At 41.4% G+C, this 144,179-nt stretch overlaps 4 protein-coding genes across 11 annotated transcripts; 1 reads left to right on the forward strand and 3 right to left on the reverse strand.

Annotated features, from left to right (window-relative positions):
* Positions 1 to 6,923: 6,923 nt before the first annotated feature.
* On the reverse strand, positions 6,924 to 73,770 carry eps15l1a (epidermal growth factor receptor pathway substrate 15-like 1a). Of its 6 annotated transcripts, none has more exons than XM_078259504.1 (27): positions 73,723 to 73,770; positions 72,768 to 72,809; positions 72,508 to 72,597; positions 66,319 to 66,366; positions 65,061 to 65,156; positions 64,733 to 64,801; positions 64,192 to 64,317; positions 63,835 to 63,894; positions 61,256 to 61,498; positions 56,711 to 56,868; positions 51,660 to 51,816; positions 50,046 to 50,108; positions 49,730 to 49,750; positions 47,304 to 47,389; positions 41,744 to 41,816; positions 41,108 to 41,269; positions 39,670 to 39,867; positions 36,755 to 36,919; positions 32,678 to 32,783; positions 32,220 to 32,270; positions 28,405 to 28,541; positions 28,002 to 28,065; positions 25,293 to 25,438; positions 24,332 to 24,425; positions 16,011 to 16,172; positions 12,880 to 12,896; positions 6,924 to 9,332 (listed from the first exon to the last, which is right to left on the reverse strand). In XM_078259504.1, the coding sequence occupies exons 1-27, from the start codon at positions 73,747 to 73,749 to the stop codon at positions 9,186 to 9,188; spliced, it is 2,808 nt and encodes a 935-aa protein (XP_078115630.1). In that variant the 5' UTR covers positions 73,750 to 73,770; the 3' UTR covers positions 6,924 to 9,185. The 6 variants fall into 6 exon arrangements, with proteins under 6 accessions (XP_078115630.1, XP_078115629.1, XP_078115632.1 ...); XM_078259503.1 differs by having other exon boundaries at positions 36,740 to 36,919; XM_078259506.1 differs by having other exon boundaries at positions 15,964 to 16,172; positions 36,740 to 36,919.
* LOC144522989 (ribosyldihydronicotinamide dehydrogenase [quinone]-like) lies at positions 53,295 to 55,813 on the forward strand. The gene is made up of 6 exons (XM_078258231.1): positions 53,295 to 53,298; positions 53,436 to 53,603; positions 53,693 to 53,823; positions 54,655 to 54,768; positions 54,852 to 54,953; positions 55,438 to 55,813. Exons 1-6 carry the CDS (start codon positions 53,295 to 53,297, stop codon positions 55,732 to 55,734), a joined length of 816 nt encoding a protein of 271 aa, XP_078114357.1. The 3' UTR covers positions 55,735 to 55,813.
* Positions 73,771 to 74,286: 516 nt separating the features above from the next.
* rad23ab (RAD23 homolog A, nucleotide excision repair protein b) lies at positions 74,287 to 94,799 on the reverse strand. 3 transcript variants are annotated; one of them, XM_078259515.1, is made up of 10 exons: positions 94,531 to 94,799; positions 92,749 to 92,830; positions 90,902 to 90,981; positions 88,474 to 88,946; positions 85,933 to 85,979; positions 82,655 to 82,782; positions 82,433 to 82,550; positions 82,041 to 82,252; positions 79,844 to 79,990; positions 74,287 to 77,179 (listed from the first exon to the last, which is right to left on the reverse strand). In XM_078259515.1, the coding sequence occupies exons 1-10, from the start codon at positions 94,597 to 94,599 to the stop codon at positions 77,066 to 77,068; spliced, it is 1,470 nt and encodes a 489-aa protein (XP_078115641.1). In that variant the 5' UTR covers positions 94,600 to 94,799; the 3' UTR covers positions 74,287 to 77,065. The 3 variants fall into 3 exon arrangements, with proteins under 3 accessions (XP_078115641.1, XP_078115642.1, XP_078115640.1); XM_078259516.1 differs by having other exon boundaries at positions 82,071 to 82,255; positions 94,531 to 94,798; XM_078259514.1 differs by having other exon boundaries at positions 82,041 to 82,255; positions 94,531 to 94,798.
* A 2,517-nt stretch (positions 94,800 to 97,316) lies between these two features.
* LOC144523728 (calreticulin-like) lies at positions 97,317 to 106,343 on the reverse strand. The gene is made up of 9 exons (XM_078259517.1): positions 106,142 to 106,343; positions 105,061 to 105,162; positions 102,972 to 103,175; positions 102,676 to 102,770; positions 101,497 to 101,706; positions 100,604 to 100,717; positions 100,356 to 100,499; positions 99,525 to 99,617; positions 97,317 to 98,274 (listed from the first exon to the last, which is right to left on the reverse strand). The coding sequence occupies exons 1-9, from the start codon at positions 106,233 to 106,235 to the stop codon at positions 98,041 to 98,043; spliced, it is 1,290 nt and encodes a 429-aa protein (XP_078115643.1). The 5' UTR covers positions 106,236 to 106,343; the 3' UTR covers positions 97,317 to 98,040.
* Positions 106,344 to 144,179: the final 37,836 nt, after the last annotated feature.

Consider the following 144,179-nt stretch of genomic DNA (forward strand, 5'->3'; position numbering starts at 1 on the left):
CGCGCCATACCAAACCGGGAGCGTGAAGGCAAAGCACTGCTACTTGGGCGGAGTGATTATTACTCCAACTCTGAAGGAACTCCAGGCAAACTCTCTGCTCCTCACCACGGGGCTTCTCAGGTGCTGCGAGCAAATCACTCCGCCGAAGTAGCAATGCTTCCCCTTCTGAGAATATAGTTCCCAGTATGTATACGGTTAGAAGATGGCTGTGTCTCATGTGACCTTGTTATTTGTACACGCTGTGACTATACAAATCACAACATGTAAATAGGAAAATGTTGGTGTTATTTTGTCACTTAGCGGTAGGCTAGTTGGAGCCGGTTACCTCCAGGATCTAGGCTAACGGTGGGTGCGTCAGACAGAGTTACGACACGCACGGAGATGAGAAGGGTATGTATGGACTCATCTAATTCTGGGGGATACGGTGAATAAGCTAAAGTCCCAATAAGTCGGCGTGTTCCTTTCAACGAGGAGGAACAACTTCCGGTTCAGCTGTGGACTGAGGAGTCGAGGAGCTATCAAATAAGGGCCATGAGATGCAGCCTGTTACTCAGAGGGACATTATCATACTCGCTCTGCTGACTGGCTTTTACTTCATGTTCCACTAGCTCGCTCTGAACTTGAAAAAAACTGCTTTTAGTTTCAGTGCACCCGACTCCTGGACCAAATTATAGCCCTTCCCTTAAAATCAACTCATGGATAATTTAGAAATCTGGTTTAAACCTGTAAACGTCTACTTGTAACTGCTTTACATAATTGTGTTTTCTTTTGCATCCTTATTATACTAATTTATTTATCAAATCTTTTTTTCCAATTCTGAATGTTTTATTTTCTTTCTATATTTCGTATGATTGTACTTTCTGCATTGTTGTTCTGTATTTGTCTTTGTATTCTGACTCGATGACATTGAAAATGAGGGTCGCCCCTCAATGATCTCTCGAGGATAAAAAGGTTGAATGAATGTTCACTGTTACTACCCAAAGTCTGAAAACAGTTGTGCAACGTCTTCCGTGGCTCTGTAGGAGCTTTGTCAAGTCTGAGAAAAAAACCCTGTTGATGTCATAGTGATGTCATCTGGGTTATCTCATTTTGGGCTTGAAAACGACACGAAAACTTGTGGTTTGGAGTATGACCCACACTAGGTGCCACAAGTACAAATATTTCGGCACCTGCTGCTTCAATTTTGACTCTTTTTTTTTTTTTTAATCAGCTTTTGGAGACTCTCAACTCAACTTTATGAAAGTGTAATATTACATTACGGAAGTCAGGGTTTTCCCCGCCATTGTTATGTTTAGGTGCAGCACCCGAGGCGTTTTGGGCAGCAAAAGCCGAATGACCGAAACTAAAAGACTTCTCAGAGCTAATGATTGTAGTTGGACTTTTAATTGAAAAATGTTACATTTTCTTGAGGAAGGAAGCCTAAACCCCCACCAAATACATGCACCTAAGTCTTCCAAAAAGCTAGGGAAAACACTGGAAATACTCAACTGAAAATCTTTCATGTCTCTTTTAGAGTTCCTCTACTGGTCCAACAGGCTTTGACTTGTCACCTGTAACAAATCGAGCAGCACTCCATTCTCATTCAACTGACATGTTTATTGTAGTAAACAGTACAGACCATGTGGAGAGGATCACTGTTCTCTCAGCGATTAGTGTAACTGTAAGCAATCGTCCAAATGGTTCCTAATCAAGTTTACTTTTTCTTCTTCATCTTCACTTTTTATAGGACAAATATGACAGACATGTTACTATACAGACTGTATACACATCGTATGCATCTTCAAACACATAAAGACAGCTCAGAGTATTTTGCCTACGTGGGAGGAAGGGCAGTTGAAGGCAGAATCCAAGAAGCTTCAGAGAAGAAAAGGAGAAAGTGAATGGAGAATGAAAAGTCCAGAATCACGTTTGGGCTGCTTACTATTAAGCATCAGTATGTCATTGAGACAAAGGCTTTATACCAAAATGAAACATCCACCATTTTGAGAGAAATTAAATGCACATGAAAACTGAGAAAGAAGTTGTACATTTTTTTACAATGTTTTTCAGCTGTCATCCTATTAACATAGTTAATGTTTTAACTGCTAACATTGCTGATCATTCAAACGTATTGAGTAATGAACATTGCGTTACCATTTGCGTTCCCTCAAAATAGACCAAAAAGCATTTTGGAATGAAAGGTTTGTAGATTCTGTCAGAATGCAAGCAAAGCATGAACTTCCTCTACAAAGTCGGGACAGAGGAGTGGGTGGTTGCTGGTGCATAAATAATTATATTAAAAACATACGCTACATAACATATCAAAAAAACATCCGACTGGTTTCACAGGTTACACAAAACAACAATAAAAAATAAACATTATCTATTGCACAATGGAGGTATCAGATGACAGTTTAAATGACAATGGAATTCACCGCTCTAAGCAGTACACTGCAGACGGGCTGAGGTCAGAGGGAGGTGGACAGAAACACGTGAAGAACAGATGGAGGGTCACAGGTCACAGTCGGCTGGGTATCAAGTACCAATTTGCCGGGGTACCGACTGAAATGTGTTTATAGCAGCGAGTTTGGAAAACCGGCCAAAGTACCATAGATTTGCATCAAATATCTGGTCCGATTTGTAATATTGTAACTTACTCTTTGAGCACACAGAACCCAATTTCCTTTCACAAATTTTTAGTCTATATCCACAACGTTCCACTTCCGGCGCAAATTCCGCCGGATGTCTTTCATTTCGGCTGGATGTCCGTCACCTTCCTCTTTCTTTGCGTTGGCGTTCTAAACTCCGGTGGATTTCTGAGGACTATGGTTAACTGCTCCTCAGATCTCTGCAGGGTAAATGCAGACAGCTAGCTAGACTATCTGTCCAATCTGAGTTTTCTGTTGCACGACTAAAACAATATTTGAACGTACACATGTTCCACCAAACAGTTCTTCCCGACGCTATCCTCCGCAGCGCTGTGGAGGAAGGTCTGGCAATGTGAGACTACTCATTTTAGACTAATTTACAATAGTTTATATATAGTGAACATTTTAGAACTTGTTTTGGTATCTGTACCGAGACTCGTGTATCGTATCGCCACTAGAATCAAAAAGGTCCAAATGATACCCAGCACTCTCTCAGTTCTCAGTGAGTGTGAGTGATGAGCACAGCTTTCATTCTTGACCATTGAAACAGTAGTTTTACAAAAACTTTTTTCCCCTGAGCTTTCAAACATGAGATGTGGTTGAAAGCTCTTGAAAAAAGTGCACCTTGAGCTTTTTTTTTTGTCAATGTTTTCTAATATTCAACTATTTGTGTTGCTTGTGGGAACTACTCCGGGCAGCATTTGACATGACGACATTTTAAATGAAGCCCTCTCTGCTTCCTGGGTGTTGCCACTTGTAATGTGTGAAAATATTGTTTTCAAAAATATTGACCACAAAATGTCACAGCTGTACTCTGGGGCCCATCTCCTATAAATGACACAGTAGTTAACAGAAGAGTTACCCAATGCCCCCAAAGCAGAAGGTACTATTGCACCCTGTGAGAGTCAGATCTTTTCTACATGAGTTCTGTTCACACGTATCACAAAGGGTTTGCTTTCAAAATGCCGCTGAGCCATCTGGCTGTGACTAAAAGACCACAGACACATTTTGAGTACTTTTCTTTGCTCCACTAGTCTTAGTCTTTTTTCTTTTTGCAACGGAAGGTGCATGTCACATTGTTGTGAACAAGTTGGTGGTGCTTTAAAAACTTAAAATTGCTTTGTTAGCAATGAGATTCCATATCAAACTAAACAGTTGGCAACAAGCTGACTTGTTAGCTGGCAGCACGCTACGTAATGTCACAATACATTTTCTACGTTACAGTGCTCAGCTGTCTAAAGATATAACTGAGCCTTTTTCATTGTATTTTTAATTAACTATACATGTGTGACCTTTTTTATGTGCGAGGTTCTTTTTTAAGATGTACGTCTTCAGAAGGAACCATAAACAGGATAGGGGAGCTGGAAATAGAGAGACTAATGCCACGTTTCATCAAATGGGGCGGCTCTGCTCGACTCGACTCACTTTCCTGGTACCAGTTACTATTTCTTTTCATTTTCCACTGCAGATAGTACGTCCTCAGTACTCTCTCAGTGTAGGCGGGATTCTCAGTAGAGTGCGGATCCGAGCCCGACACAGTTAAAATCCAATTTTTTTTCTCATACTAATGACACATGTAAGTTTGTTTGTGTGGAAAGCCCGCTTTTATTAAGCAACTGTAGGAAGGCATTCGGAAATGTCAACAGATGAGCGCATCAGCGCACACGGGGCGACAAGGGCACGTTAATAAGCTGTTTTAAATTTAAAATGAGCCGAACATCATTTCTAAATATCTGTCCGAACCCGGCCCGGCTCGTCGGGTACTGTCGGGTATCCATCCTCTAATTCTCAGCTTATCATTATAGTGTCGCCGCGTGAAACTGCCGTTCTAGTATCGTCTTAGCTCACTTGGAAGCTCAGCCGAGGTAGTACTAAAAAAAGTATATCAGACACTATCCACAACTATCCACAACTTATGCTAATGGCAAAACCAACAAAAACATTGAGCCATACCATAGTTGGAAATGCGGCATAAAATGTTGATTTGGTCTTGGAACCCCAGTCCCCAGTTATACTTTTGGTGGTACTTAACATAAGCTAAAATACCTCGTTAGGAAAGCAGTGTTGGCATTCCTCATCAAAACTAATGGCAAATAGTTGACAACAAGCTACTTGTTAGCTGATAGCTAACAGCGCCCTTTGGTTCCAATGAGTAATGAAAACAGGTGTAATGACGTTCTTCATATCGTAACATTTTCACCACAGTGTGCCGGGAGCAAGGCAAATGCTCAAAATGCCAATATGACTTGTATGGCTCAGAAGCAAATGGAAGCTCATAGGCGTGTACAGCTTAGAGAAGCTCACTATGTACCAGGGACAGTGCTGCCCTACAGGTACACAGTTTGTAACAGCTACAGTAAAGTAAATATGCATGATATGTAAACAAAAGAAGAAATGGCAAGGAAGAGGCGGTTCACATTTCTATCTGGCAGAATCAGTGGCTGCACATGAACTTTAACATCAGCATTTCTGTCCAATATGACCCAACACCAAGACGTTTACACACTATCTTAGTAGTTACAAAATAATAATTATTATCACAATGTGCTTGTCCAATTATTGGATTAAAAATGATTGTGTTTGTCCTGGAGTTTAATCCCAAGATAAGGCTTGTTAGCATTTTACAGAGACCTAGCCTTGAGGACCATCATATGACAGAATCTAAACAGTTCTGTTAATTAGGCATTCATAGAATTTGTTAGGGGAAAAATGTGGAAAATATAAAACTCTCACTAATATCACGCGATCTATTTAGCAACATTTAAGGCTAAATGCAACAAAATAGGCAGGTGTAAAATAAGAAAAAACCGCAAAGGAAAGAGGTGACAACCATTGAAGTCAATACAGTGTAAAATCAATCACCATTCTGCGTCATGAAATCCTGCGGATAAGGCCGTGTTCAGACTGCCTGCGTTGGCCGTCCAACGGTGTGGCATAAACGCAGGTCTTTCCATTCATTTTGAATGGGGGTAGTGTGTTTAGGCTGCGGCGGGGGTTGCCCCAGGGGTGACACGCAAAAAAAAAGCAGTGGGCCTGCAGCGAAAAGTTGTGACCGACTCAAATTTTGGAGAAACGTAACCCCACGTCACGCTGCGGTGGCCAATCATGTAACCAGAGATCAGACTTGTCTTGAGCGTTTTGAGCTATGGTTTGAGGCGGTGTGAGAGTCCCGTACAGGAAACAGGAAACATCACTGCCTCTATAGCTGCCACAGGAAACTTTTAAAACACGAGGGTAAAAGGGTAAAAAAACGAAACACAAGCACTGAATCGCTGAATGTTTCTTGCAACAACAAAGCATGCGCTATGTCTCGCTCGTCTCTTTTCTTTCTCTCTCTCTCCTGTGAAATAAAGCTGCCTTCAAGTGCGGTCGAAAACGTCGAAATCAATAAACGATCTGACGGAAAACAGTAATTGTGAAATATAAAGTCTACGTGTGCTTTGTTGTGGGGTTTAAGAACATAACAGGATGTCGCACAAATGGGCCGTTTCATTGACATCCCCATTGACATCGTTTCGTCACACCTGCCTTTCCACCTTAGAAGCTGGTAAGAGGAGTTTGTATTTTCAAAATTCTTCCTTTCTTCCTAACAAATTTAATAAACGCCAGACTTATTGAAATGTTTGCGTTCCATCAGAGGACAACCAGCACTGTACAATGTATGACGGTCCTGAGACCAAAGTGGTTAGTGGTTAGTGCTAGTGGTTACTGGTCTCAATAATGAACACTGAGGCTAAGTTCACACTTGGCGTCTTTTTGGACGAGAAAAAGTTGACTGAGGCACCTTTGTAGTAAAAAAAAAAAGAAAAAAAAGCTGGCTTTTGGTTCCAAAAAGCTGGCTTTTGGTTCCAAAAAGCAGCCGACAGTGTCTTTCGTTGCTATAACAACAGCTACTGCTACAGTATCCTAGAGCGCTATGTGGACAGTGCTAATGTTAGATAAACAAAGTGGTGGAGCGAGCTAGAGAAAGAACAGAGAGCGAGAGCGGTGCTAACGTTTGATAAAACAAAGCGGTGGAGCGAGTTAGAGAAAGAACAGAGAGAGAGAGCGCGGCGCTAACGTTAGATAAAACAAAGTGGTGGAGGGAGCTAGAGAAAGAACAGAGAGAGAGAGCGGTGCTAATGTTAGATAAAACAAAGCGAGTTCCCTGTACAGGGAGCACCCGGTCATATAATACAAATCACTGTGCTCCGACTCAATTTTTTTTTTTTGTTACAGAAACGAAGGGTCTGGCAAAAAAAGCGCTTGACGTAGGGCGTTTTTCAACTTCAAAAAGACACTCCAAAATGCAGAAAAAAAGTCAGGACTTTTTTTAAAACACGGTTTACTCCACAGGATTATAATGTAAAATAGACGCTAGCAGCTTCAAAAAAGGCACCAAGTGTGAAAATTGCCTTACAATGTCAACAAGCTATGCTTTCACTAAGACAAGTGTAAGACTTCTTTCTTCCACTCATTACAAAGTTAAGGTAATGAAAAATGAGAAAGTCCATATATCATCCCTTAAAGTAACATTTAGGAGAACACATATGCTCCAAGCAGAATCCCACTGCAGGACATGCACGTGACAAAACACTGACTGAAGCATATGATTGGTCATGGACACACGAATACAGACTCGCATATATAAAAACACAACATGATATCTGAAACTACAACAGAGGGACTCTGAGTGAAACAGAAAAGTCTTCAGAAAATAAGTTCTGCTTTGAAGTCCACATGAAATCAAACCCCAGAATCGACTTCAGTCTGTCTCACTCAAACATCAGCCACCATTTCAAGTAAAAGGGACAACTCATCGAGAAATGAGGTGAGTGGTTAAGCCCACGTTGAAACTAAGACTATAGCATTTTTTTTTTAATATTTCCAATTCCCAGCCTTGCACCTGTTTGCAGCCAGTTCCAAACCTTTTCCAAACACTAATAGCGCAACTATGTTCTTTTAAAACTAAAACATGTCAAGACAATACAATAGCAACCAGCTTGTGAAAACTGTGTTAAAATCCTCATTCTTTAAAAAGAAAAACAAGGTCAAATATTGAAAAATGAATTCCCTCATCTTGCCTTTTCATTTGTTGAATGTGGTGTGACATCACAGCATCTGGATCAGAGTACAGCTGTCGAGAGGAGGCATAGTTAGCTCTGGGTATCTATGTACACAGGAGAGAGGGAGAGAGAGTACTGCAGGGCATCACAATACAATCTCACACTCAGGGACAAAGAAAATATATCTGTACAATTTGTTGCTGTTACTTAAAGGATATGTTGACATGAGAGGCTGTTATTTTCACTGTCAGGTCACATTAGAGGGAAACAGTGTAATGGATCTTTATCGGTTTGTTTTTTTGTTCAACGCAGTGGAAGAGCAGTTGCTTTTCCTTCTCTCCCATAATGTGACAAGAGTGAAATATATTTGACTTATGTTGGTTAAAAATTGTCTTTTTTCACACAGGAGGAGCCAGAGAAGGGGAGTGCCTCTCTTTCAAACCTGAAAGAGAAAAACGTGCTAAACTCAGGGCCAGATTAACCCGCTAAGGGTACTCAGGGCAAAAAGCAGGCCCCACTTCACAGCAACGTCTCTACTCCCGTGGCAGACCCTTGTGTGGTATCAAATTAAAAGGAAAACTAATATTTGAAGAAATATCTCTATAACTCAACCGGAGTCGGATGAGAAGCAAAGAAGAAAAGAAAAAAGAAAACTGAGAAAAGAGAGAAAATTGTAAATTGAAAATTCTCAATCCTGAGGACCGTCAAATCCAGTCTTCTCTATACGCCTCTCTATAAACTCAATACTTACGTAACACCTCATTCTGCATTTTCTTACTCGCAAAACAACTCAACACTTAACACTTACACAGTTTATACCTTCAGTAGCTCAGTGATATATCCACGTCACCCCTGTAGATCAGGAAAAAGAAATCCCTTTTAAGAAATACCTTGGCAGTTTGAATTGTAGTGTCATTGTTCTTCACAGCTGCTTGTTGCTACTGATAGCAACAGTTTAGTTAGCATGCCATTCCGCCACATTGTGAGTGAAGCTGGAGAACAAACACAACACGCTGAAATTCAAACTGTTGAGGTGTTCTGTCAGCTAGTCTGCTGAGCCCAGTGAATGGATCACATCACTGTCCAGCCACTATAGTGCATATACACAGTGCATCCGTTTGTTTCCATCAGGCCCCTCTTGCCTCTTCCTCCTCCTCTCCTTTTTCATCCTTCAGTCCTCTGTCTCTTCACGTCAACAGGAGACTTATACAGTAATGAGTTCTCGGCTTCCCTCAGCTTTGTTGTCCTGTTTTTTTAATTTAAATGCAGGGTTAGCGGAGAGACTTGCCTAGAAGTTCTTTCTGTTCCATTCGTTGAGTCATTGCATGTAATTAGTGGAGGTGCAGGACCTGTGTGTGTGTGTGTGTGTGTGTGTGTGTGTGTGTGTGTGTGTGTGTATGAGTTTGTATGAACACTTGAGAATAAGTCCAGTAATGTGCCATGTGTCTGAATATTAGGTGTCAGTCATGTTTTGTCTGCATGTTAGCCCGTCAACGCGTCAGGGGGTTCCAGGTCACGCGTTGGACATCTCGGCCTTGCTGAGGGCGATGGCGAGCTCCAAGTCTTCCTGCTCCTGCTGCCTTAGCCTCTTCAGACGTTCTCGCTCTGCTCGCTCACTCTCTCGCTTCGCCCACTCCAACTGCTGAGCCTCATTCCCAAACTACAGACAGACAGAGAGAGAGAGAGAGAGCGAGAGCTAAAGTGATGCCTTTTTAGATTTTTAAAGATATTTCCATGGTGCCGCCAAATTATTGTTTCGATGGTTTAGAAAAAAAAAATAAGATATGTCTTAAAATATACATTAACATGAATCCTACATATTATTAGTAAAGATATTTTTTTTTATGTACACAACATTGATAATGGGCTGACTGGCCTACAGCTAAGGTAGCCATAAGGTAGCCATCCACAGACACAGATAAGCTTAAGGGCCATTTTACAGTCGCCGCAGCCGAGCTGGCGCGCACCAGGATTTTGAGTGCGCAAGCATAGGGCGCGCACCACTCTATTTTTTTCAGCGGCGCGACAAAGCGGAAACAGGAGGCATGGATGAGTTCGGGGACAACCGGATGCCAGGACTCTCAGAGTGACTGCAAGTCTCTCTTGTAAACTTACTGGGTTAAGATGAGTTCTTTTATGGTGAATGAAAGGCTTGATCTGACAAAGTAGGTCATCGAATCAAATCGAAGCATTGACGGCAATGCTGCTGCCAGTTCTGCAGTTGTTTACCTTTTTCTTCTTCTTCTAGTCCGTAGAAATAGCAAAGTCGGTAGCCTTTCCTCATTAGCACCACCTCTGTTCAGGAGAAGACTGCAACTAGTGTCGCGACCACCACGCACGAGTATAAATAAACTTAGCACAAAAAGTAAGGAAATTTGTTTTTGGTAGATTATTTCTCTGTGGTAACAATGCTTTTTGGCAATAAATCTTATACCGTTGGAAAGCCTGTTTAGTTCCCTTTCAAATGGTGACCCACTTGTAAGGAACATGTATTTGTGGGATGAGCCCATGAAAAATGAGCAAAATCTTCTCTTCCATTGCCAAACAGGTTATTTTGCTGTTTCTATTGACACTTGTTTTGAGCTTCTGGTACCCCCAGGTGCTGCCAATCAGATGCCTGCAACCAGTGGCAATCCCATATCTCCACAGTCTGGGACCGAACTCTATCCTCCAAGATGACAACGCTCGCCCCCACAGGGCGGGGTTTATCAGAGACTACCTCCAGAATGTGGGAGTGGAGAGGATGGAATGGCCTGCCAGCAGTCCTGACCTCAACCCCATTGAACACTTGTGGGATCAGCTTGGGCGTGCTGTTCGTGCCAGAATGACCAACACAACCACGTTGGCTGACTTGCGACAAATGCTGGTTGAAGAATGGGATGCCATCCCACAGCAGTGTGTGACCAGGCTGGTGACCAGCATGAGGAGGAGGTGCCAGGCTGTTGTGGCTGTGTATGGTTCTTCCACACGCTACTGAGGCTCCTGTTTGTGAAATGAATCAATTGTTAAATTGCCAATATGTCTTGTTTCTTCAAACTTCAATCATCCAATCCACCAAACACCAAACGAGTCCATGGCAGAATAAGCTGTTTGGCATTGGCAGAGAAGATTTGGCAAATTTAATAAGGGCAGCACTGCTGCTCATCCCACAAATGCATGCTCCTTACAAATGGGGCACCATTTGAAAGAGAACTAAACAGGCTTTCCAATGGTATAAGATTTATTGCCAAAAAGCATTGTTACCACAGAGAAATAATAAAAAGTAATCTACCAAACACAAATTTCCTTACTTTTTGTGCTAAGTTTAGTTACGGCGCTCCCATGATGTCACATTTGCGTGCGACAGGTCGGCTGCGCAGAGTATACCGCACGTTTAAGGATTTACTGTGCCACATTTTAACATTAAAACTAGGGCTGTCAATCGATTAAAAAATGTAATCTTAAAAATTACATACTCTGTGATTAATTAATCAAAATTAATCGCATACATAATTAACGGTGCCTGAACCGATACTTTTTAAGAAAGTAAAAAAAGAAAAGAAAAAAAAGGGTACTAAACAACAGTCGGTGGCATTAAAGAACGGCTTGTTTATTGCTAAGGCCATAAGGTCAAAATGAAATGATTTAATAATAATGTATGACAATAACAATAACTAATTTCAGTAGTAAATTGCTGTTGAACCATCAGATGGGAAAAGGACATTTACAATAACTTCAAATGCACCACGAGGCTGTAGTTTACCAGTTTCATTGAACGCACCGTCTGTGTGGTTTTTCCGACGGCAGCTGCAGATTCTTACATCCCGGTGTTGAATCCTCTACAGTAAAACACAGTCAAACTTTACACCGTTTAGCGTTAGCTGTCAGCATTGTAACCGTGTTTAATCCAGCTACTAGCTAGCGGTAGGCTAACGTTAGCTGCTGTCGAGTATAGTGTTAACTAGCGTCATGTGCAGCGGTGTTTGTGTTTCAGAGCATCAGAGAGAAGTGCAGACATATCAGTGGCACCAGATTTCGGTAGCCAGGGTTGGCAGGAAGAAGATTTTTACAAGTAAATGTTCCAATTAATGATCCAGGCAGCACATTCTCGTCTCCCTCCTTCATTTTACAGTCCAATGGTGGCTAGAACGGCTCCGGGTCAAACGTCAATATGGAATGGATTAATCTGCGTTATTTTTTTAACGCGTTATTTGTTCTCAGATTAATTAATCGAAATGAACGCGTTATTTTGACAGCCCTAATTAAAACATGATGTATAAGTATATGAATATGCCAAAAGCTTAGTGTTATATGCACCATGAAAAGGTATGTGTAAAGGCTTTAGGCCGCCCTACGTGTTATTGTAGGTCCAGTTTAAATGCATTGTACATTTTGCAGGTTTCAAATTTAAGACTTTTTAACACCTGTTAAAGACCTTTATGAATCAAATTTAAGACCTATATCACGACATTAAAGTACAATGAAATGCAGAGTCACAAAAGTACTTGCAAAGTAAATAAATGTATTCAAATTGAATTAAAGCGACACGGAGAACTAATAATCCGTGTCGCTGTAAATAAATGTATTCAAATTGAATTAAAGCGACACGGAGAAATAATAATCTATACATATACAGCAAATTATATTTGGACTATGGAAAGAAAGAACTACAACGCCACAGCATTAAAACGTATGGAAATTAAGACCTGTTTAAAATTATTTAAGACCTAGAACACAATACTTCAGCGAATTTAAGACTTTTTAAGGCCTACAATTTTGATTGTGAAATTTTAGACTTTTTAAGACCCCGCGGAAACCCTGTTTATACAATATATGTAGTAGGGGGTCCCTGCTCCGTCTCTCTTTCAGCTAAGGGGTCCTTGGCCTAAAAAATGTTGGGGGCCCCTGCTCTAACGTATTATCTGGTGTGTTTTACCGGAAGTTAGAGCAACTAGAGGGGTTAAAGATTGTATGACGCCATTGACAGGCGCCCAAATGACACGCTCTGGGCCCCTGATTACAATTACAGATTTCTCTGGGTTTGAACATAGTCGGAAACATTTGGGATAATGTTAGTACACAACTAAAAAATATATAACATAGGTACAATCCTTTCTTTCTTTTTTTACCAAAACAAATGCTTCGACATACATCTGAAATGCACTGCCTTATGGTCACTCATTAATTGACATCATTTTATGTGCATTTCATTGTGTTCAATCTCTTACCTTGGCTTTGTCAGGTCCTGTCAGAGAGGTGGATTACAGAAGAGAGATATTATAAACCAGAAATCCCTGAACCAGGAGAGTTTACACCATGGCACACAGACTGTGAAGGGATACCTGCAGTTTCTGTTCAGGCCTCTTGTTCACACCATTTGTGTTTAGCTACTTTTATTGAGAGCTTCAATCATGAATTCTTACAATGCTAACAAGCTACTGAAGTTAACACTTGTTGCCAATAAGTGTTACAGATGGGACAATGGACTGTGGTGAAAGAACTGTCAGTGAATCCCTTCACGCAGTGACAAATAGCACTGGGAGCTAAAGGAAAGAGCAGGTAAACATGCAATGTGACATGCAGAGAGTGAGTGACAAAAGATGGGTCTGAGTGATGATATCAGACTGCAGGTGGGAATCTCTAAGCACTTCACGATTGGCTGCGCCGCTGTATGCATATAGGGGGGAGCACTGAAAGTGTGCCTGTAGCAGCATCCTTGGAGTAAATCAACACGCACTTCATCATGTTCTGAATCACTTCACAAATAAATTATACATTTGGTTGCTCATGCTCAGCCATCCTCACCAAAACTTGACAAGTGCTTCAAACGAATGGCCTTTGAATGGCTGTTGAACTGTTGGCTGTTGAACATCTGTTTTAAATGATGTGCTTATTCATTTTTCATAAATAATGATTTCATTTATAGTGAAGCAGTCAGTTTGCATCTGAGGTCCAATTAAAAAAACTGATGGTGAAGCAGAGTCCTGCGCCGCTGTCAGGTTGAGAATAAAGATGTGAGAGGACGCTTGAGAGTGGTGAGAAGACGCAAAACTACAGTAACATAATAATATATAACCTGCATAACAAAAACAGACAGCTACGGAAGAGGATTAGGGCCACATGTAAAAAGAATAATTTGAGTTCTAAATTCAAAGTCAGAATTCTGACTTTAAACTCACACATGTGGCCCTAATCCTCTTCCGTAGACAGCAGAGTATAAGCACTAAGCAACTACCAACAACAAATGGCGAACATAGTAGCACACACACAGCAAGGGCATGCAGGGCAGACAGACTCAAGAGCTGAGAGTTGATTAGTGATACTGCTGCGTCTCATGTCAGAAGGATAAATCGGACTCATAGTTGAACTGAGTAGCACCCGTCAGCCAGAAGCAATGTTCCCTGCTTAGAAAACAGTGAGTATGTACCAAATAACTTACATCTGCCTGACTGAAATCAGTTTTTTTTTTTTTTGTCATTCCCTGAGGGATTGGTGCGAGTTCCTCATCGTTGTTTGCCTATGGGTTACAGCAGGTTTGTGTTTGTTTCCATTTGTGTACTCTCAGAGACTCTACTAGTCCAGACTGACGCTTATGCCAACAGTCTGGGGAAACCCTGACAAACTTATGATATTCTTCGCGCCAAAATAAAAAATTGCGGCTTAAATACCAAACGGCAATTTCTAAAGTGGGTTCAAATGTTGTGTCACAGCGGTGAATTTTAGATCTAGTTTTCCCCTCATTACCAATCATAGTATCTCTTTGTCGGTTGCGGTTAAAAGGAGCTAAACTTGGATACAGTTTTAATGGATTTATTCTTTTGGCCTGTGAAGCACGTTGTGACTCTGTCTGTGATAAGTGCTATATAAATAAACGTACTTTATAGACTACATCAATAGTTGTCCTATAAATACCCTTCACTTCTTTTGGCTGACCTTTAGATATGTCAGTGTTCTAATAACAATGGGTAGTGCTGTGCAATTAGAGAAAGTTTGGGTCTCAAAGTAACTGGGACGACAAGACTCTAGGAACGTGCACAGTTCAGTTTGTGTACGGATTAAAGCTCTTAGCTTATCTGCTGCTGGTGCAGCGTGTGGCTGTGACCCATTTCCCCACAGGGACATTAAACTATATTTGTCTCCAACGTGTTAATAAGTGCGCTTGTGAGGTGAGGTTGTTTGTTATTTTTTTTTTTTTGTCATCTAAGCTTGAATTGGTTTTTTTTTTTTTTTCTTTAACCTTATGACGCATTTCCACTGCATGGTGCGGCACGCCACGGCTTAACTCGACTTGCTTGTAATTGTTCTTTTTTTGGGGTTTTCCATTTGCAAAAGTGTTGGATGGTACCTGCTACATTTTTTTGGTACCACCTCGGCCGAGGTTCTAGCTGAGCCCTATTGTCACATATGATTTGATAAATTTGGCATTGAACTAGGCAAAACGTGAATTTGCATTTTTGTTTGTTTTAGCAATGTTTTTATTCTTTTTTCAGTAATACAATATTACGAATTGGCATTTGTTACCTGTGAGTTTACTGGTGGTGTTTGCAATCACCTTGTATCTACAAAAGGGGAAACTGTGTGCTGAGGGCTATACCGCAAAGAAGGCTGTTTGTGCCGCTACTCGTGGGTTGCTACCCAGCTCTATTTTAACATACTAACAATTTTGATATGTAATAGCCATCTACATAAAAGCTTTTTAACTTTTTGAAAGAAGAGTGCCTTGGATCTTTTTTCTTTTTTGAACGTTTGTGTTCCCTTCCAAAAAGCACCTTCATTATTTGTTTGAACTTCTTTTAATGAATTTTCTGGTTGTCTTATTCTCAGCATATAAGAAAATATTCACAAGTTTAATCAATATTGATAATGAAAACAATTGTGAGTTGCTAATCTGAAAAATGACACCTGATAATGGGCTTTTGCCTTCGCACAACTGGTATTAATAAGCATTCTCCTTATCGCACTTCTGCCCCATAAACTGTCGTACTTGACAACAAACTAGCCTTTTTCACTAATCCAGATAAGCTATCAGATACAGATCGTGTTTTAATAGCAACTGGAAATGAGGTCACTGTACTCAGTAATCAGATTCAAGCCCCCAAAACATGTTAGGACCATACCTTGTTCTAAGGCATATAGTAACGACTGAGATGCTGACTCTGCTACATCCTGTGAGTACTTTCAGCACTCATCAGTCTTTGTAGCATGCTAAAGTCGCTATGACTTAAATCTAGTGACTGTGCTGGTGTCTGTGCAGAGCTGTGTGGCCTGGTCTAGACACTGGCAATTAAACAGTATCACCCATCTCAACTTACAGAACTGAAGTCTGCAAAACCCGAGGTAGAGTCTTTAGAGGCTTTACTTGATGCTGAGGATGGGGCAAAAGGGTCTTTGCCGCTAAACGGGTCTCCCAGGCCTTTTTTACTCTGAAACGGGTCGATGGCTTCGCCGCCAAATGGCTGGAAGGGGTCACATGGTTTGGAAGGGTCAGCTGTGCCAGACATGCTCACTGGTGTACTCTTACCTAGAGAGATAGAAGACAGAGGTAACCATCATCACGGGGACGAGAGTTTTCATATCATAGGGAAGTTTCTCTATTTTTTCCACCATGCCAACAAATGCTTGCAGACTAAAACATGGCATGGACAACCTGTTCAAGTTGCAGTTTACTTGACTTTCCGTTGTCCGGTAATAAAAAACAATGTTGAGGACCGAAAATTCTGATCGTCTGTTAAAATAGGCTACAGTGATTTTCATATCTTTCGTTCTATTAAAAGAAGAAACAATCATGTTTTATTCAGGAAAGTATTATAGGCTACTGTAGTTCAAGTTGCAGCAGGCAGCATTACTGTTAAGCCAGTTTGTTTGCTTAAACTGTAGTTTGTATTGTTTTATTTCCTCTGCCAAGCAAATGGAAAATAGGCCTAATTTAATTCAGATTGGCACTTTAAAATGTTATGTGCATTGATTTAATTGTTTTGGCCTCTCTGCCTGTAGCAAGTAGCCTACATTTAAATACAACTAGTATGAATCAGCATGCCTTGGTGATATTATCCTGTATATAGCCTGCCTATCAATTGTATTTAAACGCAATAAACACAGAAAATATTTGACCGGAATTATTCCCATTTGACCGGTAAAATTCCACCTTACAGGTCACATGACCGGCACCAAAAAAAATCTAAAATCCTATGCATCGTAATTTTATTTTGCGATGGATTCTTTTCCCTAGAATCAATATTTTTTACTAACTGTTTATATGTTACGGCCGACAGCGACTACATCATATCCGTTTCCAGCAAAACAGAGCGAAAGTAGAAATTGCAATTTTGCTTTGTGGTGAGAAACACATGCTGAGAGAAGCATAAAAAAACAAAAATAAACACATATCACAGGCTTCAGGTCTCAAGTATCTCCAGAGGAGGATGTAAAGCATGTATTCGCTGATAGATGAGAGATACCATGACTCATCACTGCAGCTTGTATGAGTAATTCTCACCTTAGTGAACTTTGTTGATAACACAATATCTGATTTGATCCATTCTGGATTAAAAACACACAAACACTATATTTTCTAGTTCTCACAGCTCTGCCCACGCCCTGCTTCACCTCCAGTGTCACCTCAAAGATAGCTACCAGCTTTTGAAAGCCGCACTCAAGTTTCACCTCCACTCAAGTTTCACCTCCACTCAAGTTTCACCTCCACTCAAGTTTTACCTCCACTCGGGCACACCAAAGAAATTTCATTTTGAGTGCCAACACGAATCTTTTAAAAGTGATGTTATGTTATTACTATTATTATTATTATGTGCAGTGCTACATCCTCTGCTAGTATAGGAACAAAAACAAAAAAAAAACCCGCAAAAGACAACAGCCAGAGGACCAAAACCATAAGTGACACCCCATAACCCATGGAACCATTCTCAACGGTTTCCTGGTAAAACGCTTGGTTATGGTTTCTGCCCACATTACCAACCGTTCACCAATTTACCAACTAGACAATTCCACTGATGTTCATGTTCAGAGACCACACCCATTCACATAGTCGACATATACTTATCAATGCTAATATATATTTTACTCCCACATAAGTTGTCAAAGTCAGGATTTATGCATATAAAACTAGGGCTGCAATTAATGATTCATTTTGCTCTCTGTTGATTGATTGTTTTCTTGATTACTTGGTTAATGGTTTGGTCTATAAAATATAAAAAAAAAAAAGTGATAAATGAACATGGCAATTTCCCATACCCAAAAGTGACATCTTGTTTTGTTTGACCAACAGTTAAAAACCCCAACCATATTCAGTTTACAATTATACAAAACATGAAAAGCAGCACAAAGCGATTCAGATCTATATAAAAATGTTTTTGGATCTGTTCTGTGTCAAGAAGGGGGGAAAAATAAGCAATTTTAAGATTATTCTTGAGCTTGGGGATTCATACTTTATGGGTAAGAAATAACCTCAACTGAAGGTGCAGCTTTATCTTGACTTGAAATTAATTTGTCATATTTGAAGATATCTTGCAATGCATTTCAGATGTGCTATCCCTGAATACCAAATAGTTCTGCATTTTCCTGAAAATAACAAAAAGAAAATAATTGTATTATATAATATAAAATGTAAAGACTTTTGTGCTGTAGAACCACAGGTGGATCCACATATGAACAAAAATAGCAACAGTAATCCTAGTAATGGCAGTTTCTGTTATTAATAGGGAGCTAAAGCTGAGCCTGGCAGAGGATCGTGGGAACATTAAAGAGTACATCATGTTGCTTGTATAGGTGTTAAACCACAGGACCAGTCAAACCGTTGACAGACAACATTCACATACGTATTTAGCTGCATTACCAAGATAACTTGGCTGATCGGGGTGAGCAGTTCATTTCACACTCCGCGCTGATCAAAACTGCATGCCTGGCAATCAGTTTTTTCCTCTTTCAGTAAACTGCACACATACACACAAACATACTTGAGAAACCACAATCATGAGCTCCACCCAAGTAAAAATAATCCACATTACTGGCATCTAATTTGAATGACACAGGATTGCACATGCAGTATTTAATCAACTAAAAACAATAAAGCAATGTGCCCTCAATTAAGCCAGTTTACTTGTAGCACTGTCACTGCAGCCGTGACCCATTCACATGTGCAGTAGGTGATGAGAGAAAGTGACGGAGCATGCATATGTATGTGAGAGTGTGTGTGAAGGAGAGTAAGATAGAAAAACATAAAGAAAATAATGGAATATATGAAGAAGAAGATCGTTACATTGGTTAAAATGCTGGCATTCACCCACTGCACACAGCCTGCAGCCTGACCTTCTCTGAACCACTCACCCTTGAAAACACACACACACACACACACACACACACACACACACACACACACACACACACACACACACACACACACACACACATAAAGGGAAGAGAGAGGAAGCAAGTTAGGGTGTGTCAGCAAACAACAGGCCGAGCAAACCACACATCATCGCACTTACAACCTCACCCTCACATGCCTACACACAAACATCAGAGCAGCAGCTTGTGAACAATTATAAAATCAAATCTATAGAAAAAATGTTGATAGCATTAAAATGAATTTAACAGTGTTAACAGTGGAGATAAACCTGACTGACAGCTGCTGGAGTCTGACTGTTTTTGTTGAACAAATGAAAAGACTGGTATCAAAGCTGTAACAGACTCTTCTCTAGTTCCATTTTATAACCACTGAGTCAGCAGTAGTGTAAGTAATTGCAGCAAGTGTGGCCACAGTTTAGGCTGAAATACAGAAAAGAGGATTTTGGGTTATCGTGGTTCACACGCGCTTTCACACCTATAGTTCGGTGCGATTCAGAGGTGAAGTTGCAACATAGTTCCATTCTTCATTTGGCTCGGTTTGCGTTCACATTGCACGTTACACTGTAACAACGCACCAAACACTGTGAACAAATGTCATTCGGTTGAAACTTGCTGACACTTCTAGTCGCTGAAATAATGGAGCAACACCAAATTCATGACGTCTTGGGTTTTCTGCTTTAGTGTTTCTAATATTTTTGAAGGAGGCGAACAATAGGAGCAGCTGACAGAACGCGAGTGAAGGAGAGGGCGGCCCCGAGTAGAGAGAGATGATGATGTGTTGTCACAGATGACGAGCGATGTATGGCCATAATTATGAATCTGAAAGTTATCAATCTTTAAATCATACATAAGTCTGTAAGTTGTGTGCAAGGTTGAAATTGCAGGTTAGTAAATGCACTGTTCCTTGATTCACTTCCCATATTTGGGTCGGACTGCATTCTCACCTAAACTGAGACCCCCGTTTTCAAGTGGACCAGAGTTGTTGGTTGTTCACATCAGAGTTCAAATGAGTTTTCACACCATTCCAAACAAACCGGACTATCCGACGAAACGCTCCAGGGTTTGAAAGCAACCTATGAGCACCAAGTCTCATAGCAACAGTGTTGTGCTGTACCCAAAACATATTTTGCTAAACAAATCCTTTCTGATCATGAAATCCATTCATAAAGACATTTTGGAAATGATCACAAATTGAAGCATTAAATCCAACATTTGCCTTATACTGCATCTTTTAATTATCTATTACCATTCATGTCCATGTCATTAATGTGGGCCAGCAGTTGGACAGCTGGAGCCATACAAAGACACTAAAGCTCATGTGTTATGAGCACTGAAGAGGGAAGTGAGAGAACATTTCTTCAGCTGTGTCCAAATTCTATACTAATCTAATTTCAGGTTGTATTGTGTTCACACTAGATTTTTGAGTGTGCTGTTGATGTACCCTACGTCCCACAATGCAATGTGCTAAGGAAATGGAGGTGCTGCTCATAGTACACAAATGATGGACAGCATCTTTCATTGTAATGAAAAAGCTGCCATGTTTGGATACATCATCCAGTAATAAATATATCAATGTTGTGCACACCTCTATTATCTCAAATGTGTCATGTATCTTTGTTGCTGTCACTCAAACAAACACTAGTGGAGAAGGGAGAGACAATATCTGGTATCAATGGGACCAGTCCAACAACCAACTAAGAGCTATAGCACACCAGAAAACCACATGGTCAGTTTGAGTGATAACCCAGCAGATTTGATGTTTTTGTGTTTTCTGGGACTGCAAATTGTTTAATTTCCTGTACATTCAGGTTAACTTCATTTGATATTTGTCACCACTTAACATCAGGTCAAAATGTTCAGCAGAGACCTCTGTATATAGCTGCACATTAGTCAATGCTGGGAAGTTCTATTTATATAGCACATTTAATCTCATTGTGTTTCACATTAAAATGCATACAGCAATAAGAAGCATGTGTAGAGCATTTTAAAGAAAAATGAAATACAAAAAATGCACCCACACAAAAAGCCCTGCCTCAGCCAACAGACACAAACCACAAATACACACACACACACACACACACACACACACACACACACACACACACACACACACACACACACACACACACACACACACACACACACACACACACACACACACAGTAATACACCACCTTGCAGACACAGAAGCTTATTTCAGGCCTTATGTGAAATGTATTTGCTGTGTTTTCCACCAGTTTCTTCATGAATCTAAACTAACCTTCCAACCTTCTCTCTGAGTAGATTAACAGAATAAAACCTGTGTATATGGCAATGGCAGTGTTGGCTACTATGGTTGAAGAAACAGACAAGTAGAATTACTGCCGTGTGGATTTTTGCTTCTGCCAGCCAGTTAAGTTGAAGTTGAAGCCTATGGCAATTTGGCCTTTGCCATCTTGGTTTTTAGAAACCGGAAGTGACTATTTTTAGACAAGAGGGTGGAGCTGGGGAGGATGATGCTACCAAGCCAGCTTTGTTTGTGGTTGCAATGGTGCTGTGCTAAGCTAAATGCTAAAGAGGAAAGTTGCCAATTTTCAACACTTCTGAAGTGAGTCATCCCACTAAGTTTTACTGGCAAGTAAATGCGGACCTCCTGTTACTGGTGTCATTCATCTGCATGTATGGCACATTACACCGAAAATTCGTCAAACTTTACCTAAAGTTACCAACTACTGCTAGCGCTAGCTAGCGAGGGTTGGTTGGCAAGGTGCTACTAAACTCTTAACAAGACATTTTTAGGAGACCAACATGTTCCAATTAACTTTGATGAAGTAAAACCAGTCCAAACAGTGAGAGGGTCAAAGTTTAAGCCTCTGTCCTGATTGACAGGTCCGCGTGTAGCCACGCCCCTAAAGCATCCCCTGCTTTATCGTCAACTTTACAATAAATGGGACCATAGTTTACTAAATGAACATCATGCTGAATTGAAGAAGACTCGGAACTAGCAATTGAGACCATCAACTCATTATTAAAATGTTTACTAAAGGTAATAAATCAAGTGAGAGGTAGGGTCATTTTCATGCAATCCGGCTTTTTCTTGCAACCAGTGGAGTCGCCCCCTGCTGGAAATTAGATAGAATGCAGGTTAAAAGCACTTCTGCTTTGGCTTCACTTTTCAGACCCAGAAGCTTTGTCTAGAGCTCTAACAATTTAAAATTTTACTGTACAATTAATTGTCTTAGAAAAAATTGCGATTAACAATATAACTGTCTCTGTCAGTCTCTTTCAAATTTAAAAATATTTATGTATTACTTTTTCAAACGAAAAAGTTTTGAATGAATCCCAGGATACATCTTTTGTTATATATCACTGTTACGTGACCCAGATAATATAATAACTACTATAAAAACTAATACACAGCCTATGACGTAAATCACGCCTCTTTATTATCATAAAAACATTTTTTTTTTTTTTTTAAATGAACATAAAACTGGATTACCATCAACGGTCATAGCCCTTGGGACCTTAGCTAATGTTAGCAATTAACTGCGGCTGAAACGGCTGATTATGTAAAAAGAAAATTGCGATTAGACAATTATGTAATAATTGTTACAGGCCTAGTTACGTCCATTATCTTCAGAGTCTATGGTCCAGACTCTCATAATATATGTAGTGAAGAGTTTGAAGGAATTTAATAAAAGGTAATGAGTGTATTTTTTGGCGAAAAATGGATGCTTCACACACATCTTCAACCCGGCAGCACAGAAGATCTCTACAATCACCACAGTTTCAAGATTTGTGTCACCAATTCAGAATCCAACCAACTGTCTCCCCTTCTGTTGCTGAGTTATGGTGTTGAATAATGGCCAGAAAAGTGTTTTGCAAAACATTACGATGTCACAGTGAAGTTGACCTTTTGGATATAAAATGTCATTGCGTCATAATTTTATACTATATGGACATTTGTGTGAAATGTCATAATTAGAGTATAAATTCTTGAGTTAGTGCCAAAAATGTGTTTAGAACTTGAGTTCTACGGTGGACATTTGTGCCAAATTTGAAGTGTTCCTGAGATTTCTTTCTTTTTTTTTTCATTTCATGTTTATTTGAATAGGGACAGATGCTTAGACATAGACATGTGTGCAACAAATCTCTAATGTAGTGAAATGGAACAGTGAAAATGGAAATCTTTAAGTCAAAATTAAGATTTTGGAATGTTACAAACTGCAACACAAAACTTTGTTTAAATGCTTCAAGCAATTATTCAATAAATAAGAAACTTTCAACATAATACCCAGTAACAGAGAGTCAGATAGCGTTGTGGGCGGGACATTAAGTCAGACTCAGTGGTGAGTGAAACTGAAGCAGACAGGGACAGACACAGAGCTGTAGACGAGCCTAGGTAGACCACTTTTTAATTCATTAACTTTATCGGTTACCAGGCAAATAAAACGCTGAAAAAAAATGAATTGATGTAAAATCCGGTTCTGTATCAAATGTGCTATTGTCAATATTACAGGATATAAAAGCTTCAATGACATGCTACAGTGCACATCAGTCCTTGCCACTGCTCGGTATATTTGAATTAAAAAAAATAACACACGAGTACATTGTGTGTGATGGCAAACACAAGGAGGCTTTGATCTTCTCTGTACCCACAATGACATTCTTTCCTGTTGACAGATCGAGCAGAGTTTAAGACTGTGCTTTCTACGTTAGAGAAAAAAAAAGCTTTTCTCTGGTTACAGGAAATGTGTACATTTCAACACTGCTTACAACTATACACTACATAAAAGTTGCCATTCAAAAAGTCTGAATATCTTATTCTATTCTTTTATTCTATGGAGAATTTCCTTTTATATATATATATATATATATATATATATATATATATATATATATATTACAATGTCCCAATAGAATACATTTTTTCCCGTAATTCCTTTATTCATTATTTGTGTTTTTTCTGCTCATAGTCCATGAACACATACACACATCTCCTTACTCTACGTTCTTCAGCGTGCACGTAAAAACCCATCAGGGTGGTGATTATGGGCATGGCGGTGATGTGGCATCACACACGTAGTTTCACTTTCTGTCTTAACCTTTGTTTTAAGCTAAATCCATAGACAGTAAAATACAAAAGTCAAAGTCAAACACCTCGTTATTTAACAAATGTCCAACTATTATTTTGTAAGCATCCAATGACTGAAGCTGTGATAAGGTTCAGATAGTGTCCCTATTACTAAGGTGCTACAGGCTACAAAGGTACTTCTAAACAGCTGCTGTTGCTTCCCTCCCCCCCCAAAAAAAAAAAAGCCTCTGTAGTGTGACACTCACCACTGGGGGGTTTGGGCCTTGGGGGAACACTTTTCTTCGGTGGCAGAGCTGGCATGTCGTTCTTCCTGCTGAATGGGTCGTCCACAAACACCGCCTGCAAAGAGTGAGAGGAGGAATATGTGGATATGTTTGTAAAAGTTCTGATACTGAAGAAATGATGGCACCAGGAAAAAGTTCAATTTATCAGTAAAAAATAAAAACTAATGAAAACAATAATAATGACTAAATTGGACCAAACACGAGATATTCTTTATTTAATTTTGTGCCAATATGGCATTTTATAGTATACATTTTAAGACGTTTTTAAAGAGCATATGCATGCAATGGAAGACCTTGCTATGACTATCCAGGGGTTTCCCTACCATTATTAGGCTAAGGTGCAGCACCCAAGCTGTTTTGGATACCACCTAAGCCAATGAATGTTAAATCAATGCGTGCATCAAATGTAACTAAATGACCTTTCGCAGATCTAATGATTGTAGTTGGAGCCCAATGAACTTCTTAAGCAAGTTTTGTCTTTAAGGTTTTTGGATGCTATTTGATATCTGCTCTAGCTTTCCCAACATTTGAGACACAGATTTGGTAATAATAATGGTCCAAAATAATGTGAAATTGCAAATGCAGTTTTATTTTTTTTTAGGCCTTTATTGTGCAGGACAGCTGAGGATGCGAAATGGGAGAGTGAGAGGGGAAATGACATGCAGCAAAGGGTCACAGGTCGGAGTTGAATCTGCGACCGCTGTGACAAGGAATGAGCCTTTGAACATGTGGTGCTCCCACTACCAGGTGAGCTATCCAGGAGCCCCTTGCATATGCTTTTTAATGAAAAACGTCACATATTCTTGAGGGAGGACCCTTAATCCCCCCACCAAATGCATGCACCTATGTGATCCGCAAACCTAAGGACAACACTGCTATCTACCCAAAGAGTATTTTCAGGATAAGTTTTGGCCTCTGGTACCTTATCGTAGTCTGGCAGCCAGCCAGCTCTGCCTTCAAAAGGGTCTCTGGGCTTCGACATGAGGCTGAAGTCTGCAAACCCAGCCGAGCTGTTACTGCTGCTGTTGAACGAACTGCTGCCAAACGGGTCCAACGTGCCAAACAGGTCTGAAAAAAGCAGTCACAATTCATTTATGGACATTCACATTCATGTCACTGATTGACATTCACAATCAGTGACCATAATTACTAGCTTACTTAAAATGTTACTACGGCCCGTTTGATGCCATAGCTGAACAAATACATGGAGGAGCAAAAATCGGACACACCTTACAAATGCAATGCAATCCAATGCAGCAAGACCACAAACTACAACATGGATGGCCATAGAGTGTAGTCAACTGACACAGTGTCGGCGTCTACTGAATTTCTAATTTGCACTTCTCCCACATTTTTTTAATCTCTAAATGTTATGTAATAAAAAGGAGGCTATTGTGAAGTTAACTGGCTTAAATCTTAAGTATTTAGTATGTAGAGGTTAATGGGTCACAGGGATCGGTCCTAGGCTCGTAAAGGAAGTAAAGGAATGTCAAAATTGATCATAAACTTTAACTATATTTTGGTTCACCTGCAGTAGGATTGTGATAAAAGCCAACACCATTGGAATCCACTGAACTCAATCAACATTTATCTGGTCAGTCAATAGATTTGTCTATTGACTGAATAGTCAGAATTTTTAGCCACACTGACAACGTGGCTCTAGACATGATGATTTTGGTCAGTCGGTCCACCATTTTGGTTGACTGAAATATCTCAACAGCTACTTGGTGGATTGCCAATAAAATGTTGTAGAGACAGTAGCCTCTACACAAAGGGTTCCGCAATGCTGGCGAGAAGAAGATCCGTCATTACGCCGGCTTTGCTTTTTAACACTGCACCGAACAACGCTGCCACACGTGTGATTTTAGATAGCATAAGCAAAAGAGGCGGGACATGTAACAACACAACAGCGTTGGCGTCGTGTGTTGTGTGTGTGTGTACGTGTGTGCCGTCTCTCCCTTTTACACATATTGATTTGGCTATGTTACAACCCCTGCTGCTGGCTTAATGACAGAACAACTCTGTCCTCCTGTTCCGTGTTTCGTACCTTTTATACAGAACACGAGGCAGAATAACGGCACAGTATTCCCGACTTGAACAGGCTGTTTGAAAAGGGCAATTAATGGTTCCCAGTCAATGAATCCTACTGACTTTTGTGATCTCCTGACGTTTATTCCTGTGACACCATGAGGTTCCGATACGTGGCTATGAATGAAATTCACAGCCACAAATCAATTATTGGATGGATTGCCATGAAATCTGGTACACCTCAGAAAGCAAATGTTGCATGGCAACACGCTAAACTAAGATGCTGAACATAGTAAACATTAAACCTGCTAAACCTCAGCATGCTAACATTGTCATAGTGAGCATGCTAGCATCTGATGTTAACATTTAGCTCTTTCTTTAGTGTATACATTTTTTATTTATTAGTTGCAAGAAAATGTTATGTATGGCTACGACAGAACCAGGAATTGACCGTGCAACCATCTGTTACAATGGTCTTTCTAAACAGCATCAGGCCTGCTTACAGACTGTACAAACTAAGATGATGGGTTTACCATTCAAGTATACAACATTTTGATTCTTTGGTCATAAATGCCAAGCCTAAGCAGAGCCAGTGTGGATTTTTCGTAGCTGTATTTGAAGTAGCATCGACAATTTGAGTTGGGAAGTGAGTAAGCAAATGGGACACCTTTCCTCTCCAGCCATGATTTTAATAGGCAAACCAACATGGTCACCTTAGTCTGAGCAAACAGTGGCCCCAGTGTGGTGACAGGCTCAAGTTTCTCCAATCACTGAGGCATTCAAGCTGACCCACATTGTGTATGTGTTTGTATGGACTGCATTCATATCTTGGAGGAAATTGAAGAGCTTGTCTTCTGCTGAAGTGAACAAACAGCTAACTGAAAGAGCTCCAGTGCACTGACTGACAGCAGATATTAATTCTTTCAAGACTCATGCCACCACAAAAACAACCTAACCACTGCCGGAGACAGAACTGACTCCACTCTAACCTCAGATTAGGGTTGGAAAATGACTCTACTAATTTGTCTATTTTTCTAAACTGCTGTACCAAGGTATACCAAGATCACTATCCTTTTAATATCTGTGGTTGTATTAGGCCATTGTAAGTTAATCTAGTACATTAATGAGCAAGAGTATTTTATGGCAATATTGGATATTGGCGCACACAAAGACTTCCTAAGATTCCTTACATTTTTTAATTAAAAAACCTGAAATTACAGCCTTGCTGTTGTATGCCTCTGCCAACCAGACAAGTTGAAGTTTACATACATGTCTGTCCAGACTCGTAATACATGTTGTGAAGACTTTGAAGGAATAAAATAATAAAATGTATTAAGTGTAATTTTGTCATAATTAGCGTATGAGTTACAGTACGGCCAAAAAAGCGTTTTGTGAGGTAACAGTAACCTTGACCTTTGACCACCAACATCTAATCAGTTCATCTTTGAGTCCAAGTAGATGTTTTTGCCAAAATTGAAGAGATTCCATCCAGAGGGCCCTAAGACATCGCATTCACAAGAATGAATGGAAGGATAGGCCGGCATAAAAATACATGATGTCCACAGACAGTGTAGATGTGTTGGAATAAAGAATGAAATCATACCTGGTCCTTTGGGCTTTGAGTTGCTTGAGGAGAATGGGTCATTGCTTGTGAAGTGACCGGTTTGCTGCAGGAAGCATAAGAAGAGGGAATAAATTAATTGTAAATTCACTCAAGTCACAGCCAAACCTACACATCATCCCTTGACTGTTGTTGTTTTTACCATCTATATAAAATCAGATGATACTGTACTGTTTGGGTGAACTGCAGAGGACACACTACCAGAAATCTCAACAGATTCTTACAGCACTCATCCATCCAAAGGCAAATCCAAACTCAGCAGTTGTATTAGTGATTAAGTATTCCAACAATAATCAGTAATCTTAAAATCTGTGCCACTCTTGGGATTTTATATAATTATATAAATTAAAACTCCATGTTCTGGCCTTCAATCTTGAACAAGTACCTTGGAAGGTAACGTGGCACTTTTACTGAAGGGGTCCGGTGTGGAGAAGGGATCCATCTTTGTGGTCTTCTTGAAGAAATCTTCTGACGAAGCTTTGAATGGATCCGTCTCTTTGAAAGGGTCTCCTCCAAAGGGATCTGCAGCAGAAATGATGGACGACTTTAAGCTATTGAAATTCTCAATGGAGTGTATCTTAAAAGTTCCATTAACCAGACAACAGGATCAGGCATTGCGCAGAAATTTAAAGGACAGATGCCAGTTTTCAAACATGTTTCTATAGCCTTTACACATAATCAGCAGCAGTATCGCTTTTATGACGGTGTGAGCCAGCAAATCTCACAGTAGCTACATTTTAAGCGTTGGACACCCCTTGGATTTTACGCCTCAACTTTAACTTGGTTTGTCTGTGACATTTCAATTAGCAACCAATGAGATGACAGCTGTTCGTGACGCAACATAACAATGGAGACTTTGTTAATGGGGTTAATGGGCTAATGAGGACTCACCAATGAAACAGTACTTAATAATTTAAAAAACACTTAAGAAGTTAAGAGTTAAGAGGTTGTTTCAGGGTTATTTGGCACATTCACACTGATTCGATATCTTCGATTGCATGTTTGATGACCTGTAAACAGCCTAAGTGTTCCAATTAATCTGTTTTCCACACACCTCCCTGTAATATCTAGTCTAATACTTAGAACGCCTATGTTATGCAGTATTGCAATCATAACAACATGACACATTCAGTGCTCTTCTATGGTATCCAAAACAATATTGATATATAGTATATATATCATATATAGTGATAAGTGGCACCCTGTAGGTCATGAACCCAGACAAGAGTTACTGATAGTCAGTGCTTTCTCATCCTTTACATCTAGCATCAGATTTCAGTGAGGTCTGACAGAAATGCTCTCCTGGATCAAATGTTTGCAGTTAAACTGGATATTTGCATTGGATTCCAAGGAAAATCAAGATGCATGATGGGTGTTTGCACCAAATGATCGACAACAACAAAAAACTGGAGAAATGGATGCTTTCACATATAAAACAAACCCAATGCAAAAGCATCGACTGAACAAGCAATAATGGGTTGTGTAATGGTAGTTGGAGCAGTTTCACTGCTGCGTAAAAAGGGCGATATGTATCGCTGATATCCATCTACTAAGCATAGAAGTGAAACTTCATAATATTGCTGAAGAGGGAAGTGTGACACAAGTCACAGCTGCACATACGGCTGCTTCACATACAGTATGCATAGGGACATCAACACAAGGCAAGGCTGCCAACACAAGCACAGGCCACTCTTGGATGTGTATGAGTGTAATTTGAGGGGTTAAGATAGGGCTGGGCGATATAGAGAAAATCATATATCACAATATTTTTTACCAAATACCTTGATATCGATAATGCAACGATATTACTTCCACACAATATTTACACAATGAGAGTTTTGATAAATAATCATCAGTAAGGTGGATATAATGATTAAGAGGGTAAAGGCAAATAATAGAACAGCTAGAACAGTCTGGTAAGTCCAAAAAATGACTTTACTGTAGGGCTGGGCGATATGGAGAAAATCAAATATCACGATATTTTTGACCAAAGACCTCGATAACGATACCGCAACGATATTGTAGTGTTGACTATTGGTGCTTTCACAAAATATTTACACAATGAGATTTTTGATAAATAATCATCAGTAATGTGGATATAATGACTAAGTGGGTAAAGGCAAATAATAGAACAGCTAAAACAGTCTGGTAAGTTCAGAAAATGACATAACTTTACTGTAATGCAGCCTTTAAAACCAGGAAAAGACACCACCTATGCCATATTACGATATCCAAAATCGAAGACGATATCTAGTCTCATATCACGATATTGATATAATATCAATATATTGCCCAGCTCTACTTTACTGTAATGCAGCCTTCAAAACCAGGAAAAGACAACACTTAAGCCATATAATGATTACGATATCTAGTCTCCAATTACGATATCGTTAAAGGAGAATTCCGGTCAATTTTTTGCTGGCAGTAGCAAAAAACACGAAAACAATTGGTGCTGCCTACACTGTGTTATCCCCCTGCTAGCGTTAGCACCCAACAGGCTTAAACAGGGCAAGTTTTAAACATGTTTTAAGCCTCTAAACATGCTCGAAATGTCATTACAAGTGCCTACCCATGTGAAGTGATTCCTTCCAAGAGAACACAGCAAATCTGACTGCAGTAGATGTGACAGAAAGGCATAAAAGTTGTGTTAATCCAGCCAGTGCACATACCTCTGTTCCATACCTCAAGTCAACACTAGTCGATTGTCGAACTCATACAATCCAACATTCCAGTCAAATTTGCTGTGTTCCCTCGGAAGGAATCACTTCACATGGGTAGGCACTTGTAATTACATTTCGAGCATGTTTAGAGGCTAAAAACACATTTAAAACTTGCCCTGTTTAAGCCTGTTGGGTGCTAACGCTAGCAGGGGGATAACACGGTGTAGGCAGCACAGATTGTTTTAATTTTTCTTGCTACTGACAGCACTCCACATTTCCAAACAACAGAGCTACATGTTGAAATTGACCGGAATTGTCCTTTAATCGGTATATTGCCTAACTCTAGGTTAAGACGTCATTTACCAAGGAATTAATTATTATTTTTGTGTTTTTTTTTTTTTTCAGTGGACCAGAAGAGCGTAGTAGTTGACCTCAGGGGACTGTTCTGGTTCCGCCGGAAGATCCGCTGGATGTCCCTCATTTTTGGCCGGATGTCCGTCACCTTCCTCCTTCTTTGTGTTGGCGTTCTAAACTCCGGTGGATTTCTGAGGACTATGGTTAACTGCTCCTCAGATCTCTGCAGGGTAAATGCAGACAGCTAGCTAGACTATCTGTCCAATCAGAGTTTTCTGTTGCATTTTGCAGAAGCACCGCTATTGTGTCCGGCGCTTAGCACCGCCCAAGATGATTGTGATTGATTTAAAGAAATGCCAATAAACCAGAGCACGTTTTTCTCCCATCCCGGAATGCTGTGTGGAACGCGAGACTAACTTCAGGTCATCTGGGGACAGGTCTGCTTCCTTTCAGACAGAACTAAACATGGAGAAGCAACAAACTGCTGCAACTCTAAGTTCTTTTAAATCGAGGCTAAAGACCTTTCTTTTTCATGCTGCCTTTTTTAAGCAATTATTAATTTCTTACACTGCGCTGTAACTTCTATTCTTGTATTTTATACATGTTTTATTCTATTTTTGCTGTTTCTATATTCTCTTGAACAGATGTTGTGTTTTTGTTTTTAACTGCTCTTTAATGTTCTGTGTAAAGCACAGAATTGAATTACCTTGTTGCTGATATGTGCTTTACAAAGGACCTTCTCAAAAAAGAAGGGTTAAATCATAACCCATGAAAAATACAATACCATACAGGTATATTGGATTATGTGTATGAATGTATCTTATTCCCTTCACAATCGCAAAAAACTGAGCCTGCTGATTATATTTCTATAACTTTTAAAGGGCAGGAGAGAATATTGCACAGGTGCTTTATTAAGCGATATTTTAGCATATGTTTTAAGTATATTTTATATTGATATTTGGATTATGCTGCACAAGTAATTTCAAAGTCTCAGATTTAGGTGCATGCTTTGTTTAATGTTAAAGCACAAACAGTTGAATAAGTAGGGATTGAAAGAACAATAGAGTAATGATTATTTAAGACACCAAATGTTAATTTCTGAAATACTAATGTCATACACATGCATGCACTGAACTGCTGGTGTGACGCGGTCTTAAAACTGATCCCCTGTCCTCTAAGGAAATACCTGTGGATGTTGATGGCGGCTTTGCAAAAGGGTCATTTTGGAAAGGGTCACCTACAGGAGAGGAATCCAGAAGAGAGGGAGGAGAAGGAGGAAAACAAAGAGGAAGACACAGAAGACAGTCAGAGAGCAACTCAAGCTAATATCAAGCTCAATATAAGCTGCCTGGAGGACAGAAAACCAAAGATTACCAGAGCCGTAAACCAGGGGCGGGTCTGGAGGTGTGGGGGGGGGGTGATGTTTTATTTAGCAAAATTACACTGTGTTGTTCTATCCTATCCAATATTTCTTAGCAGATGTTCTAGGCTGTATTCTGATAAAAAATCCCCTGGGCCGACTGATTATTGGTCCCGTCCCGACCCGTGCAACCCCACTTAAAAAATCCTAAGAATAACTATCCTGAGGGAAAGAGGAAAAGTGATAAACACAGGGGGAAAGTGAAAGTAAAGAGGGATGATAACCTTTGAATGGGTCTGTTTTGAAGGGATCTTCAGTGTGGAAGGGGTCAGTGTGAAGTTCCTGAGGCTGGCTGTTGAACACAGATGGCTTCGCTTTGAATGGATCCTCCTGTGGTAAGAATACAAGGGAAAAAACAGTGTTACTCCATGTTGGTGGCCGATTTGCAGTGATAACACAAAGAAGAAAAATAAAAGAAAGGTTAGGTGGTATTGTCTTTGGCACACGTGTCCACAAAAAAGTTGTTTCCACACGTCTTTATTATTCTTTAGCTCTCATGTCACTTATTTGATAGCTCCTCGACTCCTCGAGTGGAGCGAGCGTCGAGGAGGGATCATCGAGGAGCTACAGGCGAGGAAACACGAGAGCAGCCTTCCCGGAAGCCGTGCAGCTGAAGGAGTAGCTAACTCTGCCCAAACAGCTGACAAATTCATGTGACGCATCAGAGGAAAGGACGTCTCATCACTCTAAAACACATTTGCTCGTTTCCCTTCTCCTCCCATGATTTCCGAGGATTTCCCATGAGGTAGGGAGGCAAGTGGAGGAGTCGAGGAGACAATTTAAGCGACATGAGAAGCACCTATAGCGTGTTACCTCGAGGTGCAACAACAACTTTTAGACAAATGCAACACATACAGTAAAGTTCCTATTGTTACAGGCAACAGACCCCGTGACAGCTCCAGATTTTTAGCCTGCCAGATATCTGAAATGTATCTGCGAGGCACCAGCGGGCCTCGTCTTTGAACACTTCTCACACACGTCAAGCACCGAGCCAACGCAGATTCGCCTCTAATCAGGGGCTTTTGTCAGGGAGCTCCAAAAACTGTCAGAAAGTGGAAAATAAGGGCTAAAGTCACGTAGTATGAACTAGGCATCAACAAACACAGACAAAACATGTCAGTAATGTTAACAGTGAACACACACCTGGCCAGATTCCCTAAGGCTTCTGTGCCTGTTTTCAGGCATTTTGCCTCAAACACGTGTGCTTTTTTAAACAGGCGCAACAGAAGTCGGTTTAGTGACTATTTGCTCCTTATTGCAAATGCACACAAAATGCCAAGATACAGTTGAAACAACACTATAATCAACTCTTAAAACAGTTTCAACAAAAGCTAGATTATAACCTAGATGGAGATAAGGTAGGATTGATTGCAGAAGTTTTGTATTAGACGGCATTAGTTTTAGCGAGGCGTATAAACCTAATGAACTGTCAACTGGGTGTAGGCCTATAACTAAGAACAGAGGAAGAAAAAAATTATTATCAATGATCACAATATCCATAATAACACTTTAAAATGAACAATGGGGTGTTGAGGTTTCTGAACTGAATTGGACCTTGACGATACAGAACGTGAACGGGAACGTATGTCCTATCACTGTTAGGAACTGCATTCTTCTTTCACGTGGAGTTTAACTGTGTGTTGATTATTGTGGAGTCACTTATGACATACAGTATGCCTTACACTCTTTCAAAACTGTCCCACACTTTTCCTGTACAATGAGATTATAAGCAACATGTCAGATCATCTCACTTTCAGTTGGACCTCTTAAAAAGGTAGTTTAGATATTGTGGCTAAACTGTCGTCTAATCTTCTGACTGCTCTTGTTTCTTGACCCACCTGACTTTATTGTACTGATGTCCTTCTGTTCCCAGATCTGAGCGGTTACTTTGGCAATTACAATAACATATGTCACAACTGGTAGAAAATATGAACACAATTGTTTTTCCCCCCCTGTATTTCCGGTTTTAAAGCTTTAGTGCGTCACGTTTTGATATTAATAAACGTTACATTCAAGCCATTGCCAAAAGAGTTGCTACAAAGCTAATTATGGCTATCAGCTCCACACAACGCTCTCTGTATTTCTCAGTATGGCTTTGTTCAGACGACTGTGGCGTCCGCTGACTTTCCCGCACAGAAACTCAAGTGACGATAATTACCTAATAATAAATTAAAAAAATGTTTTAATCCTCCGTGTCCTCCTTCGCTACTATCAACTGTGTGGAGGAGGGGTGGGGACGCGTGCGCGGCCATGGAAGGCTTGTATCATGTGGATGCGCTGACAGTTTTGTTGTCATTACTTCGAATTCCTAATGGGGGTGACAGAAACTACGCACTATAGCTTTAACCTGTATTTTATGGGTTTCAATTTGTTTAAACTTGTTTCTCTTTAAATCTTCTTATATTTTCACCGTATCTATGTATGTCTATCTTTGTGAAACACTTTTGCGCAAACTTGTTTACCTTTAAAGTGCTATGTAAATGAAATGCCTTTAATCATTTTCCACTTAGCCAGAAGTGCAGAAATCTACCCAAAGAGCTCGGGAGAGGAAAGCCTGCCCTAATTACAGCACAGACACACACCACCCCATCACCCCCCCCAGATTGAATTTCACTTTAAAAAAAACAGGAGCAATTTTCTTTTCTTTTTTGCAGTTTGCCTTTCTTTGTATGCACTCTGCTACTCTGACTCAAAGCCTGGTGAAGAGGAAGCTCGTGTCTGGACTGCACCATTCCTCTGTGTGTGCGTGCGTGTGTGCGTGCGTGCAGCCCTACGTTGTTATGGTAAATTAGAACATCTGCACTGTTGTTCATAGGAAGCCCTGAGTCCGATCCCATCGTTGATCCCAAGAGCTGTTTGCCAGGAGTGAGAGGGGACTGAGCCAAGGTAATTATGTTATTATGAGTGAAGTGCAGTCTTCAGGGAACACAACGGAGAGTCAGGGAGAAAATTAATAACCAAGGTTCGAGCAAAAGACGGTTCAAATGACAGAAATGACAGCTAAGAATTTGGCATGCTGCAGTTTGCAGACTGCTGCTGATCTCTTGTCTAGATGATAATAGGCCTGGGCAAAGGGGAGAGGGAAAGGGGATAACCAAACTACGAGTGGAATAATGGAACTCTAAAAAAGGCTGCAATTAAACGCTTGTTTTTATTTTTTGAAAGAAAAGGTTTGACAGACTACTTCTTGTATTTAAAACAATGTTAAGCTTCCGGCAGTGATGGAGTACTCAAGTCCTGGACTCAGACTTAATTCGCTACTCTCGGGACTCGTGACTCGACTTGGGGTCGCGCACCGATGACTTGGACTCGAGCATTCATGACATAGGACTTGGAAGTTGGATGACGTTTTTGACTACATTAAGGGGTAGTAGGCAATGATGGAGAAGGAGAGTAATCGAGTCCTGCACTCTGACTCAAGTCGCTATTCTTTGGGGACTTGGACTCAAACACTGGGGACTCAAGACTACTGACTCGACAGTTGGTGATTCGACTACAACGCTGGCTGCCAGTTTCAGACACCTTTGCGATGTCCGATTTTTGGGGGCTGTGTAACTTTCCGAAAACGACAATCCATCATTCATCATTCTTGTCTATTTCTGTCACTTTCACGTGTACAACTGAGTGCAACACTATGAAATGTCATCCAGGAGAGACTGTCATACTCCCATATTTAAATGATTCTCTATGGCGCCCAGCATTTTCCCCTGCCTTCATGTGTGGCTGTTTGGAAAAAAAAAACTAAAAATATTTTTCATTTCCAATCTGGTCGGATAACACTTCGTACAAACCCCTTCTTCTGTAGGAGAACCCACCACCTTAGAGCCTTTCAGGGGCCTTCCCCCGCACTGAAAGGTGCACATAGCCCACTCCTGTTGTAGGGTGGACAAAAACAGGTAATTGCGCTGACGCTGAGAACGTCTGGTGAATTTTGTAGCAATTATCTCAAAAAAGTGAAATCGATTGTTTATACTTTTTTATTTAAAGAAGGTAAAGTCCGCACAACAGCGTAATGCTACGGAAAAATACTGCAATAATGCAAATAAGGCACAAAACGTTCCTCAGGTGTGAGACAGTGCAGACTTTACCTTCTTTGAACATTCACTTTTTTTGTCCTACACCAGCAACTACATGGATGTGCACAACATCGTCTTTTTTGAACTACATACTATTTTATTTATAATAGCTGCATTCTAGCCTCTTGAAAGCACGTCAGTTAGAGGCCCTTTTGTCTAGAATTTGAACGTGTTATCAGGTAAAAGCAGAGTTCTACTCGAGATCCTGACCTGTGCTGCTCTCACCATGGCTGGGAATCCTCCGTTCTCTCTGTCACTGAAGCCCTCGCTCATATCGGCGAGGTTGGTCATACTGCCTCCGTGGGTTCCGTTCAAGGTGCTGTTGTACTGCTCAATGCTTTTAGACACTTCCTGTTGGCTGTCCTGAATCTGGGACAACTTACTGCGAGCCTGCAGGATACACACACACACACACACACACACACACACAAACAGTTCAGTGACAACAGGAAGTATGGATACTACGCTTGTATGGTCTTCTTGCTTCAGAAAGCTCTGCGTGGATGTCTCGATTTGGGCAGCTTACTTCTGAAACACCTGCTGGAGTTTTGAACGCACAAAAACAGGTGTAACACAGTGTCCAACAGCAGTGTTTACCGCATGGAAACAGAGGAGTTGCAACAACTACACTATGATCCACAGTAGATGTCCACTTAAAATAGATTTAAGAGTCAAGTGATGGTATCTAGCCATACAGATTTATTTGGTTTTATTTTAGATATATGTCTGTAGGGCTGGGCGATATGGAGAAAATCAACATATTCTTGACCAAATACATCGATGTGGACATTGCGACGATATTGTAGGGTTGACAGTTGGTGCTTTCACAAAATATTTTTTACAATGAGATTTTAAATAATCATCAATAATGTAGTAAACAGTTTCAAGTGAAAAAATACATCTTTTTTCCCCGCTACATGCTGACTATGTTTACATGCATGCACAAAAATTGTGTGATGTTAAAATCTCAATTCTTCAAAGGCTATTCCCCTCATAATGTTTCCCCAACAGATTTCCTGAGAAAATTGAGTTAGTATGTGCTTGTTATTATCAATTTAGATATCATAATTGTAAATCACGATATCTCGATATATAATTTCATTCCATTGAAAGACGATAAATATATTTGAATTATTTGAATATTGAATTATCGCCCAGCCCTATATGTCTGTCAGATTTCTTCCTCTACACTACTACAAAGGAGCCAAGTAGAACGGTGTTTCAAAGACATGAAACATTACATTAATTATTATTTATTTAATAATAAGTTTTAAAAGACAACCCACACACACTTACAAAAATGTACAATGTATAAAAGGTGAATAATATTATACTCCGTACAGAGTCTTAGTTACTCCATGGTAGGGCTGGGCGCACTTCTTTTTTTTTTTTGCAGGATGGTAGGGGAAGACTCATCCCTGATTGGCTCGCCCTGAAATTCTTACCCTAACCATAACCAATCCCACTCCTCTTGCCTAAACCTAACCCTCCTTTTGCCTAAACCTAACCAACTCAACCAGAGCAGGCAACGAGTACTAGCCATTCAGGGATGAGTTCCCTAATGAATATTCATGAGTCTTCCCCTACCATCCTGCAAAAACAAATTCCGCGGGCTGGGCAATAGAACGATATTGTGATATGAGACTAGATTGTGATGACTTGAAGTCATTGTAAATGAGGTCCGCAATGATCTCTTGAGTATAAAGGTTGTAAAAGTGATGTCATTTTTGGAACTTACCAGAATGTGCTAGCTGGTCTATTGTTTGCCTTTACCCACACAAACTCATTTCCATTCAGCTCTATTGTATTGGGGTGGAGGCAGAGATCTCAGAAACAAGTGTCTTAAAAACCTAGACAAAATCCAAAAATCCCAAACTGTCTACATGGACAGACACCATAGAGTAAAGTAATGCCAAAATACAGTATGCTTCCTTGTATTTTGGGCCAACCAATGCTTTAAATTGCCTCTAGGCAATTTCTTCTGCATCAGTCAGTGGCTTCAAATACAGAAAATAAAGCACATAGCTTTATACAGGACATTTGAAACATGAACAACTTATTTTGAACATACTATCATTTTGCCTTAATGTGGCAGTTTGGAAAATGCTGAGCATGAGTGAACAAGTGTATTTTACCGCACGAGTGATTTTAGATAAGTTCTCGCTAATAAAAGCTGTCACTGTCACATTAAATTGTAACAGACTTGAATCCAAACTGAACACAGCAGCTGTTCACTGTGACAATAGACAATATCAAGTTTTTACAGACACCTTTGACACCTAAAAGATAGATAGACACACAGACAGATTGTGGGTATCACTTTAGGGAGTTTCCTCCTAAAATAGGGACATCCTTGCATATAATATAAGATAGGATATGGATTCAGAGTGACCACATGCACTTTAGTTGTCTGAACTCCTGAACAACCCTGGGCAGCAGACCATATGTGGAATTTTTATGAATGATAAAAAGGTTTAGGGGGACTGTCATTAAAATCAACATGACTGTTCCTAGAAGCAAAAAGACTGGATATTATTACAGTTGAGCATAAGGAAATAATCAACTGCTGAGCCTCCTCAACACTCCATGTGACCTTCTGAGTAGAGCAGAGTATAAACGTCATTCATATGGCTACATTCAGGAGAATGTAATCTTATCAGGGCTCAGCATGATGCAGTGTTACCCCTACCATTGCCTTGCCCCCCCCCCTCCCAAAAGCAGTCAACAGCTGGGATGCTAAAGAGAGAGAATGGAGACTGCATCATGCATCACGTCGTGTGTGTCTAGAGTCGAGCTGTGTATGTACGCTACAGGTGGTCAAGTTGTATGTGAGAAATGAGTGACTGGTAGGAAACAGGTGACACACCACTGCAGCCAAAGTTCAATGAAAAACACACACACACACACACACACACACACACACACACAGACACACAGACACACAGACACACAGACACACAGAGCTAATTGTTGTGTTCCAGTTCCTCTAGTAGTACAGGGGTACCAAATATTGACATCAGTGATATAAAGAAGTACATTATACAGTGCAATGATGCCCCCTGTTGACACTTTTCAGACAGACAGACACGCACACGCACACGCACACACACACACACACACACACAGGCCCTGTTTCCTACCTGGTTGATCTCATCCTGCGTGGCCTTCAGAGACTTGATGATGGTCTCCAGTTGGATCTTGCCTGCAGCCAGGCTCTGCTCCAGCTGGTTCTCCTCCTGCTGCAGCCGGCCCAGGTCAGCCTTTGCCCGGCTCAGCTCCTCCTCCTGGCTTTGCAAGTCTGACTCCTGGGAGTGGATCTGACTCTGGAGACTGGAGATCTTGAGGCAGAAGAGAATGAAATTGAAACCTGTCAAGTGACAATGGCCCTTGAAATCCATTCTGCATTTCTGAAACCATATGCTGCCAACACATGATTAAAGGTCCCATCTATCTATAAATCGAGGAAACTCTGTATGTGCGTCTGTGTGTTTACCGCACGTGCAGTACAGCAGCGTGGGCGGGGAGTTGCTATATCCCTAGACGGCTGATTGCGGGGCCACAGCTCCATGTTCACGGCTGCTTTACGAGCCTCTGCAGAGCAGCGGGGGCAGGTTCAAAAAGACGACTAGCGACAAATCTAGCGACTTCTGTGAAAGAGAGAGGCCAGTATTGTCCAAAGACAGCGAGGTCTTTCTCTCTTGCGACCGCCACTATCACCTCCTGTCACTGACTGAGGAGCAGCAGCGGGGCTACAGCCGCATCATGTGGTGGGCACGTCGTGTAGAACTGCAGATAGGGTCTGTGTGCTGTGCAGGAGGGAAAGTAAGAAAGACATTCTATCGCTTCTAACTTTCTCTCTGTGTGATCATTTTACAAGTAAATGAAGCCAAACTTACGGCACAGCTGTTGTTTTTAACTGCGTTTGGTGATTTTGTCAGATGATTTCGCACAATCTACAGAGAAATGCACACAGCCCGTATTCAGAAACTGTGCCTTTAAACAAACTGTCAGGACTTCCGTACAGTTGTGAAGTCACAACTATACGACATATAGGTAGAAAGTGCCACTACTGTGTCGTTACAGTCATTTCCCGGCTGCAATGACGGTGCAGAGACTCCAAGAGTGCAGATGTGGAAGACCCGGAAAAAACGCTAACCAATCAGAGCAGACTGGGCTTTGTCGGGAGGGGGGCTTAAAGAGACAGGCGGTAAAATGGAGCATTTCAGACAAAGGTTGGAGGTATGAGAAAAATAATGTGTTTTTTGGACATTAAAGCAAGTTAAAAAAAAAATAGACGAAAATGAGCATAATATGGGACCTTTAAAGACATTTAACTTTCTTCCCTTTGGCGCCTTTTCAGTTGCCTGTTGGCAATTCTGGCATTCAGCTTAACAGTAAAACAAACCCCTACTTGAAAAGCACCAACACTTAACACATTATAAATTTAATAAATTACTTTTCATTACTAATGATTGTGTGGCCACTGTAGCAAAGCTATTGCAATGCGTCACAGGGGCGGAAACTTCTGCCTTGTTTTCAGATTCTCCCACATCCCCCAGTTCTTCCCCGCCTCCTCACCATCTGAGACTCTTCCTGGCACTTCATCCTGACTTCGTTCAGCATGTCCTCTAATTTATGTTTCTGCTGGTCCATCTCCTCCAGGCGCTCCTGGGCATCTTGTTTCTGAGCCTCTAGTTCTTGCAGGCTGGCCGTCTCTATGTCGAGGTCATTCTGCATCTCCTGAGGGAACATAAATCAAAAACAACCGATGGGTGCCAATCAAGTATCACGTGCCAAAGTCAGGTGTACGCCACATAAAAATAAAAAAAACAAGTGGTCAGATAAAACCAAGCTGTTTATCGCACTACATACACACTGCACACACTGGCCCTGTATAGAAACACTGTATATGTTTGTATATGCTGGGCAAGGAGAGACCATTATGGTTTCCATATCTCTTTGAAAATAGAAAAATGGTGATTGACTTAAGTGTAGTCTCGCATTGCAAGACCCTCCTCCACAACGCTGCGAAGGAAGGTCTGGCTAGTCCACACAGCATTCCAGGATGGGAAGGGAAACATGCTCTGGTTTATTGGCATTTCTTTAAACCAATCACAATCGTCTTGAGGGGTGCTAAGCACCGCACGGAGCCTCGGTGCCGCTGCAAAATAGCGATGAACTTATACTGCAACTAATTGATCAAGTTGCCCTCACCTGCACCTCTGCACTCTTGTGTCTGATGGCCTCCTCTGTCTCCCTGATGTCCTGCTCCAGAGTGTACTTCTCCCTGACACATACACACAAAAAAAACATATGCACACAAGGGCGCACACAAACACAAACAAACATAATTATAAGCATTGTAACAGAAACAGAATCAAATAACTACCAACCCCCTGCTGTGTACACACATCGACATGTCAGAGTAACAAGACACTGGACTGGGATTCCATCCAATCCACAATGTCAGAGACAAAATAAAAACTGACAGGAAAAGTGCAGCCGCTGGCGACTGTGTGTGTGTGTGTGTGTGTGTGTGTGTGTGTCCTTATAAAGGAAAGAGTGTGCCTTTTTAAATTATTAAACTTGAACCCGTGCGGTCAAAATCATGATGAAACCATATACAGTAGGTGTATATTTGTATACACTGTGAGTCCCACAAGGTAACAAAATACTGATTCTTTATGCTATGACAACAAGATATTATGATGTGCTCCACACATCCACACATTTATTCTGTGGGCTCAGCTTGGTGTCCCTTAAAATACACAGCATTTGATTTCTTCTGAGGGCAATCCTGTGTTATGCTGTAGAGCAGAACAATATTTGTTTTTGGTATGAGTGAGGTGAACTAAGATCCCATCCTCCCTCCATTCTGACGTGGCTGTGTGCAACTGTCACACTGTACACATTAAAGCTGAATTAAGTAGTTTTGGGGTGTCAGACAGAATCCTAGTTTCATAATGTCTGAAGTTTGTTTTGAAACAATAGTGAGGTGCCCAATGACTATTGGAACAGGTTTTGCTTGCAGTAATCACTGCTATTATTGCCATTAAAAGATGCACTTTCAATGTTAAGTGATGAGGGACAAAATCCACAGTCCTCCTTCTGTGCAAATATATATAGGGATGCACCGATTGTGAAATTCTGGGCCCATACTGATAGCCGAAGCGGATCATGTTTTTGTCGTTAATTTTGTTTTTGCTGTAATTTATTCCCCCTTTTGTGCCAGGAAAACAAAGAAGTCTTCATCAGTCCCTCCAGAAAAACGCGATTATACGATTGCATAATTCAATGCATAATCAGCCAAAGTCCGCATATTTATGCGGGGGCCGCATTTTTTCAAATACGCCGCACTTTCGCCGCATAAATTGCCGATTTCCACGCAAAATATGCGGGGCTTGCAGGATTTCATAATGCCCGCATTTTCGTTGCAAAAAAGTCACACATATATCTTAGCAGAAAGTTGAAAAATGTTGCGTTTATTTCACACAAGAGCAGCCATTTTCCCCTGTTGCCATGAAGTGACGTAATTACGCGACGTGAACATCATCGAAAAGCTGCAAACCCCGCGATGAAGCCATGATGAAACCGCAGTTTTTGCAAGTTCCCGCAATTTCATAGCGTAATCAAGGATTTTTGCCCGCAACAATCACCAAAAAACTCTGCATTTTTCTGGAAGGACTGCTTTATTATGAAAAATGATTAACTGTTCTCTATTTAAATGAGCACAAATTCAATCAATCATACAAATTTGCACAACAACCTTAAATGTAACCTTCTCATATATCCTATATAACGTTTCTTTAGAAAAAAGAACTGCTTCAAAAGCTTTTTAGCTGCTATACAACTACCTACGCAATGAGAAGAATTATTCAGTATTTACATAGCCCCACAAAGATGTTCTGTTTGTGAAAGCTAAATTAAATGTAGTTAAATGTAAAGCAATTAGAACAGTAGGGCTAGCTTTTTCATAAGGAATACAACGTTGATACAAAATTGAAACAAAACAGTGGCCACTGCCATCGGTAAATGTCATCTAATTTGCCGATAGGCCGATGGCAGTCAACGAGGCGAATATCGGCCGATGTATCATCACTACTTCACTACAAAAATACATTCCACAGTTAACCTGAAGTGAATGAGGCTCCAGCAGATTTTGTTAGACAAATCAAGAGGGTACTGTATCTTCCAAAGGTACAGTCTTTATAGTACAAATATCCCCCATTGCTTTCCATGTCGCAGTGACGGGGAAAGTAAGACAAAAAGGGAATTGTTTACCAAAAAGTCTGATACTTTGTAAGATATCTACTTGATTTTGGAATGTACAGTATGTATACAATAACGATTATAGACATTGTCCCACAACACTTAACAATAAAAATTATTTGGAACTGATCTCTTCAGTGCCAGTACGAAAAGGAGGAATGATTACAGCAAGCAACATTTGTGCCATTGTCAATACGGGCACAAGACAGACTTGGAAAATTGTAAACCTATCCTTTACCAAACTCTGCATCTTGACCTCAGACAATAAAATTAAGCAAATCTGAACATATGTGAAGCCTACTGATAAGCACTATGCAAAATAAGTAGTAGGCAGAACCACTGCTCACTCTGGGTGTCACAGTAGATTGGACAGAATTCCAGTCCATAGATGTACAGTGGCTGGTGTGTTTACCTGAGAGTATTCCACTGGGTAAAGGCAAGAGTGCTGACGCAGCATGGAGAGTAAGTGGTGAACAAACAAAAAGTTGATAAAATACACACATCATAAGAAGTGGGCGGTTGGCTGGGTGGATGGATGGATGGATGGAAGAAAGCAGCGGGATGAGGCAAAGCCAAGATGAGTAGTAAAGCTCATCCACGTTTGATAGCATGTTAATGTTTGATTTCCTTTTCAAGTGTGCATTTTATCACAAAAAATAAATAAATGGTTGGACCATAGGTATACAGGGGTATTGTGGGGGTCAGGACCCACTCTATCTGAGGGTTGTCCCCCCCTAAAAATATCATTAAAACCACGCTGTGTATATTGTACATAATATATACTTCAAATAATTGTGTAAGTAGTAAAACAATACAACTGCAAATGCATTTTAAGTTTAGAAACATTTTTAGTCCCCCTTCCCTTGCCTCACAGTGGTTTGGTCTACTGCTTGGTTTTCTCCCTTTACGTTAACGGTACGCAGAACTTAATGCTGCGTTCCAGGCAACCCATAATCCGTGTTTTCACAACCTTCTACCCGTGAAAGTGCCCTAAAACGGCAATCAAACATGTAACTTACAGTACAGACGCCGGTGATTAGCGGTGATACATAGAAATAAATAGACATAAATAGGCAACGTAAAGTAATTCCGCACATTGTAATCAAAACAATACACATACGATTGTGTACTACTACAGGTTATGTTTATTAAATGAAGCCCAAAATATGTCGCCGACTAGAAATCGCTAGTATCAGCTAGCGCTAGCTAACGCCAACGTTAGGTAGCCGCTAGCTAGAAGGGTTTGTCGTGACTTTGCCTGGAACGCGACCAAGTCGTGAGTCATGACTTGAAGTCGTAATTTACGGGCTAAAAATTGTGTCTGGAACGCAGCATAGGTTGGTTGAGGCTCGTCGAGAGAACGGGTTGCGTCAGTAAGTGGGCTGTTTTATTCACTTTAAACATCGGATGAAGTGATTATTTTACTCTAACACAGGTGATGCTGAGTCATTAATAAATTAGTCATGACAAAAAAAAAATGTAATGTATTTTTCCACGACTCCGCTATGTTAGCAGGTATAAAGTTACCTAGCTTGTTTGGTAGCTTAATGGATAGTTAATTAGCTAATATGCTATCTCCACCCACCGTGCTTTCATGCTACACACTGCTTTAAGAAAATTTGCCAAACACACTCATCTGGCGAGAGCGCTGTGCTTTTCTACGCTGTGACAAGAGTGTGCGGATAAAACATTAAGTGGTTACATTTAACTTATTTAGTGGCCAGCCAGCTGGCTAGTTAGTTAGCTTGCTTGCTAGAAGGCTCAGTACTCAGTTGCTGGAGTTCCACAACTACACATATCCTAACCAAGTACAGTGTTGTCTGTATTATATGTGTCCCCTTCAATAATTGCTCTTAAGAAATGTTATGTTTATTGCCCCCCTCATCTGTTAGATGAAATTTACGCCCATGGAGGTCACAGCAGCGTTATTCCTTTTCCCAAGTGCTTAGCCTAGTCCCACTCTACTGTGCTGTGATTGGCTAGTTCTACTGTAGTGTGCTCTATTGACGTTCTGTTTCAACATTGGACTACATCGCAATAGGGGGTGAGTCCTATTGCATCGGTAGTTGCTGCATATGTATATTTTAATGTATCGAATCATTGGCAATGCATCGAGATAGGTATCACATGGGCCTCACACCGGAGATGCACATCCTTAATGTGTTCATAAGAGGAACACCAATAGACTTAACTAACATGGAGGCCTGTGGTCGACCTTAGGATTCTTATGTTGGCATGATAAGCCACTACTAAAAGAGTACTTTAAAAAATAGGGTTAACGTAGTTAAAACAATTGTGCTGTGATAGAGTTTTTCTGAAAACAGTGACCTGTGCTTATAATATTTCAACTTGTCATCATGTTTCTACAAAAAATACACAGATGTGTGCCTGCCTTGTAGCTTCAGTTGTCAGTGTTGGTGGTCGGATGATCAATTGCTTTTTAATGTGGGGAAAACAGCTTCCTTGTTTAAAGAATATTAATTATCCTAGCCTATTTCTTTTGTAGTTTTGAAAAGACATGGCCAAAAAGATTGTGGGTGTAACACACCAGGATCATACTAGTCAAGGCATGATGCAGTCGGACTCTTATTATCACTATAGAAAGTGATAATAATGATGACAATGGATGAGAGAGGGAGCTCATGTTAGAGGTTAACTGAGATGTGAGGGCGTGTTGGCTGCCTACGTACAAGTGACAGGTTTGGCAAAACTCAAAGAGCTTTGACACAGACCATCACCAATTGCATTTGTCATCGTGAATAGTAACTAACAGTGAAACTGAAATTAAATTCAAAGTTGTATCTCTGAAATGACGAGGCAATAATTACTTGTGAAGAACATTTGCAAATGGCTACAAATGCTTGCTATTGTTGTTACTGCATTATGTTTTGGCTGAAAAAGACGTGCTACAAAATAAATGCTTTACTGAACGATATACTGGTACTAAGTGTTACTCTGATGCTTAAAATATTAAAAGTTGTGATGTAACCATCCATTCACTTTCTATGCAGCTTTGAAAATTCTGTTTAGGGATCGACCGATACTGGTTTTGAAACCGATAACCGATATTTGGAACCGATATTACATTTACAGTGAAAATGAAAATCTTTAAGTCAAAATTAAGATTTTGGAATGTTACAAACTCCAACACAAAACTTTGTTTAAATGCTTTAAGCAATTATTTAATAAATGAGAAACTTTCGACATAATACCCAGTAACAGAGAGTCAGATAGTGTTGTGGGCGGGACATTAAGTCAGACTCAGTGGTGAGTGAAAGCGAAGCAGAGGGACACACACAGAGCTGTAGCCGAGAGAAAGTAGACCACCTTTTAATTCATTAACTTTATCGGTTATCAGGCAAATAAAACGCAGATACAGAAAATCTGCAAACTGCCGAAAAACGACCCGATAATCGATCTATCCCTAATTCTGTTAAAGTGAAAGCGGTTCACGTGGTCGGTGCTTTCACGTTGTTTTGGCGGTGCCAGTAATATTGTTTGTTACCTCTGCAACTGGGCTATCTCCTGGCTGATGTCGTCCAACTCCTTGATCCCAGTAAACTCCCCCGAACCCACTGAACTTGAGCTGTCCTGTAGAGAAAGACACAGGCAGACAGAGAGAGAAGGAGAGAAATAGTGGAAGACAAAAAAAAAAAAAAAAAAACGAGGTTGGCAACGTTAACTTCATTTGTTGAAGTGAAGTGGGATTTATGAAATGGTACCACCATGGTAGACCAGGCCAAAAGGAAGGAGAGGGAGGAAAAAAAGAGGATAGGAGAGAAACCAGTGCTCAATAAGAGGAGCAGCAGCCGGGTCAATCACCAACATGTGGGGGGGGGGGGAGTGTCACCACCGCTGACAAACTGCCAAGGAGAGGAAAGATTCAGGATTTGCACAAAAAAAAAAAAAAAAAGGACTAATATTCAGCCCTCTGAGAATGTTCAAAACGTTTTCATGAAGGTGGTATTCAACAAAGTTCAAGTATACTGTCCACTAGCATTTGTTTGTGACGCTAGTCCAAGAGTGTGGAGACACTTTTTTTTTTTAAACTAAAGAAAGCCCTTAGAACTGGGGTTCTCAAACGTATTGCTCAAGGTCCACATCTGATTTTGTATTTAGGGTCAGAGGTCAGAAACAATTGGTAACGAAATACACAATAACTCTTAAGCCCCTGACACACTAACCCGACGGCTGACCGTTGGCAGAAAAGTTAGTCGGACAGATCAGTCGGCTCCACCAGAAAGTGCCTCAGAACACACCGAAGCGACGCCGACTTGAGCGTGTAATGCGTCTCCATAACAGCAGGCGGAGCTAATCTGTATTGTCGGCCAAAAAATGTAAAACGGCAGCTGATTGGAGGAACGCGTCACCGTGGGTCTGGTTTCTCCGGGAAATTCAAAGCCAAACTGTCATGGCAGCTTGTTCAGAATACGATCTCGTATTTTACTAAAATAGTTCACCGAAATGTGTTTCTCAAAACATTTTAAGCGAGAAATAGGCCGTGCAGTTGCTGAATCTGTCTTCATTTCAGATCGACAAAGGTCAGTTTAAAAAATTTTCGTCAGATTTTGAGAGGCTCTAGTCACGCTCGATCCCGCTCGTCATTTCCGGGTTAGCACTCCACCAATCAGATTGGTCATGGAGTCAGACTGCCCGCCCTCCGATGCAACATGTCAGGTCGGCCAAAATGAAGGCCGACAGTTCCTCGTACGGACGACGGCACGGAACACGCCGAACAGACTCGAGTCGCTGACCTCGCCAGACTGTCCGACGGCCGATTATCGGCTCGGTGTGTCACTGCCTTTAAGCAACATACATTCAAATTGAGTACTCGGCTTTCCTGGTCAACTTTTGTACCAGTATCCAACAGCACCTTTTTTCCAGCAGCCTACTCTCTCTCTCTGTAATAAAAAAAACAAATAATTGTTCCGTTAATAAGTCCAAACCTATTTATCCTATTTACATTATGTTATTTATGTAGAACATTTAACACACAACACAAAATAAAAACCCCTCCCTATCTACCTCTGTTCTCTCAAACCTGTCCCTACAAACCTCTTGCCTGTCAGTCTGTCCCCAGGGCAGGGTTCTTCCTGCATAGAGGAATTGGTGGCGCCCCCCACAAAAAAGGTTTTAGCCAGCCCCAAAGGAAAATCACCAGCACCAAAATGATAAGCTTTGAGAATAAAAACTCAAGAAAATGTGACGTTTTTTCAACTGAAAAACTTAACGTCCCCAATGATTTTGTGTCTCTTTGTTGGATATTGTTTGTAGTCGTGTTGTGTCTCTCTGAGGTAGTTTTGCGTCTCTTTATCACATCATTTTGTTGCATTATTATCACCATATCTGTGTCTAAAACGCTGCTAGAGAAGATAAATAAATAACATTCAAAAAGCTTAAAGACTAAACTTGCTAACAAAGTCCAACTACAATCAGTAGATCTGAGAAAAGTCTTTCAGCTACATTCATTCGGCTTAGGTGCTGCCCAAAACGAATCGGGTGATCAATAGAAAATGACGATGATGAAGATATGGGCTGTGTTCGGATTGACGTACAGTTCGGTCTGGATGCAGACCTTGGTCCGGACTTTGAGCAGCCCAGCCTTAGAAGCTATTCTTTTATTATACAGGAGTACTGTTGCACTTATCTGAAGAACACAGGATGCTCTTGATTTGATTGATTGATTGAACTTTAGGCTAATTAATACCAGAGCTATAAACAACTGCTATCATAACTAAAAGAATCCTGATTGCCAACGAACAGCGATCTTGAATCTTTTCTTGATCGGCAGACAGTTGACAGGGTGAGACAATGTCACTGCACTGTAGGAATGAAGAGAATGGTCTTGCAAATGCTTTCCAGTAATCAGCCAGAACGGCCAGCCACTGAAAGCATTTATAGGTCAATACACTGTAGGTCCATGTTACCTACCCACAACTTCAACATTATAGCCTGAGAGAGGAGGAAGAGCAGTGAAAGAGTTAATAAGAGAAACAGTGGGCAGTACATATCTTTGATATATCTGATTTACCTCTACTAAAGTTTTTCATTTACGTGAAACATGTCTATGTGGGTTATATTTTCAAGTTGTCTTCCACCAAATAAGCTAGTTTTTTTAAGATTGGGAAACTGGTATAGCTCAAGAAACAGGATGTCTAGCAGAACCATATGTACACCTTTATGCCCAAATATGCAAAGAGCAGGAGAAATATGAGAGGAGAGAAGAGAAGGAGAAGTATTGACTCACCCGTCTCATCTCGGACAGAGCAGCCATCTCTGATCCCACTGGGGTCATGTATCCTGACAAACTCTGCAGCCATGGAGAAATGTCTTAGTTTTCTGACAATGGTGATCAAAAAGAGCAACAGCTATAACTCATCCCATGTCAAAATAAAAAATGTAAACATTTTGAAAAAGTCATCATTAATAAGCAAGGGTGTATTTGCAACTGAAGCGTACAGGGTTGGGATTTTTTATTGCACTTCAGTTATATATGCTGCCTTACGTACGACACTGGAGCAGCTTTGACCGTCGGGGGCACCGGAGCCTTCAAGGGTGTTGATAGGCTCAGGGATTAAAGCAAGACAAAATATTCTCACTTAAAAAAAACTTTTCAGTGGGCGCCCTGGTAGCTCATTTGGTTGAGCACGCCCACGTGTACAAAGGCTCAGTCCTTACTGACTGTGGTGGGTGTAGTGTAGCTATCATGACCAAACAGGTAGCTGCATTTTATCATATCACTCCACATGATTAGACCGATAGGTTTGCCCAAGATGACATCCTAAAATGTCTTGTTCTGTCCACAACTCAAATATATTCAGTTCACTGTCACAGAGGAGTGAAGAAACTAGAAAATATTCACATTTAAGAAGCTGGAATCAGAGAATATTTACTGTTTTTCATAAAAGAAATGACTCAAACCGATTAATCGAAGATCAAAATAGTTGCTGATTAATCTAATAGTTGAAATTAATGTTTGCAGCTTTAGTATTTATAGAGCACTTTCATCCAAACGGCTGTACAATTTATGCAGGCACGCACACAGGCACGCACGCACGCACATACACAGACGGCAGCGTGTTACCATGCAAGGTGCAGGCCCAAGAACACTAAGGAGCTGGGGATCGAGCCACCGACCCTAAGATTACTGGATGATCCGCTCTAAGGCCTCCTGCACACTGGCTGTGTGGCGTGAGCGTGTCAGCTGCGTGGCGTGTCCGTTTTTATTTCGGCTTCCATGTTAACAGGTTAGAGCTTGCACGCTGCCTGCGTGACACGCACGTCTCAGGCACGTCTCAACTAGAAATAGGACCGACGTCTATTTTTCACACGACACGCAAGCGCGTTGGAGGCGTTCCAGGCAAAATAGAATAGGAAAAGATGTTTATATGTCATTTTGACACAAATACATTTAATAAATGACATTTTGATGTTAAAAAAGTCTCTAGGTTTTGACATGAATGCAGATATAAATGTAATTAAAAAAGAAATATATATAATTATCGATTTTCAAATATTGCACCTGTCAATACTGAACAAAATGTTCTGTAGCCTATTTTGCCGTCAATACTGCCGACGTTGTCTTTGCTGTAATCAAATCAGTCTATATTTATGTTTAACATGAAGTATACACGCTATTATTTCATTTTATCAATGGGAAACATACATGTGTACACATAAGGCTAGCAGCAGCAGCTCCGTGTCATAAGACATAGAAAACGCCACGCAACTGACACGCAACAGAAACGCCACGCTCACGCCACGCAGCCAGTGTGCAGGAAGCCTAACTGCTAATAGACAGACATACAGATATCTCCCTCAGCTCTAGTAAACATGAGGTGTTTGTGTGTGAGGGACCTACTGGTACCGGAGTGCCTCTCTCAGACGGGGGGATCATGTCGGCAGTCAGGGCCTGTGGAGGGTCCACGCCCTTGCTGACTTTCTGCTGGATGAGATACATGGCCAGGCCAAATTGCTCCCTGGTCAGCTTGCCTATCTGCCTCGTGTCTGCCAGAGCCCTGCAGGGAAGAGCAGACATTCAACACAAACACATTCAGTTCTGACCACACGGTTGAGCAGGACAGGACTACACTATAAGGGTTTGAATTTTTGATGAAAATGAGAATAATGATACAAAAATGATCATTCCCTCCAATTTCGTGAATTATATCGCAATCGCAATATCCGTCAATATAATCGTAATCAGATATTTTCTTTATATTGTGCAGCCCTACTCTTCAGGAAGGAGTCTCCACTCTCCTCACGAAATCATTTGACATTCCACAACATTTGCAAAAAAAATTGAACATACATACAGACATTTGTGGCTTAAATATGTTGCCCACCAAACCACACACCAAAAGTTTAGGAGTCAACTGTTGCTTATTCTATTTGAATAAATATCCTGGGTGAAAGCGATCAAACAAATCGGGGCCACTCTATCCTAACTTGACTTCCTACTGTATTTCACTGATTTGCTCCCGGTAACATCGCTAAAGACTGATAGTTCCTTAATAAAGAAAACACCATACCCAAGACTAGCGTTTCCCAGCGCTGTAGTAGAGAACAACATGGTTTCTCTAATGTGCACAAGCCAACATGAACAATACACAAGAACTGAGATGGAAGCAGTGAATCTAGCCATTTTGGTAAAAAAGAAAAATCATATGGCCTGGTCTAAACTGCCACTGGTTTGCAAACACATTTCCATTAAGCACTTGATAAGCTGATAGTTGTGTCAGCATGAGTGACATCTGTCATAAAATGACAGGGTGTTACATTTTTTACATTTTGAGCAAGTGATTTCAAAATGGTAAATACTTGGTTTTATTGTACAGCACTTTTCTGACACTGGTAGATCTAATGGTACCACTTTCTAATAAGACACCCTGTTTACTTCATATTTAATATTATACATATTTTATTTTGTTATTGTACTATATATGAAGGTTGTACAGATTTCTCTACACTTGTATATACATGTACATTCTTTTCATTCCTCCAAGTATATATCTTTTCAGTGGTTCTTGCATTTTGATCTTTTGTTATCTTATTTATTATTTCTACTATATTTCTTGTATTTCCTGTTTGTGTGTGTGTGAGTGAGTGAGTGAGTGAGTATGTGTGTATGTCCCTGTAACTTGCTGCTACAAAACTTGGAATGTCCCAGTTTTGGATTAAGACTGACTGTCTGTGTATCTATCTATGTACATATTTTTGCTTTTAGTGGTACATACATTCCATTTCCCACTTAATAACGCTGTCCAGGTTCAGTAAGAGATTTGAAGATATGTTGATGAGGGGCCTGAGCGATACCAGCTGAACGACTGAAGACCTTGATTGCTGATTGACAGCACCTGTGAGAGTGCTAATGAGCCAGTAGGCTGCGTGTTGAGAGTGGGGTATAAAACAGGCATCAGTAAGCAGAATTAGTTGATCTAGCAACACACCAGCTAACTGCAAAGTGCATCATTTACAATTGGCAGCTCGCTTCAGGATGGGTGAGTTTTTCTGCTGTGTTCTCGTATTTGCTGAGGGTTCTCATGGTCTGCGTCTCACCTGCTAATTTTAAGTAGCTTCTGTTGTACGTGTTTGTCTTGCAGATGTTCTGATCTGATGTGTTCTTTTTTCGGTTTAGCAGCAAAGAAAGTGTTGATCGTGTACGCCCACCAGAGCGCTGGCTCATTCAGCGCTGCAGCTAAAGATGCTGCAGTGAAAGCTTTGACCGCCCAGGATTGCACAGTAGAAGTATCTGACCTGTATGCCATGAAGTTTAAAGCCACTGCTACTGCCGAGGACATCACCGGTATGTGTGTATTTAACTATCTCCCTGTAATTCAAAAAGTTCTCTTGATTGTGGTCTTGAGAGGCTAAGCAAATGCATTGTCTCTGCAGGAGAAGTTAAAAATGCTGATCACTTCCGTTATGCGGAGGAGACTAAACTGGCATGGGAGGAAGGGAAACTGTGCGCTGACATCACGGAGGAACAACGTAAACTCACTCAGGCAGACCTCGTCATCTTTCAGGTAGAGTGAGTGATGCTAATGTGCTTGTGATAAGTGCTCTACGTAATTTAACTTTAAGCCGCAAAGATTAATGAGTTTTTGTCAACTACCAAACTTAATTGCCAACTAATTTTTCTCTGAATTTCATCTATTTTTTTCTAAAAGTGAATTCTGATTTCCAGCTTTACTGTGATGTTTTCTCGGCTCCTATGACAGTAAACTGACTCTTGAGTTGTGGACAATGTTTGAGGCTGTAATCTTGGGATTTGGAATTTTTTTTTTATAGACCAAACTAATCAGTTTTCCCTGGGTTGGTCAAAGACATGGATGCACATATTTGGTTGAGGGGTCTTAAAAAACAAAAATACTCAATTATGCAATTTGGACCATTCTCACCATATCTGTCTAAAACTTTGGGAAAGGACCACTCAAAGCTTAAACTCCAAGTAGTAAGTGCAGCGTTGTATTAAAGCTGCACTTACTACTTGGGAGTTTGCACCTTTAAGGTTGAAAGCACTTAATTGGCAGTTGCTTTAGCTAAAATGTAAGTCTTAGTTTGATGTGGGGGGGGGGGGTTTCCTTAACCCTTGTCTTCCCTTCAACCTTGAGAAAACACTTTTCCTGACTTTTTTCAGTTTGCTTTTCCCAACATTTTAAATTTCTTTTCAGCACTTATTTCTACGTCCCCATATTTTTCTGCTATAAAACAAACTTCAGGTCAATGTGACCCGACATCAACACATGGGTTAAGTTTTTGTCCCATTTAGCTTAGATGCTGCCAGAAACTGCTCGGGAAAATCCTGTTTAAGATTAATCCTTATTGCTGCCCTAACTTTAAACTCTACGCCTCAGTTCCCCATGTACTGGTTCACCGTTCCAGCTATCATGAAGGGCTGGATCGACCGTGTGCTCACACTGGGCTATGCGTACTCCCAAGAGAAGCGATACAGTCAGGGAGTTTTCAAGGTAAGGGATGAATTGAGAGGTTTATATAGCATTACTGGGCTTACGCTTTTTTCCTCTTTACATTTATTGGCTTTTCTGCACAGGACAAGAAAGCTATGCTGTCCTTCACCACTGGGTCTCCTGAGTCCATGTTCAGTGCAAATGGCATTAATGGAGACATGAATGTCACACTGTGGCCACTACAGGTACTACATCAGATTTGACTCCAAGCATTAAACTGTTCACCGACTGTTAGTCGGGATAAACTCAAGTAAACTTCTGAGAATTGCCTAACATCCTCACCTTCCACTCGGTTTTCTCTGCTGTTTTAAAATCCCTTCGCTAAGGGAAAAGACACTAGCAAGTTACACACAAACGGCAGTTTTGAAGAAATTTTGTGCAAAAAGGCAGGCTTGCTTCATTCTTTCGGGAAATGATTGTGAAGATTTACACTAACTGGGACTTGGACAACACTAGTAAAAGCAAATTGCATTCAACCATGTATCCAGATGGCTCCCTGCATGTTTCCCAAGACTATTTTGTGAGCTGCCATCACTGCATCAGAACTTGGTGACACAACAGTTCTCATTAAAAAATGAGAACCACGCCAACTTCTATCATGGAATGGATGGTGTCGCCAGACTTGCCCTGCAAGACTAACAGATGTGACTTGTGTGGGTTTTCTTGCAGAATGGCATCCTGCACTACTGTGGCTTCCAGGTTCTGGCTCCTCAGATCTTCTGGGCTCCATCTTACATTCCTCATGAGGCACGCAGCACCATGCTGGAAGGCTGGTGTCAACGACTGCAAGGCCTCCTGGGAGAGAAACCACTTTCCTTCACTCCCTTGGATTGCTTTGACGAAGAGGGTTACCAACTGAAGCCCGAGGTCTGTGAGAAACATGCCACCAAGGAGTATGGACTAACAGTGGGGATCCACCTGGGAAAGGCACTCCCACCCAACAGCCAGATGAAAGCTGGAGTCTGAAGATGGCAGTGTCTTTAAATTGCATGATTGGGAAAAATAAAGGCTGATATATTGACTTCTGAGTATTTGGTGTCGTAAAATCAAGGGCTGGGTTTTTGGGTTCTTGAACTCAGTTTTGAACAACTGGGTGGGTGTGTGGTCAGCATTTGCACAAGCTTTCAGTCCTGGTTGCAATTCACCACTGACTAAAGTCATTTAGCTTTAGTGGGGATGGACAGTAAAGTCTCTTTGGCCACTGGCAGGTGATGGATTTTCCCACCCATGGCTAAATTCACCAGCATTGGTCAGGTGTTTCTCACCCTTGTGTGGCAGAACAAGGGTATTGCCACATCTCTTGATTTCACAGTACTAAACTAGGCCAAGTTCTTAACCCTTGTCTTCCCATCAACTTTCAATGACTTTTAAATTGTAGTCCTCTCCTACACATTCAGTGCTTATTTCTACATCCCTTTTTCTGACCCATTTAAATGGGTCAATGTGACCCTGAAGTCAAAAGGGTTAAGTGAACCCTTTCAGTTTCATACTCGGGTCTCAACCCTTAAATTCCAGTAGGCTTATATACTGGGGCAGCTGTAGCTCAGGAGGTGCTTTTTTTTTTTTTTTTCTCCCCAGCTCATCCTGTCTGCATGTCCTTGAGCTAGACCCTGAACCCAAAGTGGCTCCCAAAGGCAGGCCAGCACCTTGCATGGCAGCTCTGCCACCATTGGTGGGTGAATGAGAGGCAAATTGTGAAACTGCTAAGGTAGAAAAGCACTATGTAAAAGATCCTGAAACTCAAACTCACTGATTTTTGTAAGCACAGATGATACCAGCTCTTTGACTCTTGGATTGTGGAAAGAACCCCTTGACTGACAGAAGTGCACAATCTGGAACTGATTTATTACAGGCCATTAGTTACAACTTATAAACTCAAAGTGGTGCCTAGCCAAGAAATAAAAAACTCAGGTATGAAACATGAGTGAGTCTGAGTCCCTACCATATATGGGCCAGGAGGTTCTGAGAAAGTCCAGACTGCATGAAGATGTCTTTTACTTCATGTCCGCTGACAAAACCGTCCAGATCAGCGTCGGTCTTCAGGAAGATGTCGTCATAGCGACCACGGTCTGACACTGGGACCACCCAGTTCAGTGAATGCTAAGACAGATGGAGATGCATATGTAGTAAGTTATGTAGTCTCGACCAAACCATTTACCATGTTATACGGAAGAGCAGATTAGTAGACTTTGTTTATCGGTTCAGTTTTGTAATATGTGAATCACTAAACCATATGAAACGTTTTCCATTTATTTTACCCACAATATTAACTTCCAGTTCTATCATGTCCTTTGACACCTTCCAGCAATATTGTGTCTTACCTGTCCAGGTGTGTGTGTGCGTGCGCATTAGTGCAGGGCTCTACAGTGAGTATTTAACTAAATACTGCTAAAAATAGATGTGTGAAATATAAAAATAATTTACATTGTCAAAGCAAAGATTACAACCTACTGTAATCCTTTCCCCCCCCCCCACAGTTCAGCAATGCCCCAATCGCAGTAATCTTTTCTGTTATATTATAATTAGATTTTTATTTAACATGGATACTACAATTACATTAGATGATCCAGATGCATGGCTTGAGTGTTTCAGCACACATGCTAATTTTCAAAACCTGTCCACAGGAGGCTTATAAAAAAAAATTAAAATAAAAACGGTAGCAATAATAACAATGCTAACAATAAAAGTAATAATACCAATACTTTTAATAAAAAGGGAAAAGATGTACAATAATATAAGAGCAAAAAAAAGCAATATATTCAGAATTATTTACATACTTAAGCTGTAGAGCAAAGGCAACATGATCAGACAATAATCCAGTGCTAGGCTATTCATGTGAGCCCTGTTTGCACTATGATAATGCAGCCGGTGTAGAGTGAGAGGACGGTGAACAACACTGAAAAAAGGTTAAGGTACGATAGGCTAAAAGTTAACGTTATGACGTGAAGCCCATTAATTTTTATTTTGAGGGGGAAAAAGAAAAGGAGGAGAAAGTGGAATTCGTTGAGGGGGATTTCGCAAGGTTCAACTAACGAGGCTTTGCATTCACTGAGGCAGCTAACGTTAATGTTAGCATGGCGGATAGTAACGGCAGGGGCGACTGAGAACTACGTTAGTAAGGCTACTGTGACCCTAAGCTGTCACTTCAATGTCCAATAGGGTCGAAATGTTTTAATAACTTTGTCAATATATGGGGTTTAAGGACACTAAGGCACTCAGGAGGGTAAAGTTCCTATTCTTGTTAAGCATCAGCATCCTGTAAACGACATGTGCTGTTTTGGCCAGTGTGTCCCTCATGCCTGAATGCTGAGAGACATACAGAAGTTTTGTATATATATACATACAAAAAGAAAAAATAAATATATATTTATTTATTTATTTATTTATTAGGGATGTCACGATACCAACAAAAGTACACAATACTCGATACTAAAGTCGATACCACGGTGGGCAGCGTCATATCACTCTTCTTTCTGTTATGGTGTGGAGTGGAGGGGGCAAGGAGAGCGTGATTTACAACAACGAAAACGTCAGTCTTCTGGACACCACAGCCCGTTGCTTTGAAGCCTGGCATCACCACGCAGCCAGCGTACGGTACCGTCTTTCATGAGTTCACCCGGAACTCCCAGACAGCAAGCATGTTTAGTTACGTCCGTTTCTCTCTGCCGTTGTCGTTTTTCACAAAGAACCGGGCTGGTTAAAGTTAACTGATGTTATAGAGGTCAGTTAAAACAAACGCTATCGGAGCACACGTTAGGTTGTGACAACGGCAGAGTATTTCCCTCTGCCGACTCACTTGGGGTTTGGGAGTCCCAGGTGAAGTCGTGAAAGACGCCGCCGTAGATGTACGGTAAAGCCAGAAGCTGAATGCGGTCAAGCCGTACAGGGAGATGAGGGGCAATTCGCTGTTTTTCCGTGCTGGTCGGTGTTCTTCTTTAGCATTTAGCGGCAGTCTAGAACATTTTTTACGTTAGGTGTATATACTGCCCCCGTCAGGTCTGGAAGAATTCCATCCCCCGGTACCTACGGTACTGTGGAAAAATGAGTAACGGCACGTTTGCAGAATTTTGGGACCGAGTTGGTACCGAAGTACCGGTTTTCGCGACATCCCTAATATATTTTTTGTTGTCCTGACTAGGGCTGTTGGAACGAATTCCCAAAGTCGAATATAATTCAAATAGAAAAAAAATAAATACTATTCAAATGCTGACATTACGATTCGAATGTGATTTTTTTTTATTTATTTTTTTTATAAATAGGTTGGCTAACATTAGCTAATCTCCCTCTTTTCATGTCTGATGAACAATAAGTTATGGGAGTGAGAAACACAAGGCATTGTGAGCTAACATTACGTACCGAGTAACGTTAGTACAGGGAGGAGTGACAGGCTGCGGCTGGAAATCGGAAGAAGGATGGGAAATAATGCTTATGTTATCAATACTTGTTCTGGTTTCCTAACTGCGTCGCCAGTTATAGGAGCTTAGCTGGGAGCTTCATGGAGACAGCTAAAGTTTATGTTAGCTGCCCTACAGCTGTCAGAGTTAGCTTCCACTTCATATATTACCTTCTAACAGCTGTATTCTCAGTAATGTGACAATCTGCAAGAAACAGGTTGCTTATAAATCACTAAAATGGTAGTGGCAGTACCGTTTGGCTTAGTTATTATTTCGGCTGTGCTTTCTAACATGTCGTGCTAACCGAGCAACGTTAGCCTTTACAACAGAGTCGCTTCACTACACTCGTTAGATAATGTTTCATTACAGAGTTCTCTGTTGATTTGTGTTTGTCGCTGTGTGCGTGGTGGAAAATAATGTAAACAGCGTGCCAGAAATGCAATGCGCCATGACGTAGGTCCCCTTCAAGGCCAGGCTGATGTTGGAAGTTCCTCTAGTGGACAGAACGTGTAACAACAACCACTTGCTTATAGTTGCATTGACAATGCATAAGCCTGAGTAGTGTAGTACATATTTATAACAGGCTGCATTTGAGCATTAAATATTCAAATATTATTATTATCAAATATTATTTGAATATAACGAATGGTATTATAGAGGAAGACTGACAACTCTAGTCCTGATACATGATGGGATAGGCTGCTCTGTCTAAGAGGTTTAAATGTTTAGTATTTATTTTTTCTTTCCTTGTATATTGCTATTTTTGTCTTTATATTAGGTTTCACTATTGCTGATTGATTTACTGCTGAATATGGTCTGTCATGTGACTATCTGTCCACAACAATCATGTGAGTCTTTACCTACAGAGCATGTGACCACTGGCCAATAGGCTATAAGATACTAGAGCTGGGCAATATATCGATATTATATCGATATCGTGATATGAGACTAGATATCGTCTTAGATTTTGAATATCGTAATATGACATAAGCGTTTGTCTTTTACTGGTTTTAAAGGCAGCATTACAGCAAAGTGATGTCATTTTCTGAACTTACCAGACTGTTGTAACTGTTCTATTATTTGCCTTTACCCACTTAGTCATTATATCCACATTACTGATGATTATGACTATAAGATACAGTTCAAATGCAAACATTTTATACTTGCCTTAATGAAGGCCTCAACGGCCGACACGCGTTGCCGTGTTTTAATGATTTAGCCAAGAAATATAATAAAGGCTTTTTAAACTTTACCCTCCTGAATGCCTCAGTGTCCTTAAACCCTTGTACACTTGGATCCCCAAGCTGAAGAGCACCGGAGGGGGACACTTTCTTCACACCTGAGCAGCACTCCATGCAGACTGCACTGTGACTGAACTTAGTCAATATTTTGAATAAGGCCGAGGCCTAGTGTCTAGATACTATGGTCCTCCACTGGTTGTCACATCATAATTGCCCGCAAAGAGGATAACTTTTAACAATGTTTTTGTACCAGTGTGATTTCTTGTTGTGGATTATTGTGTGTTCACTGATTCAGGTGTCTGTAGTAGAGCTGTAATCGGGCCTTAAAGGTTAGGCCCGACAGAATTCAGACCGAGCCCGACAAGTACATTTTGATTGACAGCTTTTTAAAAGCCCGAACCCATTTATAGCCCGACATTATTCAAATATGTGCACGCACATAGCTCTTTTCTTTCTGTCGTAGCCTACTTTAAAAGAATGTCACATCTTTTGCATTTCACATAACCCACTGGCTCATTATTCTCATTATGCACATGGTCAAAAGTTTTCCACACCTCAGACTTTGCTTTCTTTGCCGGTGCAACCAAAACGTAATCGCCAGAGGCCAGCCTCCGTTTCACCTCCGTTTCACCTCCTCAGCATCCATTTTCTCCTCCTCAGCATCCATTTTCACCTCCTCAGCATCCATTTTCGCGCTAATCAGAACGCATCACCTGACCGCTCATTTACCGCGCAACCCGGAGCGCAACCCGGAGTCCAAGCCCATGTAAAATGATAGAAATTAAGAAGGAGATCTTCAGCTCTAGTCTGTAGGTGTGTATAATATTATGTAGTGTATATAGTGTGTATTACCTGTCCAGACTTCAGTGTGTGTTTGGGCGACAGGCTGCCGGTGCTGTTGAGTGAGTTCATGCTGCCGTGGGAGGGTGTGGAGCGTAGCGAGTCTTTTGGTGGTGGGGGGCTTGCGGGTATTCCAGGCACAGAGCCAGCCACTGAGCCCAGACTCTTCTTCCTCTTAGATGGAGGGATGAGTGCAGAGGGGAGGAGTGCAGGAACAGGCTCCTTCTCCAGGGCCCGGTACACCAGGTGCATGGCCTAGAGGAGAACATCCTGCTGTTAATGCATACTTACTGGAAGCATATATACAGCAGCTTTTAGAAAACTATGAGCCCTTAGTTCAGACACAAGTTCTAATATTGAGCAGTGTTTCTTCTGGGATTTTTCTCAGCAGCAGTGGGAAAGGGTTAGGGTTAACATAGTCTCGCATTGCCAGACCTTCCTCCACAGCGCTGCGAAGGAGGGTCTGGCTAGTCCACACAACATTACGGGATGGCAGAAAAACATGCTCTGGTTTATTGGCATTTCTTCAAACCAATTACAATCTATTTGGTTTTCTAAACGTTATTCTATCATTATGACGATATAGGCATGTGCAGAATAGGTATTTAGGAAAGGTCAGGGCAGGGGAACAAAGAAGAAACAATAACGGAATAATTAACATATTTGAATGATGTTATAATATCAGTCTGGTGTCTTTGGAGCAGTGGGCGTGGTTAGCTGATTGGCAGGGTTAGACTGACAAGTCACATGAGGGGGGCGTGTTTGTGTGATGCTGATTTAAACCCGGCCAAACGACAGGTGTAAAGATTCAGATTAAAGGCAATTCCGGCGCAAAATTAACCTAAGGGTTAATAACACGTGTACCGAGTCAAACGTTCTCTGGGATATGTTTTCATGCTAATTCAATGTGTCTCTAGCTTTAAACAAGCTACTGCAAACCGGTGGTTAGCTGCTAACGCTAGCTTTCGGGGCAGATGGTAAATCGCTATTTTATACCACTAACAAGGCTCAAAATAGCACCACACTTCAACGGTAGCATAATGAGGGTCCCTACATGTAAACCGAAGCATTGAGAACTTTGTAAGTGTACAGACAGTTTATTAAAAAGATAGTTTATAAAGACAGTAGCGTTCATGTTTACATGAGGGCGCCATCTTGGAAAACATGACCAGTCGAACACTGTGGAAGTGAGGTGCTATTTTGAGCCTTGTTAGTGGTATAAAATAGCGATTTACCATCTGCCCCGAAAGCTAGCGGTAGCAGCTAACCGCCGGTTTGCGGTAGCTTGTTTAACGCTAGAGACGCATTCGATTAGCAAGAAACCAGGGGCCTGTTGCACAAAAGTAGAATGAAGAAATCCAGGATAACTGAAAAAGCGCAGCTTGACTTAGTGTGGTCCGCTCATCGCAGCTTAATCGGTTGCACGTTTGCCGAGCCAGGATGAGAAGGTGAAGCTATGTCAAGCCAGGTGTAGATAGCTGGGATAAGTGCACGTCCGCGGCTTTCTTAAATAGACCACGGTATCGATCACAGATTTACTGATGCAGAAATGGAGAAGACGCGTGCGCATACGTTTAACCAGCTGAGCAGCAGCTGTTAATGGAAAATTACAAGGAGGTGAAACATATAATATGCAAAAAGGGAAATACGGCTGTTGTTATCAGACAGAGAAAAAGTCCAACAGACAAAACAATGCGTAAGGATTTAAAAAGATCTACTTAGGGCCTACTAGTCAAAGTTTTAATTCCTTTTAATATGCTTGTTTTGTGTTGGTTTTATTGCTGTATCTGTTTTTATGTGCTACATGTGCTGGTTTTACTGCAAAGTGTCTTTGAGGAGCCTGTAAAGCACTATATAAATAAAATGTTTTATTATTTAGCCTACTTTGCCTTAAAAGTGAGCAGAGGGAATTCATGTTCCTCGGGCAATTTACCCTAAGGACTAGGATTCATTTCAAACCCTTATTCATAATAAGAGAATATGTTTTACAACCATATCCACAAATCTCTATAAGCTATAATTCTAAATATCTTTCTACAATAAATGTTCATACAGAACAAACATGACTGGACAAAAACTAGAAAAAGAAGTAAGTGACTTCAATACACACTGTAAGCATATCTGTAAAACAATATAGCCTATTATTCATGTTTTTTTCTCACTCCCAAGCTCCAAGATGCGTGACGGCACCAACATAAAAAGATTAAGAAGCTTTGTGGCATTCCAACACGTTCTCACTCCCATCTTGTAAAATACGGACGTTTGGTCAGGTGCCATTGTCGTAAAAGTCTCCTTTAGAGTCCGCTGCACGGTGTGGGAGGATCCCCATGTGACGGCAATAGTGACGAGTAATGCATGTTAATAAAAATAAAGCAGAACACATTCAGAAGACAACGGTTAGTTGCTAGTTCTAAGTAATGTTGGGAGCACCTTGTTGAATCCATGCCACGAACAATTCAGGCTCTTTTGGGGGCAAAGCATCCTACCAAGTATTACAATGTTGTGATAAACTGAGTGTACACTCATCCACAGTTGTCAGGCTATAGAGAATCAAAACTACATACAGTAACAATAAAGAAGATAACACTCACCACTGCAAACTCATCTCTGTCCAGATGGCCATCTTTATCTATGTCACTCAGGTCCCAAACCTAACAGCAAGACATAGACATGAGGCCATTCAGCATTATTAGAGGAGTGACTAAACTATTACAGATTTTATTTCATTACTATAAATCCACTTTGGGGAAAAAAAAACACGTTCTTTGACAATTCATTGCTAAATATAACACTTCTACCAGCCACCATGACGTTCATGCTACTTCATATTTGTAGGGAAACGGAACACATTCAAGTTCCGTCTTAATTAGTTTAATCTTCAATCATGGGACCAACAAGCGTAATTTAAGACCCACTGTAATATAAGAAACCACAATTTAAGTCAATACCTTCCCAAGGACATCCAGAGGTAGCTTGGAGTTGATTAGGACTGGTTTGACCTTCTCTCCTGACAGCAGGCCATTGACTGGAGCCAAACTCTCAAAGATCCCATCAAATTTACTCTTCTCCTCGGGCTACAAAAAAAAACACACCAGTGATCTAAAAAATGAACTTGTCAGTGATCTCTGTTGGACTAATACCAATATATCTGTGAGAAACTAAAATGGTGTATTAGTAAGGCTCTATGCAATGTCTCTGTTTACCAATATGTTGTCATCAAGCTCTAAAAAAGGGGAGTACATACGTTCATATTTTAATCAATAATGGATATTAATGGCTAATGTCTTCTGGGAATATCTAGGCAATACTCAGTAATATTTAAAATGGTCTTTAGGACTATAACAAATGAGTAGGGGAAATGAATAGCGGAAATTAAATGTCATTCTCTTTTATCTTTCTGTGCGTGCGTGTGTGCGTGCGTGCGTGTGTGTGTGTGCGCGTGTGTGTGTGTGTGCGTGTGTGTGTGTGTGCGCGTGTGTTTCAACACACCCTGACGGCCCAATGTAATTCGCCGGATGCAGAAACTGTGCTGCTTAGAGACGGACTGCTGGTGTCCTTCTGAAATCAGACAAAGACGGCTCTCAAAAGAACTGTCACATGATCCATCTTCTGGATTAAAACACACATCTTCTCTCATACTGAGCTTTCGATACAAGGTTTTATAACAACATAACATGAAAACGACAGAAAGGGTTTAGATAATGAATAATGAGAGAAATGAATGGCTGCAGGTTTTAGTTTAATTCCAAACAAATAATGTTCTGTTTTTATACAAAGAATACGTGGATTGGAGCTTTAATGATGAAGTCACACTCACAAACTTGGGCGGAGGGACTGTGAGGTTGAGGCTGGACAGACTGACTTCCTGACCGCTCTGAGCACAGGCCACCAGCCGCAGAGCTACGTAAAACCCCTGGGAGAGAAAACACACTGTATTAACCATCGTGTCTTTCTCTAGCTGAGATAACTAACATTGATGTAGCAACTCAAAGACATAGAACTCGTGTCATAAATGTAATGCTTTTATTGATAAAAAAGAAAATTTAGAACAATATTTGTATTAGGGATGTTTATAATTAACGATGTAACCGCAAATGACAATTTTGGCCGATGAATACTATCAGTAAAACAGTTAAAAACAATATTGTTAAAAAAAAAAATTCTGACACACACCACAATATCGATAAGGACTGGCGGGTTAAAAAGGCCATCCTACACGCCAGTATGCCAGGCAGACACACAGCTGCCTCGCAGGTGGGTGCGCAGAAGACAGGCTCGGACATATGATCTACACACAGCTGCGGACTTGTTCGGGGGACTCGCAAACGGTTCCAGGAAAGTGTCTGCATGTGTCCAAGACAATGCTTGCAACATCGTGGCTGTGCGACCAGTAAAAATCTGCAGCTGAACGCGGAACGCAGAAAGTAGCCTATGTCCGAGCCTTCCGGATGGTTGAACTGTAGTCTCACATAGCCATGGCTAGTCCACACAGCATTCCGGGATGGGAGAAAAACGTGCTCTGGTTTATTGGCATTTCTTTAAACCAATCACAATGTTCTTGGGCGGCGCTAAGCGCCCGACGGAGCAACGGGAAGGAACTTGTTTTGGTGGAACATGTGTACGTTCAAGAGTTGTTTTAGTCGTGCAACAGAAAACTGTGCCTGACTTTTTGCTAGAAGCTAACAATGTAGCTTCAACTTTAGCATACAAACATTTGCTCACTAACCTGTGAAGCACAATCCCAAACTGGCAGTTTGAATTTCTGTGTACTGAATTGTTTACCTAAAGTAAACTTCTTTGACTTTTATGCACATCATGTCTTTTTTTACATATTAGTTTTTCTAAAATTATACTTTAAAAAAATCCCAATCTATCGCCTTTCGCACAGTATCGAAATATATTGCAATATATTGAATCGCGACCCAGGTATCGTGATACGCGTCGTATCGCCAGATTCTTGCCAATACACAGCCCTACTACATTCACTGCGATTTTCACTTTTCTCTGTGAAGTACATTCAGCACAGAGAAAAGACAGAAGACAGAGCAGTGGATGAGAAGTCGTCTGTCTCCTACCTGTTTGTCCAGATAGCCTTTGCCATCGGGATCAGCCAAATCCCAGACCTGAAACACAAGACATAAACACACAGCATTAAAGACACAGTGAGATCGGATCGCATGTCCCTTTGTTAATTGTTCATGTATCTCTTTTACACACTATTCTTTTGTCAAATATTAGTTTTTGAGTTCTCTTCCTGTAAAACATAAAAATATTTATTACATTACATCTCAAACTCGGGGATGGTTTCATACATGTATCCAATCAAGTATGATTTGGACTGCAGGGTTCAACATTAAGGGTTGCCCGATGGCCCGGGGCAAGTAAAACGGCAAGTCGGGCGAGTAAATATAACAACCCAGTGGCCCATTGGGGCATCATCGTATCGTAAATGACGTTATCGTTCTCTTGCCCCCGTAGGAGAGCTTTTGTTGAATGATTTGATTTGAATGTGCCATTGGCCAATCAAGAATGGAGTTGGTGCTCGATGTTTTTGACATTTTTTTTGGACATTTTTTCACGCATTTGATGCTTTCAACATTTTTTTCTTCGACATCTGACGGGTTTTTTTTGTTGACATTTGACAGTTTTTCAGCAAGTTTTTTGGGCGTTCTTTTCGACGCTTTTGACGTTCGTTTTAACATGTTTTTGTTGACATTTATTTTGTTTACGTTTTTTATGCTTTTTGACATTGACACGTAAGGGGCCAGACATGTACAGTTTATTGACATGATTTTATTTAATCAGAAAAAGTTTCATACAATTTGGGCCACATAAAGCCCTAAAATAATCTGCAAAAAAGTTCCTTGATAGAGTTTAGCAAAACAATGCATTCTGATTATATTTTTCAAAAGTAGGCTACCACACAACCGACTCACAGCAACCTGTTTCACAGCCTGAAGATGAAAACTTTCCGGTTTTGTGGGAATTTCTGGATCTCAAAGTCGACAAAGCTGCCAAGTTCAGGCTTCGATTGACACGTGACTGCGGTTTGAAAACATTTTCCCATCTTTTTCGTTTGGCTGCACAACTAGGCAAGCCAAAATGTATTGGGAACCTAAATTGATATGCCGGCCGGATCAAAATTTGCAAGGGTGAACTCCCAATAGTAAAGAAATGGGAGCGAGAGCTGGGGAGAACGCAATTAATTGGGAGACAGTTTAGGACAACATTTTCCACTGTTCCAAGAACCCAAATCACCAGTATATCCATTTCAACATATAGGACATATTGGACTCCTCAGAAGAGATACGTCTTTAAATCCCACTCCTACTGCACGTTCTGTCAACCTGAACAAACTGGAACTTTCCTGCACATGGTCTGGGAGTGTGAACAGGTGCATGAGTTCTGGAATAAAACAACATCAATAATATCTGATGTGATAGGATGTCGACTTCCTACTGACCCGATTGTTTTGTTACTTAATGACGACTCTAAAATTACACATGCTTGGGAGACAGAGGAAAATTTGGCTAGCCGGCTCAACCGCAACTAAGAAAATGATAGCTCAACGCTGGCTCCCCCCATTCACTTTGTATAAAAACACTGGTTGGCGTATTTTCTGGACATAGTTATGCTTGAGGTCTCTACAGCAAGGATTAACAAAGCCAAATCATCGACTATCAACCTATGGAAAAACGCAGCAGCACAAATATCAGATCTAATGACCTCAGCGCCTCAAGAACTAGAGGAGCGTGATTAGGCAAGGTGTGATTTCTGTTTGTTTGTTTGTTTTTTTGTTTTGTTTTCCTCGAGGCCGCAGAGGGTGGGGGGGTGGGTGAGGGTTTGTGTTCCTGTTCAATTTGTGTTTCTTTGTTCTGTATGTTTAAAAAGCAATACAAAAATTTATCTTAAATTCTTTTTTTTGCAAGGGGCCGGATCTGGCCCGCGAGCCTTGAGTTTGACACAAGTGGTTTAAGGACATACAAAAAAGGACAAAGCGTTTTCCCCCTGTCCCAGAATAGATAGGTGGTGTAGCCAGACCGTACTCAATCACTGACACAGCGCTGTGGAGATAACTGGCAACTCTGCACAACACGGTGCATTTAAAAAGGTCCCATAACATGGTGCTCTTTGGATGTTTTTATATAGGCCTTAGTGGTCCCCTAATACTGTATCTGAAGTCTCTTTTATATAGGCCTTAGTGGTCCCCTAATACTGTATCTGAAGTCTCTTTTATATAGGCCTTAGTGGTCCCCTAATACTGTATCTGAAGTCTCTTTTATATAGACCTTAGTGGTCCCCTGTTACTGTATCTGAAGTCTCTTTTATATAGACCTTAGTGGTCCCCTAATACTGTATCTGAAGTCTCTTTTACATAGACCTTAGTGGTCCCCTAATACTGTATCTGAAGTCTCTTTCATATAGGCCTTAGTGGTCCCCTAATACTGTATCTGAAGTCTCTTTCATATAGGCCTTAGTGGTCCCCTAATACTGTATCTGAAGTCTCTTTTACATAGGCCTTAGTGGTCCCCTAATAATGTATCTGAAGTCTCTTTTATATAGACCTTAGTGGTCCCCTAATACTGTATCTGAAGTCTCTTTTATATAGGCCTTAGTGGTCCCCTAATACTGTATCTGAAGTCTCTTTTATATAGACCTTAGTGGTCCCCTAATACTGTATCTGAAGTATCTTTTATATAGACCTTAGTGGTCCCCTAATACTGTATCTGAAGTCTCTTTTATATAGACCTTAGTGGTCCCCTAATACTGTATCTGAAGTCTCTTTTATATAGACCTTAGTGGTCCCCTAATACTGTATCTGAAGTATCTTTTATATAGACCTTAGTGGTCCCCTAATACTGTATCTGAAGTCTCTTTCCCGAAATTCAGCCTTGGTGCAGAATTACAGCCACTAGAGCTAGTCCCACAATGAGCATGCATTCCTTAGGATGTGCCATTTCTGTGCCTGTAGCTATTGAGGAGGAGGGGGGGCAGCAAGGTGGAGAGTGGGGGTGTGGCCTTGACCAACTGCCACTTTGCTCGTTTGCAAGCCATGATGTCTCTCTCTTTCTCATGGGTGGGCAAAGCAGAGAAAGGGGAGGTAACCTTGTTCCTTATGAAGTCATAAGGAGAAGATTCCAGATCGGCCCATCTGAGCTTTCATTTTCTCAAAGACAAAGCAGGATACCCAGGGCTCGGTTTACACCTATCGCCATTTCTAGCCACTGGGGTACCATAGGCAGACTGGGGGAACTCATATTAATGTTAAAAAATCTCATAAAGTGAAATTTTCATGCCATGGGACCTTTAAACTAATGAAGCTCACCGTAAATTCTTTCAGGAAGACTTCTAAACTTCATCCACCTCTCTCTCTTCCTAAAACTGTTCAGCTGTTTTGAGGCGTTCACTTTTCAGTTAAACCAACCAGAATTGGCCATGAATTTTACGAGCCAATCACAGCATGGCATCCATGCTTTCATTGTGTTCTACTCTCTGCTGCTGTCAGTTGTCATTTCAGGCAAAGCGTGCAACCCTCCTCCTCCCCTTCCACCTCCAGTCATCGTCACCCACGGCACCCTGGGTCCTCCTCCGGCAGACCGCTCCCGTCGGCTCCTTCGGTCCAGTCTTGGACTCTAGACTCCATCAGGGGGATATGCCTTGGCTTCTCTACCCCTTTAAAATTATTTTTGTAACGATGGAGTCTAATCTCCAAAGACTGTACATTTCATATTATGCATATGTACAAATACACCTTTGCATATTTGCAACGAAGTATCTCCTGATTGAAATAATGGAAACGCAATGTGCAGTGTGGCATGGTTTGACTCTGCGTGGCCAAAAGTGCCACTGGAAAAATACCATGTGAGTAAAGTGCCTTTAATGTCTTGACAAAAGCTGGACACGCTTGCTGTGGCTACAGTCCATTGGTAACAATGTCATTCTAATTGCATTAACAATAATCTGTTCATCTTCTCCCCAGAGTAATCACAACGACAGCAGCTAGTTCTTATAGCTGTAACACACCAAGGCATGTGATAGATACGCAAGTTAGGAAATCTGTCCAAAGATGCAGTGTAGGTCTGTCCACAGTGAAGATGTACAGCTGAAACCTTGGTTTACAGGCATGTAACCCCATTACCCAGACAGATACCATTGAACACCAACAAACACTCGATTAAAATCTGACTAATCATAATTCACTTGGAGTCATGTATGAGTCCGCCGGATGAATGTCTAATATTTATTCTCCTTTTAGCTCTGGTTTGGTCTCCACCAACTCAAAAAAAGAAATATCTGTCCCTTTAGCTGCTCATTGCAAGGTCTGTCTGTCTGTCTGTCGTTTGGTGCTGGGCAGGTAGTGTATAGTAGTGGGGTTTTTAGAGCTTTTTTGCAGGCCGTAAAATTAAAACAATGAGCTGAAAGACGCTGAGACGCTCTGTAGAGCTGAGGGGATCTGCAGAGTAGGTAATAATGCTCTGTGAGTTTGTCACTACAAGCAACACCTTTCAGATAGTCTCCACAGCGCTGCGGAGGAAGGTCCGGCTAGTCCAAACAGCATTCCGGGATGGGAGAAAAACGTGCTCTGGTTTATTGGATTTAAAAAAAAAAAAAAAATTTAAACCAATCACAATCGTCTTGGGCTTTGCTAACCACCGGACGGAGCCCCGGTTCCGCTGCTAAATAGCCTCGGGAAGGAACTTGTTTTGATGGAACACGTGTACGTTCAAAAGTTGTTTTAGTCGTGCAACAGAAAACTCAGATTGGACAGATAGTCTAGCTAGCTAGAAATCCACCGGAGTTTAAAATTACAACACAGAGAAAGAGGAAGGTGACGGCCATCCAGCCGAAACGTCGTCGACTCCCTCTCAGATAACACACAGTTATATTGTTGTTCATATAAAAGCACAGATAAGTCTTGCTTATGATTACAAATTCGTAAATGTCCCAAATATTAGTCCTATGCATCTAAGGTCTGCAAAGACATCAGGGCTGAACCCTATAAAATAGGCACACAACCCTTTTATGTTATAATAGTGTGCAGATAACCTGCTCCAATTGGTGCTGTCACTGCAATTGCAAAATGTACTCTTCTGGGCAGTTTTTAACAGTATTGACAGCAGGCGCAGAGTGACATAACCACTGGGGGGGGGGAATCTAAAATCGTATGCATCGTGATTTTTTTGGCGACGATTTTTTAATATTGATTCTTTTCCCTAGAATCAACATTATTTATTTGTTCTTTTACCAATGATTCACCTCAATATTTTCTGTTTATACGGTACCGCTGATGGTGACTACATCATCTGTTTCCAGCAAAACAGAGATACAGGAGATACAGAAGGAAAAAAAAGCAGAAAATCCATGTTATGTTCTTCTTTACAAATTAAATAAATGTCTTATCGAACTATCGAATCGCGGTCCTTCTGGAATCGCGATAAATGAAAAACGCAATACAAATTAAATCGGCACCCATGTATCGTTAAAGAATGAAATCGGGACAAAAGCATGTCGTCCCAGCCCTAATAACCGCAGACGGTCCGACCACAATGTCACAGATGCAGCTTTTTTTACTTTCAATCCTGGCCATCGAACATTAACTTGTTAGAGGTCTTGATTATGAGGATATTGAGCACCAGTTTGCATATTTAAAGTCAAGAAAGAAGGCCAGTATGTAAGGTCTATCAGCTCAATTAAAATCAAGCCATATCACGATTGGGCCTTAGTGGAAAAAGTTGGCCTGTATTTATTAAAACATGCCTATACAGGGATGCATGCTAGGATTTTTTTTTTTTTTTTTTTTACTACAACCAATAATTACCTGCTCGTAATAGCTGGTAGTATATTGGTTGCGGTAAATCAATATACATTAAGTTATACATAAACATTTTTTTTCAACAAAGCCATATTGAACATTGGTGGATCTGTTTCATTTCTCTTGAATGCACTTAATAAGATATTTATTACTAAAATGCACTTGATGATGGTGACTATAATGCAATCTTTTTTTTTTTTTTCCCCAGGAGGGGCACATGAATGTTTTTGCCCAGGGGCACAGTGAAGGGCTAATCTGGCCCTGCGCTGACCAGAGGTTGACCTTCCTGTCCACTGACAATCCACAACTGCAGTAAGACCAATTGAGATCCACAAACTGCAACCAACCGCCGTATGAAACAAACCTACCATACCTCTCCAGCTCTATGTGAAGTAGCATTGACACCATCAGCCAGTACACAGAAAACAGTGCGACTTTTGCCACAACCTACCTTTCCCAATGTAATGTCAGGGAGTCCAGACTTTTTTAAGAACAAGGCAGCTTCTGTTGGTCCCACTTTCCCTGTATTCCCAGGGTCCACCTTTGAGCAAACACACACAGTCTGAGTGTATTGTATTATTATATTTGCATCTATTATATTCATGCACTTCATAATAGACTCTCACTCAAACATGTGAACTGTATATTTTTATATAAATATAAATTAGTGTTGCAGTTTAGAAGTATTATACTTTGGGCTCATCATCTTACCTGTCTGTAAAAGTTCTCATATACAGGGTTCCCACTTGACAACTGTGGCAGAGAGAGGATGTTATTGCACTATAAATCAACCCATATAAGGAAGCATGTTAGCAGTTTAGTCTGATTTTACGTCAAAACTTAAAATGATCTGCCCAATTCAACTAAATAGACCCTGTGCGTGCTGCGCTGACTCAATGTCTAGCTAGCTAGCTAAGCCTAGAGACTAGTGCTCATTTAAATGCTCGTTTAACGCTAATTGCGTTTCCGCTAGACGGGCGCCCAAGCTCTGCTGCGCCCAATCAATAACAAAGATATCACAAACCAACTGCATTGCCATATTATATGACTGTTGCGCAAGCACAGCAGGCGGAGACCGTCGCGACCGTGGGTGCTCTGCTCATCAGCCTTAACATCTACTTGGTCACCAGTGAACATGACGACTAGAGAGCCAACTCACATCAGCATCATTAACCAGAGCTTAGCCCAGGTTAGCTGGGGTTAGCCAGCCTGCCTTCTAGCCTCACGAGCATGTTTATCTCCATCCTCACACTACTTGGCATCAGGGCTAGGCTAGCTAAGGTTTGCTACTAAGGACTGAACGTTATCAGAGTTTCTGCTGCTTTGTTAAATATACGTGCGCATGCCGGTCTGCACCTAACTTTGTATACAGTGTACACGGTGCTTATTATCTTTACATGTATACTTGGTACGTTTATTGTAAGGTATGTCGTAGGTAAATAGCTAGATACACGGCTAGCTAGCATCAGCTGAGGCTAACCAGCCCGCTACATAACGGTAATGCAATAGGCCTTAATCGACCAGCTGACTGCTTCATTTCTAGCTGTATTTCAAAGCGAGCTTGAGTCAAATTAAAACACAGTGGCATTAAATAAGACATACTGTTTCATGCTATTAATTATCTTAGCCTTTAGATGTGTGGAGTCTTAAATTGCTGCACCTTTACCTGGGTAAGAGATGTGAGAGCTGCCATCTTCCCTGTTGCTGCGGGAACGCACCCACCCTCCCTCTCCAAGGTAACACTCCCCTGGCGGACAAACCATAAACTTACAGGCTATGGGACAACCCTATGTCACAGAAAGCTGTTGAACTCCATTAAAGAATCTACTAATTTTATGTTGCCTACATGCAAAATCATGAATTCAAGAATCCTAAAAGAAAAATTTTAACTTCTGATCTCTCGTTAGGTGAAGCTTTTTAATTCGGCACAAATATTTCACAACCAAACACTCCCGGCTTAAATTAGTTTACATTTCATTAATGTCGTGCCGGAACCACATTGAGGTTAAATGTCAGTATGTAGAATAACAAATCCTGATGTGTGGCGCTGGTATGTTGGAGCTTGTTTGAAGGAATAATGTGATATGTAATATGATAATAATACACGTTAAAAAATCAACCTGATAAGTGTACCTGCAGGGAAATATGTAACCTAAGGCTTGCACTCACGCTTTCACTAAGATCATTCATGATAAAAAAACAAACAAAAAAAACAGCACGTTGTCTAACCCACTTTGTAAAAGCCATTTATTTTACACAATGCTTTAACAAAAGTTTTTTCACAACTATTCAGCATAACCTCTACCAGTGTTTTTTCTATAAACCCCAAAACAAAAGCAGACAAAATGGATAAAACAGATAAACTGAGATAAGAGCAACACCACACATCATTCCAACCCACCGCCATGCTATAAATAACTCTAACAATCCCATGCATCCAACAACCCCTTACAACTAAAGAATAGCATTTGTCCCAGTAAAGTGCCTTACCCCCCAGAGTTTGTATACCCAATATAATACAACACTTCCAGTCATTTTCAGTTAAAACACAATATAGAGAAGTAAAAGGAGAGACAGCAAACTACATGCTGAAAGCTGAAAAAAAAAAAATATATATATATATATTATTGTTTTGGCTTCTAGCACTTATTCCCTTTTGTCCACTTTTGAAACAATAACTGATTAATTATCAATAATTAAAACACTTTATTGTAAACTATATAACCCCATTTGTAAAATGAAACATGTTCAAGTCTTTAACAACCAATAAGGCATGAAGGAGCAGTGGCTCAAAGTCTTACAGCTTTAAGATGCATAGATGTGATATGAGACAAATGGAACAGAAACAGATGGTCTGAAAGTAGGAAGGCAACTATGCTCGATTATTCCAGCTAATTAAGTATTTATAACGCAACTTTTCTTTTCTAAAGTCAAATATTTAGCTCACAAGGCATGCTATGTGGCACTTCATAATCAACCTTCAAATTCCCGCATCTGCAAAATAACCAAACAAACCAACCCTCCACAGTGAAAGACCACAATGACAACTAAAGCGGAGTGCTGCATTTGGGTGGGCCCCTCTTCTCCCACAAAATATACCACAGTACACATAATCTCGAGAACATGTCATCATAAAATACTGTGACGGCACAACTAATTCATTTTATGTTCAGAATAGAGTGCAACGTGTCGGGACAGATTTTTGAATGTCTTAGTTTTTGGAAGCCCATTTCTGCCAAATCAAATAAGATCAAGAAATAAAGTTAAGAGTAATAAAAAAATAAATATCTACTCATGGTGAGTCAAAATAATAAAATAAGACTTTCAAAAGTCAAATGTTTTATTTTGACCTACTCAAAGTAAGTCAAAACAAGATACAAGATGAAATATTGACCTAAATCAAAATTGTAGATACCAAGTCAACATTTTTTTTTTATTAAAAAAGGTGCTCTAAGCGATGTCACGCGTTTTTTAGGCTACAACATTTTTTTGTCACATACAGCAAACATCTCCCCACTATCCGCGAGCTGCCTGTCCCCTGAACACACTGTTAAAAAAAAAGAAGATGGGTAGGAGGGAGGGGCGGGCTAGTCTTGTTTGAAAATACTTTGAATGTCAACAAGAAGTAACATCACTTCTTCGCTTAGAGCACCTTTAAGTCAAAATAATGACTAACAAAATTGAGATAGTAAGTCAAAATGATGAGTTATCTTAACCTTTTGAATTTCCATTCCTAACATTTCATCTAATTTTACTTTTTTTTTTTTTTCCTCTAGTAGGAATGGGCTGAAAAGTTTCAAATCACCTGCAGCAATTTCAATAACGTTGCAGATGTCAATCACATCTGCATGCTTATTGCAAGGTCAAAACACCACCGAAATTTGTGCTAGATGGAGCTAAGATATTTTGAGTGTTTGGGATTTTTTTATTTTTTTTTATTTTTTACTAAGATTAATACGGAGGCAGAATAAATGAAATGATCAGACCTGAACTTTAATATAAAGCAATGCTAGCTCTCAAACAGTGAAGTCAACAGTTTGCATCACATTTTCAGGTAAACTCAACATGGAGGGTTTGCAAACGAACACTGTTTTTAGTCATGTATACATTCACGGCATCTACACTCTGTAGTGCTAGGGGTGTCAAACTCAAGGCCCGGGGGGGAGCAAATCCGGCCCTTCCTGGATTTCGATCCGGCCCGAATATCAGTTTAGGTTCACAATAAATGTTGGCAAGCCTAGCTGTGCGCCAAACCAAAAAGACGGGAAACTGTTTCTTGATTTGCTAAAAAGTCTATGATGGCTAAGTAACTTTTTTTCTGACTTTTGTAGGGCTTTATGTCGGAAAAAAGTGACAAAAGAAAAACGTCAGAGAAAGCCACAAAAAAGACGGAAAAAGAAACAAAAATGCGACATGCAGTAAGACAGTCAAAGATATTTGACTTTTTCAATGAAATAAAAGAATGTCAATAAACTATACATGCCTGGCCCTTGATGCGATTCTTATGTTCCAGTGTGGCCCTTAGTGAAAATGAGTTTGACACCCCTGCTGTAGTGTGTACACTGTATATGTACCGTAGTGTAAGTTTAACACATCTTCTGCAGGCAGTCTGTGAGCTGACTGCAGAGGAAACCCTGGAACTCAAAGCCTGTTTGGCCTGAGAAGGTGACGCAGAGTGTTGGTATGTTTCCTAGCATGACTTCTCTCAGTGTGATCACTCGGCACAAGCGGCAGCAGTTATGACATCAGCAGTGAGGCGCAGCTCCGTTTCTGAGCTGCTATGATGAGCGTCACGGCTGAATGGAGGGTAGGGCAGCACAGCTAACTTTCAACAGCATTGTCTTCGCCATCACCATCACCCCCATAATTAGACCACAGTCACATGGCATGAAAAGAACAGTCCTCTTCCCCTCTCCTGTTCTGGTTCCTCCCTGGTGGAACCTGGTGTAGGGCTGTCGTCTATTCTGCGGCCCTCTGTTGAACGGTGATGCGTCAGGTGAGGTTTTGGGTTACTCGTCGTCCCACGTTTGCTGTAGCAGGAAGTTAGCAGCTAGATTCTCGTTCTTCTCGCAGGCGAAGTAAGCCTGGATGACTAAGCCTTCCGGAAAGCCCAGCGCTTTTAACTGGAACACAACACACATGCTCATGTTACATACAGTACATACATACATACATACATACATACAAAACAGTAAGGCTATGGCTGAGACTGTTACTTGCGAGGGCACGCACACTTGCGGGGGCATTCACAGCAAAAGAAATGAAACGGCCCATTTGTGCGATGTCCTGTTGTGCTCTTAAACCCCCCCCCCAACTTCATATTCCACAATTACAGTTTTGTGTCAAATCTTTTATAGATTTCATGGTTCCAACCGGACTTGAAGCAGTGTTTCCTCTATCAGGGTTCATACGCATTTTAACCAATACTTTTCGGCAAATTTCCATGACTATGTATTCCTGAAAATGTCGGTCGACATTATACAATAATAAAAATCTGTGTTAAAGTTTACCCTCAGAGATTTAACAATAAAATGAATGACAATTTATGTGGTTCATAGTGGGATTCGTAATATCGCGCCCCGAATAGAACGGTGAGGTTAGGACGACATGAAATACATTTATTAAATCACATATTATTATACTGTGTCAACAAAAAAATTATTCCATGACTTTTCCAAAACTTTCTGGGTCTTTTTGTGTTTCCAAAAGCTTTCCAGGCCTGGAATTTGCATTTTTAAAATTCCATAACTTCTCCAGGTTTTTTCAAGACGTATGAACCCTGCTCTATGTTGATCGCATAGTGGCGGTGCGCCACGGTAAAATTTCCAGCGCCACGGTATCAGAAATAGGGCAGACGCACAACAGGGTTTCCGCTATGTAGACCGCGCACCGCCGCTCCTTCAGCTGTTAATGAAAAGTCATCAATCTCTCTCTCTCTCTCTCTCTCTCTCTCTCAACAGTGACAGGACGCCATCACTCACGAAGTTATGGCAACCAAATAAACAACAGGGCGAGTACTACTTCGCTCAATAAGTGATTAACAACGACGAAAGCCGCGACATGAAATCCGCACTCGCACAGCCCGTGAAATATGACAGCTACAGTTTATTGGAAAATAGCATTGTGGACACTAAAGTTGATGAATTTACTGTTTATCAGACCCCAGATGAGACAAGAAGCTAAATGTTAGCCAACGCTGCTGTGACGGCCCCTCTGCCTCGCCGCTGCAGGAGACTGTGTGTATTCCTCCGACACGCTGTAGTAACGTTACTGATTTAAAACTCATTTTCCAGGTTAGTGGGGGTGCATACCGCTCAAAACCAACATGAAAAACGTAGCTAGTAATGTTCACTCAGCGTTTTGTTGTTAAACTGTGTGTAAAATGAGTTATGAGTACGGTGGCGTTAAATCACCCTACGGTACCGTCTATTTTCTGGATATCATTTTGCATTTCAGAACAGTACATATAACAATGAAAAGCAATTCTTACCAGTGTATCTTGATTGGGAATCAAATGAATGCAAAGAAAGTGACTTTATGAACTTGATTTTAAGATTGTAAAGAAAAATGTGTGAATCTGTCATTATTGCACAATTCCTCCAAGTACCTAACTAAAAACCTAAAAATCCCTATCCTTACCAGAGTCAATGTAGTGTTTAGTAACTCCTAAATAATGTTGATAACTCACTGACGTCCAGTGATCACCAGTTAATGAGACAGCGTTTGCAGCAGTTCCAGTTGGGCTGCTTTCTCCGTGTCGTACAGGCTGTGTGTGGGGGGGGCTGCTGTCCCCCTCGACAGCAACGAGACGGGTCAGAACATGCCAACCGTAGTACTTCTTTAAGACCCGGGTCCTCTACGATGCTGACAGGTCTGCAGTTAGTTGCCACCCGTTTCGCAAGAGCTGTAGTAATTTTTTTGGGATTTGGTTTCATCCACAGGTCGGCAAGTAGCACTCTCCAAAATACTGCTTTGCCTGAGTGGGTAGCATGCTAGCAGGTAGCATCACGTTAACTGTACTACTATGCTTAGCTCCGTAGGTGGTAGCTCAAGCTTGAAGTGCTTCGGTGATATTTTAATTCGGCTTTACACAACGTGCATATGGCTTTCGACTTGTCTACGAGCCGTCCGGGAGTTTTGGAAAATAAAAAGCTCCATTCAGAGTTATTGCTGCTGTGTTTCTCCATCATGCCTGCAGCAGCAGGATGTGTTACGAGGAAGTGGCAGCTTGATGATCAGTAACAATGCTGCAAAGGGTCAAAATAGTAGCCTGTTAGGCACTATGTTAGGCACTATTTTGCGTTAATTTTATGTAATCGCATGCCGGCATTTATTCATTTATTTTACACTTCACTGGGCTTTGCGTCGTAACCCTATTTTGATCAAAAGCGCAAGTTGTGCAATTTTCCAGACAACAGGACAAATCACTGAGACCAAATATATGGAAGCAAATAAAAGACTGGCTGCTGTTGCTATATGAGTTTTTTCAACTTTAATTTTTAGATCTAAAATTTGACCAATTGAATTGAAGCAACCTGAATCCATTTTTTTCCTTTTTATTCTGAAACTAGACATTTTTAGATCTGTATTTGTGACCGTACAAATTCAGCTTTTGAAATTGCAAATCACGAAATTTCATAATGCAGTTTCAAGGAGGCGACATCGGAACAAATGATACGTGGTTTTCAAAGTAAAATATTTCAATATTAAGTATTCAGTGGCTGTTCAAATTTGAATACTTATGTCTCTTATTTGCTTCCATACAAATACAGACACTGGTAACTGACCCTCTCAATGGCCTCCTTTTCCTGCGGGGTGACCTGGATGTAGTTGGTTGGTGGTGACCCCTGAGCCTCGGCCCCGTCCCCCTCCGTCTCTCCGCTTCGTGGCTCATTCAGCATCTGCACAAAACGCTCCTGGTGCCGCGTGATTTGCTGCAAGTAATACATACAAACAATATTAATACTACAATACAGCTAATATAAAAAGGTCCCCAGCCCCACACAAACATGACACCAAACAGCTAATTAAAAAAAGTCATTCAAACAGTATACAGGAGACATTGGGAAACTGACTGACATGGTTTTTATCATCAAATAACTAGATCATTCCCAACTGCTAAATATTTAAATACGTACTGGTTATGTATTTAGATTAAATAGATATATCAAGTAGTATATCACTCTAAGTGTTGATGCTTTCATGGCCAATGATGGCCAAGTGACTGCCACTAAAGCTCTTGAAGTAGCAATAAAATGGGTTTGAGGATTAAGACACTCCTCTAGTAAAGAATACTGTACCGTACAAAATGGTGGCTGTAATGAAATACAGCTCACAGGTCTTCATCTCTTACCGCTCTCTTAACCCTCCTGTTGTCCCGAGTCAAATCTGACCCATTTTTTTCCAAAAAGTTTCTATAATCAGAAATGTGGGTTCCTTTCAACCAAATTGTCAAAAATAATAACGTGGATGGTTCCGTACAACGCGCTTCACAAGTCACATAAATGATCAGTTTATGTACTTTCATTGAATGTGGGCATTTTATTCAATTTTATAACATTTGGAAGAAAAGAATTGATTAAAAAAGCGTTGAAAAAAAGTGACAAAAATGTCGGGAAAAACGAGAACAAAAAACGTCAAAAGTGCAGAAAAAAAGAAAATCGACAAAGAACTCTGGAAAAGTGACAAAACGTCGGAAAAAAAGTGACAAAAATGTGGAGACACACACACACACACGGAAAAGCGACAAAAGCTTCTTACAGTTTAAATTTTGACCCAGAAAAACAAAATGTTGCATGGCCAATGGGAAGAAAACAAGAGGGTTAAGAGGTTTTGGAAATATCTTAATAATACCCCTTTCACACCGATGGCTCTACCAGGGTTATACCCAGGTCGACTGTATGTTTGAATGGGGTAACCCTCCTCCATCTACTCGGCTTCGTGACCCAGGTCGCCAGGTGGGTTTGATCAGGGTAGACTAGGGACGATTTCAATGTGAATTGCGCACGACCTGGATCGCTAACAGCCGGGGCGGGACAAATTATGCGATTGGTTGGAAATGACAGTGGGGCACAGGTCGCCGCACACTTGACAAAACACTGAGTTTTCACCATAGACTGTATAGAACTAGGATTATTACAGGCAGCTTCAACAACAGCAGAGCGGAGCGGTTCAATTCATTTCTGAACAGTCCGCTGGCAGTGGGTGCCCGGATGTTCACTAGTCTGCGGGCAGAGCGGTGGCGAAGTTTTACAGGCATAACTGCCTGTAAAAACCCAGCGTTAGAACGTAAAGATATGAAAATAAGTTGTTGTTGAATTCTCTCTGCCCCGCTGCTCTTGCTCCCTCTCTCTGGCACCCGGCAGCAGTTCAGTGCGGCTGCTGCAGTAGCGCAAATCTTTTTAAAAGAGTCGCGAAGCCAAACTTGACTTTTAATAAAATCAACCAAAGAGAAATGTTCTCCCTTCATCTTAAAATAGTCAAAAAACAATACTTGAGTAACCTACTTCCTACGTCCAGCTAAGCAATAAATATGCAGAGGAGGAGAAATCACTGTAGCACAAGTGGTTGTGCTTTAGAACGTAATCACTGTGAAACAATCATAAAGTAAGCTGTATTTATCTCTCCCTACTGTACAATGACAGATTCAAGTAGCTACAAAACATTAGTTCTGCTGGTTTACAGATGGACTGGTGTGATGTTAGCTGTTCACTGAATATGACGTGAAAGCCCCGCCCATTTCTAGCACTTAAGGTAATTGTGCATTGCATTGCAAATGCATTGCTCCCTGTTTGACCCAGGTGATCTCTGAATTGTCACGAACAGGGATATACCCGTGTAGACTGGCTTGGTTTGAATTTCCAAAAGGAGGGTTGAACCCTGATCAGACATCCCTAGCCCGACCCTGGTAGGTGGTGTGAAAGGGGTATAACAGGAAAAAAAAAAAAAAAAAACCAGACACTTTCATTTCCGGCAGAAACCCACTGTAGCGCGGCGAGTGTGCTGGTGTGGTACCTGCAGCAGCTGCGGGTTGTCTCTGCCTAGCTGCTGCAGAAGAGCCGGTAGGAGGGCCGGGTTCTGCTGGATGATCTGTCTCATCTGCTGGAACTGAGGCTGGTTCCTCAGGAACTCCAGAGGGTTCTCTGTGGAGACGGGGCCTCCCCGAGCAGGGGAAGGCTGGCTGGCAGACACCAGCCCTGCTAGGGGAGGGAACGGGCTGGTTACTGCTTGTGTTTAGTTTAGTCTGTACATTTATATACATACACATTTACTTCACACATTAGCATTCAGTTACATACATACTTTTTTTTGAGAGAGAGATTTAATATAAAAGGATAGATAGATAGATAGATAGATAGATAGATGTGTGCTCTTACTGTTTAACGCTGCTGGGGGCTGCAGTGGTTCTTGTGTAGCAGGGGCTGGGGGGTTGGCTGGAGCACTGTGTCTAACTGGCTCCGGAGGTGGCAGATCACTGGCCTCTGCTGGAATACCCTGCAGTTCACAAACATTTACTTCACACTCTAGCATTCAGTGGCAGGCGGGGCTGGGGAAAAAAAAATAAATAAAATAACCACACGGGCTGGTTAAGTCCTCACCATGAGCAGATACTCCACTGCTCGGTCCGGGTTGTTGTAACTGGCTCGGAGTGCAGCAACTACCTGCTCTCGCTCATAACCCATGCACATAATCTCTGACACCAGGTTCTCATAGGCTGGACCTGTCACTGTGGAAACAACAGGAGAGAGACAAAGGAGGTCAATGGAAGCAGGGACACGTTCAATCTCGAAACAGTGTGCACTGTTTTGCTACGGTTTCCTGATTGAACGACATGTTTCCTTGGAGCGGGGTGAAACGGTGTGCAACAGTGTGCAACGGTGTGCAACGGCTTTGAGACTGTAGGTTTCCTCTCGTTTGGTGAGTGTGTCTCTCGTTTATTGGCTGTGTCACAGGTGATACCCAATCAGCAGAGACGTGTCTGTAAACCCGTGGTAATAAAAAGGCTGAGCGCTTGCGCACACAACAGGGTGTTCAACGCACCCGTTTCAGTTTAAAAACACGTGTTGCGTGGCCGGTTGGCTCAGTTGGGAGAGCGGCCGCACATATGCAGAGATTTATCCCTCCACGCAGAAGGTCCAGGGTTCGAGTCCGACCTGTGACGGTTTTCCTGCATTTCTTCCCCCGTCTCTCACCCCTTTCATATCTCAGCTTTCCTATCCAATAAAGGCAGAAATGCCCCCCCCAAAAAAAAACAAAAAAAAACATACATGTGTTGTTACATTTTGTCGGGGCTGAACGTGGCCCTGGTTGAAATGAGGAAGTTGATTTTGCAATCCTATGGAAAAGTGTCTTAAACATGTCACATATTGTTATTTTTAGAATGAGTTTTGCATATTAGAAATGTAATCAATTGGTATACATTGGTTTATAAGTGGTTAGGGCTGCATCTAACGATTATTTTCATTGTCGATTATTTTCTCGATGAATGGACTAGTATTTTGGTCTATAAAGAGTCAGAAAATGAAAAATGTGGATCGGTGTTTCCTAAAGCCCAAGATGACATCCTCCAATGCCTTGTTGTGTCCATAACTCAAAGATATTCAGTTTACTGTCACAGAGGAGAGAAGAAACTAGAAAACATTCACTTTTAACAAGCTGGAATCAGCGCCGTTTTACTTGAAAAAGGACTCAAATCGATGAATCGATTATCAAAATAGTTGACCATTAATTCCAGTTTACATTGTGGTGTATTCGTAGCATGAAAGGTCCTGCAACATGAGCTACTAGTAGTTCTCACAATGGTTGCACAGACAATAATCACCTGGGTTATCGTGATACTAAAGAAAATGTCTGAATCTAAAGTAATATGAAGGATGTTTACATGCACTCAAGTAAGCAGGTGTGCACGCGTACGTCCTGTGACAAAAAAAAAGACTGAGTAAAGAGAGAGCTCAGCTCAACGCATTATCTTGCCTTTGATCCAGCAGCTCTGCTGTTACAGTGACACCTCTCTACAGTTTGTCCTGCACATGCACTAACTAACTAAGTATAAAAGCCCCAAAATCTGGGTTGACCAACAGAAATCTAGCTGGAGAAATCAAGTTTCCCTAATCCTCTACTCCGCTGTACATGTAATCAATACTTTATCAAACTTTCCGACCGGGTCTGCTGCATGTGACAATTACAGCCAGTGCCTTAGGGTGCTGTCACACCTATAGTTCGGTGGACACGGTGCGATTCGGAGGTTTTTTTTAGCGTTGCATTTTTTATTTGGTTCGGTGTGCTTTCACACCGCACTTTATCAAAACGCACCAAACAATGGGAACACGTCATGTGGTCGAGACGGTCGCTGGTCTATTGGACACAATATCCGACACTTCTGGTCTCAGAAATGATGAAGCAACACCAAATTTATAACGTCTTGTCTTGGGTTGGGTTTTCTGGTTCTGCTTTAGTGTTTCTAATATTTTAGGAGGAGGCAAACAATATGAGCAGCTGACAGACGAGTGAAGGAGAGAGAGATGATGATGTCGCACAGACGACCAGCGAGTTGTTGGGTCAGGACAGCTTATTGAGCCGAGAGTTATCGTCCCTTAAATTATATGCGAGTCCGTAAATTGTGTGCAAGGTTGAAATTGCAGGCTAGTAAATGCTCCGTTTTTGGTTCACTTCCTGTATTTGGGTCGGATGCTGTTCTCGCCTGAAGTGAACTCGAACCCTAGTTCACTTGGAAGCGAACCGGGACGGCCGTTTTGCAAGCGGACCAGAGTTTGTTTGTGTGATCCGCACCAGCACAAACAAACCGGACTATCTGACCAAACGCTCCAGGGTTCGTTTTTAAAAACGGACCAAACGAGGCAGGTGGGAAAGCAACCTTAGACCGCTAGGACCCTCAACTGTGTGCATGAAAGAAAGAAAGAAAGAGAGTATACTTTATAAATCCCTCTTGGGGAAATTCAGTTCAATGTCTACAAGAAGAGACGGTCTGAAAGTGTACTTCGTTATACCTATTTGGACAATTCATCGTGTTGAGACTAAAAAGACACACAAAAAAAGGCACAGCGTTGTTGGAGAGAGATCAAGGAGGCAGTGGGATGATGCAGGGAGGAGAACAAGAAGAAACCCTTTGTATTTCGAAGTAATCGAAGGCCTCGCGGCAAATATCGAGATACTTACATTGCCACCAACCCCTGCCATCCCCGGCCCACCCCTATAGGCACACGGAGTAAAATGAAATTCACCGACACTAAATTTGGAATATTCAATTTCATTTTTTTATTCCGAAACATAAACTCTCTATCCATCTGTTGCACAAGAAGTGCCTCACTCTACTCGCAACACGAAACTTTGCTCCAAGTATCGCAAGGGGCTCTACACATGAACTCCAGCAATGAGAACATTTGCGTACACAGAGTTGACTAAAAAGGACGACTCGCTTCAGCTGTTGGTGGTTGCTGCCATCTCGCCAGTCAAAAAGTGTCGACAACTGTCAAGACGGTAAAAGATACACACGCAGCAAGAAGAACAACAAACACTAGTGGTTCACGCTTGCGAGCATTCTGCCGTTTGGCGCGCAGTGTTCGGATTGCTTATTTCCCATTTACTCATTTGGTGGAGGCAATCCAGAATTACTGTTGGTGAAATTATAATCAGGACCCCGCCCCCCCCTTAAAAAAAAAAAAACCTCTTCGGATCTGCACGATTCACACAAGTCACCCAAACTGACGTGAAAAAAGCAGGAGGCGCCGAAAAACGCGCCGTTTGCATCCCCGTATCTAGTTCATTCAAACGTCAACCAGGCGCTGAGGGTTAAAGCAAAATATAACCAGTACAGTGGTATGGTTTGAATTTATGAAAAGTCATAGATATACATTACCCAGTATTGACGCTGCTTCTTCAAGGAGACCCAGTTCATCAACGAGGCTTTGGAAGAAAGAGAAATCAACAGAAAAATAAAAAATGAAAAAAAATCAACATTCCAAAGAAACAATTACAATAAGCATACATTTTAACAGAGAAACAAGACAAGCAAGGTTCAAGAAAGAGACTCAAACAAACAAGAAGTCCACCTAGCTCTGTGAGGCTGCGAAATGCTAACATGCTCACAGTGGCAATGCTAACATGCTGATGTTCAGCAGGTACAGTATAATGTTCACCAACTTCATTTAGCATGTGAGCATGCTGGCTAATTAGCATTAAACACAAAGTACAGCTATGGCTGATGGGAATGGAATTAGTTAATGCAGGTATTCGGTCGTGAACCAGAAGAAAGGATGGGAGAAATTACAATTTTGAACCAATGATGGAAGACCAAAGGTTACGGGATCTGCAAAGTTATTGCAATTCATCCTAAGAGGAACATAAACGTTTGTACAAAAATGCAATTGCCATTCTTCCATCACTTGTTGGGACATTTCAGTCTGGACCAATCTGATCAGTCTGGTGGACCGATCGACAGACAGACAGACATCACCATCCCTAGTGCCGCTATTATGGCTAAAATGTATACACTGGGTATCGTTAAAAAACGATTGGTAACGATACTACTTCGGTACCAGTCACTGGTACCTGAACAATACTTTTTTTATTTTATAAAACAAAAAATAAATCACGGCACAATCTTACAATCGATTTACTCCTCAGGTATTGAATGACGAGGCATTTTTTGATACTCAATACTTCAGAGGCAATTCGGTCGATGCTTAAAAAAAAGTATTGAATTCGGTACCCAGTCCTACTGAAAACTACATATTTCTTGCTATGAGTGAACAGGACCATGGCAAAAGTCTTATTATTAGTCTCATCTAGGTTACACTTAACAAGAAATATTTTAACTGATAAGTACTGCTCAGCAACATTCTCTCTGTTAAAGACAAAACACAAATCCTGATTCTCTGTAGGTGAGAAAAAACAAACAGAATGCAGCAGTTAAAGGGTAATTTTTTTTCTTCTTTTTTTTCAACCTGGACCCTATTTTCCCATGCACTGGTGTCTAATATTATAATAATAATAATAATAATAATAATAATCATCATCATCTTTGAAATTGATCCAATATTGAGGAAGAACGCTGGAACCAGCATCCGTGAACCGGGCTGCAATGTAACCCTATGGGGCAAATGCGCATCTTGAATTTCCATCCACTAAAAGTGCTGTTTTTGCCACCGACAGGCTCGGATTATTATTCTTAGTGTCTGACACCATTATGGAAAGGATCCATACAGCGTTAGACCTTTTTGTTAAATAGTAAGATCCTTTTTGTTTAACATGAAACGGTTTCGAAGTCACCAATAACCAGCATATTTTCACATGGAAATGGCCAAACCAGATTGGTGATTGTTGGAACAGTGGAAAGATGTTAGTTGATAGTTTTAATTTGTCTCTGTCGACTTTGAATGAAGTTGAGTCGTCGGAGGAGCTGTCGGCATCCATTTTGGCCGATTTGACTTGTTGAATCGGCCAGTGGGCAGTCGGACTCAATGACCAATCTGATTGGTGGAGTGCTAGCCCTTGACTAGCGAATCAGTGCTTCCACAAGAAGAAGCCCGAGAGCTGACAACGCCAGTATCTTCTTATTACCAACCATCGTATTTTCTTCCGTTCAGCGAGTAATGACAACAACAACGATCCTTCTTGACTACTATCAACACTCTCTGATGAAAACAATGACCGACGACAGCGTGCTCTGTGTTTACTAGGTCTAGAGAGATGTTCCGTCATTTCCGGTTTTCATTTTTTGGGCGACAATACAGATTAGCGCCGCCTGCTGTTATGGAGACGTATTACGTCTCGCGCACGCGCAGAATGTACGCTCTAGTCGGCGTCGCTTCGGTGTGTTCCGAGGCACTTTTTTGAGAGACGGGAGCCGACTGATTAGTCCTACTGCCTTTTCTGCCGTCGGGTTGGTGCGTCGGAGCCTTTCAACAAAAAAGGATCTTACTCTTTAACAAAAAGGTCTATCTCTGTAGGGATCCTTTCCGGTATTGTTGTCAGACACTTAGAATATTAATCTGAGTCGGTCGGTGGCAAAAACAGCACTTTTAGTGGACGGAAATTAAAGCTGCGCAATTGCCCATTAACGTTACATTGTAGCTTGTTTCGCCACTGCAGCAGTCTTGCTTGATACTGGACCAATTGGGACCAAAAGTTGTTCCCTTCAGTCATTTAGACACAAAAACATAGGAAAATAGGGTCCGGGTTGAAAACCCTTTAAGTTACTCTTTAAAATGTTTTTATGCCATTAGAACATGTCCAATTTGTTCAAATTACATTAACCACCTAAACCAGGTTCCCATGATTACATTACGAGCTTTCCTAGCTGACCCAGGTTCTTTTATGACACTTTTAACAGGTTTCTTGGACAACCAGATGATGAATTAAACCCTTCAATGTACATAAACAAAAGGTTTCCTCCAACCTTGAAGCAATGGATAGGACTTCTTCAGTGGCAGCTGGCTCATTCTCCGGGTCTTCGGTTTGCTTTTCTTCTGGCTGGGGAGAGTCTGGTGTGGCGGTGGGGCAGTCTGCAGGGGCCGAGGCTGTCTGGACAACTTTCGGAGCTGGAGCTGGAGCTGGGGCCGAGGCTGGAGTAGCAGCTGAAGCAGAGGCTGGAGCTGAGCCCGGGGCTGTGTTTGAGTCCGGAGCTGCTGTTGCTTCAACAGAAGCCAGGGGGGTGTTTTCTGGCACTGGGGGCGGGGGTTCAGAGCGAGGCACCGACTGTGGGGTAGGTGTGGGCGCAGACGCTGTATGCTTCGGTGTGGAGGGCTCTTGTGTTGTGCCAGAGGCGGGTGCTGGGCCTGAAGCAGAGGGTGGTGCTGGTGCTGGCACTGGAGCCACAGCTGGTTGGGCTGCTGGCTGAGGTGCTGCTTGTGGAGGAGGGGCTGGTTTAGGCTAAAAAGACATTTGAGAATTGATCATAGTGGTATGGATATGATGATCAAAAGGTGGCAGCACTGCATTGTTCATTTCACTCAACTAGACCAGGTAGTTAAGTTTGTAAATTCCACAGTTATATTTCTGTGTCAGTATTATAGTAGTCTCATATTGCCAGCTATATCTCCACAGCGCTGCGGAGGAAGGTCTGGCTAGTCCACACAACATTCCTGGATAGGAGACTAAACAGTCAGGGGCTGTTTGCATTTTCTTTAAACCAATCACAATCATCTTGGGCAGCGCTCATCTCTTTGGACGCAGCGACGGTGGCTCTGCAAAAAAGCCTCGGGAAGGACCTTGTTTTAGTGGAACATTTGCACCCCTCAAATACCATTTACAATATTAAATGAAGTTAACGGTCCGTACAATACAGTAATGTGAGCTATTTAAATTAGCTGGATACATGGTTAAACCTCATTTGCTCTTACCAGTGTATCGCTGTGCATATTTTGTCCATAGCAATTCCCTGCCAATTGGTCCCAAAACGTCCCAGTTACAGTAGATAGTAAACTTCCGGCGGCACCGGAACTATCACATAAATAAACCTGTCAATATAGACTAGTACAGGGATCTTTAACAGGGGGTCCGGGCCTCTAGGGGGGGGGGTCCTCAGAGTCAGCGCAGGGGGGCCTCCAAATTATTGTTCTTTTTTTTAAAGTTTTTTCAAAACTTAAAAAGTCTTAACATGAATCCAACATTTTATTATTATAAATCCCCACTGCTAACTGGCCTATAGGTAAGGTACTCACTAGTCTCACCTCACCAGACCCTCTTTCAAAGGCGCGCTGAGGCAGAGTCTGGCTACTCCGCATAGCATTCGGGGGATGGGAGGAAAAACGTGCTCTGGTTTAATGGCATTTCTTTAAAACCAATCACAATCGTCATGGGCGGTGCTAAACTCCGCACAGAACCGCTGCAAAATAGTTGTGCGAGACAAAACTCAGATTGGACAGAGTCTAGCTAGTTGTCTGGATTTACCCTGCAGAGATCTGAGGAGCAGTTAACCACAGTCCTCATAAATCCATGTATGTTTAACATCAATTCATGAATTAACAATTATCAGGCTATTTTAATAGCTTAGTATTCTGTGCACTAAAAAAGGTATGTATAAAAGGCTTTAGGCCGCCCTACATGTTACTGAAGGCCCAGTTTAATATGCAACTCAATTTTATATGTAGTAGGGGGGGGGTCCCTGCTCCGTCTCTCTTTCAGTTAAGGGGTCCTTGGCTTAAAAAACGTTGAAGACCCCTGGACTAGTATAATAGTAATTTACACAAAAGCTGGGATTAAAATAATAGCTAAACAAATAGAGAGGCAAAGTCCCTCCCCTTCTGGTGGACCCCATGAGACCTTATTTCTTAAAAAAAAAAAATATTTATGGTAGTGAATGGGGAGGGGGAAACATATCGAGGGGGGGGGAAACCTGTGCCGCAGCGAGGTTAAGCGCTGCTCCTGGTCGAAAGGGAACAGAGTGTCTGTGGCGACAATCCCAGGAAGAACCATAAGCGCAGGTCCATGAAGATTATTTATTCTCATTAAATTGATCAGAAATTGTCACTCAGTCTGGGTCCAAAGCACGGTCCAACATTTGGTGATGCCCACCATAGACCAAATAAGTAAAAAATAAAAATGGTTTTCATTCACTATTTGTTTTCAATCCCTTCTACTTTTCATTTTTTGCAACCATAGCCAAGCAACCAAGGATGGGATGCCCTTTGAGCTGCTGGGAGGCTTTTATTGTGAAATGTCTACGGACGAAGGAAGACATTGACGTTCTCTTAATAGCAACCATAATCAGAAAAGCAAGAGACTGGAATTAATTTGTGAATAAAAATAAATAAATAAAAAAACACATTATTTCTGTTAAAACAAAACTCAAAGCAGCAGTAAATTATGACATTAGAGACACTAACCTTGGTAACCATGACCACCACAAAGTTTTTCTCATCGATTTTGTACTCGTTCAGCTGGGTGTCATCGTTCAAGATTTTGCCTGCAACATTCAAGCAGAAATCGCAAATGAGAAAAGATTCATGACACAATTTTGGAATAAGAAGCTAGGATAGTCCAAATTATAGGAAGAATCTAACATGAGGCGGTAACAGGTACACAGTGGCTAAGCTATTATCCTACGTAACAATTTCTAGTACTGTGTTGTGTTAAGTAGGGGTGACCCTGAATAGTCGAATATTCGACGCTTCGATGGAAAGAGCCTGATTCGACTGCCCGTCTCACAGTCGAATCTTCGTAGCGCCGTGAAGTCCAGTTCAGACCAAAGATTCTGGACGAGACGAGTGTAAACTGCGTTGCAGCTACTTGCAACGCACCGGTCCGCAACGTTTAAAAAGCTGCCAGTTTACACCAATGTGACGATAAAAACGGTGTAACATCTTCATAGCACAACAACTCTTTACTTCCGTCCTAACATCCGACTTTCAGGCGTTTTTTTAAAGCTGGAAATATCATTTGTCGCGTCTATGTGAATGTGGATACGTCCTGCTACGCCCTGCTACGTCCTGCAGTGCCCTGCTATACCCTGCAGTGCCCTGCAACGCCCTGCTACACCCTGTAACGCCCTGCTACACCCTGCAGTGCCCTGCTACGCCATGAACTACTACAACTACTATTTTTAGACATAGTCCCATTATCTGTATTGTGACTATTATTGCCACTGTTCATCGTACCCCCAACCGCCTACCAAGAGCCTGGGTCTGTCTGAGGTTTCTCCCTAAAAAGGGATTTTTTTCCTTCGCCACTGTCGCACTAACTCTTGGGGGAATTACTGGAATTGTTGGGTCTTTGTAAATTATAGAGTGTGGTCTAGACCTACTCTGTCTGTAAAGTGTCTTGAGATAACTCTTGTTATGATTCGATACTGTAAATAAAATTGAACTGATACGGTTAGTGATAGTGAGATACCTGCTACGGCTGCATTTCTAGCGATGAAATCGGTGAAAACGTTTTATTTCTCCGATTCGCTGCTTTGTTTTGACGACGCTCGCTCTCTTCAGTCACTCTCTAGGTCGCTCGGCCATATTACCGCTGCAACTTTTCCCTGCAATGCTCAAAATCTGTTTCGTCAAGAATCTTTGAAGCTTTTAGTAAATCATTTTAAAAGTGGGTAAATAAATCCAACCACCCCATTAACGGTCGCCCCCACCCCCCCCCCCCCACACCCACAAATTCTTACTGCTCACTTTTTTTAGTTTGACCTATGAACATTGATATGTGGACTTTGATCTATTTTATTCATCACCTAAAAATCTAACCGTGGACTAATAATAACCATCCTAATAAGTAAGAATACTCATCATTTGCAAGTTGAGTATTTTCACTGCTTTAGTTAAGTATTCTCAACATCGCTTTAGTGCTTTAAGTAAGCAATAAAGCATGTGGTGTTCGAGTGGAGTGTTGTTTTTCAGGCCAACATTTTCTACGTGGACACCTAGGAACGCATTTTGGCTCCTACACCATGGCCCCATCAACATCCTTTGTTTAAGTGCGTTTGCAGTCATTTTAACCACTGGTTAGGTTAGTTTCACAACTCAATTACCCAACGTGAATTCTAAGTACTGCCGGTAAAGTATGATTTGGAAAGGGGAGTAAAAAAGAAACAATGTGAGTTGTCCCGATATATCATTTTAACACTTGCCAATTAAACAAACCAAGCTTTTGTTGGGGCCATGGTATAACTGAATACGATAATTCAATGTGGGGTTTTTTTTGTCTGCATCTCCGTCAAAGTTATCGTCTGGCTCACCTGCATAGATGAGTTTTTGTCCTGCAGCAGGAAATGCATCTTTTCCTCTGTCCTTCTCGATTTTCTCCTTCAGGGCTTTGACCTGACAAACATCAACAGAAGAAGCATTGACATTAGTGGGAGAGTTCAGTGTTTTCCCTCGGTTTGAGGAAGACGTAGGTGCACGTATTTGTCTGGGGGTTGAGGGGTCCTCCCTCTAGAAAAATGTTGGGCCAATATTAGTACATTATCTGTGTCTAAAACGTTGGAAAAGCTAGAGCAGGTAATAAATAAATAAATAAAACAATTAACAAACCTTAAATATAAAACTTGCTAAATAAGTCCACCAGAGACCAACTACAACCATTAGTTCTGAAAAAAGGATTTTAGTGAGTTTTGATGCTCCCGAATGATTTTATATTCATTTGACTATTTTAAGCAATAAAGTAAGACATCTTGTTCTTATACATAGTTTAGTACTATTCTTTCTAGTTTAATTTATCATTAGGAGCAATTTCAGTATTTCCTGGATTTTGTATCACCATAGATTATAAATGGCCATAAATGATTTAGAAATGCAGGAAATGGGATTCCAATCGAAAACATTTTTCTGGCGGAGGACCAGACCCCCTGATTTGTGTTCCCCCCCCCCCCCCCCCACAATTCAATTTTATAGCATTTGAAAAAATTAAAATGGTTTCAAAACAGTCTCCTGACTAAATTTGGACATACACATGTCTGTGATTATTCCTCAAACATAGATGATTTTCACCGACGTCACGTTCTGGGCAGTAACCTGGATGCGCGGCCATATTGGAGGAACTCGGTGTAAACAACTGAATGGAGTAATGGAGTATTGTGCACTTTGGATACTTTAATACTGCATGTCTAAACCAAAATTAGGTATAATTTCCTATAAATTAGGTATAATTTCCTATAAATGAGATTTACTGACCATGAATTCCAAAAGTAAGTGTAAAAGTATTGGTAATAAGTTGGTGTTAGTGTTAGTTGTGAATACCATGACTGTTATGGTCATTAGGATTCACGTGGTGACACTTCACAGGAAACATTATTAGCTAGCTCAACACACCTGAAATAAAAGTACTCCATGTTACTTATATGACAAGAACATTTCGAAATGCTTTGTTCTTAGCGCTTACAACGACTTAATATTCATCTTTCCCATTGCTATATTAGCGATAGGAGGTTTACAATATTGCACCGTCATTCATGGTGAGACAAGACACAAGCCAAACACTGTCAAGCTCAAAGAAAGTTTAAAGAACATTTCCGGTAGGTATTTTCAATATAAACCCTCCATGTCGCTCATTCATTGTAACGTCCCCTGAGGAATACCAAGACGCAAAGTCAAAAGAGCCGGTTGAATTATTCACTATACATTTCACTGTATTGTTTAGCAAATGAAAACGTAACTTTGGTTACGACGTTTTGTTTAGAGAGTGTATGGTGCGCTTTGAGATGCTCGTTTACAGTTGTTACGCCTTTATTTTGAAGGGAAATTTGTTCAATTCCGATTTTACACGAGCTAACGCTCAAGCTACATTACCTCACATGAACTCAATTACTGTAGCTAGATCCTAACTTACGCATATTTGTCCCGTTACTTTTTTTTTTTTAAGATAAGCAAAATAACTCGCCTATGTCCTTTAAAGAATTGAACAGCCTTTACCACGGCTGGCGTTAACATTAGCTAACATTCACGTATGCTATAGTCTATATGGCAGCCCTCCCGGCCTGACCGTGTTTACTTCAGCCCCGTTAACTTCTAACGTTACTCACCGTCAATTCTGGGTCTATTTCTATTTTGAACGTCTGCTGTTGAAGGGTCTTCAGTGTTATCGTCAGCATCTTTCGACGTGGTGTCAGATGCAGTTGGGGTTCAAATCTGTGTACTCGCTACAATTTCTCGACCGTAGACTCTTTTTCGCACACTAGCTAGCTGTATCTATTTATCTTGGTCTCTAGCTAAATGTATGTGTGACTCAGCTGTCTCAGTGCCGCGAAGAAGGCTGGGCACGGACGCCATCTAGCTACTGCTGGAGGCAAGGCACAACCTTCTTATATACTGTCTATGGGCACAACACACTGCCGCCTTCAAATGCCGTCGGAAATATCCCAACTCGGAGCAAGAGTGTCTTCTCTTTTCATCTGGTTCATTTGACCCTGGCCATTTTCTTGTGACGACCCTGACAATGCATTCATAATAACTAACGTTAAGGGTCAGTCTTGAAAAAAGGAACAAATAAAATGCTTATAATGCATCTCCCTTATGTTTCAAACTATCATTAGTCAGGCACATTGAAGTCTCGCTTTGCCAGAACTCCAAAGCACGCTGAAGGAGGGGGTCTGGCTAGGAAAACGTGCTCTGGTTTAATGGCATTTCTTTGAACCAATCAGAATCGTCATGGGCGGTGCTAACCTCTGCACCAAATAGTCGTGCGAAAGAAAACTCAGATTGGATAATCAATCAATTTACCCTGCAGAGATCTGAGGAGCAGTCAACAATAGTCCTCATGAATCCACCGAATTTAAAATTCATACATAACGAAAGCGGAAGGAAACGGAAAATGCATGCATCCGGAGCAATCCCGGAAGTGGAACGCAAAGGATATGCTACTAGGACCATAGACTGTATATTAGCAATTAATATTAACAGTCTATGACTAGGACTAGGGATATCCTAACTTTTAGTCCCTTGTATGGGTTGAGTTCCAAAAAAACAGGATTGTCTTCTTTTTTTTTTTTTACATTCATAATTTTATTGATTTTACAATGTGAACAAAAATGCATATTATCTAATTAGCAAATCACGTGACAAAGAAAATAGGAAAAAAAAAGATTCTACACATCCCATAATGCAACCAAAGGTATCTTCTTTTCTTTTCTTTTTTTTTAACAAATCCATATTTTTATAGTAGTACCGACCATGAGGAATAAACTAAACCTTTATTTGTAAAATATAGTGTCATTCCCTTTAAGGATCAAGTTCAATCACTCAATGTCTTATACATACATATTTTACCTAACCCTATCATCTCATACTGTACATAACTCATAATAATAGTGAACAGAGGTGCTGATAACCAAAAGTCTCTCTGAAAGTATTTTTCCATTTCCGTTTCCATTGTAGCAGATCATTTGGTTAAAACCTAAACTGGACCTTTGAATGACTGCCTTGGATTATGGCGCTATTATAGACATGTGCTAAGTGGCAAAGACCAAGAATACAAGAGACACTGGAGGAAAGATACCATCCAAGTCTGTGAGGTACCTAAAGGCTTCTTCTCTCTGTCTGCATCATGAATGAATGAATCCATGGTAGGGGCAACTTGAACAACCAGGGTGACTTGTTGGCCTCCTAATTGAATTAGGTCACACTCCACAGACCTGGTGCTTTACTTTATCTCGTGTGTCAACGCAACCTCAATACTTTTTGAGTACTGACCAAAATGCGTCTGCAGCATAAGGTATCAAAAAGTGTCAAGTATTAAGGCAGCTACACACCGGGCCGACGGCCGACCGTTGGCAGAAAAGGCAGTTGGACTGATCAGTCTCCCCGAGTTGGTCAAAAAAATGCTTCGGAACACACCAAAGCGACGAGACGTAATACGTCTCCATAACAGCAGGCGGCGCTAATCTGTATTGTCGCCCAAAAAATGAAAACCGGCAGCTGATTGGACGAACACGTCACGTGGGTCTGGCTGCTATTCCGGATTTTGGATTTTTCAACCGGCCATTAATGGCGATTCATTCAGAATACGTACTATGTCATATTTTACTAAAATAGTTCACCGAAACGTGTTTCTGAAAACATTTTAAGCGAGAAATAGGCCGTGCAGTTGCTGAATCAGTCTTCATTTCAGATCGACAAAGGTCAGTTTAAAAGATTTTCGTCAGAGGCTTTTAAGTCAGTGGATGGCTGAAATCAAGGAGGACATTCACATCCAATGGCAGAGAGCATCTTTGTACAGAGACATAGGGTTATCATCTTCCCCTATACACAACCCTGTTATCATGTGACTAGTCTGGCATTGCCAGATAAAGGTCTGTCACACAGCATTCCGGGATGGGAGAAAAACGTGCTCTGTTTTTAAGATTATTCTTTTGGGCATTTATAGGACAGATGAAGACATGAAAGGGGAGAGAGAGAGGGAATGACATGCAGCAAAGGGCCGAAGGGCGGAGTCGAACCCGTGGCCGCTGCGCCAAGGAGCAAACCCCTACACATGTGCGCCCGCCGCTCTACCAACTGAGCCAACCCCGGCCACAATGTTATGGTCATAGACTTATCATGTGACTGACGTTCCGTACTTCGACCAAGTCAATTAAGCCAACCTAAATATGCTGAAGGCTGTGGGATGTGGTTGAAGGCCCCAAGGCCAAGAAAACAACTTATTCAAGGGTATAAAAAAAGATGTTTAAAAGTATATTCCCCCCCAAAAAAAGATATTGAAAAACAGCATTGTTTAGGTTATCTGTGGCCCCCATTCTATCACCCGTAAAAATCTCTCCTTCACACCACACGGAAATAAGACTAACCGCTACAATAGAAAACAGGCGTCAGCTTGTAGAGAGAGGCATGAATTTATTCAGTGAAACTGAACAGTGTGCACCCACAGGACAGTCACTCATTCAGAACAATGAGAAAATGGCGATTGTAAAAATCACAGTTTGTCTAAATGCAGTCTTACTCTCAAACAAACACACACGCATTAGGAATGCCCACACAAGAGTTGAGGAAGGACATATGCCCCAAAAACAGAGCTTTGGGAACTGACATGTTTTTAGGGAATCCATGTAATGATTGAATAAATTATGAAGGGGGGTCAATTTATATAAAAAAAAAAAACAGTACTAAATCACACAGGAGAAATAAAAGTGCATGAACCAGACATCACAGACCCTCGATATACTGGACATCCAAACAAAGTCAATAATAATAAATGAATTGGCTCTGTGAGTAACTGCAGAATGCACACACACCATTGGACCGTTCAGTAAATCACATTAAATAAGAACATTCTCAACCAAAGCAGACACACAAACAGAGGAAAACAACATGTGAACCCTTTTCTTATTTGAAGGTTAAAAAAAAAAAAAAAAAAGCAACTAGGGAATCGATAAAAAAAATTAATCTGAGCTGACCCCACCTTCCACCCCTCCCCCGTCCCTACACCTGAATAAAAGGCTGCTGTATGAAAGGCCAGAGTCCATAGGGCTTTTTGCTGATTTTCTGTCGAACCTGCAGAGAGAAGTACACAGCAGTCCGCCAACCGGGTCCTTTTCGCTCTACAACTCGTCCTTCTCTTTGACATCGCTGTCCTCTTCCGTCCCGGCGTCCTCTTCCACCTCCTTGCCGTGTTCCTCTGCCTCGTCCTCCTCCTCGCCGTCTTCCTCCTCCTCCTCCTCTTCCTCCGCCTCCTCATCACCGCCTTCAGTGTCCTTCTTCTTGCTCTTCTCCTCCTCCTCCCTCACTTTCCTCTCCATGTCCTCCTGATCGTCTTTCATCTTCTTCTCTGGTCCCTGGGGGGAACAAGACAAGTTTTTCTCATGTTTTCAACAGGTGGTGGTATTTAAAAGTGCAGTAAGCGTTGCTGCGCAAAGATTGTCGATATATGAACTCAACTGCCAAACAAATACACACTCCCCCCCCACCCTCAAGAGGAATCAAAAAGCAACTAACAAGGCGAGGACGCCGTTCAGATCAGCTCACTATTATATTGGTGTATGTACCAGGACCCAATAACACACAGGCAGCAGAACACATACTGTTTTAACAGTGCACGTGCACGTGCACGGCCAGCTGACCAACCAGTGTTCATACTGAGAGACTTTAACACACTCCCCTTAGCAGCACACCTCCCAACTCTGCAGCACTGTTTACCATACATTGATTTATTTGTGGCAGTGCGCCACAATAGCGACATTGACTGCTGAGCTGCTAGCATGGCACTCCCTCATACTCTGCAACTGACTAGCTAGCAGTACTTACTGCACATGTGGGACTCCCAACAAAGATGGTACAGAAGTGAGATGCCTCACTCTGTAGCTAAAACAGAGAGCTCAACACAAGAGGAAAAAAAAAAGAGGAGCTGCAGCAATGTGCAGTACACCAAATATATGGTGTTTTCTGAAAATTAAACCACATAAACCTATTCTGGTACAACCTCTAAATACAATTATGAACCTGAAAATGAGCACTTTAAAAATGGGTAAAATCTTATTTCACTGTATAGCTGCACAGAGCGTATTGATTCACTCAGCCCCTCCTTATGCCTCTCTCTCTCTCTCTTTCACAAACACATTTCGGACCCATCTGTGATTAGCCCTGCGGTCGCCTCCTCACCGTGCACGACTGCAGTAAGCATCTGGCTTTACCCGGAACTCCCAAACTGCAAGTCTCTCCCATCGTTTTTCACATGGAGCCTAACGCTAGCTACGATAGCTAGGGCCTATCATTTTTGAAACGATTCCAAGTTGGAATCGGTTCTCGATGCCCAATCCTACCGATAGCGCTCGTTCCAGCGGACCTCTATAACTTAGGATAAGCCCCGAGAACTTTGGGCTGCTTTTCTTCACTTTCAACTGAATAACTCCAGGTACTGATGAGTATTTTGTTTTATATGAATTTCTCATTATTTTTGACAAAACTAAGCACGTTAGCTAAATAAACAAAAAAAATGAATGGATAAATTGTTAACGTACGTATATTGTTTTGTTTAGTATAGAATACACAGAATAGTGTAGGCCCAACATACAGTATACAGTCCTACCTTAGTAGCTCCCCAGGTTTCTTTCCCAAACTCCTCTGCTTCTTTGACATCGTCAGTGATCAGGAAGTTGTCAAAGATGGTACCAGATTTCACCTGAACAAAGACACCCAACACATTAGCATTGTTTACCCAAGGTATCCGGATAAATGTTTTTTTTTTTAACCACTGTAGAAATATTTTAACAAAATGTGTGGATTTGTGTTCGTTGCAAAAGAGCTGTGTGCAGTCATTGAGGAAGTGGTTCAAGGAAATGTTTCTGATGCACAGAAAGTTAAGCTTAAGTCATAAAAATAGTTTAGGCTTTTATGGCATAGACCTGCATTGTTTGAAGGTTGCAAGAACGGAAGTGGAGCTTGCACCACACACCACACAGGCCCCAACCTTGGTGTGTGCGTTTGTGAAAGGTAACATTTTCTGTCTAGAAACTAGAAGATACCCCCTGTGAGGATAGGCTAAAAGCTTGAGGGAGAGAACAGATCGGAGCTCTCATTTTGGAGGACAACTTGGTGGACCGAGCTCTGACTTTATGTCTGTCGCTAGGGAAACTTAGTCTCTGTTTGTGAACCCACAGCTGTACTCTCTTATGCTGGACTCAGTAGACTTTGCTTAACTGAACTCTTCGTTTCAGATTGATCCTTGTGTTCTGGTAAACTTAAGTACGATGAAAGAAGGAGCGGGAATTAATAAATTGGAGTCAGATTTGACAGGCCTTAGGGCCTTATTTCGGACAAATTCCCATTAAACCAGGCAGCACCAAAATTGTCTGTACGTATACTTAGGCTCTGGTATTTCAGTTATTACGACTCTCGACGGGTGAGCAATAATCTTTACCTGCCACAGATCCAGACCCAGTACTCCAATTTTCTCAAACTTGTACATGGCGGCGTCAGGAGAGTACTCTGGGTTGTCGATCTCGGGGTGGACCCATGCTCCTTTGTAGTCAGGGTTGTCAATCTTCTTGGGACTCCACTCACCCTGCAAAGACAACACAAGAGGGGTAAGGACTAGTGATGGCACTGGTTGTTATTAGAAAACACACACACAGCTCCAGCCCATCTCCTCAGCTGTGAAAGTCGTACTTTGTACTCTGGGTTGGTGATCATGGGAGGTTCCCACTCTCCGTCCATGTCCTCGTCCCAGTCACTAGGCTTCTTGGCATCAGGGTCGGGGATGGTCTCTGGCTTGTCCCAGTCCTGGGAGACAGCACAATTAGTTACCACTGTAGCGCACACACACACACACACACACACACACACACACACACACACACACACACGTATGGGATGTGACCTGGGCTCTGTGCACGGATAACTAAAGTAGCTTGACTGATTGATTGTTGATTATTTGACACAAGCCTGGATTTCTCAAGTTATTTAAAGGGGCGCTATGCAGTTTTGGCAATTTCTGTTTGGCTGTCGCTCTCGTGTCTGACTCCTCGCTCGGTCAGTCTACCGTTTCCTCTTTCTCTGTTCCTCCGCCAATGCTTCTTAGCTTTCCGCTTTTTTTTTGCCAGCTCAGTGTATGTGTGCAGTTTATCCAGATGCTATGGTCAGATTAACTCTGCAATATGAAATCGTGGACAGCAACTCGGTTCAACAACTGTTCCTAAGGTGTGTGTGTGAGTCTATAAGCATCTATAATGTGACATTTCTGGTTCAACACTGTTCAGGCTGTCTACGCTGCATTTTTCTGTCCAGCATTTGGTTTTCATTTCGATGAACTTTCTCCATCTGCCTCTAAAAAGTAAGCTGGGTCTGAAAAGAAACCCAGGGTCCTGTTCCAAGAATCCAGTTTACAGAATTATCTGGAGAACTTTGAGTAAAGCCCTGAGCCCCGTTCGTGGATAGCCGAGTTATCCAGATTATAGTGTTGACGATTTGACACAAGTCTGGATTCTTTTTGGTTCTTTGAAGCTGGTTTAATACCAGCTTCCGGCTATCCGCGTACAAAGAACGCGGCCCTCATCTCCTACCTCAGGCTTGGTGTCGCTGGGGTCGTCGATCTTGGCCCTGTCGTCCCAGTCGCTGGGCTTCTTGGCCTCTGGGTCCTTGATCTTCTTTAGGGGCAGCATGTCCCAGTCGTCCTCCAGGGAGCCGGACTCCACCTTCTCGTTGTTGATCTTCACCTCGTATGTCTGGTCTGGATTCAGGATCAGCGTGTACAGGTTGGTCAGCTCGTCATCCTGGAGAGAGAGGGGGGAATTCAGAGTGAAGGGTTAATGCTTGCTCTTGGGGGAATTGTTGGGTCTTTGTGAATTATAGAGTGCGGTCTAGACCTACTCTATCTGTAAAGTGTCTTGAGATAACTTTTGTTAGGATTTGATACGACAAATAGAATTGAACTGAAGAGTGGGACAGAATCTGTAGGAATATTAAAGCGATGACACGCGATGTAAGGGTGCGCCTCATTTAGTTCAAGATTATGCATTGCTTCTTTTGGACTCCCTCCGGATTGTTTAGAATTGGATTGAACAACACGCCAAATTGTTGGAAATGTAAGACAGAGGACGGCCAATTACTTCATGTCCTATGGTCCTGTGATAACTCCCAGGAACTTTGGACCGGGATACATGATAACCTATGTCGGATTCCAGGGACCCAGGTTCCATTCAGCCCAAGATTATTTGTTCTGGGAGATGGGTCAATCCCAAACGGGATGGATAAACATAAGAAGCTGGGTCCAGACTAGTTTAATGATAGCCAGACAGATTCTTTTAAGAGGATGGAAGAATGAAGGGGTACCGTCAATCCAGGAGTGGGCTTGTGAGATGGCTAGAGTTGCAGCGTTTGAAAAGATGTCATACAAACGGTTCGCCGGATTGGATGTCTTACATTTTATTACTTTCTGGAGGGCTCCTAGGAAACTTATGTGCTGGGGGAGAAGCATACAATGTGTGCTTATAGTGTTCTTACATATACACATGTTTATTTGGTTGACATCTTGTTGTCTATTTGGTTATTGAATGCTATGGTTATTATGTCATCTTTTTACATTTTGTCTAAGTGAGGGGAGGGGATATGTTCATGTTGTAAAGTGTATGTTTTGTATGTTGTTTAAAAATAAAATAAAAATAGTTAATCATTAAAACAAAAACAAAAAATCATGTTCACAAAAAACCAAAAATGTTCAACGGGCTTCATGCAGTATTTACTTTGCATTTGATGTCTTTCTTGATGAGGTGGTTCTGGCCCTTGTAGTTGAAGATCACATGAACCTTCTTTGTGCTGTATCCACAGATGTCAGGCCCTGGAGACACAGGTCACGTTACAGGATTGATTTAAATGGACCTCACATTAGAAACTTAGTAAGAACTACATTTGAAAGGGCAGAAGGTTAAAATAACTAAATTAGGAAGACGCATCAAAACATCCTTTCAAGTGCTCTCTCCTTCAACAGTTGTGTTCTGTGGTCAGGCCTCAGGGCCTCCACAAGAGAAGCACAACTCACCAAACATGATGTAATACTGGGAGTCTCCGTGCATGTTGCTCTGGTCGAGGTCAGACGGGAAGACCTTGACGTAGCCACCACCGCAGTCGATCTTCTGCTCGTGCTTGATGGTGAACTGGATGACCAGGGGCTTTCCCTCGTTGCTAAAGGGCTCGAAGCGAGCCGACAGGGCGTAAAAGCGGGCGTCCTGGCTGGTCTGGATACCTGGTGTACAAAAACTAGGAGTGAACAGCTGACAGCGACAAGCACTAAAGATTAAATTAGATACCAAATTGGGAAATTTCAGTGCTACAGCAGCCAAATATCAGACAGACAGCACACATACAGAATATACTGTACAAGGCATAATAAATAGGATAGAATACAAGAACAACTATTCAAAAAATAAAGATAAAAAGAATGTACAAATGTATATACAAGTTAATTCTACTAAAAAAACTACTTAAAAAGGTGCTCTAAGCGATGTTGGGTGACGTCACTTCTTGTTGACAAGTATTGTCAAACAAAACGGAGGATAGTTCGCCCCTCCCTCCTCCTCATCCCGTCCCCTCCGCGCACTAACCCCCCCCACCCCAAAATCCTTCTTGTCGGTTATTGGCTGGAACACTGTTATGTTTGGTGGTGCAGGTTGGCGCAGTTTGTTTTTGTTACCGTTTATGGAGCCTGGGCTGTCTACAGAGACTGCTTTTTTTTTTTTTCTTTTTTTTTTTACAGTGTCTTCAGGGGACAGGCAGCTCGTGGATAGTGAGGAGATGTTTAGTGTATGTGACAAAAAATGTTGTAGCCTAAAAAACGCATGACATCGCTTAGAGCACCTTTAAAAATAGTATTTATAAAGATGTGCAACACCGAAGCTGTCGGAGCCTCTCAGAGAAAGTGCTCCGCTGTTATTATTATTATTAATAATAATATTATTATTATTATTATAAAGGCTATTCATGGATTTTGTTTGTGATGATGCTGCAGTTTCTTCTTGAACAGGTTTCCCTTGTAAAAATGGTTTCATTCTAATTTCATGAATTTTTTTGTATGCCAGATACTCTGTGACTTATTGTAGTGCTTATGAATATAACCATGCCTGCATCAGCTGGGCACATTGGGCAAATGCCCCATGAGTCCAAAAGTTCCAGGATTACTGCGCAGTGTTTCCCGTACATAGACTTTACATGGGGAGGCCAACCCATTTTCAGCATTTATTTATTTGTTTATCACCCGTCCAGAGAGAGCAATGACATCCGCTATCAATTAACTAGCAAACAATCTCTAATCGCTCTATTATTTGGCTGCATGTGCACTTTGTGGGCTGGTTGCTGTACCAGAGGAGGGTGGGAGAGAGGGAGAGAGGGAGAGGGAGAATAGATAGATAGATAGATAGATAGATATCTCTGGTGTTTAGCGTACTTCTGCCGTGATATATCCCTCCTGTCAATGCACTGATTGCGGTGTGACCTCTCCTGTTTAATGTGGGCCTACTTATGCCAATCATTTGTAAAAGTGCAAATAAGTGCACCTGCTTGGTGCCGATGTCATTCGGTACCACGTTTGTTCCGGTTGTAGGAAGGGTAAAGCAAAGTGAGCAGATAAAAGTATTTTGTGAGTTAACAGTAAAATAAGCTGGAAAAGTACTAAATAATTACTACTAGAAATAGGGTAATGTATTCTTTCAAATATCCACTGGCATGACTAGGCTTGGTGTGTAATCTTGAGATCATGTCTTGGAGAGGGGCCTTGTGTCAAAAATGTATTTTCCATTTTATGTTATACAGTATATTCCTAAATGAATATGTGTTACCACAGAGCAAACCTGGGGCCAGGGAGTATTCCAGTACAGAAAACGGTACCCTATGCATTAAGATTTAGGGTGTTGATAATGGAGTGGAATAACCTGACAGGGAGTCCAGTAACTAGTTTGCCACAGGTCCCCTTGGCAGGTTATTCCAGTTCTGGATAATCTCAGTATATACAGTACTTTAAGGGCAATGCCTTGTCTTTGTAGTGGCGGTACTGAGAACAGGTCACATACACAAACCTTTTACATACAGTACATTTGCATGACAAGACACCACATGCAAGTATTTGTATCGGTTACCTTTATCAGCCTCAGCATCCCCATAAAACTTCCCAGCACTCAGTTTCCATTGGCCATAGTCTGACTTGTGTTTGGACTCGACCCACCGGCTCTCCCATCCATCTGAAACACAGGAATTCAACTCAACTGGTTACTGACTGCCTGTTTTTTTGTTTTTTTTCCCGGTTAGTTAGTAGATACAATATTACCAAAGTACATCAAACATCTATTGCAATGCTTGTTCCAGACACATAGGCCTACTTAAACTTGCTGTACTAAATTCGAAGACGTCTTCATAATAAAAGCCTACATTTTTTTTTTAAAGAGAATATAAATGAGCACCTCTGTCAATGACAGGGGGGGTTTGGTGGTGAGAGATGTCTCACAAATTGTTATTACGAATTATTTACCAGTAATACTGTTTTTAGTACATTTTAGTCGTTTACATTACTCAAATCTTAGCTATATAGTCACCAGGGCTACGGGCCCTTTTTCTTTTACATTTTCCATCGAAGTTCTGCTTTTATTCTAACTGGTTCGGCACATTGAGGACGGTCAATAGTTTTAACAGAAAAGCCTAGCTAACGTACAAACGGCACTGCGGCCGAACAGTATTTCATGTATAGATATCTATGGGGATTTCATATGAAAGCCGTCAATACGTTTCACTGCGATATCAAAAGTGAAAGAATATTTGGACTTAGCTACATACGAGGTCATTCGGTGTTACCCATTCCATTTTTAAAATAACATTAGGACACTGACTTAACCGTTAAGTCAATGTGGCACAATACTATATATATATATATATATATATATATATATATTTTTTTTTGCTAAAATGATCTTTAATGACGTTCACGTAACGTTAACCGTTAATAGACATAACGTGGCCTAGCCTCTTGTAATGGGTTAAATTAATACAGTAAGGTTATTTTCAAAAAAATATTTTCTTCAAAGGCACAAATATTATAGACAAATTGCCAACTGATACTGTTAAAGGCAGTTAACGTTAAGCAGCCACTTTCACAACACATTTTTTATACATTAGGACAAGAAGACATAATTGGCATTAAGTTACTGTAACGTTTAGCTACGTTACCTCCATCCAGAAATTGTTCCTTGAAGTAGACGGTAGCGTCAATGGTGACAGCTATCGATGCAAAAACTGCGAGAATCGCCACTGAGAGCTTCATGTTGGCTGTTTCTTCTCACCGGTGCCAGGGAGTTTGAGACAGGAGAATTGAGGTGAAATCAGCTAATAAAGCCTCGAGGAAATGTAACCTGAGAATTTCAACGGCGACGAGCCTTGCACAGATGGCCGCAGCTCATTGGACGAGCGTCTCGCCAATGAAATGAGACCACGAGTTACTTTTCGGAAACGTTCGGCTTGTGTCGGACGACGATCGGAGATGGGCGGAGGCAGGAAACAACTGCGCTACCGCTGAATTCCAGTAAGAGCAGGTTGTGATTACCTGAAAATAGGAACATCCGTGTCCACCAAATAGGCTTCAGGTGTAAAAGTATTTCGCTTCGACTGTGTGCTGGTAGCAAGGTAATATAGGTAGCCTATTTGGGGGCCCAGATCTACTACCTGAGAGTTCAAATAGCCTACACTTGTTTGAAGGTCTCCCTGTAGCCTATGGTGTGTGGTTCACATAGGCCTGAGGGCCTTAAAGGGGAGTTTCTGGTATACCCAAAATCCACCACACAATGATTTTGAATAATTTCGAACTCATTGCTTATTTCATCTATTAATTTTAAATTTTGGAGCGGATCTGAATCCGAATGAATAGTTTTCTGCTTTCGTCTGGGAGATGAGGCTGTCATATATATATATATATATATATATATATATATATATATATATATATATATATATATATATATATATATAGAGAGAGAGAGAGAGAGAGAGAGAGAGAGAGAGAGAGCCTATATCTGCTGCAGCGAGCTCACACAAAAGCTACAACACAAATACAAAAGCCACAACACAAACAATAGTTAATAGCAATGTTGTTGCTTTTGCGTTTGTGTTGTAGCTTTTGTATTTGTGTTGAACCGTCTCGGCCACCGTAAGATGTGGACATGGTTGAGGATTACAGATACCTGGGTGCGAACATCATCGACAACAGGCTGAACTGGAAAATCAACAGCACTGCTGTTTACAAGAAGGGGATGAGCAGACTCTATTTCCTGAAGAAGCTGAGTTCCTTCAACGTGTGCAGCAGAATGTTGGAGATGTTCTACCATGATGTCTGTTGTGGCCAGCGCTCTGGTCTCCTCTATCGTCTGCTGGGGGCAGCATCCGTTATTGGCTGCAAACTGGAGACATTAGAAGCTGTGGTGGAGAGGAGGTCACTGAACAAACTGTTATGTATCATTGACAAACATAGGTTTTACTAACATCTTTATAAATACTATTTAAGTAGTTGTACATTTGTATTCCCAACTTGTACGTTTGTACATTCTTTCCTTTGTATTTTTTTATCTTTATTTTTGTGAATATTTGTTCTTATATTCTATCCTATTTATTATTTATTGTATATTCTGTATGTGTGCTGTGTGTTTGATATTTTTGCTGCGGTAGCGCTGACATTTCTCAATTTGGGATCAATAAATGTATATCTATCGATCTATCTATCTATCTATCTATCTATCTATCTTTGTGAGATAGGGCATTTGTGCTGCATTCATGCGATGTCGGAATAATCGGAAAAATGTGTTCTCGACTTTGAAATTTCACACTGCATGTAACAGCAACATTGTGAGATAGGGGCATGTCTTGGCTAAGTCATCAATAAAGGGTTTTGGGTTTCTCGATTTCTAATAAGCCATCAGTAAAAGCTCTTTAGTTAACTGCAGTTATAAATGTTAATACATTTAATATTCCCGTAATCCATTAATATTGTAAAAGTAAATGTCAATGCATTATATAGGCATGTATTCTGTTCACCCTGCAGTCCTTCTCCAGGAGGGAAGTGGTCAACACTCATCTTCCTGTACATTTACTCAAGCACTTAAGTACAAATGTTGATGTATTTGTACTTTACTTGAGTCTTTTCTTTTCATGCCACTTTCTACTTCTACTCCGCTACATTTCATAGAGAAATATTGTACTTTTTACTCCACTACATTCATCTGTAGCCAAGTATAACGGCCTACAAGTCCAGCTGAAATGATTAGACCATTAAACACACAACTGTTATTTTCCTTTACACTTTCTACCTTGGTAGGATGTTTCTGCATTGAGTACTTTTACTTTTAATACTTTAAGTCCATTTTCCTTATGATACTTAAACGTACTTTTACTTAAGTAACATTTTACAATGCAGGACTTTTACTTGTAAAAGAGTATTTTTACAGTTCAGTATTAGTACTTTTACTTAAGTAAATACTTCTTCCACTTCTGCAGGAAACACAAAGTTTGATTTTAGACCTCGTGTTTCAGGAGTTATAACAGCCCAAACAGAAAGTCTTTTATAAATGGCCACATGGTGGTGCTATCCACGTAGAAAAGGAATCACTTGTTTCCTGGATAATACCTAATTTAGATGCCACTGAAGTAACTGTGTTTTTTGCGAAAAAGAAAATTGAGAACAACATTTTTTATTTATTTTTTTATAGAATTCTTTCTGTGTGCATTCTTTCTGCAGAGCTGGGTACAGACCAGGGGATTTGAGATATCATCTCTGGCAGTGGAGACTATAACGTTTGGTGTCTTTGTTGAAAATAAGAAGGTAGATTTTGTGCTATTAGGAAAACATTTTATAACCTACATAAGTGTAGATATTTTGTATAAGTCATTGAAACGGGTTAAAGACAACAACAACAAAAAAAGCCCTTAAATGAATTTCTTTACTTGAGATACTTAAGTTAATTTGAGATAGCCATTTCACTGAACTCTGTTCAGTCGTTTGAAGATATCTTGGTAACCAACAGACTAAAAACCTCCTTAGCATTGCTCGTCCCTTGCCTGATAGATAACAGGGGGTTAAGACTATGAAAGTAATGAGGACTCTTTTTGGACTACATTTATTTGACAAACGTAGTTACTAGTGACTTTGCAGATTCAGCTTATAAATACAACATATCAAGAAATAAAATATGATATTGATATAATATTGTTATAGATTAAGCTATATTTAATTATTTAATGATTTACTGGCTATATTAGCCTATATACACAACCCCTCCCTGCCTACTTCCCCCAGCCTGGACTGAGGTCTTACTTAACAATGGCTGTAACCCTATTACTTCAAACCTCTAATACTGACTGTTGATTTGTGTCTATCATACTGTCTACTTTATTCCCTTATAATGCCCATATGCTGTCTTTTTTAAAACTGTATCCTTGCACTGCTATAGTTTTTATATTACTATGTCAACATTATTCTCTTATATTGTCCCTATTTAATGCTGGTCTCTAGACTTTATCCTTACACTATTGGACTTATTTGCACTACCACCATAGAGCACCTTAAGTAAGTACACCCCTATGTTAAATTCCCATAGAGGCAGGCAGATGTTTATTTTTAAAGGCCAGTTATTTCATGGATCCAGGATACTATGCATCCTGATAAAGTTCCCTTGGCCTTTGGAATTAAAATAGCCCCCCCACATCATCACATACCCTTCACCATACCTAGAGATTGGCATGGGGTACTTTCTATAAAATCATCTCTCAATGCAAATCAAACCAGCTATTAGGCTAACTGAAATAAAACCATGCCAATCTCTAGGTATGGTGACAGGTATGTGATGATGAGGGGCTATTTTAATTCCAAAGGCCAAGGGAACTTTATCAGGATGCATAGTATCCTGGATCCATGAAATAACTGGCCTTTAAAAATAAACATCTGCCTGCCTCTATGGGAATTTAACATAGGGGTGTACTTACTTATGCCCCCTGTATTTTAAGGAAGAACATTTATTTATTTACAATACATTATTCATTCACAAAGAAAATTGGTGTCCTTAAAGATTGGATTTTTCCTCTTTTTTTTTTAATTAAGGCATTAAAATCACTTTCCAAAAGATGATTTGTTTTATTTCTCTTTTTAGTCAACTTTAGCATGGGTGTCCTAATTTTTTCACATGACTGTATGTGTATGTTGTGTGTGTCTTTAAGCTACTGGGACCTTGAATATCTCCTTGGGGATCAATAAAGTATCTATCTATCTATCTATCTATCTATCTATCTATCTATCTATCTATCTATCTACCTACCAACCTACCTACCTACCTACCTACCTATCTATCTATCTATCTATCTATCTATCTATCTATCTATCTATCTATCTACCCACCAGCCAGCAGTATATAATGTAAATAAATTAGCCCCAACCTCACCAGCTGCAACAGTAAAGTGATACATACATTATTAATGGTTAAAAACCAATATGAATGTCCACTCTGCTCAATTCTAAACGATCTTATCTTTTTCATAATATCTGTATGAAGCACATGCAGTTAAAGTCAGATTAACCTGTTGAGGCCCCGAGAAGGAAAGGTTTACTGTGGGGCCTCCACTGATTCCCCCCCCATCCTGCCTTTGTTTATTTACCTTCTGCCTCCAATTTAATAAGAGCACAATTATTCTGTATAGATGTTTGTATAGATTTTGTTATTATTAAAAAATAAAGATGAATATAACTTACTTCAATTCATATGGAATATGAGCTGCAAACGAACCTTCCTAATCCAAAATCATTTACTAACTTTGTTGTTTTAGCCCATATCTAGTGTCACTGTTGATTTGTAATAAAAAAAGATGTCAGTGCTGTAAACCAACAGCTTGCGCGTCATGCACATGCCATTCATACGAAGGAGGGTTCTGACTGGTTTGATCCCCTTTGGGATTAATAAAGTATGCCTTCTTCTTCTTCTTCTTCTTCTTCTTCTTCTTCTTCTTCTTCTTCTAATGCTTGTATAGCCAGTTTAAACATTTAAAAGCAACTGCGTGCTATATCTCTGTTTCCGTTTATCGTCAAAACAATATAAAAATGTCTATGGAATACATGTTTCTATCGTTTCTATCACAATGTCAAAAAACCTGCAGCCCGACTGCGTTAAGGCAATATTCACATTATTTGGATGCTTGCTGCTTTATGTTCTGTCCCTTGCACGTTAATAAAATGAGAAATTACTCCGTACTTTTCATTTGTCATGTATTTATTTCAAACAGGAGTCTACAAAATAGGCTTCCTCATGTGGTTATTTCAAATAGACTATTTATTTATTGAATTACCATAAAACATGCTATATCGTGATTTATAGCCTATTGTTATCCAGATATGAAATTACCTATATTGGGATAGAAGCTTTTGGCCATTTAACCCAGCCCTATTTGGGCTATACGTGTGTCAGGTTTGAGCAGTTGAGACTGATGAAGGGCTCTGCTTGTGAAAGTAGAGACAACCATTTAAGATATGGGAATGTACACACAGTATATAGTTGTATGTTGTTGATTTATTGTACGCTATTGTATTACTTACAATTTTTGTATGCTGTTTATGCATATCTATTATATGATATTGTAAAGTTGGGGCAGGACTTTATAAGCATTATGTACAGTATCTGCCTGCTTCTTCTCAAACTCATCCTTTTTTTTGTTCTTTGATGGAATCGGATAGAATTTCTTTTTTTTTTCTAAAGATTTTGCTCATACCAAGCAGCATGGTACTACAGTACATGCAAGGTATATGACACGCACTTTCCTCCCCTTCCCCTGCAGCTACTCCAGCAGCACACTGTTGTCCATCATGCTGATGCCCCCATGTGTCCGTCACGGCTTTCATGACAAGAACCGTGACAACTGTCAGCTGTCATAGTGAAGCAGGCAGTGAAACTAAAGCCTGTTTTACAGTTCTGCGGAGGTTCCACGCAGAGCTTTCGCCGTAGCCTACGGAAGTGGCCTGATGTTTATACTTGTGCGCTGGTGTGTACGTTGAGCCAGCATGTGTCTGTGTGTGGGGAGTGGGTGATAGAGCGAGGGATCAGTGAGAGAGTGACGGCGATTAGCTCCGGAGCGACCCTACGGCATAGGGTCCGGCGTAGACGCAGAGGGGCCAGCGGGGGTACGCTGTCGATTCTACGCACAACCATAAAACGGCCTTGAGACACAGGAGGCAGCTGAGACTGAGGGCAGAAAGGAATCCAACAAGAGGAATCCTGGTTAGATATTACTTTTGTGACACAATGAGAAGGCGAGAAAAACAAGAACTGACAAGAACAATGTGTGATGGTGAAATAAACCTGACTTGATGGCATGTTGAAATCCTATAGCCATACAGGAGGCTGTGTAAACGCAAACATCAAGGTGTCAGAATACCAACACTCTATAGGAGGCATGTAACATACACAGCAGGGGTTCTGTCTGGAGCCTGGTGATGGCTTGTATCGAAACGATACTCGGTATCAGAACGATAGGCACGTTAAAGTATCGGAATTGGTATTGTTGGGGATTTCCTCCTCTGTGTCCCCCCTTTTGGGACAATGTGTCTGACTCCAATAAAAGACCTATATATCCCCGCGCATTCATTAAATTGGAATTACATTGATCCTAAGCAAGAGCCAAATAAGACGCTAAGATAAAGTCAAATGCATTCGTTTAATCAGTCAAGCATCGGAGTTTCGATACACAGATCTGTGGGATCGCAAAGCACACAGAGTCTAAGTTTCCCTAGCAACAGACAAAAAGCCGGAGCCGGTCCACGTATCTCTAGACTGTCGGACCTCATGAGCCCCGATCTATTCTTCCCCTCATCTCTTATACTTTCTTTCTTGGGCACCCTCTTCTTCTCCAGCACAGGGAGTGTTATCTTCAGACAACACATGCCAGGGTGGGGACCACTGTAATATGTCTCGTCCTCATTTGCTCTCACGAAGTGGTACATTCTGTTCCTGTTTCATTTGTCTCAATTACTCAATGTACTTTGCTCGAGACTCATGACCTTTAACTACTCTATAGTTATGGCTTAAGCTAAACCTTCTGTGCGTCGGAGTTTCCTTTGTTCGGGGAATGCAGATGTGTCTCACCCGGAGAACTTTTAACCAACACTATGACAGTACACAACTCTGTGCAATAAGCATACACCAAAACACACTTGGTCTCTTATGGAAACCTTCTTATTATATTTATCTGCAAATAGTAAGATCATTATTCTACAGTATCGGGAGGGGAAAATGGTATCGGAACATCTCTAACAAATACGCCACAAAATCACAGATGCAGAATGCCAAGAGACAATGTCACTGTGCAACACCTTTGGCTCTGCACCCTTCAAGAACCAAACAGCATACGGGTTCTGAGGGTCTCACACCCGGAGTGCTGCCCACAATGTGGACCTGTGCGGTCACACTACGTTAAACAGCAGCCATCCATCATAATGCTGGCTAGTTAGTTTCATTTTCACCCCTATATATTTTAATTACCCTAGCGTAGTCCAGCAACATTGACATATAAATGTCAATTGACCCTGTGTTTACTTTCTTTGGACATAAAAGGAAAAGACTGTAAGCAAGAGATACAGGATAAGATCAGGAGAATGAGAGAGAAGGTGATGGAGATAAGAGAGATGAAGAGGATCGGATCATTATTATGTCCCTGTGCTGTTCATCACAAACCCAAACTGATCTAATCTTCTGAGGCCCTGAAGGTTTTTTGTACTTATGATGCAGTGTTGAAATACTTTGTTACTGCACTTAAATAGAATTTTCATGTATCTGTACTATACTTCGTTATTTGTATTTCTGGAAACTTTTACTTTTACTCCACTACATTTCCTAAATAAAATGCATACTTTTACTTTCACTACATTTTCCCTAAGCATCTTCGTTACCCGTTACTTGCAAGAAATGTTTTTGCATCTCGGAGTGAAAGATTCTTTTTCACAAACAAATGTAAATTCTGTTTGATGTTCAAGAAGGATGTGGAAACCCTGAATATGATGCTTTGCTATAAGGAAGCCACAATAAAGCTCAGAATAAAAGGTTTTATTTACTTTAACTTTTACTTCTAATAATTGAGTACATTTAAAGGTGCCGTAGGTAGGATTGTGAAGATCCAGGACTTAGCCAAAGAATTTGAACATTGACAACTTCTCAGTCCCTCCCCCCCTTTCTTGCTAAAGCCCAAACGGTCTCCTAAGCCCCTCCCCCACAAGGGAGAATGAATGCGTGCCTGAGCAGTGATTGACACACAGTTAGACACCCCCCCTGGCCATGATTGGTGCATCTGAACAGGGAGCGGTGGATTTTTGCAAATCACACTACAGGCTGTAGGTGGTGCCAGAGGAGCCGGATTTTTTTTCTTCATGTAGTTCTACTGGAACATAGGGTCAGAAATATGACAGAAAGTTAGTTTTATAAGTCTTAGCTACTGCATCTTTAATATAAGAAAAATACTTTTGATACTTAGTACAGTAAATATCAGATACTTCATCAGACTTTTACTCAAGTAATGCTCTAAAAGGTGACTTTAACTTCTACCAAAGTCATTTTCTGGTAACATACTTGTATGTTTACTCAAGTATTGCTTTCAAGTACTTGTATGATGGTGTCGAGTCTTGTAAGCAATGTTTATAATGTTGACTTTTTCTATTTTTCTATTTTCCTATACATTTTATGTGATTTAACACAAAAAGTAATGTAAAGTATGAAGTTATTGCCCTTCGATGATTTTTTGTGAGGACTCTTTTATTTTATTTTAATATTTTCCTCTATTTATCTATTAATGGATAAGGTACCAGCAGGTTTTGGAAATATGCCTGAATGTGAATGCTCTACATAATTTGTTGTGTGGATTCATTATATAGAAATCAACCTCCATGTACTAAATATTGTTCTGGTATGATATATATATATATATATATATATATATGTATATATATATATATATATGTATATATATATATATGTATATATATATATATATATATATGTATATATATATATATATATATATATATATATATATATCATACCAGAACAATATTTAGTACATGGAGGTTGATTTCTATATAATGAATCCACACAACAAATTATGTAGAGCATCTACATTCAGGCATATTATATTATATATATAATGGTTACCATGAAGGGGTTGCATTGAAGTTTAAGCTCTATCTATATTAATGGATATGTGAATGAATGTATCATGTGGAAGTTGTTGATTGGTGCAGAAAAAGCCTGAAGATGGTCTAGTACCCAAAAGTTGCCTATAATTAAACTTTATATATTTCTTGCCAGTTAGTGTGCAGGAGTCGTCTTTGCAACTTTTGACCTGCTTGTCCCCCTCCAACGCATGTGCAAAGTATTTTTCTGTACTAATCTATTTCAAACAATGTAATTACCACAGAGACATATATGTTCTTTGGTTGTTCAATGCAACAACAACACAGACACAGACACACAGACACACACACACACACACACACACACACACACACACACACACACACACACACTATAGATAGCCTATATTATTGTGTAAAGAGCAAAACGTTCCGAGGCCCTTTTTTGACCAACTCGGGGAGGCAGTCAGTCCGACTGCCTTTTCTGCCGACGGTCAGCCGTCGGGTTTAAACCAATCACAATCGTCATGGGCGGCGCTAAGCGCCGGACGGAGCAACGGTGCTTCTGCAAAATAGCCTCGGGAAGGAACTTGTTTTATGTGTTGCGCAACAGAAAACTCAGATTGGACAGATAGTCTAGCTAGCTGTCTGGATTTACCCTGCAGAGATCTGAGGAGCAGTTAACCATAGTCCTCAGAAATCCACCGGAGTTTAGAACGCCAACGCAAAGAAAGAGGAAGGTGACGGACATCCGGCTGAACTTCGGGCAGCAATGGAGCAATCCCGGAAGTGGAACGTCGTCGATATAGACTAACCTGCCTGTGATCACAATGTCTGGGGTTTTTCATCCCTATGAGGTCTTGCACAGTCCAGCATTAAGACTTTGTTAATCAAGTACACAGGCACAAAATATGTGCATCGGCATTTGCTGGTGTGTTTGTAGTAATATTTAGGCTTTTTGTATGTCTTTTTATTTACATTACAAAATCGAAAATTAAAATGTAAAAAAAAAAAATCTGAGTTGATTGAGATAAGCTTATTCCAACAGGAAATAAAGGAAGAAAATAATTATACAGTAACAACAGATGTGCATGCAAAGGTCACTGTGTGGCTCTATATATCTAATATATACTCCCGACGCCAATCATGCAATCATCTGATAACAACATTTGTGGGAATTCATTTATAGATTGTTGGACCTGATGAGGATCTCTAATTTGAAGTTCTGTTTTGGTAGTTGTGTATGGGGCTAAGTTGGCTGAAAAGTGGAAAACACTGAGAATGGCAATGGCTTGCAAAAAGGCAATCTGTGTATCTATTATACATCTCTTTCATGACTGATAGATCTTTGTAATGCAGTGCTAAAACCCAGCAGCTATCTTGTTTTGTCAATGTCCCCTATTTGTTGCTACTTTAGATGAAATCATATTAATTGGTTGGCAGTGCAACTTGGTATCTATCATCGCTCCAAGCAATCATCTTGTAATGGCTCTGACCAAAAGCATGTTAGAAACATTTAGTTTGACATAAGAATTTATGTCATAGTAAAGTGTGTTCCATTCTTTATTTGAACTCATTATTTGAAAAGTCTGAATGATAGTGACCTTATAGCAATAATAGATATGCCCATTTAGAATATAGAAGGCCCATAACTGACAGTCAAAAAGAAACTAGAGCAGGTAATCAACAGGTCGGTACATTTGGGATTAAATAGAATGGGATAAACCTAATAAATAACTGCAGAAATACATCTTTTTTTTTTTTTTAACTAGGCTTAAAAAAAATTACATGGCTTTTCTAAATATTTAATATTTAGAAAGTAGGATGTTTTAATGTTATCCCGGATTTGCTCCACAATAATAACAAAAAACAAGCCTAGTTGGGACAGGCAGCTGAAGTTCTGCAAATGTCCACTTGGGGCCGCAATCAGCACACGCACGGGCGCGCACACACACACACACACACACACACACACACACACACACACACACACACACACACACACACACACACACAGGGCAGAGTTTGCTGTGTGTACTGCTTTATACGTATATTGCTGACAGGTCTTAACTGTTTTAATCACCAGCCAACACGGCTAGTACATTTTTTAAGTTACCAGCCAATTTTTTCCAGTGAAAATAAACCACATTATGAGATGAGTGCTGCTGAATACATTTAAGCATCCATGTTTCTTTAAAAATATGTTTGGGATGATGGTTGGCAGATAAAATATAACATAATATTTACATTTACTTTACCCTCGAAAAATATCACCATGTCAGGAGAGACTTCGTTGCAGATATGCAGATAGTTATTGTACATATGCATATAACATATAAAGAGCCTTTGGAGATTAGATTCCATTGTTATAAAATAATTTTTTAGAGGGGTAGAGAAACAAGACATATGATGATGATGATGGAGTCTCGACACTGGTGCTGACAGCAAAGGAGCCCGAAGACCAGACTGAAGGTGTCGACGGAGCGTTCTGCTGGAGGAAGACCCAGGGTGCCGCGGGTGATGGTGACTGGAAGTGGAAGGGGAGGAGGAGGGTTGCACGCTTTGTCTGAAAATGACAGCTAACAGCAGTAGAGAGAGAAACAGATTTAAAGCAGGGATGTAATGCTGTGATTGGATCATGAATTTCGTGGCCAATTCTGGTTGGTTTACTGAAAAGTGAACGCCTCTAACCAGCTGAAAAGTTTTAGGAAGAGAGAGCGGTGATCGAAGTTATTGAAGTCTTCTTCTAGCTTCATTTCAGCTCCTCTGGGTTGTTTCGCGCCGTTCCATTCGTTTTCCAAGCCAAACACAAACCAAACCGCCCAAATGTCTTGCCGGAAAACAGACCAATCTGTAGGAACACTGACCTGTCGGATCGTTTCTGCAGCCGGCTGATTAAAACAGACACTTTGCTTTATTCATCATCGCCAAATTGGCTCGTAACTTTACAATGTGATACTAGCCAATTGGCGGATGTCAATTTAAAGCCCTGGTTACTGATATATATCTAGGTATGAACAGGAGTAAGTTGATGCTTTCTGATAAGTGACATTAAACTAGTGGCTTTCTGATGTATGCATTCACTCATATAGATAAAATAAAAAAAAGTAAACTAGTATTACCTGGGCACCTCTAGTACTTTGTAATAATTACGGAGGTTGTCTGTGATCTAAATCCTGTGCGAATCTGCCACGTCTGTAATTTGTCAAGTAAAAATTTCGACGCAAATTACCGACCATATCTCGCCAAACACAGAGGTCATGTCATAATATCATAACAAGAATTATCTCGAGACACTTTACAGACAGAGTAGGTATAGACCACACTCTATAATTTACAAAGACCCAACAATTCCAGTAATTCCCACAAGAGCAAGCATTTAGTGGCGAGGAAAAACTTCCTTTTAAGGCAGAAACCTTGAGTGGTGAGGAAAACTTCCTTTAAGGGAGAAACCTCAGACAGACCCTGGCTCTTGGTGGGCAATTGTCTGCCGGTTGGGGGTGCGATGAACAATGGCAATTAAAGTCACAATAAAGATAATGGGACTGCGACTAGAAATAGTAGTTGTTGTAGTTCATGGCGTAGCAGGGCACTGCAGGGCGTAGCAGGGGGAGATAATGTCATGGTAATGTCATGGTGATGTTTAAGACAATCATATCGACAACTGAACCAAGTATATCGGCTCCCGCTAACAACACTTTAGAGTATTTCTGGGAAACGAAGGCCACATTTTTAGAAGTTGTGTCAAGCTGCTCTGTGCAGCTTTCTGCAACAATAGATTTATAAACAACAAAAACTGACTATAAACCTTTGCTTCTCGTATTGTTTATAGTGTGATAAAACTCGCACTAATCAAATTCATTGAACGTTAGAAATCCTGTTCCTGGGACGCCTGGGTAGCTCACCTGGTAGAGTGCGCGCGCCATATATAGAGGTTCACTCCTCGACGCAGAGGCTACGGGTTCGCCCTTTGCAGCTGTCATTCCTCTTCTCTCTCCCCTTTGAAGTCTAAGCTGTTCTATAAAAAGAATGCCTAAAATGCCCCTAAAAACAAATCTTAAGGAATCCTGTTCCTGTACGCCCAAAAAGAGCTACTAACTTTTCTCATACAACCTCTTATTCTGAGACTGTTCTCCCCTGAAAAACGGCCACATATGTTGTTTGTTCAAGCAGCAACGACTCATATTTTTTCATAGCGGCGGCCTCCTCAAGTTGCCTTACACTGTTAGAAAAGTCCGTTGAAATATGGGCTGATATACTGTCTCAATATGAAGGAATTTTCTGTAATAATTTTTCACAGGTGTTTTTCCATATTTAGATTTTTGGATTAAAAGGATGTCCGTAAACTTAATGCAAAATGGACTGGTTATTTTCTGCCAGGGCATTATCCGTTTTTCTATCTATCTTATTTGCCTGATAACCAATAAAGTTAACAAATTAAAAAGTGTTCTACTTAGGCTCGTCTACAGCTCTGTGTGTGTCCCTCTGCTTCGCTTTCACTCACCACTGAGTCTGACTTAATGTCCCGCCCACAACACTATCTGACTCTCTGTTACTGGGTATTATGTCAAAAGTTTCTCATTTATTAAATAATTGCTTTAAGCATCTAAACAAAGTTTTGTGTTGGAGTTTGTAACATTCCAATATCTTAATTTTGGCTGAAAGATTTTCATTTTCACTGTATATGCACATCGGTTCCAAACATAGACTGTTAATATTAATTAAGTGCTGCAAATGCGGAAGTGCCTAAAACCTGCATTCTATCTGAATTCCAGCAGGGGGCGACACGTGCGGTTGCAAAAGGAGTTTGGTTTCTGTAGAAGTCTATGAGAAAGCGACCCACTTCTCACTTGATTTATTACCTCGGTAAACATTTTCTTAATGACTTTATGGTCGCAATCGCTAGTTTTAAGTCTACTGCAAGACAGAATGATGTTCATTTTTTGAATTATGGTCTCGTTGATTTTAAAATCGGTGACAAAGCAGGGGGTGTTTTAGAGCGTGGCTATAATGTGACTGCCAGTGAAAGTGTGTAACGTTACGTAGATTGTAAGGGCTCCTCCCTCACTCTTCCCTCTCGTCTGAAATCGTCACATCCGCAACCAGGATGGCTGCGCCCGTAACGGCAACCTCGACGACGGATAGCAGATCTCCACAAACCAATGGGTGACGTCACACATGCGCTGTCCATTAATATACAGTCTATGGTTCCAAATCAGCACATTGGTTTTTATTAACTAATAATAATCGGTATGGGTATCGGCCTTGAAAAAAAGAGCATCGGTCGATCCCTAGTGGATATTGTCAATGTAAATTCGAGTAAAAACAGACTTTGCTTATCCTGTGTGAATGCGGCACACAAAACACAGACGTGGGGGGTAATTTGTAGATCACATGAGGTCCCCTGGTAATACGTGTCCCGTGTGAATAGCGCTTTAGACAACAAAAAACCCTCAGTGGAAAACCTCTCTCTGCACGAAAAAACTTTCCGATGCTTTAAACCAGTCAACGGTCCACATTAGGTCGAATATTTGCTGTTGTGGCACCTATAGGCCCGGCCTTGTTTTGAAGTTTTACAGGTGGACAGACGTTACCGTGACAATAATTCATTAAGACTTACTTACTTACGTAAACTGGGAGTTAGAAGGCAGGTTTGGACAAAACCGTGAATAATGATTCTAAGGCATGGTGAGAAGCAACAGACCATCATTTGAAAATATCTTTTATTTTTGCACTTACATAAAAATAACATTTCATTTAGCTGACGCTTTATCCAAAGCGACTTCCAAAAACTGCATTCAACCATGAAGGTACAAACTCAGAACAGCAAGAATCACATAGAAGTACATTCGCTTCATAAGAGCCACATGTAAGTGCAATATGTAAGCACAAATTATTTGGAAAATAAAAGATATTTGGAAAAAGAAAGAAGTGTGACAATGACTTGCATGTTCCATGTTCAAAATCGAAAGCAACAAGTTCCTGGATCATGGTTTGGTAAAAAAGTTGAAAGGAAGCTGGGCTCAGCTGTACCTGTGATGTGATGCTATTAGGATTAAACAGGACTTGTGTTTAGTCTGACAATTCAGGGAGAGGTAGAGGTGAGTATAATCGTGCCTGTCAAATGCTCACGTTCCAGCACTTTAAGAGCTGTGTTCCAGGGGCAGGGCTAGAAGGGGGGCACGGGGTGGTACCGCCCTCCCCCCCTGAAATAAGATTCTCTCTCTCCCCCCCCCTCCCCCAATTCCATTTGGCTCGAGTGCTGTCAATCTGACAATTGTGATTAACAATGGATCAGAGTACTGTCACTTGGCTGCCTGTTCTGCCAATCTTTCCCAGCCTTTGTCACATGACCAATTAATGTTTCCATGACGACTATGCAAAATTCTGATTTTCTTTTTTAAAGTGGCAGACTGATTGATTTCAGATATACAATTTGAGTTTTTAGTGAAACTAATAATGAATGTGATGTTTTATTTAGCAGAACTGCATTGTGTGGTTCTATCCTATCCACTATTTGCTATATTTCTGAGCAGATTTTCTACGCTGCATTCTGATTTTTTTTTCCATGACTTTGTTTGATTCCTTGTTTATTGTGAGTTTACATACTTCACCTGTTTTCTCATGAGTTTCATCAGTCACATGGGTGGATGTCTCCAACTAGTTCTCAACTAGGGTATGAATGGGAGTGTCTGTGTTTCTGTAGTAGCCCTGTGATGCATTGAAGACATGTCCATGGTGCCCCAGAGCATGCTGGGACTGGGTGCCATCCCTTAAACCCTGACAAAGTAATACAAATGTACCGCCTGAAATCTCTGGTGAGCAATAGGCTATATTACTAACAAGAATCTCATATACAGTCCTTTACATTAAACATGTATGCATCACCTCTTTAAACAAGCGGTGCGCGGTCCCTTTTGCTCAAGTTAGCTGAAATTAGCATAACGAATACCAGAAGGTATTGAATGTTACTTTCAGAATAAAATAATTGATGTGAACATTGTCGTTAATTGCGTTTTCGTCTTGACTTTGGCGACTCGGACTCTATGATGAAAGTGCAGAACATTTTAGTACATTTAGGTATACAGTAACTACTGCTGACTGACCCTTTACCCTCTGATGTGACAGTGTAAGCTTAACATCCATGCTGCTGTTATGAGAAAGAAATATCAAGATAAAGAATATATTGCAGCTCACATGCTGCCATGTTTATGTTGGGATTATTTTACATATTCATTTAATAATAATAATAATAATAATAATAATAATACTAAAATGTATTTATGGGTGCCTTTCATAGCACTCAAAGACACCTTACAGTTAAAACAAGCAAAAATACAGTTAAAAAGGCAAATATAATTGAATTAAAACAAATATATTTAAAAGATTGAGATAGAAAATTAAAAGGAAAGCAATCTAGAAAGCATTTACATAGGTAGGCTATACAGGTATGTAGCGTGGTTTTAATAAAATACACATAACAGCTTTCAAGACTGACATGAATGTGTTCGAAATTATTTGTAATACAGATGACATCCAAGTAAGATGGCTAGCATCAATACATTGTGTATTTTCTTTTATAAATAGACGCTCTTTTAAGGATAAAATGCTCTCCATTAAATGTATAAGTATATTTTTGTAGATCTGTGTGCTGCAAGGTAATTAATGACTGGTTGTGTTTTACCATTGCATAAAATAGTAAATTGAGGTTTTCAAGGTACCTGTATATATATACTATGAGTGCTTGACATTAAAACAGTATAGTTGTATGTCTAAGTACCGTATCTCATTTATTTCTACATAACAGGTGCCACATTGACACAATTGGTAAGAAGCTTTTATTGTGAAGGTAATGATCGGATGTGGTGTTCGTCGTTGTTGATATCTTGACACTGGTCTGGAAGGAATGACTCGTTGACTGCGGCGACCGCAATTTCGGCAACATGGGAGCCGTTGTGGGATTTATTCTAAACGGATTTTAAGAACCGTCGGGGAAAATGGCAGAGAGGTGAGTCGAACAACATACATGCTTGTGTTTTTCTCCTGCTTGCAGTTTTATTCGATGCCGTTATCTCAGAGCAGAGGGAGGCAGCCGACCCAGCGACGAGGCTAACACAGCGGTTCGTTTGGTCGCTGTGCTGAGGCGGGTTTTAGCTAGCTCGCCACTTATTCGCTCACACGATACCAACATATATATATTTTTTTAAATATTGAAAAACATATCTATGAATTCAGGCGTGTTTTCGTCCCACTCACTTGAGTGTTGGTTGTTGGCTCGGGCTTGTTTCTTTGGATATGTCAAGGTGGAAGGAGCGGTACAAGGAGGCAGTGTACGGCTGGGTGATGATGCTGTTGCACCTGTCGGTCTAAATTGCCGTCTCTTTGCTGGAATGCAGCTAACCTGCTCATCTAGCCGGATGCTAGCAGCACCCACCCACCTATGCACCCAGTATCAGTGTGTGGGCTGAGGCTTGGCTAGCCAGGTTACCCCAATCCTCCCTCGCAGCATCCCTCATCTTCATGGTGGATGGAGGTGCCTCCCATGAGAGGAGGCACTGGGAATGGAGAAGTGTGGCACCATCCTGTTACCTCTCTAACACCGTCGTTTTTAGCCCTGTAATGTTAAGCTAGTTGTCAGGATGCAGAAATACCCTTGGTTCCCAGTCTGCGCCCTAATGAGTGGCATTTCCATATGAACTTGCTTACTGGTGAATTCACGTATTTCATTATAACAGCTAAACAGCCATTTTTAAAATCAGTAGTTCATTGTGGGAAATTCGTCTATAGCCTATAATCTATCAGTGAACGAAATTAGTCATTATTAGTAGGCTATAATGTCAATTTTCAGAACTGCTGCTCGCCACAGTCTCACACTGATAGCGGGAGGTGGTGTACCAACGCAACGACAAAAGTCCAATTTGTACTGAATATAGAGTTGCATGGTTTAATTAATCATCTACGTATTAGAGGACATATGTTAATGATGCCGAGCAATTGTTTCCATGTCGTACCTGGCATGTGGACTCGCCACGTTTCAAGTAAACAAATAAAACATCCGGAAATTGAATTGAGTTTGGCGTGACAGAAGAGGGAATGTCACTCACGCAAACTAAATCTAGCCTCAACATCAAGGCGTTCTGCAGCACAAAGCTTCAGATGCGGGGGGAAAGTGCATTTTTATCACGTGTATTGCCTTTTTAAAGTGAGGGTGTGGGCCGCATCTCGAATATAGACAATGGCAGTCCCCCCCCAGCCTCGCAGCAAGCAAAGCTCATGAGCCCGAGTTAATAATTGATGGCTGTTAAATTTGTGTTGCAGGGGTCATTCAGCCTCATGTAAATCACTCCTGTAGGTCTGCCCTGTGGGCTTTGGAGCATTATACAAATCCAGGCGTGTTTGTCAGAGTCCTATCACGCACATCGGAGGCTTAGGGCTCTCAAGCCATTGGTCTGGTCAAAATGCACCATCATCATTCACATGTGCAGTAGTAATTGATGACTGATTAGATAGCATTTGGTCTTGTGATCAGATGTTGTAGATGTTGGGTCAAGATATTATCAGCTTGGAGGGTCCATTGTGGAGATGATGGCTCCTGAATGCATTTTTGGGCTTGGGCAATATGTATATCGATATTTATAATCGACATCGATATATGAGGCTGGATATCGTCTTACGTTTTTGGATATCGTACATAGTATTGTGATATGACACAAGTGTTGTCTTTTCCTGGTTTCAAAGGCTGCGTTACAGTAAATTGATGTCATTTTGCTGAACTTACCAGACTTCAACGTTACTAGCTGTTTTATGATTTGCCTTTACCCACTTAGTCAATGTATCCACATTATTGGTGATTATTTATCAAAACTCTCATTGTGTGAATTTTTTTGGGGAAAACGCCAGTAGTCAACCCTACAATATCGGTGCAATATCGACATTGGACTTTGTGATTTTGATGACCAAAATGGAACTCTATCCATGTTTTGCACAAACGATAAGGAAAGCATCTCACCAGACACCATGCACCTGACCACCTGCTTCTTGCCATGAGCTTATACATTGGTTGCACACTCAGACTTTATTTTTGTACTTTATTGGAGTACCTTTCTTAGTGTCGAGTGCAAAAAGCATTACATTCTTTATCGTACTACATACGATATGATTTCTTCCATATTAACATTCAATAGAAACACCAAGGGGAAACGGGGTGTGTGTGTGTGTGTGCGTGTGCATATCCATCTACAGTATGCACTTATTAGAAAGTTTAGTTATTCTTCGAGCTATATGCTCTGGCTACAATTGATTCCGTTTTTCTATTACACATTCAGACTTAAGAGAAAATGAAAGCCACAGGAACGACAGCAGCACTTTGAGGTCAGACAGTCTAACCACGGCCAGGCTGTTGTCTCGGTTAAGGTTGGGTGACTGTGTGTGTGTGTGTGTGTATTTACATCGTTGAATTGACCGGTGGTGGCTTGGGGGTAAAGGTTATTGAATGAATAGGTTATTGTAAGCAAAGTAAAGTCTACATTGAATCTACAATGTCAAAAACCTCCTCTGGTTTCAGCTTCACCAGTGTAAGGGATGTGCTGCTTTCCCCTGTTTTATTGTATACTGAATCTCTCTGGGGTTGTATTTTGTTTTCTTTTCGTGCAATTCATCCGCAATGGAGTCTTCAAACTCTGCAATGATGGGCTTTTTGTGCCTCTTAAAGCGTAACTCTCGCCAAAATGCAACCTAGGGTCTTTTTCTGAATGTACCCGAGTCAAACTTTCGCTTAAAAGCAACATCAGGACGTAAGCGCCACTTTTAAGATTGCCGTTACGGTCGTTTTGGGTCAAATGGCCTTTTGAATGGGAGAGCAAGGGACACTGCTATGATAGCATCAAAATCGCTATTTTTAAACCACTAAGAAGGCTCGACACAACATGAAACTTTGCTCCAAGTATCACCAGGGGCTCTACGCATGAACTCGAGCATTGAGAACACCGTTTGTGCACGCAGAGTTTCCTAAAAAAAACGACTTACTTTAGCCGTTTGGTTTTCCGCCCGCCGCCATCTAGCCAGTCAACCAGTGTCGATCTACGAAATGCGAACTACAAGGTCAATATTGTTTTCCACTAACGACCAAACAACAAACTATCCGTGCATTTACATGGAGCTAAGCTTTAGGAGCTTTCCGTCTTTGCTCTCCTCCCTGTTACGTTGCATTCGGAGAACGACTCTTTTTGACTGGCGAGATGGCGGCGAGCGGAAAAACCAACCGCTAAAAGTGAGTTGTTCAAAACCCTTCTTTTCTTTTTAAGTAAACTCTGTGTACACAAACGGCGTTCTCAATGCTCGAGTTCATGCGTAGAGCCCCTGGTGATACTTGCAGCAAAGTTTCATGTCGTGTCGAGCCTTCTTAGTGTTTTAAAAATAGCGATTTTTGATGAGATCACAGTATTGCCCCTAGCTCTCCCATTCAAAAGGCCGTTTGGCCCAAAACGAGACTACGGTAAATCTTAAAAGTGGCGCTCACGTCCTAAATGTGCTTTTAAACGAAAGTTTGACTCGGGTACATTCACAAAAAGGCCCTAGGTTGCATTTTGGCGAGAGTTACGCTTTAACAATATATATATATATATATATATATATATATATTTTTTTTTTTTCTGAAAGCAAGTTTTAGCAAGAAACCACACAACTCCAAAAGTTCTTTTTGTTTTCCTGTGCACTTGGGCCGATTTGCGCCTTTTGGTTTGCCAGAAGCAGCAGAAACGCTGCTTGGTTCTGTGCGGATTTCTCACAGATTTTTTTTGCCCAAGTTCCATAACTCTCGGCGACTCCACTTTTACTTCTTCCCGTCCTCGGTTACTGACTTCATTTCCCCGATTGCCTTTCAACAACCTTGAGTGAATTTGTTGTTTGCACTCAAGTTTGAAATATATGCATATAAATAGATTGTGTAGGTTGATGTACTTGCATGTCTGATGGCAGCTGCTGTCCAAACTCCGATCTCACCATGAGTTGCGGTCGCACAGCATTCCAGTCTGTCGAGCTACTCTGAATAGAGGAATGATGTGCACTTCTTCCAGTGATTTATTTTTTTTTTTCTTTCTTTCTCTCCCGGGCATTAATTAATGGCTCTTAAAATAACACGACTTCTCCTTGAACTCTTTGTGATTGCAGTGGACATATTTTGGCCAATTTATTCACAAGAATAACAGAAATACTGAAGTCAGCGAAGAACTCAAGACAACAAAATGCGAGGTACACCAGTAAGCTGCTGTTAACAATGCTACCGTTCCTGGTTCCTGTGACGGTCAGCGCTGAACTTGAGACTATCCCGAAAGATGTTGTTGACATACATCAGCAACATCTATCAACCCACACATGACGGCTCCACGCTGCACGTGTCGTCTTTGCGTCTGGCAGCCAGTTTGACATTTGATCCCAGCAGCAGGGTGGGGCACTGAGCGGATGTGTTGTGGCAGCAGCATGTGGTTGAAATATTCATATCACCGTGCTCGGGCCACTTGGCTTCTGCCATATTCTGTCACATATACTCAGGTTGTCCCTAGCATCTCTCCATCTGGGACATAAAGAGGCCAGATATTTTATTTCATTTCAAACCTTTATTTTAAGACTCGGGGAATCAACTGACTGAGACCCTCACTTTTTTTTTTTTTTTTTTTTTACCCTCCTGTTTTCCTCGGGTCAAATTTGACCCATTTTCAAAAAGTTTCTATGTCAGAAATTTGGGTTTCTTTCAACCAAATTGTCAAAAAGAATGACATGGATGGTTCACATGGAAGTAAAATAAATGATCAGTTTACTACTTTCATTGAATTTGAGTGACAAATGTCAGAAAAACATCGGAAAAGTGACAAAAACGTCGGCAAAAACAACAAAAAGGTGGCAAAAAGTGACAAAAACATCGGCAAAAGTAACAAAAAGGTGGCAAAAAGTGACAAAAACATCGAGAAAAGTTTCAATTTTAAATTTTGACCCAGAAAAAGAAAAAGTTGCACGGTCGACGTCCACGGAAGACAACACAAGGGGGGGGGGGGGCTTTTATTGATAGGACAGCTGTAGACAGGAAAGGAGGAAGCTAGAGGGGGGACGAGGGCCGGAATTATAAAATTGGTATCGGGGGGGGGGGAAAGTACCGTTTAGGAACAGGTATCAAAGTCAGGGTATTGGTGCCGGTATCGGAACACTTTGAACGGTACCCATCCCTAGAGTTAAGGCGACGCTCCAACATTTTTAAAATTCTGCTCTGAGCTCCTTCCAAAATCCTCCCTCTCGCTCTCACCACTCGCTTGCGTTCCGCCCTGCTCACGTACTCTGATCTGGATAATCTAGAGCAGGGATCTTCAACAGGGGGTCCGGGACCCCCTAGGAGGTCCTCAGAGTCAATGCAGGGAGGGGGGGGCTGGGGCTCCAAACTATTGTAACATTTTTGAAAGTTTTTTTTTTTTTCCCAAAAATGTAAAAAGTCTTAACATATTGTCAACATATTATCAGCAAATCTAAATCCCCACTGCTTACTGGCCTATAGTCAAGGTAGTTACTTAGACCCTTCACAGATGTGTGCCACATGTATGTTTTCACATTAAAATATGATTTATGAACTCATGCCAGCAATTATTAGGCTATTTAATAGCTTAGTATTCTACGCACAAAAATGTATGTATAAAGGCTTTAGGCCGCCCTACAAATTAAGTTTATGCAACTTCATTTTATACAACATATGTAGTAGGGGGTCCCTGCTACATGTCTTTTTCAGTTAAGGGGTCCTTGGCCTAAAAAACGTTGAAGACCCCTGATCTAGAGAGTGACATCTAGACGCTGACCTATGCATTTACAACTGGTCTTAAAGGGGCACACATGATATCCAGTGTGCATTATACAATCGGTTGCATAGTGTCTTCTGTGGTTCTGGAAGAGCTCTGTCAAGTCTGAGAAAATAACCCTGGTGAGGGTTAGCCGGATGACATCATCCGGGTGAAGCCTGCCTTGGGAAGTGTTACAGAGTTTGAGTGGCATTATGGGAAATTAAGGATCCAGCACTTTTTAAGCTTGACCCGCACAAGGGACTCATTCCCTCTGGACCGTCCGTTCCTGCAAGTCTTTCCCTCCCGGTGTCTCCATCCTAAACATAGCGCGTGCAGCCGTGCACTCTCTACAGGGTTCCCAAACTGTCAAAGTCAAAGTGTGTCATGGTGGGGAGAGCTCCGTGAAAGTAGTGATTGTGAACTAACCATCCACTTGTGGAGTAGAGTTTAGATTCTCTGCCCGAGCCCGAACCGGGCCGATATTTTCCGCCGCTATCCTCGGGCCGGGCCCTTGATCAAGCATTTGTGTTTTTTTAAATCATTACTTTATTAGCCTTATTCGGTGGGGAGAAAGCTATGCCTCTCCAGCTTCTCCCGTAGCTCTGGGTGGATGTCCTGCACTGACTTGAGTGTGGGGTAAACTGTGCTACATCATGTCTCCCCCATCTGCAGCACTGTTCACGGCCAGTGCGTCAGCATGCAGACCGCGTCGAAGAACGGTATTAATTAGGTGATCGAGACAAGAAAGTCTCCTATATGGTTCCAGGGCTTTGATTATGTTGCTGCCTTGATCTGTTACCCACACTATTCGGCTGAGGGAGCTAGGGTCGAGTTTTTATTTTAATTTTATTTTTTTTACGTTTCTTCATTCGGATCCATTTGCGATCCATTCCTTTCTGAATAAACAAACGGCGCAGTTTACATGCTTCGTCCTTGTTGCATTACCTGTATTTATTAAGATAATTCTAAACAGATTTCTGTAGTTCAAACAACCCGGAATTTTAGTTGAGAACGTCCGTTATAACGGCCCACGTATTAAAAAACTGTCGGGTTTAAATCGGGCTCGCGCTCATGATTACAGTTAATGTGTCGGGCCGGGCCGGGCTCGGACGCAACGTACACGGGCTCGGGTAGGGTCGGGCTTGATTTCTTTTGGGCCCAATCCAAGCTCTATTGTGGAGGCAAAGAGATGAAAGCAAACGCTCTGTCCCAGAGAGTACTGCCAGCTGCTGATTCTGAGGACATCAGAATGGACATCTAAAAATTGTAGATTAGGTGTCTTAGACATTACCACTATAGTTACCAGTATTAACAGCACAGAGAAAGTGCCCCCCCCCCACACACACACACACACACACACACACACACACACACACACACACACACCCCTATCAGGCACAAAACACAGGTTTGAAATTACATTGCGGCACTGTGACCTTTTAATAAAAAAAAAAAATAACAATAGTATGACTGTTCATTAGCCATTTGGGATGCCTCAGTTATTTATCTTCAGTTTATTTCCTGCACATCTGTTTGAACGTGTATGTGTATGGAGCTAGTGAACACCCATATGTGTGTGCATTTAACGAACAGTAGCACACCAGGCTGTTAACTTAATAAAATGTTGATATGCACCTCAGGGTTGTTGTGCTTCGCTCTCATGGGCTCCATCTTTGTCCCGCTCCCATCCCTCATTACCCACATGAAAGAATCCACAAACTGTTCAGTTCGCATTGATGTTGTGACATGAAAGGACAGCAGTTTGTACAAGGCTGCAAGTCTGAGCTATTCATTTTTCTTCCGTGTAATCAGCTGGCGAAGAAGCGCCAGGCAGACACATGTCATTGTGTCCCAGACATATGTTTAACCAATAGCTCCCGACAGGCCGTTGCATGTTGTGACTATCTCACAGCTAAAGGGGCGTCGTTCGGCCCGACGCGAGGCATCATCGAGTATCATCAAGTATGGCAATCAAAAATGAAAGTCGCATTTCCAATTTAAATGGATTATTATTAATAACCAATCATGTTGAGTTAAAATGCCTTGGTTTTTGTCTATGGAGTATGATGGCTTGGGAAGAGAGCACAGATACCGGCTTGAGTTTCTCGTTGGAAAGGGCTGTCTGACTGCGAGGTAAAGCGCTAAAAATATTCTAAATATAGCGTACACTTAAAGCACACGTGTCAAACTCGGGGCCAAATCCAGCCTCTCGCAGATTTGGATCCGGCCCGCGTAGCAATTTAGGTTCACGTCTAGTGTGCGCCAAACCAAAAAGACGGGAAAAATGTTTTCCAACTGCGATTACGTGACACACGAAGCAGAATTTGGGAGATTCGCCGATTTTGAGACTCAGAAATGCCCACAGAACCAGTGGGTTTCCATATTCAGGCTGTGGAAGGCCTTGTTTTGCTTGATTTGAAACTCTGTGATGGCTAAGGAACTTTTTTGCTAACTTTTTAGGGGTTTAAAGTGGACCAAATTGTATGTGAGAAGGCTATACGAGACCCACAATAATACAGTCAAAAATATTTGACTTTCAATTAAATGAAAGCATGTTAATAAACTACACCAAACTGGCCCTTGATGTGATTCTCTTTTTCCAGTGTGGCCCTTAGTGAAATTGAGTTTGACACCCCTGACTTAAAGGGATACTTTGCCGATTTTAGACCAGTTCTGTGTAACGTTAGTGTGTGTGTGTGTGAAGATAACCAGCCATCAGTTTGTTAGTTTAACGTTTATTTCTCAGATGTGGTGCAGAGTTTCCTTTTTTTTAGGATTTTTTCTTTTTTTTTAGCAGTGGGGGCAGGTCTGTCCAAACACCAACAACAAGATGTTTGATATCAGGACGATGAGCTGACAGAACTGACAAGTTGAACGTTGTCCAATCAGAACGGGCCCACCGTGGCGACGTTTTTCGTGGCGCTGTTCGTTTAATAATTGAATAAACTACATCAACACAACAGTATGTGGAGTTAAACTGGACGGGCCCACTAACCTCTGAATAGTTCTACTTGTTGTTAAATTGCATTATGTCGGCAGGACAATTAAAAAGGGCAACTGCGGACTACATTGTGCGTCTGCCCTATTTCTGATACCGTGGCGGCAGAAATTTTGCCGTGGCGAGCCGCCACTACAAAATCAACATAGAGGAAACGCTGTGGTGTGATACTTATTGTGCCAAGGAATTTGAGTCTTAGCGTGACATCATAGCCTAGACCTAGCTGCATCCCACTTCTAGGGTTGGGTATCGTTTGAGTTTTTTTTTTTTTTCTAATACTGGTCCTAGAACGATACTTTGAAAACGGTGCCGGTGCCTGAATCGATACTTAAAAAAAAAAAAGAAAAAAAAAAAGAGCACGGCTTGTTTATTGCTGAGGCCATATGGTCAAATTTATATGATTTCATTTAAAATGTAATAACAATGACTTACAGCAAAAACTTGTTTCGGTACCCAACCCTACCCACTGCCAACCAGATCTTTCACCAATAGGGTTTCCGAAAGCTGGTTCCATTTTTGGATCTGGTTGCTGGTTGGCTAAATAGCTAAGTTACAGCATAGCAAAGCTCTTATCAAACCTTTTTTACTATAGCCCTTCCACTTTCTGACAAGCAAAGATCAATGCATTAACAAACAGGTTGCAGCTTCAAATTTTTAGCCTGCCTTAATAAACGGCAAATAAGCTTGACCCATACTAGGGGTTAAAAGTCAGGATATCTCAGCATCTGCTGCTTCAATCTCCTCTTTTCCTTTTTACAACTGTCTCTTGTAAGCCTCTCCTCATCATGCATGTGCTATAGTAAATTGCTGGAGTACTCCTTTTAAATAACCTTTACTGGCTGACATAACGTATAGACGGGAATCTAGTAGCAACGCCTGTAATTAGGGTTTGGGACAAAAGGGCAATCGTAACTCCCACCCAAGATGTCTGAACTCAAGCAACAGTTTATAAAGGACAACTTTATTGTCGGACCAACGTGTTGTGCGTAAATTGCGTACCGTGTTTTGCTGTGTATCATCTTGTGTGTTTTATGCCCTCTATAAATAAATTTGACTTACTTGCGTGTTTCTGCGTGTGGCCTTCGCCGGGGTCATCATAAAACGCATTAAAGACAACATTTGAAATTTTTAAAATCATTTTCATTTAAAAAATTGAAATGGGGTTTTGACCTCTTCAGACGTTTGCCCTGCTCCATGCACCTTGGAAGTCGGTCTGCTTCTAAAGTAACTCACGGCAACAAATAATGACAATGAATTGCCTCATTTTTTTATCATGCGAGATGGATAATTTGCAGAAACTTCAAACATGTCCGTTGCATGTCATCTTTCATCTGCCATAGTGTAGAATAATTTATTGAAGTGGTGCAGCCCTAATCTTTAGCTGTTAGCTTGCCTGTGGGTGGGCAGAGGGCCGAGAGGAGGGGGTGGGGTGGACAGAGGATGGAAAGGACATTAGAGCGGGTAGCAAATAGAGACAGAGCTATGAGATAATATTGACAGGCTATAGAGAGGCGAAGTAGCAGCAGTGCTGCTCACACGGCAGAACAGTGAGACCAGCATGTCGCCTCCATCACTCTGTGCCTGGAAACGAATGTGACACAGTGTCGAGCTGTCGAGCTGTCGAGCTCTCTGCTGCTATTGTTGGACGCTGATTGCTCATGGCTGCAGCAAAGCCTGTTTGAATTAGAATACGAAAGTGAGCAGAGATAGCAGCATATTGACCGGCATTGACAGTGGATGGAGGGGGAGAGGGAGAGGCGGTGCCAGATAGTGGGAGTATTGACGGATAAAGAGAGCAAGAGAGAGAGCACTTTCTCTCTCTAATAGGATTATTGTGTAAATGTGTTTGTCTGAAGGGCTGCCCCTACAGACTCTGTGTGTGTGTGTGTGTGTGTGTGTGTGTGTGTGTGTGTGCGTGCACGCGCGCGCGCAACATTTTGCCTTCCCCATGAGTGAGTTCTGTTAAAAAAAAAAAAAAAATACAACAAAGGTAATGCGTATGGGCTCTGACAGGACTCCATGGTGCGTTCATGTTCACCTCGTTAAACTATTGGGGCATTCAGTTGCACTTAGTTCAACCCTTCTGCCATCTGGTGGCTCTTATACAGATACAGATAACTTTCTTTTATCCCCGAAAGGGCAATTCAGTTTCTACCAGGTGGTTCGCGGCAGCCACGCGTACCATCCGCAGCGCCCCGACCGCGCTGAACGCAAGAAGCATGCACCCGCTTTTTACAAAATCTCTTCATTTGAATGTCTTTTTTTTTTAATACACCTGAAACTTGCTCTAATCATCATGAGACCTGCTTATGTTTAATATTTAAAGCTATGTTACAGTGCGTATACGGCGGTTGTTAGGAAGCCTCCTGTTGCCATGTTACAGTGATGTTTCTTTTTTCTTTTTGCCAATTTTTTTAAGTCGGTAAAAGCCGCACTTTGGTTGACGTTGTGGTAAACTGTTGTTCTAGCGGGATGTTTGTACATTTCCTAATGCTCTTTTATCAGCTCAAGCTCTGTGTCAGTTAGTGCTGCTGCTCACAGTAAGCTCTGCCTGTTAGCCTGTCGGCTCCCATTCACCACACTCCACTCACACAGATGGAGAAAAAAAACAACAGCACTGCAAATATGCCATCCCTCATCTTCCAAATGCAATCCCCACACTTGCTAATGAATACTGAATGCCAGAGTCAGTCTGAGCCTAAATCTAGATGTTTTCGGAGCTTGTTTACGTGGTAAAAATACTGCTGTATAAGGTAACTGGCAGGCCATTTTTCCATATCCGTAATAAGGGTATAGTATCGATAAAATCCTAACGATACCCATCCCTAGTTGTCCATGTAACACCTGTTTTATTCTGTTGTTTATTCTGTTGACCCAAAACCCACAATTCAAAAATAAATACATGCACTGTCCCTGTCGTAAACAAAAAAAAACTAAACAAATGTTTGTGTGTGTGTGTGCCTATGTTTTAGGCAGGATGAATAAATCATGAATCACCAACGCCTGCGGTCTGGCAGGAATCCTGGTGAAGCCGGTGCCTCAGAGCTTGGTGCAATAGGGGGAGGGTGGGGTTGTTAACAAGCAGGAGGCAACTTTAATTAGCCATGCTGCTGTTGAAGAACTCATCAGCCTAATGCGGGGAACACACACACACATGCACTTAGTTAGCTTGGAGAAATGAAACATACCCTGTCAGGCATTGTTGTTGTAGGGGGTGGAGGGCATGGGGGGGGGGGAGTTGTGGGGGTGAAGGCAGCACAGCGAGAGAGGAAGCTAGAGTGGAACACTTTTTGATTCGTACACAATTAACAACACACACCCTAGGGCTGCACGATATGACCTAAAATCAAAATCACGATTAATTGCACATTTTACCTCGATAACGATAAATGAAAGATAATTACATTTTTTGGTGATTATTTTTTTTGTCCTCAGTTATTTGCAAGTATTTTTTTTTTTACTGTAACTACGCTCAAATATGGAAGGTGAGATATTGTTTTCTGATACAAAAGTGCTTCTTTTTGTGTTTTTTTTATTTTAATTTTTTTTATTTTTTAAAGGAAACACACAAAGCGGCTATTTATTGAAAATGTATAAAATTGAACAACAAATTATTCTCAATATTGCCATGCTGAAAGTAGCATTGACATGTGAGAAGAATGGAGAGGAAAAAAAACAGCATCCCTTGCTGACAAAATACAATTGAAATATAATGTGAAAAGTATAAACTAACTTTGAAAATAAGAACTTGCATCTCCTGTGAACAAATCTTAAATAATACCATGTGCAAAAAATGTCAATACAACACTGCTGATTAGGAATAGGAACAGGGCACTTCCAATGGATCAGGAGGCTGGGTATCCTGTGTGCTTATAACGCTGTAGATGTGAGTCTGACTCATGATCGCTGTTGCATGTGCTCCTCCTCTCGGTGATCTTGTCCGGTCACTCCAATATGCACAACGATCTACTCTAGGTTACTTTAGGTTCTTACTAAGAAAGACTAGCATGTTTACCTTTTCAGGTTTCAGGCAGGATCTGAGGCATGTAACAGTGTTTCCTCCTGCACTGAAAACCTGCCACCTTACTTATGGCGCTTACCCACTGCTAGTACCAGATCTGCTCGCCTGGGCCGTGGTGCCCCGTCCTCCATTTTCCATTGCAGATTTGGCACCTCCTCATGCGTGAGGTGAGCACGAGTCTGCAGGTTTTCTCGTCACCTTTTGGTATCGCCTCAGCTCACTTGGAACCTCGACGGAGGTGAGCTAGTACCAGTTACTTCTTTTCATAATGGAAAGACAAAAAAGTAGAGTAGAGTAGAGTAGTCGAGTCGAGCTGGTACCATGCAATGGAAAAACACCATTAGAGTGGGAAAGTGTACATGATGCGTTCTCCACCATTCCAGTGGATTTTCCTCACTGTCCAGCACAGGGGACACCAAGTACAGTAGCTGTCCAGCTCTGCTTCCAGTGTTTGCTGAAGTGACAAAGTGGGTACAGTTGACGGAGTTGGTTTACTTCCTTTTGAAAAACCTTCCTAATAACCTCTTTGACCTCTTTGCTTCTGATGAAGTTGTAGAGGGCTCTGTACTCTCTGTGGTACTTTCCGTGCGGACTGCATCTCCATCTCTGTTTTCACTTTCTCTTGAATGGCGGGGACACAAAAATGCACGTTATTTTAAATCTGGAATCAACAAAACTGTGTATCTCTCTCTATCTAGGAGGGGGGAAAAGCCGCTCTGGGTTGTTTTTGAATTTCTTTAAACCAATCAGAATGGTCTTGGGTGGCGCTACGTTCTGGACGCAGCGACGGTGGCTCTGCAGAATAGTCTCGGGAAGGAACTTGTTTTGGTGGAACATTTGCACCCCGCAAAAGAAAACACGGCATACAATATTAAATAAACTGTTGACGCAACACAGTAACGTGAGCTATTTTTAAATTAGCGTAGTGTATCGCCGCGTGTACTTCGTCCACAGCAATCCTGTCAATCGGTCCCAAAACGTCCCAGTTGGAAAGAAAATGACGTAAACATATTCTTTGTAAATCTTTTAAAATCATTCACCGACACAACCAAGCAGGCCTGCCTTGATGCACGATTCAATTTCTTTTTATTTTTCAGTAGCTTGCTAGCTCGAAGGTAGCAGTTGTTACCCACAGCGTAGGGATTTTGAGTACCACAACACACAGAGCAGACTGGCATAATGACCAACATCTAAACTTCTGGTCCAGGGATCAAACCACCGAAACTTCCGATTAGTGGTGCACAGCTCTACCTTCTTCGCCACAGCGAAGCTAGCCGTTTTAAATTTCTGTGACACTCTGATAGTAAGCTCCAATCTGTTTGCACACTGCTTCTGTACCGTTCTGTAGTAGCATGTAAAAGACCTTTCAAACACAGAACGAAAGGCCTTATAGACCCAATCATGTTATGTACCTGTATACCGGTTTAATGGCGCTGAGTGACGAGGAACAACTGGATATACTCTCATCTCCTTCATCTAAAATGCATGTTGGCTGCTTTGATATGTCAACACTGTGACTAAGGTTAGCTTGGAGAGCTAATTTACCTGTTGGGCCGCAGAGTGAAGAACATGACACCGCCCAAACTAGCAGTCGGTCCGACCGGCGGTGACGTGTTGCCGATTTGGTCCACAGAAGCCTGTCGCGTGCAACGGATGAAATTGTTTTGAATGGAAAACACATTTTTTTTTTACATAATGCTGACCGCTTAATGCTGCGTCCATTGGGCAGTCACAGTGGGGAGTGTTTCTTATTGTGCCATCAGTCCCATATGGCGGCTCGGCCTCAGCTGTTCATCAGCAGGCAGCAGGATGATGAGATTGTCCTCCCTCGTCCCCCACTCGGCTGGGTGTGATGGAAACGCTGTGGCAGCGTTTGTCAGATGTTCACGCGATGGTTGTCAGATGTTTTGTTGAATTCCGAGTTTGCTACAGTTCGAAAAGGAAGTTATTCCTCGCCGCTGTTGCACCAAACTCTTGCTCTTGGGAGAATTGTTGGGTCTGTAAGTTATAGAGTGTGGTCTAGACCTACTCTACCTGTAAAGTGTCTTGAGACAGCTCTTGTTATGGTTTAATACTATAAATAGAATTTAAATTGAACCTTTGTAGTGCTAGAACACAGAGGCTGCACAGACTGGAGCAGGTGTCTGTCAGCAGGAGTGACAGCAGATATGAAGCCTTTTTTTCCCCACTGCAGGAAGGTGACGTATCCATTGACACAGCGCACTTTTAGGAGTTGCTGGCAGTGCTGTCGATCGTTATCGGCCAATCAGTTAGAACGTCGCATCACAGCAGGGCCGGCTACAACAAACACAATGTCTGGGGATCCAACTCCCCACTGAACGTGGCACGGCAAACGTGAACCATTTTGGGGCCGTCAGACCAGCTAGTGCCGGCCCCAGCAAGGACCTGGATTCCCTGTCAGCAGTGGTGGAGGAAGTGCTTTGTCATGGAAGTCATGGAAAAGTCATTAGCAAGTGTCTTATTTTTTTGACGAGGGCCCGCCTGGGGCCAGTCCCAGACTGACGGCAGCATTAATGTAGAGCCAAATAGTTTCTGCGGTAACCGAATCCTGGACGGAATCGCGAAATTGAGAATCTAAAAAAGCTATGAGGCAGACTCCATATGGCTCTACATTAAGTCAGCGCTAAAAGCTAACTGGAGATTTAAGTAAATAGGACAGAAACCACAGTCTTTCCAATAAGTTAATTATTACAATTAGTTTTGATTAGTTTTTTTTTTTTTTTTAAATAATAGCCTCCACTTTCAGTATAAACGTTTAACTCATCTATGACACTGTTCATGATGTGTTTATACATTGTCAATCAAGATCCACTTTAACAATTTACTTGAGTTTTTGTCGTTATTTGATAACCACTAATAAAATACCAATTTTCCATAGGGGCCAGTAAAAATGGACTTCGCGCACCAGGTGGTTAAAAATCTCATTGTGGCTCTTTCCGGCAATGTGTAGTCATGTCTTAATAAAGCCGTAAAGAACATTATCGCAAAAGTCACCTATGTCTGAGTGACACAAAGCCATCACTTTTATAAGCCAGATGAAGCCAGTAATGTCACTATTTCATGTCTGAAAAGGACTCTAGGGATAGGCCTGTATATCCCTGGTCTTTCCTCCCGCCAGGCCTGTTAATCGAGCCCATCCAGGTCGTGGCCCTCTTTCCTCCCACTAATGACTCTGAGTGGTTCACATGGTGAAGGCAGAGGGGGTCACAGGGGCCAAACACACAGACATAAGTGTTCTGCTTAGTATTCAAGAAGGGCAAAGCCGCTTCAAATCACTCCCCCCACAATCAATATTGTGGTGAAGAAAAGTAGCTTACAGTAAATATGTGTAGGCGCTGGGTCCGTTGGTTGCTGCGTGCCGGTTATTAGAGCTGTAAAGATCTCGTATCGTGAAACTAACTATTGACTAGTCTGGACACACAGTCTAGCTAGCTGTCTGGATTTACCCTGCCGAGATCTGAGGAGCAGTTAACCATAGTCCACCGGAGAAATCCACCGGAGTTTAGTTTCCCTGGGATTTGGAACGTCACGTAACTATTGACTGAGTGCAGATTTGTGGTGAAAGTGGTTATGTTTGTTATGTAATTTGTTCAGCCACGATCTAATCCCTGGGTCTTCAACAGCGGGTTCTCAAGTACTGCAGCGGGGGCTGCCAGATTATTGTTTGATCATTTTATTAAAGTTTAAACTACGCTAAATTACTGTGCCCGTATCCATTCACCATTATGGTGAACTAGTTGGCTATGTATTGTTGAAGCATATTGGTCAGTTAGCGGTATTATCATCCCAAGTGTAAGGACATTATTGTGAGCCGCAGTGGACTGTTCTAGAACTTCTCAAGCAAGAGACTCTGACATACCGTCCACCTCAGAAACCACCGGCGAACTTGCAAGGGTGAGGCTAATGCACCTGACTTTTAGCAATGCTGTAACTGCGGCTGACTTAGCAGCTACAGGTAAGCGCTAACAAGACCGGATCACATTGAAAGTATTCAGCGAACTATCTCAAGTTGGGATTTACCTTCAGGGAGACTGAGGGCGCTGAGTTGCCAGTCTACTGTATGTCATCTGCTCTGCGGAGCAACAGCACGCAGAAAAACCAGTGGAACACTTCCAACCCTGTCTCCAATCTCTCTAAGGCTGACAGACAATGATGAGACCATTAGCTAAAGTTGGTGAGCTAGCTTTGAAAGCCTCTTATCAAGTTGCTCTTTGAATTGCTCAATGGGGGAAAAAAAAACTGCAATACGCAGTTGCAGAGGATTTATTACCTGCAGCAAGTGGTATATGTAAAACAATGTTTGGGAATGATGAGTAATCGACTGAATGCTATTCTGTTGTCGGACACAACCACTGCTCACCGTATTGATGGCGTGGCATCTGACGTGAGGGTGTAACTGGTAGAAAAGCCGAGTTTCCTGAAAGTAGTTCTGAAACTTTCAAAGTGATCGATGATTGTTTTCTGAGAAAATGACGTACCCTGGGCAAAATGTGTTGCGCTGTGCATTGATGGTGCGAGAGCCATGGTCGGTTTAAAAAGTACGTTTTTAAGTAAGTCCGGGTTTTCCCTTGGGTTATTAGAACTCTTGGGCGCAAATTATCATACGCTCATTTGCATATTGGTGACATCATTGCACATTTATTTGCATAAAGCTTAGTGGATGTCGGTTGCAGTTCGGGAGATATCACCAGGGTCCAAAATTTACTTTTTTTTTGTCGACCAGTTAATGGCTAGTGAATGTTAAAATATTTACCAGCCACTCAATAGATTACCATTGTTTTTGGGCTGGTGAGTGAAGCAAAGCTACCAGCTAGGGTTGGGCGGTAATACGGTATACCACGGGGCCTAAAAATAGCAACGATATCAGTTTCAATACCATCATTAAAAAAAATGCAGTGCACTTCTATAGGAGACAAGGATTTCTTTCTTTCTCAGTCTTACTTGTGGTGACCCATAAGTAAGACTGAAAGAGACATTCACCAAGGTACTGTACCTTTAAGGGAGAGGTGTTATGATATACGAGTTCCGGGTTAACGGCTGAATGATGTCAAACAACGACGGTGGAGAAAATGCTGTTGCTGCAGCGGCGCCGGCTGCTGCTACCGGCGCGGCTAATGTCGGTGCTATCTACGCGGCCACCATCAAGTTACCGGACTTTTGGCAGCACAACCCACGGCCGTGGTTTCAGCACATCGAGGCCCAGTTCCAGCTGAGAGGAATAACACAGGCCGTTACAAAGTATTTCCACGTGGTATCGGCCTTAGATGCCTCAACAGCAGCCAGGGCTATGGCGCTGTTAGAGGCTCAGCCGGCTAACGGCAAGTACGACGCACTCAAAACATTCCTGTTGGAACTCTTTGAGCTGTCGGAGCTGGAGAAAGCAGACCGCCTGCTGTCACTGAACGGCCTTGGCGACAGCAAGCCGTCCGAGTTAACGGAGAGGATGCTGGCTGTGCTGGGCGCGGCGGATCCCTCATTCGTCTTCGCCCACATTTTCCTGCGGCAGCTTCCAGCACCCGTGCGCACCGCACTGGCCTGCTCCCCCCTCTCTTCCTCCAGAGACTATCGGGCGCTGGCTGTGGAGGCAGACGGGATTTTCCTCGCCAACCGGCAGCAGTTTGTCCACGCGCTGCTGCCCCCCCAGAACACGTCTGCCCCGCTTGCACTCCACAAAATATTATTTATGTAATTATGTGTGGTTGTCATCACGTGACAGTGTGGAGGAGAAAGTAGTTTTTTGTAAGTTGTTGTTATGTTATTATTGTTTCAGTATTAGTGTTTGGTATTCAGTTTCTGAACGGTGCACAAGCCAACAGTTTGTTGACGCCGTCTGAGCCTTACGTCATCATTTTTAATTAGTCACGGTAATACCGTATATCGTGGTAAAATAGGGAGGAGGTTTGACGGTATCAACATTTGGATACCGCCCAACCCTACTACCAGCCACATATTTTACCAGCATTTGGCTAGTAGGCCTAGATGGTGCTACTTTTGGACCCCGGATATCACTAAATAAAAACTTAGAGGAACGGCTTGTCACTTGAGAATAGCTGGTCCACCTTAAAGGTCAGCCCACCTTAAGTTAACTGTTAGTGGGCCTGTGTCGCTAACTCATCTTCTCACTTCACTTTAAGGAGCAGGTAGCAAGCAAGACACAGGAACTTGGCTTGGGGGTCTCTAGGAGTTGTAACATTGATTAACTTGAATCGGCGACCCTCCGGTTCCCAAGCCAAGTCCCCAGGGACTGAGCTACTGGGCCCCTAGATCAAGTTCTCCCTCCTTTATACAACCCTGGAAGACAGAAGCTTGTTTTTTGAGACATCACAGTGCAGTTATTTGTTGCCAAATAGTCATAGCATTGTTGTTTCCCGGTCATTGAACTGAAGTAAAGCAATGCTCTGCTCCCCACTGGATTAGAATGCAGGAGGAGCCTATATTTACTAATACTTTACAGCTATTAGGCTAATTTTGTGTGTGTGTGTGTGTGTGTGTGTGTGTGTGTGTGTGTGTGTGTGTGTGTCTGGACGCTGCCTGAGCCTCCAGAGAGAGATGACCGAGGCGGCGCGATCGACTAAAATGTTGGTAACATTCATTTGTATTTCAAAATGAATATACTCCTATATTTTCAATTATGAAAATGATCAATTGCAATATATTGCGTCTCCAAAAGCTACCGAGCTCATTTCCATATATCGTGCGATAAGGCCTGTATATTGACTACCGCGACAGGCCTACACCCATGTGCAGCACCCAAGGGTCACGGAATTGCGAAGGCCACAGTTGCTAGGAGACCATCTCCTCCACGCTTTTGTGTTCAAGAGCCTCCAGCATAAACTACTGCATCATACCTATACACACACACACACACACACACACACGGATAACTGAAGACTGGCTGTAATGAGTTAGCATTTTACCACAGCAGTCCACCGATCATTTAAATATTACATTTCATTGGAATTGTCCTTTTATATGATTTCATGTGACAAATAAATTGACTGATTTTAAATCTAATCTTATTGTCATTACAATAGGTGTAGCATCCCATAATCTACATCTATATGAATGTAATTATTCACAAATAGTCCTATTTTTAGCATGACAATCTAAAATATTTCACTTAAGGAGCACAACTCAAACAGGTTAAACTTTCCTGTACACACACTAAACCTACATAGTTTGTGTAACACGTTGTGTAGGTGTTGAAGATTTCATTTTCCCCAAACTAAATAGTACCAAAGGACATCATAAAAAGAAACGGAAATACCGTCAGAATCTCATACAGGCCCATGCCTAGTCCTGAGGCGGAGTCAAGAGACAGCAGAATGTACGCATAACACACACACACCTTGTAATGCTACAGGGTGAAATCTGTTTCCAAAAGCTGCTGTTGGGGAGGCTGTCTGCCTCCAGTATGTGAACACAGTGCTGCTCTTTCTGCTGCAGCTATTTTTAGTGTGTGGGTGTTGAGAGGTCCAGATCAGCCTACCAGATCATGGACGCTCCGCAGAGATTTCCCCCACCGCCACTGGTGCAGGAACACACACACACACAGACACACACACACACACACACACACACACACACACAGAGCACTACATAACTGTATTGAGGGGTTGATGAAGAATGAAGTCTGATGAAATGAGACCAAATAGTGCAGCTGCAAGTGCTCGACATGCCTATCTGATCCCCTCCGTAAGTTGAAAAGGGAGGTGTGGAACCGCTGCAGAAAATCAGATACTGCTGAATGAAGACTGTGTAAACTTCTGACTGATTGCGGGGTTGGCCATGGCTAGGGTTGGGTACTGAAACCCTGTGCCAATATGGCACCGAATTTCTTAACGACTGCTATCGACCGGACCGAATGACGACGCAGATTTTGGTGGCTCATCTATGCAATGCTGGTCCAGAGCAAGCCACCTCAGCAACTTCTGGACAGATTTCAATTAAATGTGATACAAATGTTCAGACCCAGGAGTAGATGGAGGGATTGTATCTCCACCCTGGCCTGGGAACGCCTCGGGATTCCCCCAGTCAGAGCTGGTTAATGTGGCTCGGGAAAGGGAAGTTTGGGGTCCCCTGCTGGAGCTGCTACCCCCGCACCCTGACCCCGGATATGCGGAAGAGGATGGATGGATGGATGAATGGATGGATGGATGGATGGATGGACGGAGCGCTGTTCATCAGGGCTGAGCTTGGGCTGCACG

Source organism: Sander vitreus, chromosome 9 (genome assembly GCF_031162955.1).
Source record: "Sander vitreus isolate 19-12246 chromosome 9, sanVit1, whole genome shotgun sequence".
NCBI lineage: Eukaryota > Metazoa > Chordata > Actinopteri > Perciformes > Percidae > Sander > Sander vitreus.

Excerpts from the sequence above, each read along its gene's own strand:
- rad23ab (XM_078259514.1), bottom strand. The coding sequence starts at position 94,599 with ATGCTGACGATAACACTGAAGACCCTTCAACAGCAGACGTTCAAAATA. Across the intron at positions 88,947-90,901 it reads TGGTGGTCATGGTTACCAAG|CCTAAACCAGCCCCTCCTCC; the intron begins GTTAGTGTCTCT and ends ATGTCTTTTTAG. Across the intron at positions 82,256-82,432 it reads GCCCCCAGCAGCGTTAAACA|CAGGGCTGGTGTCTGCCAGC; the intron begins GTAAGAGCACAC and ends TCCCTCCCCTAG.
- eps15l1a (XM_078259503.1), bottom strand. The coding sequence starts at position 73,749 with ATGGCAGCTCTCACATCTCTTACCCAG. Across the intron at positions 65,157-66,318 it reads AAGGCTATCTGGACAAACAG|GGGTTTTACGTAGCTCTGCG; the intron begins GTAGGAGACAGA and ends TTTCTCTCCCAG. Across the intron at positions 28,066-28,404 it reads GTGCCACGTTACCTTCCAAG|CAAACCGGTCACTTCACAAG; the intron begins GTACTTGTTCAA and ends TGCTTCCTGCAG.
- LOC144523728 (XM_078259517.1), bottom strand. The coding sequence starts at position 106,235 with ATGAAGCTCTCAGTGGCGATTCTCGCAGTTTTTGCATCGATAGCTGTC. Across the intron at positions 102,771-102,971 it reads CCAGTATTACATCATGTTTG|GGCCTGACATCTGTGGATAC; the intron begins GTGAGTTGTGCT and ends CTGTGTCTCCAG. Across the intron at positions 100,718-101,496 it reads CCAGCGACACCAAGCCTGAG|GACTGGGACAAGCCAGAGAC; the intron begins GTAGGAGATGAG and ends GCTGTCTCCCAG.
- LOC144522989 (XM_078258231.1), top strand. Across the intron at positions 53,824-54,654 it reads CAGACCTCGTCATCTTTCAG|TTCCCCATGTACTGGTTCAC; the intron begins GTAGAGTGAGTG and ends TCTACGCCTCAG. Across the intron at positions 54,769-54,851 it reads ACAGTCAGGGAGTTTTCAAG|GACAAGAAAGCTATGCTGTC; the intron begins GTAAGGGATGAA and ends TTTTCTGCACAG.